Genomic DNA, 144,179 nt, shown 5'->3' on the forward strand with positions numbered 1-144,179 from the left:
GGTTTGATTAAAAAGTTACACGAACAGAGCCTAATAGGTTTCGTTTTATATATTTTTTTTTTATTCGACTTCCAGTGTTTAATAAATTTAATATGTGTCTGAGGGAGTGATGCGGTATCAGTTTGATTTATATCAGATTCTCGATAAAGACTTCTACAGGTTTATTCTTGAGATAGCAGAGATAAATATATAAAACAAATAATCAAAAGTTTTGATCTGATTGATAGCTAGACTCGTTTGTTTTGATTCTCAAAATTCAACAATTTGGAGCAGTGGATGCCAATCTAAAACAGTTCCATAATGAAACAGATTTTGGATTTTTTTTTTTTTTTTTAAAAAAACATCAATACGTATTTATATATATATGCGTGTGTATTAATCAGTATTTGTATATATATATATTGATAACGGTATTATATATACATATTTATATCTATATAACTGAATTTATATATTTTATATATATATATATATATATATATATATATATATATATATATATATATATATATATATATATATATATATATATATATATATTTTTATTTAAATATCAAATTCTTAACTTTTATAATTAACTAGTATAATTATATTATCATTATTAGCAATAATGGTAATTTTTATTTTTAACAATAATATTATTGATAAAGAGTTTAATAATGAACGATAATGTGATAGTTTTAATATTGTTCATAATAATAGTTTTTAATAGATTTAAAAAAAATAATAAAATTGATAATAATAATCTTACAAATGATATTAATAATAATATTAGTTATAATAATAATTTTGATATTGTTAATGATATTAGTAATATAATATCTTATACATATTAAATTTATAAATATATATCTTATATTAGACTTGATACGTAAATAATAAATAATAAGAGTCGAATAAAAATTATGAAAATAATGATACTAATTTTAATATAACTACCATAATAATATTTTTTTTTTTTTGATTATATCGTATTTACTAACTATAATATATATTGAATCTTTAATATCTAATAATTACAATATATATAATATTACTTGTGTATAGAATTTGTATATATTTATATAATTACGCAACTGTTCGTGAATCATCGGGCATGGTCAAAGGTGATTAATTATATGAATATAGATTTCAAACTTTTCAAGACTCAATCGTACGAACTTTGCTTATCGTGTCGGAATCATATAAAGTTTAGAGTTTAAATTTGGTCGGAAATTTCAGGGTCGTTACATTGGGGTTTAGATATTATGGTTTAGATATTAGGGTTTATAGGGTTTAGATAGTAGGGTTTTGAAATTTAGGTTTTAGGGTTTAGATTTAGGATTTAGATTGAGTTTTTAACACGAACGGTTTAGAGTTTAGGGTTTAGGGTTTAGACCAAAACACCAAACCCTAAACCCTAAACTCTAAATCAGGCTAAATTTTACTTCACAAAACATGAAAAAACGTTCATATTCTTCACGAACAATATTATCTTGAATGTTATTTTTGTCGATCGTTTTCCCGCCTAAATAATAACATTCATCACGAAGTGTCTCTTCTAAATGTTCATATTTTCGTGTGATCTTGATGCCGGAAAAAAAAATTCCAAAAAAAAAAACAAAATAAAAAATTTTGCTTCCCCCCGATTGGTTACTTCCCCATTGATCCCGCCCCTATATATATATATATATATATATATATATATATATATATATATATATATATATATATATATATATTAGACTCGAAGATCCGGTAATAGTATGACAGCCAGATCATGATGATCTGTTGTGAAAGTAATTGGTCACAAACGACCACAACACATTGACAATCACTTTGTTCGTTCTAAACAATATGAACGACTAATACAGAACTAGCACGTTGAAATTACAAATGAGATTACATAAAAACAAAAACCACCAGGCCCAAGCCTACACACATACACATAACCCGATCCCATATCCAACTCCGCATTAACACCCCGCAGAAACCGCAAATTCAAACCAATCACCGGGCAATCCAAGAACACCTAACTCGAGGTCTATTTACCGAAATCAACTAAGTCAACAACGCCTGCAACAACATCAAGCCCACAAGAGACCCAACGACATAAAAATGGATTGAATGAACCAAACTCGCGGTAACCGAACTGATCCAAATGCAGAATCAAACCATTAAGGAACCAGTCATTTTCACCAATTTTCAAAGGACATTTACAAACCCCCAGGCTCAAACAGTCCAACAGCAGCCTTCACCAGCCGCCAGCAACTCCGGATTGACACCCAACCACCACCAACACCATTTTAAGTTACCAACTACCACTAGGGCCGTCAACAACTAAACCAGTCATCGTTGGGCGCTATCGGGCGCCAGACAACTACAAATGGCAGCTAGCGATGGTCGCCGACCTCTGTGTGCCACTTCCTTCAACCACCGAGAACCAGTAGCAGCTGCTAACAGCCACTCAAGAGCATAAGCATCCACCAACTCCCCTCAACAGTCTCCGGCGACGGTCGAACCACCGAGGTCTGCCAGATTTCAACACAAAAGGCGATCCACCTAATCCATACCAAATCAAACTCACCTCCACCCAAAACCGAAGCCCAACTTAGTGAGTTATAGAGTTCCAGGCAGAACTCGTCGTCTACAAGCCAAAAGAGCATAGAAACAATGGAGGAAACAGAGACAAGAGACGTCACGACCATCCTACCACCACCGGAATCACCACAATATGTCATACCCTGTCCTAATCCATCCGGACGAAGTCCATATCGATTATAAATGATTCACAACAGTTGATTACGTCGCGAGGTACTTGACCTCTATATGATACATTTTACAAACATTGCATTCGTTTTTGAAAAGACAATCTTTCGTTACATCGAAAATTGACGACATGCATACCATTTTATAATATATCTAACTATAATTGACTTAATAATAATCTTGATGAACTCAACGACTCGAATGCAACGTCTTTTGAAATATGTCATGATTGACTCCAAGTAATATCTTTAAAATGAGTAATTGCACAGCGGAAGACTTCTTTCATACCTGAGAATAAACATGCTTTAAAGTGTCAATCAAAAGGTTAGTGAGTTCATTAGTTTAACATAAATAATCATTTCCATCATTTTAATAGACCACAAGATTTCATATTTTAATATACATCCCATACATAGAGATAAAATTCATTCATATGGTGAATACCTAGTAACCAACATTAACAAGATGCATATATAAGAATATCCCCATCATTCCGGGACACCCTTCGGATATGATATAAATTTCGAAGTACTAAAGCATCCGGTACTTTGGATGGAGTTTGTTAGGCCCAATAGATCTATCTTTTGGATTCACGTCAATTAGGGTGTCTGTTCCCTAATTCTTAGATTACCAGACTTAACAAAAAGAGGTATATTCGATTTTGATAATTCAACTATAGAATGTAGTTTCACGTACTTGTGTCTATTTTGTAAATCATTTATAAAACCTGCATGTATTCTCAGCCCAAAAATATAAAGGGTAAAAAGGCAATTGAAAATCACCTAATGTATTTTGTAGTAAAAATACATATAACGGCATTGAACAAAATTAAGGTTGGCCTCGGATTCACGAACCTATATCATTTGTATATATATATATATATATATATATATATATATATATATATATATATATATATATATATATATATATATATATATTAAAACATATAATCGTAATCGAACAAATATATATATTATTATTAGTGATATAATTTTTATATCAATAACTTATGTACTTCTTTATATATATTTTAGATAAATAAAATATAAATTTTGTTGTGTTATATGTATTAAATATATATATCGTTTGTTTGTTAAAAACTAGTAATTGTAATAATACTAAAATGATATTTGTAATGGTAAAATGATAATACTGATAATAATTAATATTACTAATAAAAATAATAATGTCAATAATTCTATTAGTGTTAAATATAATGATATTATCAACAACAACTGTAACGATATTAATTTACTATTACTGATAGTTATAATAATGATTTTAGTAATTATATGATAATACTTATTAACAATACTACTTATAATGATATTAATAGAAGTGATAATATAATTGTAATGATAATAATAATATTAATAAAAGTAATAAATATGATATTAATAATGATAATAGCTATAATACTAACAATGTCAACAATAATAATAATCATAATATTAATAACGATACTTACAATGATAAGATTAATAATAATCATATAAATAATATTTTTACTAATACTAATGATAGTAATAATTGTAATACTTATAAATATGGTAATAATACTAATAATTGTTACAATACTAATAATAAAAATAATATCAATAACAATAATAATAATCATAGTAATAACATTAATAATAATAATAATATAAATGATAATAAAAATAATAAAAATAATAAAAAGATGAAGCTACCTTCATGGATTTCGGCCCCAAAAAAATAAACTGCCCAGCAGGGACTCGAACCCCCGACCTCTCGAATACTCACAAACACATAAACCATTCAGCTGCTACACCTTTTTCTGTTTATTTATGTAATTTAATTTTATTTAAACCGTATGGCTGTTATCATCTTCTTCTCATTACTGTAATCGACCAAAACCTTTATCAATCTATACCAGCTATATATCGATTTTAATTTAGAATAAAGAATATGAATTTTAACAAATTGAATATAGTTGAATTGATAAAAAAAAAAAAGACTGCAGTAGCTGTCTGTTCTAAAAAAAAAAAATTAAACTTATAATCAAATCAATTGGAGACAAATCGAATATATAACAACTAAATCAACTTTTCTTTAGAATGTAAAAACAAAACAGAAACGATCCATAATCAGTATTTGAATTAATTCATTCGAAAAAGAAAAAAAATTATTACTGTAACAGGTTCATAAACACGTTCATGAACTTGAAATCAAACTTGGAATTTTAAAACGTTTTAGTCTTCGATTAAAACATGAAAGATGTTCTAAATCTATCATAGAAACTTTATGGACCATCAATTTAATTTAAAACATTACACAGATTACGAATTTCTTCAAGAACATATTCTTTGACTTTTGTTTTTGAATGTTTGACTCTTAAATTCGTGAGTGATATAAAGAATTGGAATTGGAGACTTTTCAGAAAGATTAAGTAAAGAATTCCTAAGACAACTACATTTTTAGATTTCGAAGAATGATTCGATTTTGAGGTTTTGATAAAAATAAGAAAAACAAAGGTATCGGCTAATATATCTGTTTCGTTTTTTTTTTAAAGGCAGCTATAATTGCTACTGGTAAATACTGGCTTGAATGATTCCTTTCAAAGAAAAAATGAAAAAGTCGTTTGGTGTATTGTGAATGGTGGTCGACCCGTTTTGTTTACTCGGTACAAGTAAATAAATAAAAAAATAAAACAGATAGGAACCATTAACAGATTTTGGATTTATCCTTTTGACTTTGATTCGATTTGTAATCAATCAGGGACAAGATTCGTGTATGAATTAGTTAAATAGATATGTGAACGGATTTATAATCTTTTTTCTTAATTTTAATGGTTTATGTGATAATTATTAATAATTAATAAATAATTATATTATTAATAATAATTATTTTGATAACAATAATAGATAATAATATTAATAATAATACTAATAATAATAACATTCATAGTAATATTAAATAATAATAATAATAATAATAATAATAATAATAATAATAATAATAATAATAATAATAATAATAATAATAATAATAATAATAATAATAATATTGATAATAATAATAATAATATTAGAAAGATAATATTTATAATAATAACACCAAAATAATACTAATAATGTTGATATTTAAAATGATAATAATTAGTGATAATAATCATAATACTATACTAATAATTTATATCATTAACGATAATAATATTATTAGTAATACATCAATTTATCTATATCAAATTTCATATTAGCATGTCTTATTTATTATTACTAAATTATATTGAAAGTAATATTACTATAAAAAGTATTTTTTTTAACTTATACTTTTAATTTAATATGCTACTTTTACACACTATCAACTATGTGATATTTAATAACTTATATTCAATATTTAATATTTATCCATTTTATATATATGTATTACAAAATATATATAATATTAATTAATTATGTTTAAGAATTATATCTATTTCTATAGGTATATATATATATATTTATATATATATGTATGTGTATATATATATTGACATAGATCTTAATTATTTAATATATTATTTCATTTAATTCTAATGTTGCAATTGTATTTGTAATTTCACATTATTATATATATTTACAGTTAATTATATATATATATATATATATATATATATATATATATACACATTTTCATTTACACAATTGTTCGTGAATCGTCAGGAATAGTCAAAGGTTAATTGAATGCATGCAATGGTTCAAAATTTTAAGATTCAATTAAATAGACTTTGCTTATCGTGCTGAATTCATATAAAGATTATGTTTAAATTTAGTCGGAAATTCCCGAGTTATCACAGTACCTACCCGTTAAAGAAATTTCGTCCCGAAATTTGAGTGAGGTGGTCATGGCTTACAATAAAAATGTTTTCATGACCAATATGAGTTGATAATTAGAGGTTTATCATTATTGAATAATAATGACAAAATAATTCGATTATTCTAAGAATACGAGTGAAGCTATCGCAGAAGAGTGAATTGAAGAAAATAAGATTTTCCTTAGCTTTTGAAGTAAACAGGGTTGAATTCCGGAATTCAAGGGATTTAAAAGAAAATCTTTGAAATCTATAAGATTTGATTCTTCGGTGAATAATGAAATTAGGATCTCTATAATTAAATACTGTGATCTGCCTCGATTACTCTGTCTGATGTTTCCATTATAAATTAAACTCTTCCGTTCCATTATTCTCACCATTCCTATACTTTCTTTCTTAGTTCATACATCCAAAAGTTTATGAAAATGCTTAATTCGGTTCTAATCCTTGATATTTTCCTAATTATCATTTCTGTCATCCTTCTTTTCAATCTTCCACCAGAAGAATCTGTTTACTTTTACTATTACCTTGGGGTGATACTATTCTTAATTCTACCGTGTCTTTATATTGCTATTCGTATTAATATCTATGGTTTGTAACCTCCGTGTTGTTATTGGGCTTTATATTTTCTCTTATATTTTGGATCTATTTGCCTTTTTATTATCCTCTCGATCTCTAGTAAAGTGAGCAACAGTCCAGAATTCATAGATATGAATTTCGAAATGAACATAGTTAATGTTCTAAGAAAGAAATGGTAATAGCACGATCTTGATTTGTCAAATTACCAGAATATTCAAGAAAAATAGAACTATCAAGAAAATATGTTCTTGATATGTTTATATATCAGATAAAATGTCAGAGTCGTGTAACATGGCACATGATGACGTTATAATCTGTGAATCATCATGTCTCATTTAGAAACTTAGCATGACTTACTGTAATATAATCACGTTGATCAAGTGTCATTATATTATACTAACTCATGCTTCCGTTCCCAACATTACTTCAATAACATTCATATTTTAAGCTTGAAAGTTTACAGAATATAGAAACTAACAGTTTCTATATGATGTAACACTGATAGCACGAAGAGATTAATGATTTCAGATAAGAATAGTTATGAAAATATCTTCAGAAATATCGAAGATATTTATGATGATATTTTGGAAATTTCTAAGTTCGATGGTTGATAAGGAAGATTTTCCGCAAGATTTTAACATGAGTACGGAGCAAGATATTCGTTGAAGGTTTCATCGGATCCAGAATTATCTGGATTCTTTGAATATATGGTATGGTCCTTGTATTTGTCCTTTCCTTCGTGGTTAGCTCAATCCGTTTTCCAGTTCCAACTTTTCTGAGCTTTTCTAACATACTATTCTTTATCATTAAACTTTCGATGATTAAGGTCGTTTACGGTTGTCTATGATTTTAGCTGCTTCATTCAGCTTTTTCAACATTCAGAGTATTGATTTGTGACTGAGTGCTTTTCAGAATTTCAGAATGAGAGATCATAATTCTAAGAGATAAATGTCATACATATAACTGTTGATGTAGATATGCTGTGAGTTTTCAAAGTTTTGATTGCTGATTCCCGGTAATTGTTATGACAGTTCTCGTTACAAGATGCGGATGAGTATATGATAGGGTTTCAATGAATAAATATAATAATTTGTCAGAGAGATTTAAGCCAAAAAGCAACGAGGTTGCTGGTACGTCTGCTGGTAATATGGTGGAATATAAAAGAATTCTCCGGTATTAAAAGGGTAATTGTATATATCAGGAATATAGTAAGGCTACTTCGAATGAAAAGTCGAAGTTGACTTGCTGGAGCTGTGACAAAATTGGCTACTTTGAAAAGGGATCGCAAAGTTATTTTTGCTAATAAATGCCAAAGGTTTTGACGCGGCTACGTGTTAAACTTTTACTCTGTTGCCGATAGTTTTTCAGATGCATAACTAAATGCATCAATCTTTTCTCCCGTAGATGAAGTGCGGTTGGTTCATCCTCTCGCTTGAGACGTTTTCAAGAATCATGAAAGGTTTGAATGCAGATTATAATTGTCAAGATACAAATGAGGTTAAGATGAAATCAAGCGGCAAACTTATAGAATTGTTTAGTTTCACATGTTATAATCAATATTTTAATTCATTTTAATTGTCCAATGTTGATAGTCCACAATTAACAGTCCAATAATTCATATATAGTTTAATATATAATATTCGAATTAATTAATACGTATCGTGACCCGTGTACATGTCTCAGACTCGATCACAACTCAAATTATATATATTATTATAGAATCAACCTCAACCCTGTATAGAGAACTCGATCATTACTGCATATAGAGTGTCTATGGTTATTCCAAATAATATATATAGATGCGTCGATATGATATGTCAAAACCTTGTATACGTGTCCCGATATTTAAAGTGCGTAAAAATAAATAACAGAAATTAAATGACGATAAATAAAATAGCGAAAATTAAAATTGCGATAGAATAAATTGTGATAATTAAATAGCGATAAATAAATTGCGATAAATAAAATGTAATCAGTTAGCTAGGAACAGTTAGCTAGGATTTCGTTAGCGTGGATTCTTAACAAAATTTCTCATAGTTAATTTGTTTATTTCTAACAAATTTTATTTTATCAAATGTTTTCTTCATTATGCCACTTGTTGGATTCTGATAGGTCAAAATCCGAATATGAAAGTAAATGGAAATGGTTATTCTGTGGTGAGCGGATTCGTATATCTGGAGATGTAAGTAGGATTGTGAATGACTGTTGAATCAGATTCAAAGAATGTACAGTGTAACTTATTAATGTGAAATCTAAATATTCCTCGGGTATTACCTACCCGTTAAAATATTTTCACCATTAACAGTTTGTACAATAAAACTTTTAATTACAATCTTTATGAAAACATATATACATATATATTTTCTTCAGATGTAATCATGGATTTAATGAGTCAATGTGATATTAAACTCATCAGATTTACGGCTAGAACTAGAGTGCATAATCTCTAAAACATTAGAGATTACATAATTGCCATGAAGGACGAAGATAGTTTATGTAGAACGATTCGTAGAACAATGATTATGCTTGAGGTATAGATTGCGAGATTGAGACATGTGATGATGTTGTTGTTGTTGGTACTGATTATGCTGCTGGTGCTGCTGATGGTGGTACTATTGCTGTCGGTGCTACAAGTGTTGTTGGTGCTGAGGTTGGTGATGATGTTGGTGTAGTAAGTATAGCTTGTAAATCACACACCATTCTTGTCAGGGTTTCTATCCTACCCTCTATCATTTCTATCCATCCACTCATCTGATTCGATAGATCTTGACTATCAATTCGAAGTTCTCTAACTTCTTCTAATATTCCACTTCGATTGGTATTTGGAAGTAGAGGTTGAATATTTTCTGAGATTGCAGTAATGCGACCTTCGAGATGGAAAACTTTAGCAAGAAGGGTGAATACAGTGTTGCGCATAGGTTCACCGGGGAGTACATCATTTTTCTCCGATGTTAGGAGGTAAGTTTGGTTCGCGGTAGGGCTCACCTTCTTCATTTCTCCATCAAGTGAGTAAGTCTCGGACCCACCCCCATCTCCTCCAGAAAGAAAAATAGTTAAACGGTGGAGACACTTCGGGTTCATTGACTTCGGAGTCTACTTCAATACGCATCTCGAAATTACTTCCGGAACAAATGGAATCCAAGCTAGGTGTAGGATTCATCTCTTATGATCAGTTAGAGGATTTTCGATATGAAATGATTTTCGATTATCGGATAATATTCTAATTATATAGAATATCTAATATAGTATAGAAGATCCCGTGGATTATGGAGGAAATTAAGGAAACGTGTCAGATAAAGTCTACAATAACAGATACGCTAAGATATGGATTTTTCTATACACTATTCATGCAATCAATGCTGTAAAACGTGTCTAGACTAAGAATAATGAGCAGGTAATTTCCTAAGGATGATAAGCAGATGATTTTCGACACGAAATGATAAGCAAAACTTTTGACATGCAGACACGGTCGAAGTCCAGACTCACTAATGCATCCTAACAACTTATCAGTTAGACACACTAATGCAGACTTGGTTCGCTAAGACCACCGCTCTGATACCAACTGTCATACCCCGTCCTAATCCATCCGGATGAAGTCCATATCGATTATAAACGATTCACAACAGTTGATTACATCGCGAGGTACTTGACCTCTATATGATACATTTTACAAACATTGCATTCGTTTTTGAAAAGACAATCTTTCGTTACATCGAAAGTTGATGACATGCATGCCATTTTATAATATATCTAACTATAATTGACTTAATAATAATCTTGATGAACTCAACGACTCGAATGCAACGTCTTTTGAAATATGTCATGATTGACTCCAAGTAATATCTTTAAAATGAGTAATTGCACAGCGGAAGACTTCTTTCATACCTGAGAATAAACATGCTTTAAAGTGTCAACTAAAAGGTTGGTGAGTTCATTAGTTTAACATAAATAATCATTTCCATCATTTTAATAGACCACAAGATTTCATATTTCAATATACATCCCATACATAGAGATAAAATTCATTCATATGGTGAATACCTGGTAACCGACATTAACAAGATGCATATACAAGAATATCCCCATCATTCCGGGACACCCTTCGGATATGATATAAATTTTGAAGTACTAAAGCATCCGGTACTTTGGATGGGGTTTGTTAGGCCTAATAGATCTATCTTTAGGATTCACGTCAATTAGGGTGTCTGTTCTGTAGTGACCCGAACTTTTCCATGTTTATATATATTAAATGAAATTTTTATCTACATGATTAAATGTTTCCAACATGTTAAGCAATCAAACTTATTAAGACTTGATTAAATGAAATAAGTTTCATATAGACAATTGATCACCCAAGTTGACCGGCGATTCACGAACGCTACAAAATTGTAAAAACTACATGTTGTGGTATATATATAGACATGTATATATGGTTGACATAATATTATGATGAGTACGTATCTCACGAAGTATATTAACAATGTGTGATATACATAAGAAATGAGATTACTAAGTTAAGAAACTCGAAATGATATATATAACGATTATCGTTATGATAACGTCTACTAAATACATATGTATCATATTAAGATATTGATACGCTATATTTAACATGATAAAATGATATTTAAATATATCATTAAGTGTGTTAACAATGAACTACATATGTAAAAACAAGACTACTAACTCAAGAATTACGAAACGAGACTTATATGTAACGATTATCGTTGTAACGACATTTAAATGAATATATATCATATTAAGATATATTAATATATCATAATATCATGATAATATAATAATTTAACATCTCATTAGATATAATAAACATTGGGTTAACAACATTTAACAAGATCGTTAACTTAAAGGTTTCAAATCAACATTTACATGTAACGACTAACGATGACTTAACGACTCAGTTAAAATGTATATACATGTAGTGTTTTAATATGTATTCATACACTTTTGAAAGACTTCAAGACACATATCAAAGTACTTCTACTTAACAAAAATGCTTACAATTACATCCTCGTTCAGTTTCATCAACATTCTACTTGTATGCACCCGTATTCGTACTCGTACAATACACAGCTTTTAGATGTATGTAATATTGGTATATACACTCCAATTATTAGCTCTTAGCAGCCCATGTGAGTCACCTAACACATGTGGGAACCATCATTTGGCAACTAGCATGAAATATCTCATAAAATTACAAAAATATTAGTAATCATTCATGACTTATTTACATGAAAACAAAATTACATATCCTTTATATCTAATCCATATACCAACGACCAAAAACACCTACAAAAACTTTCATTCTTCAATTTTATTCATCTAATTGATCTCTCTCAAGTTCCATCTTCAAGTTCTAAGTTTTCTTCATAAATTCCATAAGTATAGTTTCATAAAAATCAAGAATACTTCCAAGTTTGCAAGTCTACTTCCAAGCTTTCTAATCCATTCCAAGTAATCATCTAAGATCAAGGAACCTTTGTTATTTACAGTAGGTTATCTTTCTAATTCAAGGTAATATTCATATTCAAACTTTGATTCAATTTCTACAACTATAAAAATCTTATTTCGAGTGAAAATCTTACTTGAACTTGTTTTCGTGTCATGATTCTGCTTCAAGAACTTTCAAGCCATCCAAGGATTCTTTGAAGCTAGATCCATTTTTCTCATTTCCAGTAGCTTTATCCAGAAAACTTGAGGTAGTAATGATGTTCATAACATCATTCGATTCATACATATAAAGCTATCTTATTCGAAGGTTTAAACTTGTAATCACTAGAACATAGTTTAGTTAATTCTAAACTTGTTCTCAAACAAAAGTTAATCCTTCTAACTTGACTTTTAAAATCAACTAAACACATGTTCTATATCTATATGATATGCTAACTTAATGATTTAAAACCGGAAAACACGAAAAACACCGTAAAACCGGATATACGCCGTTGTAGTAACACCGCGGGCTGTTTTGGGTTAGTTAATTAAAAACTATGATAAACTTTGATTTAAAATTTGTTCTTCTGGGAAAATGATTTTTCTTATGGACATGAAACTATATCCAAAAATCATGGTTAAACTCTTAGTGGAAGTATGTTTTCCAAAATGGTCATCTAGACGTCGTTCTTTCGACTGAAATGACTACCTTTAAAAAAATGACTTGTAACCTATAATTCCGACTATAAACTTATACTTTTTATGTATAGATTCATAAACTTAAGTTCAATATAAAACCATAGCAATTGGATTCACTCAAAATGGATTTAAAATGAAGAAGTTATGGGTAAAACAAGATTGGATATTTTTTGATTATTTTAGCTACGAGAAATGTTTAATAAATCTATACAAATCATATCCTAGCTAACTTATATTGTATTATACATGTATTCTAATATATTATGTAATCTTGGGATACCATAGACACGTATGCAAATGTTTTGACATATCATATCGACCCATGTATATATATTATTTGGAACAACCATAGACACTCTATATGCAGTAATGTTGGAGTTAGCTATACAGGGTTGATGTTGATTCCAAAAATATAATACTTTGAGGTGTGATCTAGCCTGAGACGTGTATACACTGGGTCGTGGATTGATTCAAGATAATATATATATCGATTTATTTCTGTACATCTAACTGTGGACAACTAGTTGTAGGTTACTAATGAGGACAGCTGACTTAATACTCTCAAATCTTTAAAACATAATAAAAATGGTTGTAATTATATTTTGATCATACTTTGATATATATGTACATATTTGTATAGGTTCGTGAATCGATCCGTGGCCAAGTCTTATTTCCGAGGAAAGAAATATCTGTGAAAGTGAGTTATAGTCCCACTTTTAAAATCTAATATTTTTTGGGATGAGAATACATGCAGGTTTTATAAATGATTTACAAAATAGACACAAGTACGTGAAACTACATTCTATGGGTTTAGGGTTTAGGGTTTAGGGTTTGGTGTTTTGGGTTTATCGAATATGCCCCTTTTTATTAAGTCTGGTAATCTAAGAATTAGGGAACAGACACCCTAATTGACGCGAATCCTAAAGATAGATCTATTGGGCCTAACAAACCCCATCCAAAGTACCGGATGCTTTAGTACTTCGAAATTTATATCATATCCAAAGGGTGTCCCGGAATGATGAGGATATTCTTATATATGCATCTTGTTAATGTCGGTTACCAGGTGTTCACCATATGAATGATTTTTATCTCTATGTATGGGATGTGTATTGAAATATGAAATCTTGTGGTCTATTGTTACGATTTAATATATATAGGTTAAACCTATAACTCATCAACATTTTTGTTGACGTTTAAAGCATGTTTATTCTCAGGTGAATACTAAGAGCTTCCACTGTTGCATACTAAAATAAGGACAAGAATTGGAGTCCATGTTTGTATGATATTGTTTAAAAACTGCATTCAAGAAACATATGTCGATGTAATATATTTCTATTGTAAACCATTGTGTAATGGTCGTGTGTAAACAGTATATTTTAGATTATCATTATTTGATAATCTACGTAATGTTTTTTTTTAAACCTTTATTGATAAAATAAAGGTTATGGTTGTTTTAAAAATGAATGCAGTCTTTGAAAAACGTCTCATATAGAGGTCAAAACCTCGCAACGAAATCAATTAATATGGAACGTTTATAATCAATATGAACGGGACATTTCAGTTGGTATCCGAGCGTTGGTCTTAGAGAACTAGAAAATTTACATTAGTATGTCTTATCGAGTTTGTTAGGATGCATTAGTGAGTCTAGACTTCGACCGTGTTTTCTTTAAAAATGATTGCTTAACATTTTTGTTGGAAACTATATATTATTAGCATGTAAATATTATGTGATATATTAATCTGTTAACATGTTTGATATTGTGTGATAGATGTCTACCTCTAGCACAAATTCCATTGACTCACCTAATAATAACGAAGAGTCGAATATATATTGGCAAGATTCACAAGTTCCCGAAGAGTCGGAAGAAGAGGAACCAGAAGAAGAGGAACCGGAAGAAGAAGAGGTTCCGGAGGGGGGAATAGTAGGAACCAAAGAAAACCGGTCAAATAAAAGAAAATCCTCAACCAATGGACCAAAGTTAATAATGGTCAATGGTGTTTCCGCTAAGGAAGCAAAATATTGGGAAAATTACCAATTTTCTGATGAATCGGATCCTGATGAGGATTCCGATGATGTTATAGAAATTACCCCGACCTAATTTAATGAGGCAAAAGAAAATAATAAGGGAAAAGGCATCAAAATAGAGAAATCTAATTTCGACCCCGATGAACTTTTTATGTACCGTCAACACCCGTATTTTCAATATCGTGACAATAACCCGGGAACCTCTAAACCACCAGGTATTTCTAAACCAATGTGGAAAATGACGACTCGTATTAGAGGAACATCATATATCCCTAAAAGATTAGGAAAAAGAACCAAGTCCGAAAAAAAGAAACCAGTGATTCAGATTAGAGGGGTGTGAGCATGTTGTGTAATAAATGTATTGTAGTGTGCTTGTACTTTTATGTTCTATGTAAAAATTGCTTGTATTATTTGTTATTACGAATCTAATCCTTGTCTATTTTACAGTATAAAAACAAAATGGACGTTAAGGGTAGACAACCGAATATTTTAGAAGACCTACCAGAGGATATGATTGAGGAAATCTTGTCTAGAGTCGGTCAGAATTCATTAGCACATTTAGTTATGGCGAAATTAACTTGTCAAACATTTGAAAGACTTTCCAGAAATGCCTTAGTTTATAAAAGGCTTTCCTTTGATAGGTGGGGTATATCACATTGGGGAGACTTTAAGTTACGCCGTGTTTTCTTTAAAGCGTTAAATGCGGGGAACCCAAATGCAATTTTACGCTACGGGTTAAGAACCTATTTTGACTCAACATATCCCAACATAGGATTTCGTGAATTAGAAAGAGCTTCTAACATGCAACATAAGGAAGCATGTTATGCTTACGGGTTAGTGCTGTTCGATTCTTACCAAAGTGAGAAAAAGTACATCGGATTGCAGCTTTTAAATAAAACTTTCCCACAAGTGACGAATTCAGTAGTTGGGGTGAGAAACAAGGTTTTTAGATTATTACGGGGCTGTTGAACATTATGAAACCCTCTTCCTTTTGACGACATTACAACATGCTGCCTAGCTAATGGTCATAACGGTTATTTTTCACAAGACCAAGGATGGGAAGTCGTCTTAGTAAAACCAGAATGCATGACTTGTTTCTGGACTTATGAATTACGTGTCTTTATTTCCTTTGCTGAACAACTTGCGTATTAACTAGATTTATCTTCAAAACCGTCATGTATCATAGTGTACTATATTTCATGTTATATGTAATATAGCGAAGTTGTAAGTTTGAAGAATATTTGTATGTGATATATTATTATAATCAGTTTTTCATATGGAATTGTAGTAGTTGAATTGTATATTAGCTACTAAGTATAAACTTAACGGGTAGGTAGTACCCGAATTTAAACTTATAAAACGCTAATATGAAGAAAAAGCTTTTATAAATGAGTTCATATTATGCTACGAGATACTATTGACTACTCTTAATATTCTGTATGATTAAATTGTTTCATTTGACTATTTTGAAGGAAATGGCACCGACTACTCGACACACCTTGAATATGAGCGAAAAGGAAGTTCGTGCCTTTCTTGCTTCAAACATAGCTGCAGTACAGGCCACGCTACATACCAACAATAACTATGAATCTAGCAATATAGCTAACGGCACAAAAAATCGTGTAGGATGCTCCTACAAAGAATTCATTGCCTGCAAACCTTTGGAATTTGATGGAACCGAAGGACCAATTGGATTGAAACGGTGGACCAAGAAATTTGAATCGGTGTTTGCCATAAGTAAGTGTACTGAAGAGGACAAAGTTAAGTACGCTACGCATACCTTCACAGGTATTGCGTTAACATGGTGGAATATCTATCTAGAGCAAGTGAGACAAGATGCTGCTTACGCGCTACCGTGGTCAGCATTCAATCACTTGATGAACGAGAAGTACCGTCCCCGAACCGAGGTCAATAAGCTCAAGTCAGAACTTAGAGGGTTACGAATACAGGGATTCGATATTACTTCGTATGAAAGACGATTAACAGAATTGTGCCTATTGTGTCCGAGAGCGTTCGAAGATGAGGAAGAGAAGATCGACGCGTTTGTAAAAGGGTTACCGGAGAGAATCCAAGAAGATATAAGTTCACACGAGCCTGCCTCCATACAAAAGGCATGTAGAATGGCTCATAAACTAGTGAACCAGATTGAGGGAAGAATTAAAGAACAGGCGGCCGAAGAGGCCAACGTGAAGTTAGTCAAAAGAAAGTGGGAGGAAAACGGTGATAAGAGTCACCAAAACAACAACAACTATCCCAACAGTCGCAACATCAATCGCAACTACAACAAACGGCACAACAACAGCTACAATAATCATCCCAACAACAATAACAACCGCAACAACAACAACAATCAGAAGCAGCTATGCCAAATGTGTGAAAAGTATCACTCGGGGTTCTGCACCAAATTTTGCAGCAAGTGTAAAAGAAATGGTCATTGATAATGCTAAAAACGAACATATATTTCATAGCATTATTCCTCAAGAAAGACAAGCTTTTAGTTGCAATTGTCCTATTTACAAGTGATATTCGGTTAAATAATAAAAAGGTGAAGACAAAAGACAGATTCGACGAATTGAAGACGCAAACGACCAAAAAGCTCAAAAGTACAAAATACAATCAAAGAGGTTCCAATTATTGATGAGAAACGTCTCAAAATTACAAGACTACAAGATTCAAAACGCAAAGTACAAGATATTAAATTGTACGCAAGGACGTTCGAAAATCCAGAACCAGGACCAGAGTCAACTCTCAACGCTCGACGCAACGGACTAAAAATTACAAGTCAACTATGCACATAAATATAATATAATATTTAAATAATTCTTATAATTATTTATATATTATATAATATATTATAAACCGTCGGCAAGCTAGGAGCCAAGGCTGTGTGAGCTGTAAAAACAAACTCCGCGAGTTGCGGAGTTTGAAGAAGAAAAATACCGCGAGTCGCGGAGCTTCCCTGGACGAAAATTCCTATAAAAGCCAGCACATTCTGATCGTAAAAATATCCAATAATCTATCTCTCTCTCAATATATGTAAACGTAAATATTTATATTTATATTTTAATTTTAATTTTAATTTTAATTTCTAATAATAAGGGTATGTTAGCGAATGTTGTAAGGGTGTAAGTCGAAATTCTGTCCGTGTAACGCTACGCTATTTTTAATCATTGTAAGTTATGTTTATATTATTTTCATTAATGTCTCGTAGCTAAGTTATTATTATGCTTATTTAATACCAAAGTAATCATGATGTTGGGCTAAAAATATTAAAATTGGGTAATTGGGCTTTGTACCATAATTGGGGTATGGATAAAAGAACGACACTTGTGGAAATTAGACTATGGGCTATTAATGGGTTTTATATTAACTAAACAATACCTTGTTAATTTAATATACAAACTTATAATTTGATGTATTCATATATAACCACATACGCTTGACTGGGTACGGTGGGCGGGTTATCGATAAATACCAATAATTATTCATTTTACCGGACACAGAACTGGATTAATAGTTAATAGACTTGTTGAAACAGGGGTGAATTACATTCAAGGGTAATTGGTGTAATTGTTAACAAAGTAGTAAAACCTTGGTTTACACGCAGTCGATAACCTGGTGTATTCATTAAACAAAGTATTAAAACCTTGTTACAATTCGAATCCCCAATTAGTTGGAATATTTGACTTCGGGAATAAGAATAATTTGACAAAGGCTTTCGCTCTTTATATTTATGACTGATGGACTATTATGGACAAATCCGTATGGACATATTAAATAATCCAGGAAAAAGAACAATTAACCCATGGGCATAAAACTAAAATCAACACGTCAAACATCATGATTATGGAAGTTTAAATAAGCATAATTCTTTTATTTCATATTTAATTTTCTTTATTTTATATTTAATTGCACTTTTAATTATCGCACTTTTATTTATTGTTATTGTATTTAATTGTACTTTTAATTATCGTACTTTTTAATTATCGCAATTTTATTTTATCGCACTTTTATTTATCGCAATTTCATTATCGTTATTTACTTTACGCTTTAAATTAAGTCTTGTATTTATTTTTAATATTTTACATTAGGTTTTAACTGCGACTAAAGTTTTAAAAATCGACAAACCGGTCATTAAACGGTAAAAACCCCTTTTATAATAATAATATTACTTATATATATATATTTGTATTTTTATAAAATAAAACTAATATAGCGTTAAGCTTTGTTTAAAGATTCTCTGTGGAACGAACCGGACTTACTAAAAACTACACTACTGTACGATTATGTACACTGCCTATAAGTGTTGTAGCAAGGTTTAAGTATATCCATTCTATAAATAAATAAATATCTTGTGTAAAATTGTATCATATTTAATAGTTTTTCCTAGTAAAAATAAAGCTATTTCATATACACCTCGCATAACTATCAAGTATTTTTGGCGCCGCTGCCGGGGATCAATCTAGCTTAAAAGCCGGAAGCGCAACGCTAATATAAAAAAAATAAAAAAATTTATTTTTAAGTTTACTTTTATTAAAAAAATTACGCTTTCGTAAAAATACGTTTTAAAAAATCCAAAAATATAAAAAGAAAAACAAAAATATAAATATTTTTAAGAGTTTGTTAAATATTTAAGTTTTATAAAGTTTCTTTATTTTTATTTTATAAAAATATAAGTTTTATTTAAATATTTTGTGTTTATTTAAAACATAAAAAAAACCGAAAAAAAATAAAAAAATAAATATATATAAATCTATTTTTTTTAGATTTTTATTTATAAAATTATAAAGTATTTTATTTCTATCTTAGTTTTTAAAGATAAGTTTTATTTAAATTATATAAATATATTAATTAAATTAAAATTAAAAAATAAAACAATATATATATATATATATATATATATATATATATATATATATATATATATATATATATAAATAAATAACCGAAACCTGTCGAAACCAGCCTGTCATCTGAATTTTCATTTCCTGCGACTCGCGGTATTTGCTGGTACGTGGCACCGCAACTCGCGGAGCCGTCTGACACGGGCACACAGGAAGCCCTAATCAGGCATTAATTACGTATAATTATTATTATTTATTATTAAATTTAAAACCCTAAATAGGTTTTAATTATTTATTATTTAGTTTAGTTTATTTATTATTTTATATATTTAGTTTAATTAGTTTATAAAATTAATAGTTTTAATAATTAAATAATATAAAAATAATATTTTTATAAAAAATTTTACTTTTTACAACTTTTAGTATATTTTTTTATTTTGTCCCTTTTTATTCGTTTTAACATAATTTTTTGTATTTTTCGCCCATATTTAGTTTTAAGCCATAGTTTTTGCCATAGTTATTTTTTTTATTTCTAGATTTTTAGATTTTGCCGTAAAATCCCTTAAGTGCTTATTCCTTAGACTAAGATTTAAGTGCTTTAGAATTTTGCGACGCCTTTTTAAGTTTTAGCACCTTTTTAAGTTATTGCCATTTGGGATATAGTTTTTCTTTTAAGCTTTAATATTTTTAGACGCAACTTTTAATTTTTAGTTTTTAATTCCTTTTTAAGTTTCAACGCACTACTTTCGTATTTTTTTCATTTTTCGACGCCTTTTACCTATGTATCAATTATCACTCCAATTAGTAATCTCAATTTGCAATTTTAATTTTAAGTTAGTAATAGTAATAAGGTTGGGTTAGTCGAGTGTTTTAAAGTTTCATAAGTCAATTTTTTTTTCTTTCTTATTTTTCGACGCCTTTTATTTTTCAACCCTTTTCTTTTTCGACCTTTTTCGACGCGCTCTTTCTTTTTCTTTCTTATTTCTCGCTTTTCTAGTTTTTAGGACATAGATTTTTATTCTACTTCTTATCTAAATTTCTTAAAATTACGAAAATTTATTTTAAGTGGTTAATTTAATTGATAGACATCAAAATTTTCTGGTTCGTAGTAATAGTTGGATTTGTACGTCGACCGGGTTATTGGAGCCAAACAGTACTCAATTATATTGAGACCAAACGAATCCTGCCCCTCTGCTGCATCTTTTGGCTATTCGAAACGTGGGCAAAATCAGAAAAAGTCTATTAATTGGATAACTTATATAATTTTTCTTTCCTTTTAAAAACTAATAGGATATTCAGTGAATGCACCGAGCAAGACGTTCACCACCTGTAACTCGGTCAAGACATCTAGCTAATATTACCACCGTTGATTTTTCTTTAGAATCGTCATCCAGTCAACCAAGTACTCCAATTCAAATTTCCGATAATCCATTTTTTGAACCCGACCTCACAATTGAGAATCCGGAGAATATTCAGGGACGATTCATAGATCCTGAACCATTAATTTTTCCTCCGGAACCACCAATCATTCAAACAGAGATTGTTGAGGAACGAACCATTAAATCAGAATCCTCTAGTGATTCAGATTCAACAAATTCAATTATGGAGAATCTGGAACCTTTAAGTATGGAAGACCGAATGAGAGCTAAACGCACTGGCCAAGGTCACACAATTACTCATCCAGACATTAATGCGCCAGATTATGAAATCAAAGGACAAATTCTACATATGGTGACTAATCAATGCCAATTTAGTGGTGCGCCGAAGGAAGATCCAAATGAACATCTTCGTACCTTTAATAGGATCTGCACACTATTTAAAATCCGAGAAGTTGAGGATGAACAGATATATCTCATGTTATTTCCCTGGACTTTAAAGGGAGAAGCTAAAGATTGGTTGGAATCGTTACCTGAAGGGGCGATTGACACATGGGACATTTTAGTTGAAAAATTTCTTAAACAATTCTTTCCTACATCTAAAGCCGTAAGACTTCAAGGAGAAATTGTTACGTTCACACAGAAGCCAAATGAAACTCTATATGAGGCGTGGACTAGATTTGGAAAGTTATTAAGAGGATGTCCGCAACATGGTTTAGACACTTGTCAAATAGTACAAATATTCTACCAAGGATGCGACATCACTACAAGAAAAGACATAGATATAGCAGCTGGTGGCTCTATTATGAAGAAAACAGAAACTGATGCTTACAAAATTATTGATAACACTGCTTCCCACTCACATGAGTGACACCAAGAAAAAGATATCGTTAGATCATCTAAAGCAGCTAGAGCCGATTCTAGCCATGACTTAGATTCCATTTCCTCAAAGATAGATGATGTCGAGAGACGAATGGAAAAGATGACTAAAGATATTCACTCAATACGAATTAGTTGTGAGCAGTGTGGAGGACCACATTTGACAAAAGATTGTCTCTGTATTGAGCTAACAATGGAACAAAGAGAGAATATTTCATATCTAAACCAAAGGCCTGGAAATAATTATCAGAATAATTATCAACCGCCAAAACCAATTTACAATCAAAACCAGAATTATAACCGAAATATTCCATACAACAACCAACAAGGTCCTAATAATCAACAAGTATCCAACAATACTTACAATCAGCAAAGACCTAATTTTCAAAACAAACCACCACAAACCGATGATAAAAAAGCCGAATTTAGAAGATATGATGACGAAGCTAGTTGAAACTCAAACGCAGTTTTTCACATCTCAAAAACAAACCAATGAACAAAATGCTCAAGCATTTAGAAATCAACAAGCTTCTATTCAAAATTTGGAACAAGAAGTAAGTAACCTAGCAAGGTTAAAAGGTGAAAGAAAACCGGGAAGTTTACCTAGTGATACAAATGCTAACCCCCGGAATGAAACAGCTAAAGCCATTACCACAAGAAGTGGTACAACACTTAAACCACCTGAAATACCTGAAATTTCTGATGAAGCTATTCCTACTCCACAAGAACCACAACCTGAACAAGACTAATGAATCAGATCCCCAGAAAGGATAATCTCCTTAAAGATCAAAAATTAGCTTTTAAGACTGATATTACTCAATCCTTGAGATTGACCTTAAAGATTGAGAATTCAAACTCATGGAATTCAATGATATCTAAACTCGAGCTTGAACGAGAAAATATTTTGATCAAAATTACAAACCGATTTGTTTTCTAAAAACCCATTTTCAATGCGTTCATTACCATTGAACGTAAAATCCTAGGAATTCACCTGGAATTCATTAGGTCGTCTGAACCAAATCGGGTGTCAACCGTAAGAACGGTGGTTGCATAGTATGGTCAAAGACAGGACCTTGTGCCAGACCGAAAAATTATAAGGGTGAGCTTTACTATTGCTCTTACCAAGGATAGTAATTGCGTCCGACACGTTATAGACCATAATTAAAAGCATGTCAGGGGACATTGCCTTAACAGTTGCTTGTTCAACGCTTTCCTTTACAATCGGACGGTAGTTTACCGAAAGGTAATATACGGAGCAAGTATACTGGACGTGTTGCTTTCCTAATACAAGGTTAGCAAGTGGGTGACACAAAACCACAAGTTTTGAGCTAAAATTTTCAAATCTGAAACCCACCAAACCCATAAAAAGAATTTGCAAACACCGGTGAAGGGTTATTCCGGAAAACTTATCTAGGGTAAAAGCTAGATTTAATTTTCAAAAGATTAAATGTTTTCATAAAGATCCAATTTCCTTAATGGATCTAAATTTTTATAGTCATGTGGGACTGTAAACCACATCGTTACTACCATTGTTTATACCGCCGTAAAGAAATCACTGATGTAAAAAGTGTGAAGAATAAAGAAGTGATTCTAGTATTTCAAAGACTATATTGCTTGAGGACAAGCAACGCTCAAGTGTGGGAATATTTGATAATGCTAAAAACGAACATATATTTCATAGCATTATTCCTCAAGAAAGACAAGCTTTTAGTTGCAATTGTCCTATTTACAAGTGATATTCGGTTAAATAATAAAAGGTGAAGACAAAAGACAGATTCGACGAATTGAAGACGCAAATGACCAAAAATCTCAAAAGTACAAAATACAATCAAAGAGGTTCCAATTATTGATGAGAAACGTCTCAAAATTACAAGAGTACAAGATTCAAAACGCAAAGTACAAGATATTAAATTGTACGCAAGGACGTTCGAAAATCCGGAACCAGGACCAGAGTCAACTCTCAACGCTCGACGCAACGGACTAAAAATTACAAGTCAACTATGCACATAAATATAATATAATATTTAAATAATTCTTATAATTATTTATATATTATATAATATATTATAAACCGTCGGCAAGCTAGGAGCCAAGGCTGTGTGAGCTGTAAAAACAAACTCCGCGAGTTGCAGAGTTTGAAGAAGAAAAATACCCCGAGTCGCGGAGCTTCCCTGGACGAAAATTCCTATAAAAGCCAGCACATTCTGATCGTAAAAATATCCAATAATCTATCTCTCTCTCAATATATGTAAACGTAAATATTTATATTTATATTTTAATTTTAATTTTAATTTTAATTTCTAATAATAAGGGTATGTTAGCGAATGTTGTAAGGGTGTAAGTCGAAATTCTGTCCGTGTAACGCTACACTATTTTTAATCAATGTAAGTTATGTTTATATTATTTTCATTAATGTCTCATAGCTAAGTTATTATTATGCTTATTTAATACCAAAGTAATCATGATGTTGGGCTAAAAATATTAAAATTGGGTAATTGGGCTTTGTACCATAATTGGGGTATGGATAAAAGAACGACACTTGTGGAAATTAGACTATGGGCTATTAATGGGTTTTATATTAACTAAACAATACCTTGTTAATTTAATATACAAACTTATAATTTGACGTATTCATATATAACCACATACGCTTGACTGGGTACGGTGGGCGGGATATCTATAAATACCAATAATTATTCATTTTACCGGACACGGAACTGGATTAATAGTTAATAGACTTGTTGAAACAGGGGTGAATTACATTCAAGGGTAATTGGTGTAATTGTTAACAAAGTAGTAAAACCTTGGTTTACACGCAGTCGATAACCTGGTGTATTCATTAAACAAAGTATTAAAACCTTGTTACAATTCGAATCCCCAATTAGTTGGAATATTTGACTTCGGGAATAAGAATAATTTGACGAAGGCTTTCGCTCTTTATATTTATGACTGATGGACTATTATGGACAAATCCGTATGGACATATTAAATAATCCAGGACAAAGAACAATTAACCCATGGGCATAAAACTAAAATCAACACGTTAAACATCATGATTACGGAAGTTTAAATAAGCATAATTCTTTTATTTCATATTTAATTTCTTTTATTTTATATTTAATTGCACTTTTAATTATCGCACTTTTATTTATTGTTATTGTATTTAATTGCACTTTTAATTATCGTACTTTTTAATTATCGCAATTTTATTTTATCGCACTTTTATTTATCGCAATTTCATTATCGTTATTTACTTTACGCTTTAAATTAAGTCTTGTATTTATTTTTAATATTTTACATTAGGTTTTAACTGCGACTAAAGTTTTAAAAATCGACAAACCGGTCATTAAACGATAAAAACCCCCCTTTTATAATAATAATATTACTTATACATATATTTGTATTTTTATAAAATAAAACTAATATAGCGTTAAGCTTTGTTTAAAGATTCCCTGTGGAATGAATTGGACTTACTAAAAACTACATTACTGTACGATTAGGTACACTACCTATAAGTGTTGTAGCAAGGTTTAAGTATATCCATTCTATAAATAAATAAATATCTTGTGTAAAATTGTATCATATTTAATAGTTTTTTCTAGTAAAAATAAAGCTATTTCATATACACCTCGCATAACTATCAGTCATAGCGCGACAAAGTGTGAGGTCTACGGACCAGGGGTTAACAGAACGAAAGGAACAAATGGTGTCGGAATGAGTAATGGCGGAGCAAGTAGTGTCGGAGCAAGTTATGCCAATGTAGTTTGTTATAAATGTAAAAAACTGGGCCACATTATTAGAAATTGCCCGAACCAGGAGAACACGAATGGACAAGGCCGTGGAAGACTTTTCAATATTAATGCAGCAGAGGCACAGGAAGACCCGATGCTTGTTACGGGTACATTTCTTATTGACAATAAATTTGCTTACATTTTATTTGATTCGGGTGCGGATAGAAGCTATATGAGAAGAGATTTTTGTGTTAAATTAAGTTGTCCATTGACGCCGTTGGATAGTAAATTTTTACTCGAATTAGCAAACGGTAATTAATTTCAGCAGATAATATATGTCGGAATCGAGAAATTAAACTGGTTAGCGAAATATTTAAGATTGACTTGATACCAGTAGAGTTAGGGAGTTTTGATGTGATAATCAGTATGGACTGGTTGAAAGAAGTGAAAGCAGAGATCATTTGTTACAAAAATGAAATTCGCATTATACGAGAAAAAGGAAAACCCTTAATGGTGTACGGAGAAAAGGGCAACACGAAGCTACATCTTATTAGTAATTTGAAGGCACAAAAATTAATAAGAAAAGGTTGCTATGCTGTTCTAGCACACGTCGAGAAAGTACAAACTGAAGAAAAGAGCATCAATTATGTTCCCGTCGCAAAAGAAGTTCCCGATGTATTTCCGAAAGAATTACCGGGACTACCTCCACATCGATCTGTTGAATTTCAAATAGATCTTGTACCAGGAGCTGCACCAATAGCTCGTGCTCCTTACAGACTCGCACCAAGCGAGATGAAAGAACTGCAAAGCCAACTGCAAGAACTATTAGAACGTGGTTTCATTCGACCAAGCACATCACCATGGGGAGCTCCTGTTTTGTTTGTCAAGAAGAAGGAAGGTACATTTAGGTTGTGTATTGACTACAGAGAGTTGAACAAACTTACCATCAAAAACCGTTATCCACTGCCGAGAATTGACGACTTATTTGATCAACTACAAGGCTCGTCGGTTTATTCGAAAATTGATTTACGTTCTGGATATCATCAAATGCGAGTAAAGGAGGATGATATTCCAAAAACTGCTTTTAGGACGCGTTATGGTGGTCATTACGAGTTTATGGTTATGCCGTTTAGATTGACTAACGCACCAGCTGTGTTCATGGACTTTATGAACCGAGTATGTGGGCCATATCTTGACAAGTTTGTCATTGTTTTCATCGATGACATACTTATTTACTCAAAGAATGATCAAGAGCACGAAGAACATTTGAGAAAAGTGCTAGAAGTATTGAGGAAAGAAAAACTGTACGCTAAGTTTTCAAAGTGTGCATTTTGGTTGGAAGAAGTTCAATTCCTCGGTCACATAGTGAGCAAAGAAGGTATCCAGGTGGACCCGGCAAAGATCGAAACCGTTGAAAAGTGGGAAACCCTGAAAACTCCGAAACACATACGCCAATTTTTAGGACTAGCTGGTTACTACAGAAGGTTCATCCAAGACTTTTCTAGAATAGCAAAACCCTTGACTGCATTAACGCATAAAGGGAAGAAATAGGAATGGAAAGATGAACAAGAGAAAGCGTTTCAATTGTTAAAGAAAAAGTTAACTACGGCACCTATATTGTCATTACCTGAAGGGAATGATGATTTTGTGATATATTGTGACGCCTCAAAGCAAGGTCTCGGTTGTGTATTAATGCAACAAACGAAAGTAATTGCTTATGCGTCTAGACAATTGAAGATTCACGAACAGAATTATACGATGCATGATTTGGAATTAGGCGCGGTTGTTTTTGCATTAAAGACTTGGAGGCACTACTTATATGGGGTTAAATGTATTATATATACCGACCACAAAAGTCTTCAACACATATTTAATCAGAAACAGCTGAATATGAGGCAGCGTAGGTGGATTGAATTGTTTAATGATTACGACTTTGAGATTTGTTACCACCCGGGGAAGGCAAATGTGGTAGCCGACGCCTTGAGCAGAAAGGACAGAGAACCCATTCGAGTAAAATCTATGAATATAATGATTCACAATAACCTTACTACTCAAATAAAGGAGGCGCAACAAGGAGTTTTAAAAGAAGAAAATTTAAAGGATGAAATACCCAAAGGATCGGAGAAGCATCTTAATATTCAGGAAGACGGAACCCGGTATAGGGATGAAAGAATTTGGGTACCAAAATTTGGAGATATGAGAGAAATGGTACTTAGAGAAGCTCATAAAACCAGATACTCAATACATCCTGGAACGGGGAAGATGTACAAGGATCTCAAGAAACATTTTTGGTGGCCAGGTATGAAAGCCGATGTTGCTAAATACGTAGGGGAATGTTTGACGTGTTCCAAGGTCAAAGCGGAGCATCAGAAACCATCAGGTCTACTTCAACCACCCGAAATCCCGGAATGGAAATGGGAAAACATTACCATGGATTTCATCACTAAATTGCCAAGGACTGCAAGTGGTTTTGATACTATTTGGGTAATAGTTGATCGTCTCACCAAATCAGCACACTTCCTGTCAATAAGAGAAGATGACAAGATGGAGAAGTTAGCACGACTGTATTTGAAGGAATTCGTCTCCAGACATGGAATACCAATCTCTATTATCTCTGATAGGGATGGCAGATTTATTTCAAGATTATGGCAGACATTACAGCAAGCATTAGGAACTCGTCTAGACATGAGTACTGCCTATCATCCAAAAACTGATGGGCAGAGCGAAAGGACAATACAAACGCTTGAAGACATGCTACGAGCATGTGTTATTGATTTCAGAAACAGTTGGGATCGACATCTACCGTTAGCAGAATTTTCCTACAACAATAGCTACCATTCAAGCATTGAGATGGCGCCGTTTAAAGCACTTTATGGTAGAAAGTGCAGGTCTCCGATTTGTTGGAGTGAAGTGGGGGATAGACAGATTACGGGTCCAGAGATAATACAAGAAACTACCGAGAAGATCATCCAAATTCAACAACGGTTGAAAACCGCCCAAAGTCGACAAAAGAGCTACGCCGACATTAAAAGAAAAGATATAGAATTTGAAATTGGAGAGATGTTCATGCTTAAAGTTCCACCTTGGAAAGGCGTTGTTCGATTTGGAAAACGAGGGAAATTAAATCCAAGGTATATTGGATCATTCAAGATTATTGATCGTGTCGGACCAGTAGCTTATCGACTTGAGTTACCTCAACAACTCGTGGCTGTACATAACACTTTCCACGTCTCAAATTTGAAAAAATGTTTTACTAAAGAAGATCTCACTATTCCATTAGATGAAATCCAAATCAACGAAAAACTTCAATTCATCGAAGAACCCGTCGAAATAATGGATCGTGAGGTTAAAAGACTTAAGCAAAACAAGATACCAATTGTTAAGTTTCGATGGAATGCTCGTAGAGGACTCGAGTTCACCTGGGAACAAGAAGATCAGATGAAGAAGAAATACCCGCATCTATTTCCAGAAGATTCGTCAACACCTCCAACTGCTTAAAATTTCGGGACGAAATTTATTTAACGGGTAGGTACTGTAGTGACCCGAACTTTTCCATGTTTATATATATTAAATGAAATTGTTATCTACATGATTAAATGTTTCCAACATGTTAAGCAATCAAACTTGTTAAGACTTGATTAAATAAAATAAGTTTCATATAGACAATTGATCACCCTAGTTGACCGGCGATTCACGAACGCTACAAAATTGTAAAGACTACATGTTGTGGTATATATATATACATGTATATATGGTTGACATAAGATTATGATGAGTACGTATCTCACGAAGTATATTAACAATGTGTGATATACATAAGAAATGAGATTACTAAGTTAAGAAACTCGAAATGATATATATATATATAACGATTATCGTTATGATAACGTCTACTAAATACATATGTATCATATTAAGATATTGATACGCTATATTTAACATGATAAAATGATATTTAAATATATCATTAAGTGTGTTAACAATGAACTACATATGTAAAAACAAGACTACTAACTCAAGAATTACGAAACGAGACTTATATGTAACGATTATCGTTGTAACGACATTTAAATGTATATATATCATATTAAGATATATTAATATATCATAATATCATGATAATATAATAATTTAACATCTCATTAGATATAATAAACATTGGGTTAACAACATTTAACAAGATCGTTAACTTAAAGGTTTCAAATCAACATTTACATGTAACGACTAACGATGACTTAACGACTCAGTTAAAATGTATATACATGTAGTTTTTTTTATGTATTCATACACTTTTGAAAGACTTCAAGACACATATCAAAGTACTTCTACTTACCAAAAATGCTTACAATTACATCCTCGTTCAGTTTCATCAACAATTCTACTCGTATGCACCCGTATTCGTACTCGTATAATACACAGCTTTTAGATGTATGTACTATTGGTATATACACTCTAATGATCAGCTCTTAGCAGCCCATGTGAGTCACCTAATACATGTGGGAACCATCATTTAGCAACTAGCATGAAATATCTCATAAAATTACAAAAATATTAGTAATCATTCATGACTTATTTACATGAAAACAAAATTACATATCCTTTATATCTAATCCATATACCAACGACCAAAAACACCTACAAAAACTTTCATTCTTCAATTTTCTTCATCTAATTGATCTCTCTCAAGTTCCATCTTCAATTTCTAAGTGTTCTTCATAAATTCCATAAGTATAGTTTCATAAAAATCAAGAATACTTCCAAGTTTGCAAGTCTACTTCCAAGCTTTCTAATCCATTCCAAGTAATCATCTAAGATCAAGGAACCTTTGTTATTTATAGTAGGTTATCTTTCTAATTCAAGGTAATATTCATATTCAAACTTTGATTCAATTTCTACAACTATAACAATCTTATTTCGAGTGAAAATCTTACTTGAACTTGTTTTCGTGTCATAATTCTGCTTCAAGAACTTTCAAGCCATCCAAGGATCCTTTGAAGCTAGATCAATTTTTCTCATTTCCAGTAGCTTTATCCAGAAAACTTGAGGTAGTAATGATGTTCATAACATCATTCGATTCATACATATAAAGCTATCTTATTCGAAGGTTTAAGCTTGTAATCACTAGAACATAGTTTAGTTAATTCTAAACTTGTTCGCAAACAAAAGTTAATCCTTCTAACTTGACTTTTAAAATCAACTAAACACATGTTCTATATCTATATGATATGCTAAATTAATGATTTAAAACCGGAAAACACGAAAAACACCGTAAAACCGGATATACGCCGTTGTAGTAACACCGCGGGCACTTTTGGGTTAGTTAATTAAAAACTATGATAAACTTTGATTTAAAAGTTGTTCTTCTGGGAAAATGATTTTTCTTATGAACATGAAACTATATCCAAAAATCATGGTTAAACTCAAAGTGGAAGTATGTTTTCCAAAATGGTCATCTAGACGTCGTTCTTTCGACTGAAATGACTACCTTTACAAAAACGACTTGTAACCTGTAATTTCGACTATAAACTTATACTTTTTCTGTATATATTCATAAACTTAAGTTCAATATGAAATCATAACAATTGGATTCACTCAAAACGGATTTAAAATGAAGAAGTTATGGGTAAAACAAGATTGGATATTTTTTTATTATTTTAGCTACGGGAAATGTTTAACAAATCTATACAAATCATATCCTAGCTAACTTATATTGTATTATACATGTATTCTAATATATTATGTAATCTTGGGATACCATAGACACGTATGCAAATGTTTTGACATATTATATCGACCAATGTATATATATTATTTGGAACAACCATAGACACTCTATATGTAGTAATGTTGGAGTTAGCTATACAGGGTTGAGGTTGATTCCAAAAATATATATACTTTGAGTTGTGATCTAGCCTGAGACGTGTATACACTGGGTCGTGGATTGATTCAAGATAATATATATCGATTTATTTCTGTACATCTAACTGTGGACAACTAGTTGTAGGTTACTAACGAGGACAGCTGACTTAATACACTCAAATCTTTAAAACATAATAAAAATGGTTGTAATTATATTTTGATCATACTTTGATATATATGTACATATTTGTATAGGTTCGTGAATCGATCCGTGGCCAAGTCTTATTTCCGAGGAAGGAAGTATCTATGAAAGTGAGTTATAGTCCCACTTTTAAAATCTAATATTTTTTGGGATGAGAATACATGCAGGTTTTATAAATGATTTACAAAATAGACACAAGTACGTGAAACTACATTCTATGGTTGAATTATCGAAATCGAATATGCCCCTTTTTATTAAGTCTGGTAATCTAAGAATTAGGGAACAGACACCCTAATTGACGCGAATCCTAAAGATAGATCTATTGGGCCTAACAAACCCCATCCAAAGTACCGGATGCTTTAGTATTTCGAAATTTATATCATATCCGAAGGGTGTCCCGGAATGATGGGGATATTCTTATATATGCATTTTGTTAATGTCGGTTACCGGGTGTTCACCATATGAATGATTTTTATCTCTATGTATGGGATGTGTATTGAAATATGAAATCTTGTGGTCTATTGTTACGATTTGATATATATAGGTTAAACCTATAACTCACCAACACTTTTGTTGACGTTTAAAGCATGTTTATTCTCAGGTGAATACTAAGAGCTTCCGCTGTTGCATACTAAAATAAGGAGAAGAATTGGAGTCCATGTTTGTATGATATTGTTTAAAAACTGCATTCAAGAAACATATGTCGATGTAATATATTTCTATTGTAAACCATTATGTAATGGTCGTGTGTAAACAGTATATTTTAGATTATCATTATTTGATAATCTACGTAATGTTTTTTTTAAACCTTTATTGATAAAATAAAGGTTATGATTGTTTTAAAAATGAATGCAGTCTTTGAAAAACGTCTCATATAGAGGTCAAAACCTCGCAACGAAATCAATTAATATGGAACGTTTATAATCAATATGAACGGGACATTTCATGTTCCCTAATTCTTAGATTACCAGACTTAATGAAAAGGGGCATATTCGATTTCGATAATTCAACCATGGAATGTAGTTTCACGTACTTGTGTCTATTTTGTAAATCATTTATAAAACCTGCATGTATTCTCAGCCCAAAAATATAAAGGGTAAAAAGGCAATTGAAACTCACCTAATGTATTTTGTAGTAAAAATACATATAACGGCATTGAACAAAATTAAGGTTGGCCTCGGATTCACGAACCTATATCATTTGTATATATATATATATTAAAACATATAATCGTAATCGAACAAATATATATATTATTATTAGTGATATAATTTTTATTTCAATAACTTATGTACTTCTTTATATATATTTTAGATAAATAAAATATAAATTTTGTTGTGTTATATGTATTAAATATATATATCGTTTGTTTGTTAAAAACTAGTAATTGTAATAATACTAAAATGATATTTGTAATGGTAAAATGATAATACTGATAATAATTAATATTACTAATAAAAATAATAATGTCAATAATTCTATTAGTGTTAAATATAATGATATTATCAACAACAACTGTAACGATATTAATTTACTATTACAGATAGTTATAATAATGATTTTCGTAATTATATGATAATACTTATTAACAATACTACTTATAATGATATTAATAGAAGTGATAATATAATTGTAGTGATAATAATAATATTAATAAAAGTAATAAATATGATATTAATAATGATAATAGCTATAATACTAACAATGTCAACAATAATAATAATCATAATATTAATAACGATACTTACAATGATAAGATTAATAATAATCATATAAATAATATTTTTACTAATACTAATGATAGTAATAATTATAATACTTATAAATATGGTAATAATACTAATAATTGTTACAATACTAATAATAAAAATAATATCAATAACAATAATAATAATCATAGTAATAACATTAATAATAATAATAATAATAATAATAATAATAATAATATAAATGATAATAAAAATAATAATAATAATAAAAAGATGAAGCTACCTTCATGGATTTCGGCCCCAAAAAAATAAACTGCCCAGCAGGGACTCGAACCCCCGACCTCTCGAATACTCGCAAACACATAAACCATTCAGCTGCTACACCTTTTTCTGTTTATTTATGTAATTTAATTTTATTTAAACCGTATGGCTGTTATCATCTTCTTCTCATTACTGTAATCGACCAGAACCTTTATCAATCTATACCAGCTATATATCGATTTTAATTTAGAATAAAGAATATGAATTTTAACAAATTGAATATAGTTGAAATGATTTAAAAAAAAAAAGACTGCAGTAGCAGTCTGTTCTAAAAAAAAAAATTAAACTTATAATCAAATCAATTGGAGACAAATCAAATATATAACAACTAAATCAAGTTTTCTTTAGAATGTAAAAACAAAACAGAAACGATCCATAATCAGTATTTGAATTAATTCATTCGAAAAAGAAAAAAATTATTACTGTAACAGGTTCATAAACACGTTCATGAACTTGAAATCAAACTTGGAATTTTAGAACGTTTTAGTCTTCGATTAAAACATGAAAGATGTTCTAAATCTATCATAGAAACTTTATGGATCGTCAATTTAATTTAAAACATTACACAGATTATGAATTTCTTCAAGAACATATTCTTTGACTTTTGTTTTTGAATGTTTGACTCTTAAATTCGTGAGTTATATAAAGAATTGGAATTGGAGACTTTTCAGAAAGATTAAGTAAAGAATTCCTAAGACAACTACATTTTTAGATTTCGAAGAATGATCCGATTTTGAGGTTTTGATAAAAATAAGAAAAACAGAGGTATCGGCTAATATATCTGTTTCATTTTTTTTTTAAAGGCAGCTATAATTGCTATTGGTAAATACTGGCTTGAATGATTCCTTTCAAAGAAAAACTGAAAAAGTCGTTTGGTGTATTGTGAATGGTGGTCGACCCGTTTTGTTTATTCAGTAAATAAATAAAAAAATAAAACAGATAGGAACCATTAACAGATTTTGGATTTATCCTTTTGACTTTGATTCGATTTGTAATCAATCAGGGACAAGATTCGTGTATGAATTAGTTAAATAGATATGTGAACGAATTTATACTCTTTTTTCTTAATTTTAATGGTTTATGTGATAATTATTAATAATTAATAAATAATTATATTATTAATAATAATTATTTTGATAATAATAATAGATAATAATATTAATAATAATACTAATAATAATGACATTCATAGTAATATTAAATAATAATAATAATAATAATAATAATAATAATAATAATAATAATAATGATAATAATAATAATATTAGAAAGATAATATTTATAATAATAACACCAAAATAATACTAATAATGTTGATATTTAAAAGGATAATAATTAATGATAATAATCATAATACTATACTAATAATTTATATCATTAACGATAATAATATTATTAGTAATGCATCAATTTATCTATATCAAATTTCATATTAGCATGTCTTATTTATTATTACTAAATTATATTGAAAGTAATATTACTATAAAAAGTAATTTTTTTTTTAACTTATACTTTTAATTTAATATGCTACTTTTACACACTATCAACTATGTGATATTTAATAACTTATATTCAATATTTAATATTTTTCCATTTTATATATATGTATTACAAAATATATATAATATTAATTAATTATGTTTAAGAATTATATCTATTTCTATAGGTATATATATATCTATTTCTATAGGTATATATATATATATATATATATATATATATATATATATATATATTTATATATTTATATATATATTTATATATATATATATATATATATATATATATATATATATGTATGTGTATATATATATTGACATAGATCTTAATTATTTAATATATTATTTCATTTAATTCTAATGTTTCAATTGTATTTGTAATTTCACATTATTATATATATTTACAGTTAATTATATATATATATATATATATATATATATATATATATATACATACATTTTCATTTACACAATTGTTCGTGAATCGTCGGTAATAGTCAAAGGTTAACTGAATGCATGCAACGGTTCAAAATTTTAAGATTCAATTAAATAGACTTTGCTTATCGTGTCGAATTCATATAAAGATTATGTTTAAATTTAGTCGGAAATTCCCGGGTCATCACACAATACAGCCTAGACCCTAACGGTTTCCAGAATACGAGAGAGAAACTCCTGCATTCGTCGCCTGAAAACCAGAGAAGATAAGATACCGAAAAAGTAGATCGATAATAATACCTGTCGGGTATGGATAGACGGAGGACCCTTATTATGACGGAAAGCTTAGTAACACCGAACCACCGGCGAGATGCGGGTGGTCGGAGAGGCCATCACACACCGAACCTTCAATACGTCAACAGAGGTGTTGATCGAAAAAGTTTTAAGCCTGTGAAGAAGAAAATGATGTAACAGTAGATCTGCACAAATATCTAGGTAGGGAGCGTTTGAGGATATGATCAAAGCTAAAACTCATGTTAAAGAGGATTGATTGTTTAATTTGGAAAAAATGATTGATAAATTGTTTTAGCTCTGGCACTCGTGTTAACTCAGTTTGGAATTTGGATTCTTGAGGGCGTAAAACTGTCAATCAGATTAGTCTCATTCAATAGGATTAAAGGAATTAATATCTGGTGGGATTGAACTCCAGTGATGACCGGAGCTTAATCGGAATAAGTAGTTACTGTAGGATTTGTGATAATTTCCGCAGAGTAATATTGTATTGATTATGTGTGTTGTACTGAATAACATATGGGGTGCATTTATAGGCGCCAATGATTTATTAGAGGGAGGTCTCAAGTTCGAGTCTCTCCCCTTAAAAATATCCGCGAAATTTATTTCTTGAAAGTCGGATTATCCCTAGAGGTTTTACCGGCCCGTATTCAGGAACCATGTCCGACCTGCCTGCTCCTCAGGATGGTTTAAGGTTCGGATCCCTGTGATGCAGTTCTGGTTTGGCCTGAAAGAGTGTGCGTGCGTGGAAAATGAGAGTATTCGATGCCAATAACTTTCCTTTAAATAAAACAAACTGGCATAACAAATTTCCCTAAATTTATGGGATGACGTGACATAAGCACTCCATTCGTGCGTTATGATTCAGATATTTTAATGTTCGTGTGCAGGCTATCTGGTATCCTGCACGTTTGACTAGGTTCAGAATGCTTGGGTGTGCGCACAGCCTTAAGTGTTTCTTGGTACCCTGTATTTGAATGATCTTCTAGGAGGCCTGCATGCTTGAGTTGTTACAATGCTCGTGTGCAGGATACCAGATAGACTACATATGATGGGCTTACGTACGACTACTTCCTTTAGTTGTCTTTCATCATCCCGGATGGCTTTATAGATGGCTCATATGCCAATATTTCGTCATTGTCTGTCTGGAAAGCATCCACACGGCTTACAAGTTTCCATCATGTACGGAAATCGGTTGTTTTTAGCTTGGATCTTTCCCTCAGCCGGTGACGGCTTTTTCATTTGACTCCTTTGCAAGTTTTGTTTGGTAAATGTGCATGAGTCTTATACGAATAAGGCTCATTTGATATGGATCGAGTATGTGTATCATCAAGGCCCCCCCAGTTTGGTGACGCCAACCGGTATGGGTACGTTGTCAAACTTGAAAGATCTGACTGATTTGACGTGCATTAAATATATGTTTGCTGACGGGACTCTTTTGTACACTGCGCCGTTTCCGATACCTATATTTCCTTTGAAATTCAAATCATTACCCTAAAAAACTTTTTCTAACTTCTTATCTCTAAACTCGTGACACGTGTAATGAATCGTAACCGTCCATTTGCTTTTCTTATCGACTATACATACACCTCCGGTTAATTGCTTTAATTTTTGACGCTTCCAAAACTCCCTATACCAGTATTCTTTAAAGACTTTTTAAATTACTCAACTTCTCTTTATGGTTAGATCCTCCCTCCTTCTTGTTATAAAACATGAATTTGTTTTTTTCTTAGTTTTTAATAGAATGGTCGATGGTCGATGAATCCACTCCGTCTACTTCTTAGTTTTTAATAGAATGGTCGATGAATCCACTCCGTCTACTTGTGGTCGTGTTCGTAAAGCTAAGGTGAAATCATAGTGTAGTTACTCCACTAATCATTCATGTCGGTGCAAACGTTTCACATGACACTACGATAAACGCCCACCATTTAACAAACAAATAGCTAGGACCGATCCATACACCTCATATAATAATGTAATAACTAAGAGCTTGTACCAACTACCGAGTAATCAAAAGGTGAAAGGTGACGTCGTAGATATAACAAAATACACCGCTACGATCGATGCTACATTATCGGTGTCACAATAATGTGCCCACAAGACCTCCATGGATAGGTTACTATTAGGCATATTTTAAGAAACCGTTTTAGCCGACTTATAATTATAAATGTTCAAATACTTTTCAAGTGATTAAAGGCCTTTATAATATAATTAAAAAGAATTTATGAAATGAACTTAAATATTTTACGTTTGGCCAAATACTTAAAATGTTTTATAACATAGTACGTCGTTTTATTTTAAAATCACGTGTCAACTCAACCATTCGGTCTAACTTTTGTCACGAGTCACGTGAGATTGAATTTGATCCCTTTATGAATCAACAACTTAAACGGGATTTAACAGGACATGTAAAGCCACTTGAAATGAGGGACACTCGATACGAATCACCGTATTAGTAGCCACACACACACGTGTTATTTACCGGGCTGTATTGGGACATTTTTGGGCTGTGTTCTGGACATTTCGGGCTGTTTTTGAGGTTGAGTTACAGCTGTTTCGGGGTTGATTTCGGGACATTTTCAAGACTATTTTTGTTAGGCTTTTCAAGACACGGTTTTGACATAGTTTTCAAAGACTAGAATATTATAAGTTCCCCAAACTACACATGTGATTAGAAATTTTGTTAGAACAACAAAAATTGAGAAAATCATAACATATACACTTTAAAGACTAATAAACAAAATAACTTTTCAAATAAGCATGACATAATGTTGAAGAGGTTCATAAGATCCCGGAGATTTATACGAAACATGAAGAAGTCTTCCAACAAGCCTTGAGGGTAGTCGATGTTGTTCCTAAAGGTGATAAACGTACAGCCTCGGAAAGTGGAGGTAAATGAGGTTGTTTCAGTTGACAAGGATCTTGTTGTGGTGTCGGATGTTGAAGGGTTTGTAGAAGAAGAAGTTGAAGGGGCTAGTGTTAAAGATAAAAGGGTTGAAGATGAAGGTGTTTTTGAGTTTCAAGTTGGTAGTTTAAAGAAGGACGCAAAAGGAATTTCAGCTTTCGGTTTAAAGTCACCATCAAGTGTTAAATTGCATGTTTTTATTACAGGAGAAGCTCCACATGTTAATGATGGTGACCGATTATCTCCATGTAAGTTTGGAGCATTCCCGAGTAGTCATAGTATGGGGATTAATGAGTTGGCAAAGGAAGATGTTGGTATTTCTTCAAATAACAGTGGTGATTTAGGTGGTCGTAGGATTAGCAGGGATGTTAAATTGACGAAAAGAAATGGTAAGGGTAAAGCGGTTATGACTTAAAGCGGTCATGACTAAGCCGAATAATATTGGTTCGTTTACTCTTCGGGATGAAGATGTAGAGAACGGGTCGGGCGAGAATGATGAAGGTTTTTTTGATGGTCTTTCAAGACGAGGCTTAATCCCTCCCTCGACGGGTACACTCATTAGCGGCAGTTCATTAAATGTGATTGAAGTGGATCGGAACGTCGGGTTTTTTGAGGGTCTTAAGAAGGAAGGTTCGCTCCCTCCTCCCATGCCGGGTATTAGGATTGGTAGATCTTCGTCAAAGGTTTCATCATACGAGATTATACATCGGGCGGGCAACTTATTTAATCGATTAAAGGTTGACGGTGTAGTTATTAAGCCAATCATAAAGACTCGAAAAGGTAAAAGGATCGTCAGGTAGTTTGTGACCGGATTGTTGTTTTTGTGTCGTTTGTCGCTTTTTAGTTAGATTTCGATTTTTGTTTTGGTTCTTGTTTTAGATTGTGTTTCGGGATCGTTTTAGTGATTCAGTTGCTCAAGGCGCGAGTTTAGTTAGCTTTTGCTCTTTGGTATGTTATAGGGATCGTTTACTACTTTCGAGCCTTGCAGCGTTTCTGTTTTACGATTGTATCTTTGTTCGTCTTTTTCATCTATTGATGAAAAAGACTTTGTTATAACGTTATCGTTATTTTAGTCAAAAAAAATATATATATAATAATAAAAATAAATAAATAAATAAATATTCTTGTAGTCGGGTGGCCATAAATATTCTTGTAATTTCTTACTCCGTATAATGGAAATAGCAAAAGCATGTTTTACTTTTATCTTAAAATCTAAATTTTGCCCAAACAGACAATAAGTTTTCCATTTTCATTTTCGTTTAAGAAACGTACGAATACTTCGTCAAGTAATAAAGGATCCCATCACTTTTTGTTTGGTGATAGCCCGATTCATGGTAAATCTTTAATAAAGATTTTTGTCATGGATTGGAATATTTTAAATACAAATACTATATCCAACTTATAAAGATAATTGTGAAAAAATCTTTCAAGTGTTTTGGTAAAGGATTTTCTTGAGAATGTATATGTGGATTCAAAATATAAGGATTTTCAAGTGTTTTAGAAGAGAAAAATGTATATTGAGAAGAAGATAATGTGTCGGAAAAAAAACTTTCATACCCTCATTGATGATAGCCCAGACAGATTTGGCCCAGTTAGTCCAGCCCAATTCCCGTCTTTTTTTTTTTTTTTTTTGAAAGGCAACAAACTTTTCATTACTATTAACAATAGGTACAAGAATACAAGAAGCATGTGAGGCATGCTTAAAAAAGAAATAATGGAATCAGGAAATCGAATATAGCGAAACTAAAACAGTTTACAATCCTGTACAAGTCGAGAGTTAAGAAGAAAAATTAGCCATGATCGTCGAAAACGCTTGGGTTTAGGAGCCATTGCCCCCAATCGAGCTTAGCTTTTTTCGATCTTCTAGAGATCCACTCAAAGGCTCTTATTTGGACTTCACATAGAGCCATGGGACCATTGTTTTTCTTTTGACGAAATAGAGTATTGTTTCGGTTGCGCCAAATTACGTATCCACACACCCATTCGATAGCCTTCCATATGGATGAATGTTGGTTGATTTGAGATGGGTCATGAACACCACAGAAGAGCTCTTCCAAATTCGAATATGATGGACGAGATGCTTTCCACCATCTGAGTACTTGAGCCCAAAGATACTTCGCAAAATTACAGTGGAGAAAAGTGTGGTCAACCGTTTCTAAGTCATTATTGCAAACTGGGCATCGAACCGAGTCCAAATCGACACCACGATTGTCTAGTTCGACCCGGACCGGGATCCTTCTCTTTTTTACACGCCATATAAGAATTCCGATTTTTTATGGAAGGATTTGGAGCCTGTCTGTTTCATGTTGTGATGCGAGATGTTGCAGTTGCTTGGAATCAATCATTTTGGACAGTGTGTGTGTCGAAAACTGGCCATTAGACTGCAGTATCCATTCCCACTTATCCATGCTACCGTTCGAAAAAGAGAAACTGTCCAGCAAAGCCAATAGTTCTTGTAGCTCGGTGAGTGTTCTACCCGATGGATCTCGCAGCCAATTCCATGAGAATACCAATTCATCACCAATTTTTCGAAATCTGTTACTAATCAACACATCTTGCTCGAGCTCAAGCCGAAACAGCCTTCCAAATTTTTCAGCAAGTACCTGATTTCCTAGCCATTTATCTCTCCAAAAGAGAGTGTTATCACCTTTACATACAAGCTTCACGAAAGAGTTAGAGAAAGATATATCAAGGTTATCGACGACCCTGCCCACTTTACAAATATTGTTCCATACCGCCCCCATTCCTGAGCCTTGATAACTAACCCCAGTCCCCCGTCTCGCCCGTATAAGCTTGAAATAATTTTTACCCAAAGAGCACCCTTTTCATTGTGAAACCGCCACCACCATTTCCCCAATAAAGCCAAGTTTTTGGCCTTTAAGGACCCGATGTTTAACCCCCCGCTCTCATATGGAAGAAGAATATTTTCCCATTTTACCCAAGAGATTTTTGTATTTTTACCCGACCCGCCCTAAAAGAAATTACGACGCAAACCTTCGAGCTTGTTGATGACACATGATGGGGCACGAAATAGGGAGAAGGCATACAATGGAAGACTACTAAGGACCTATTTTATAAGGGTAAGGCGGCCACCAAATGACATCGCCCTTGCTTTCTAATCCGCTAGCCTAGCATGGCATTTATCTAGGAAGGGTTCCCAATCTCGAAGATTTCTCATTTTTTTCCCGATAGGTAACCCGAGGTATGATAAAGGGTATGTACCGATTTGACATCCAAACTTTCTTGCCATATCATCCACATTATTCTTTTGGACCTCGAGACCACAAAGCGAGCTTTTTGAGACGTTTACTTTTAGACCCGAGAAAATTTCGAAGCACTTGAGGACTTTGAATATGTTCAAGATATTTCTCTTGCGCCAGTCACCAAAGATAATTGTGTCATCAGCATATTGTAGGTGCAAGACCATGATTTTGTCTTTCCCGACATCAATCCCTTTGTAATGACCGACATGGACTGCACGTTTGATTAAAGCATTTAGACCCTCAACAACAATAATAAAAAGATAAGGGGATAGTGGATCTCCCTGGCGAATCCCTCTTTGGAGTGTGAACTCCTCAGTGGGTGAACCGTTAACTAGTACCGAGACCGAGGCTGATGAAATACATGAGCTGATCCACCTCCTCCATTTTAGTCCGAAACCCATTCTTTCAAGGATTTTATTTAAGAAATCCCAGTTAATGCTATCGAATGCTTTTTCAAAATCAGCTTTAAAAATTAAGCACTTCTTCTTAAGTCTTTTTACCTCGTCGAGCATCTCGTTTGCAACAAGGATTCCATCCAATATGAATCTACCTTTCATGAAAGCACTTTGCTCCACCCCGATGATTTTGTGGATAACTCTTTGAAGCCTTTTTGAAATTATGTTTGCAATGATTTTATAAAAACTTCCTATGAGACTGATGGGGCGAAAGTCACCTAGATTCATGGGAGTTTTCTTCTTTGGAATTAAAGTTAGAAAACTTGCATTGCAGCCTTTCGAGATCGATTCCTTGGACCAGAACCAGTCCACAGCCATCTTTAGATCATCTTTTAAGAGCCCATAAAATTTCTTGTAAAAGTTCAAATTCACACCGTCCGGGCCCGGGGCTTTTGATGGCTCGCATTCTTTAATGGCGTTCCAGATATTAGCCTCTGAGAATGGGGCTTCTAACATTTCAGCATCCTCAGAACTGATACGGTTGAAAGGTAGCAAATTCAGCGAGTCAAAGTCTGGGTTATCAGTTTGGTTTTCCTTAAATAGTTTACTGTAGAACTCGAGGATTTCTTTTTTAATGGCCGAAGGCTGCTCATCCCATACCCCGTTTATATACAGACCCCGGATGTTTGAGCAATTATTTCTTCTCTTGATTGAAGCATGAAAATAAGTTGTATTATCATCTCCATCTGTATCCCATTTCACTCTAGATTTTTGTTTAAGCATGTCGGATTTTTCTTTTTTCTTTTTGAGCCAAAGGATCCTAGCTTTCAACCAATTTTCTCTATCTTCATCCGATATGGGACCATTATCAGCCTTCGATTCGAACTCTTCAGTTTCTTTTTTCAGTCGCTCAATATCTTTATCAAGGTTTCCGTATTCTGATTTACTCCATGATTTGAGAGCTGCTTTCACGTTCTTGAGCTTGTCTCGGAATATGCAGTCTGCCCTATGGCCATGTACCTGTGAGTTCCAAGCATCAACAATTATCTTTTCAACCTCTTTCGATTCCAACCAAGTGTCGAAAATCTTAAAAGGTTTAGGTCCGAAGTCGTTGTTATTGTCCCTGATGATAATCGGGCAATGATCTGATGTATTGCGATCGAGAGCTATAGCAGTGACATCTCCCCACGAAAATAGGAATTCTTCATTTGCCAAGAAACGATCCAATTTACTGAATTTTTTGCCGTTATCACAAATACGGGTAAACCTTTTCCCCAACAGTGGAATCTCGATTAGGTGATTGTTTTCTATGAAATTGTTGAAAATCTTAGCTCGTCTTTCAATGAAGCGACTGTTTTGACTTTCCTCTCGACACCTTACTTCGTTAAAATCAGCCCCGAGTATCCAGTCCACATCCGGATACGACATCAGATGTTCCAAATCGCCCCAAAATTTCGTTTTATCCACGTCGTTGTGTGGTCCATAGGCATTAACCACAATCGTTTCTTTTTCTTTTCCTAACCACTTACCTTTGATAGCCAGGAAATGTTGACCTTCGACTGTATGGTTGACATTAAAAACGTTCGAATCCCAAATAACAAGCATACCACCCGATTGCCCTACTTTAGGTTTCTGAATAAAGTTGAAATTGGCTGCACCCCAGATCATCTCGATCCAGTTGTCATCTACAACATTACATTTGGATTCCTGGACCAAAACTATATCTGGACGTTCTTTTAACCTCATTGACCTGAACCATCCTATTTTACTCTCCTTTCTATCTTCACTCCCGAACCCACGAATATTCAGAGACATGATCTTCATAATTAACAAATTGGAACGAATCGTGTATCAAAGGAGATGTCTATTGGGGTTTTTCACCCCAATGAACCCCTAATTTGCTCCCAAAATCTTTTAAACCAACACTTTCGGAGGATAGCTGAGAGGTGTTTGTTGGTTTCTTACAGTCTTTTTGCGAGACAGAATTGGATTTTTTCTTCAGACGTTTTGGAGTATTTCTTGCAAGATGTTTGAAATGAAGAATACGGGAAGAGGCATTCCATCGCCTCACGCTGTTCCATGAGTTTACCTTAGGAGTTATGCATGTTCGTTCTTTGCGAGGGGGAAGGTTAACGTTGGTATTATTGAGAGTGGTAGGTTTAAGACGATTGTTCTCATCTCCAGGATTATGGTGACTTAAAACAGTTTTGTTGGGAGGGATTTTGTCTCGGTGAATTGGATCTATAGGTGGTTGTGAATGGGGTTTGATTTTTGGTTTACAGGTTTTTTGTTTGTGATGAATCGATTTGGTATGATTAGTCGTCTTATCAATTTGGGAGCATGTAGGTGGGGGGTTAGGAGTGGTTTGGGCCAAGGGTTGAAACAGATTGGCTACACGAATTGGACTAATAGGGCTATTGGAAGATTGGTTACCAGGACTAGGTTTGTTGGTGTAGTGACCCGAACTTTTCCATGTTTATATATATTAATTGAGATTGATATTTACATGATTAAATATTTCCAACATGTTAAACAATCAAACTTGTTAAGACTTGATTAATTGAAATACGTTTCATATAGACAATTGACCACCCAAGTTGACCGGTGATTCACGAACGTTAAAACTTGTAAAAACTATATGATGACATATATATGGTTATATATATAGTTAACATGATATTATGATAAGTAAACATATCATTAATTATATTAACAATGAACTACATATGTAAAAACAAGACTACTAAATTAATGATTTTGAAACGAGACATATATGTAACGATTATCGTTGTAACTACATTTAATGTATATATATCATATTAAGAGATATTCGTACATCATAATATCATGATAATATAATAATTTAAAATCTCTTTTGATATTATAAACATTGGGTTAACAACATTTAACAAGATCGTTAACCTAAAGGTTTCAAAACAACATTTACATGTAACGACTAACGATGACTTAACGACTCAGTTAAAATGTATATACATGTAGTGTTTTAATATGTATTCATACACTTTTGAAAGACTTCAAGACACTTATCAAAATACTTCTACTTAACAAAAATGCTTACAATTACATCCTCGTTCAGTTTCATCAATAATTCTACTCGTATGCACCCGTATTCGTACTCGTACAATACACAGCTTTTAGATGTATGTACTATTGGTATATACACTCCAATGATCAGCTCTTAGCAGCCCATGTGAGTCACCTAACACACGTGGGAACCATCATTTGGCAACTAGCATGAAATATCTCATAAAATTACAAAAATATGAGTAATCATTCATGACTTATTTACATGAAAACAAAATAACATATCCTTTATATCTAATCCATACACCAACGACCAAAAACACCTACAAACACTTTCATTCTTCAATTTTCTTCATCTAATTGATCTCTCTCAAGTTCTATCTTCAAGTTCTAAGTGTTCTTCATAAATTCCAAAAGTTCTAGTTTCATAAAATCAAGAATACTTTCAAGTTTGCTAGCTCACTTCCAATCTTGTAAGGTGATCATCCATCCTCAAGAAATCTTTGTTTCTTACAGTAGGTTATCATTCTAATACAAGGTAATAATCATATTCAAACTTTGGTTCAATTTCTATAACTATAACAATCTTATTTTAAGTGATGATCTTACTTGAACTTGTTTTCGTGTCATGATTCTGCTTCAAGAACTTCGAGCCATCCAAGGATCCATTGAAGCTGGATCCATTTTTCTCTTTTACAGTAGGTTTATCCAAGGAACTTAAGGTAGTAATGATGTTCATAACATCATTCGATTCATACATATAAAGCTATCTTATTCGAAGGTTTAAACTCGTAATCACTAGAACATAGTTTAGTAAATTCTAAACTTGTTCGCAAACAAAAGTTAATCCTTCTAACTTGACTTTTAAAATCAACTAAACACATGTTCTATATCTATATGATATGCTAACTTAATGATTTAAAACCTGGAAACACGAAAAACACCGTAAAACCGGATTTACGCCGTCGTAGTAACACCGCGGGCTGTTTTGGGTTAGTTAATTAAAAACTATGATAAACTTTGATTTAAAAGTTGTTATTCTGAGAAAATGATTTTTATTATGAACATGAAACTATATCCAAAAATTATGGTTAAACTCAAAGTGGAAGTATGTTTTCTAAAATGGTCATCTAGACGTCGTTCTTTCGACTGAAATGACTACCTTTATAAAAATGACTTGTAACTTATTTTTCTGACAATAAACCTATACTTTTTCTGTTTAGATTCATAAAATAGAGTTCAATATGAAACCATAGCAATTTGATTCACTCAAAACGGATTTAAAATGAAGAAGTTATGGGTAAAACAAGATTGGATAATTTTTCTCATTTTAGCTACGTGAAAATTGGTAACAAATCTATTCCAACCATAACTTAATCAACTTATATTGTATATTATGTAATCTTGAGATACCATAGACACGTATACAATGTTTCGACCTATCATGTCGACACATCTATATATATTTCGGAACAACCATAGACACTCTATATGTGAATGTTGGAGTTAGCTATACAGGGTTGAGGTTGATTCCAAAATATATATAGTTTGAGTTGTGATCAATACTAAGATACGTATACACTGGGTCGTGGATTGATTCAAGATAATATTTATCGATTTATTTCTGTACATCTAACTGTGGACAACTAGTTGTAGGTTACTAACGAGGACAGCTGACTTAATAAAATTAAAACATCAAAATATATTAAAAGTGTTGTAAATATATTTTGAACATACTTTGATATATATGTATATATTGTTATAGGTTCGTGAATCAACCAGTGGCCAAATCTTACTTTCCGACGAAGTAAAAATCTGTGAAAGTGAGTTATAGTCCCACTTTTAAAATCTAATATTTTTGGGATGAGAATACATGCAGGTTTTATAAATGATTTATAAAATAGACACAAGTACGTGAAACTACATTCTATGGTTGAATTATCGAAATCGAATATGCCCCTTTTTATTAAGTCTGGTAATCTAAGAATTAGGGAACAGACACCCTAATTGACGCGAATCCTAAAGATAGATCTATTGGGCTTAACAAACCCCATCCAAAGTACCGGATGCTTTAGTACTTCGAAATTTATATCATATCCGAAGGGTGTCCCGGAATGATGGGGATATTCTTATATATGCATCTTGTTAATGTCGGTTACCAGGTGTTCACCATATGAATGATTTTTATCTCTATGTATGGGATGTGTATTGAAATATGAAATCTTGTGGTCTATTATTATGACTTGATATATATAGGTTAAACCTATAACTCACCAACATTTTTGTTGACGTTTTAAGCATGTTTATTCTCAGGTGATTATTAAGAGCTTCCACTGTCGCATACTTAAATAAGGACGAGATTTGGAGTCCATGCTTGTATGATATTGTGTAAAAACTGCATTCAAGAAACTTATTTTGTTGTAACATATTTGTATTGTAAACCATTATGTAATGGTCATGTGTAAACAGGATATGTTAGATTATCATTATTTGATAATCTACGTAAAGCTTTTTAAACCTTTATTGATGAAATAAAGGTTATGGTTTGTTTTAAAATGAATGCAGTCTTTGAGGTCATATAGAGGTCAAAACCTCGCAACGAAATCAATTAATATGGAACGTTTTTAATCAATAAGAACGGGACATTTCAGTTGGTATCCGAGCGTTGGTCTTAGAGAACCAGAAAATTTGCATTAGTGTGTCTGATCGAGTTTGTTAGGATGCATTAGTGAGTCTGGACTTCGATCGTGTTTTCTTTAAAAATGATTGCTTAACATTTTTGTTGGAAACTATATATTTTTAACATATGAATATTATGTGATATATTAATCTCTTATCGTGTTTGATATTATGTGATAGATGTCTACCTCTAGAACAAGTCCCATTGACTCACCTAATAATAATGAAGAGTCAAATGTAAATTGGAATGATTCGTGGACTGATTCACAAGTTCCCGAAGAGGAACCGGAAGAAGAGTCGGAACCGGAAGAAGAATCGGAACCGGAAGAAGAATCGGAATCGGAAGAAGAAATAGAACCGGTGGGGGAAATAATAAAACGGTTAAGTAAAAGAGAATCCTCAACCAACCGACCAAGGTTAATTATGGTCAATGGTGTTTCCGCCAAGGAAGCAAAATATTGGGAGGATTACCAATTCTCCGATGAATCGGATTCCGACGAGAATTCCGATGATATTATAGAAATTACCCCAACTAAATTTAAAAAGGCAAAAGAAAATAATAAGGGAAAGGGCATAAAAATAGAGAAATCTAATTCCAACCCCGATGAACTTTATATGTATCGTCAACCCCCGAAGTCCTTAAGTTGTAACAATGACCCGGGAACCTCTAAACCACCAGGTTTTTTTAAACCAATGTGGATAACGACGGCTCGTATTAGGGGAACATCATATATCCCTAGAAACTTGGCAAAACGAACCAAAACTGAACAAGAAGAAACGAGCGAGTCGGAATAAGATAGTTATATTCGTGTGGTGTAATATATGTAATATAGTGTGCTTATGCTTTATGATATATGTAAAAAATTGCTTGTATTAATAAGTATTTTTTTTTATGAATCTAACTCTTGTCTATTTTACAGTATAAAAACACAAAATGGATAGACAACCCAATATTTTAAGAGACCTACCCGGAGACATGATTGATGAAATCTTGTCTAGAGTCGGTCAGAATTCTTCGGCACAACTATTTAAGGCGAGATCAGTTTGTAAGACATTCGAAGAACGTTCCAAGAATGCCTTGGTTTATAAAAGGCTTTCGTTCGGAAGATGGGGAATATCACATTGGGAAATCCATAAGTTACGATGTGTTTACTTTGACGCATATATTGCGGGGAACCCAAATGCTATTTTACGCAACGGGTTAAGAAATTATTTTGACTCAGTATATCCGAATATAAGACTTCGTGATTTAGAAAAAGCGGCTAACATGCAACATAAAGAAGCATGTTATGCTTACGGGTTAGTAATGTTCGCTTCTCACCAAAGTGAGAACAAGAACATCGGGCTACAACTATTAAACAAAACGTTCCCACAAGTGACGGAGTCGGTAATTGGGGTAAGAAATGAGGTTTTTAGGTTATTACGAGACTGTTGGTCATTACGTAACCCTCATCCCTTTGATGACATTACAACACGCTGTATTATCAACGGCCATAATGGTTATGTTCCACAAGACCAAGGATGGGAAGTAGTCATAGTAAAACCAGAATGCATGACTTGTTTCTGGACGTATGAATTACGTGTCTTTATTGCCTTTGCTGAACGACTTGTGTACTAGCTAGAATTATCTTCACAATTATCTTGTATCAAATTTATTGTGTGCTATATTTCATGCTATATGTAAAATAAGCGGTATTGTAAGTTTGTAAAATATTGTGTAAAAGTTTGAAAGCGAAATATTATTATAATCAGTTTTTCATATAGAATTGTAGTAGTTGAATTGTATATTAGCTACTAAGTATGAACTTAACGGGTAGGTACTACCCGAATTTAAACTAATAAAACGCTAATATGAAGAAAAAGCTTTTATAAATGAGTTCATATTATGCTACGAAATACTATTAACTACTCTTAATATTCTGTATGATTAACTTGTTCCATTTAACTATTTTGAAGGAAATGGCACCGACTACTCGACACACCGTTGTAGTAACCCGTCCATATCCCCCTGGACGAAATCAACAACATCTGGTCCCATTGCGAGGTACTGTCCTAAATATGCCATGAAGGACTCCAAGTAATATGAGCAAATGCACAGCGGAAGACTTAATTCGTACCTGAGAATAAACATGCTTAAAAGTGTCAACCAAAAGGTTGGTGAGCTCATAGGTTTATCGTAAATAATTATTTCCATTATTTTAATAGACCACAAGATTTCATATTTATAAACATAATACACTCGCAAGTGTATGAAAAGACGTTGAGCACTTGGTAACCATACTTAACATTTAAATCACAGCAGCATATTCTTAAATAAACCCTACACCGTACCAAGTGTAGTAACGAAACGAAGTACTGTGCAACCGTTTAAAACTGGTCGTCCAGCCCGGTTGGAGTTGTCAGGCCCGATAGATCTATCAACAGGATCCGCGTTTACGCTCCTCACGTAAATATTAGTTACCAAGTATAAAGAAATATGCCATGGTACAACTCCACGTAGAATATATTTTTGATCACTTGTGTCTATTTCGTAAAACATTTATAAAAGCAGCGCATGTATTCTCAGTCCCAAAAATATATATTGCAAAAACAATTAAAAAGGGAGCAAATGAAACTCACCGATACTGTATTTTATAGTAAAAATACATATGACGACATTTAGCAGTTGTAGGGTTGGCCTCGGATTCACGAACCTATATCGTTTATATATATTAAAACAAATAATAATTAACAAATTATATCATTAATATACTTCTTATTTTAATAACATATATACTTCATTAATTTAGTTAACTATATTTATTCTATATATATTTTAAATAAATACTTAATATTTATTATAAGAATATCAATATAGATGTTATATGTAATAAATATATTTTTATATAAATATATTTTGTTAAAAATAATAATTGTAATAATACTAAAATAATATTAACAATAATAATAATAACAATCAGCTTTATTAATCATAATAACAACAATAATCATAGATTAGTAATAATAATAATAATAATAATAATAATAATAATAATAATAATAATAATAATAATAATAATAATAAAAAATGATAATTTAAATATAGTTGTGTATATGTAGTCTTTATATTTTATGATCATAATAATTCTAATGATATTCATAATACTAATAGTAATGATAGTAAATATGTTACTTTTAATGATAATGGCATTACTAATTTTTTTTTATAAGATGATAGATTTAAAATAATGATACTAATATTAGTTAGTAATAATAATAATAATAACAATAAAAATAGAAATAAAAATTAAAAGAGTTATACCCTTAAAAGCTTCAAGTAAAAAGAAGTGCTTGAGACGGGGCTCGAACACAAGACCTCTCGCTTAACACATAACTCTCTTAACCATCCTTCCACTTCCTCTTTTATTTTTGATTAAAACACAATCCATTAATATATACCTAGTGTCTATAGCTCTGTTTGTTTCATCTTCAAAAAAAAAACATTTGTTCAAGCCCAGGTTCGATCCTGTGACCTCTTGGCTAACCGAAACATCACCAAACCACTGCAGCACTCATAAGTTCTTGGTTTTTTTCGCCATTTCATTTAACATATATCAGACTCTCGGCCCAACAATACCGCTGGCCCAACAACAAGAAAATGGCTCAACAATCTAAATTATTTATACGGCTCAATGTTTAGGATATTTAGAGTTTGCAACTACCACTAAGCCGATCTGTCCATTACTCCTTTTCATCATTTTTGTTTTTTTAAAACAAAGCTAGTGGGATGTGAATGTGGCCCTACTGCAACCCAAGAACTAACATTTTACACAACACCCATTAACTATATCATTTTCATCGTGATTTAAATTTAAACAGAAACAAATTCGTAACTGGTTCACGTACTGTAGCAGTGGGTTTCGTATGAGTGGGTTTTGAGTTTGTGGTGGTTCGAACAGAAGCCAGTCGTAGCAGCAGCGACAATAAACAATATAATCATCATTCTTGTTTCTATCGTGTTCACCATCTTCGATTGTCACTTTGGGTGGTGTTTTAATCGAAGGAATGGAAAACAGAAATAAATAGTTGCAGCTGTAAACGGTATGGTTGTGGTGGTAGTTTAGTCGTGGTGATGATGGTTGAGACAGTGGTGGTGATGATTCTTACGTCGACTGAGACCCAAAATAGAATTAGGAGAGAGAGATGGTGAGAGAGAGATGAGAGAGATAGATATGGCGGTTGTTGGGGTTGTTCTTGGTGATGGTGATGTGGTGGTTGCAGGTACCGGCGGATGGGTGATGGTTGTCATGAAGGAAAAAAATGGCGGGTGGTTGTAGGATTGAAGTAGACGAGGTGGTGGGTTTTAGGTGAATATGTGTGTGGTCTTCGAACAAAAGTAACACAATGGTGAACAAAAGTAACACAACGGTTCGAGTGGTGGTGACTCCAGTGATGGAAATGAGCAGCTCTTTGATTATGGTTAAGGTGTGGAAGGGTCCCAGATAGAAATAGAAACAAGAAAGAAGTTGTTGTGAAATGGTTGTCTGTGTCCTCATATGCAAGTGTACATATAATACACACATATATATAATATAAGATAAATTAAAATAATAATATATTATAACTCTTATATTTGTGAAAGAAGAAACGGATGAATCGGAAAAAGTAAACAGTGACTTCAATCATTCAATCAATTAGGTATAGTGTTAAGATATCAATCGATAACAGAAATTGATGATTTAATATTATAATATAATTTAAATATAAAACGTGTGATTTAAATTAGCCGTCGTCTACTATTTCATTCACGGACTGAAATTCGTACTCCGTTCATAATCAGTGGCGGATAAAAGTCTTTCAGATAAATCCCAAATTTTATATTATATATATTTAATTATTATAGTCATTATTTTATAAAAATAAACATTAATTATTTAAATAAAAATTAACTCAACTATTCCCACTAAATCCCATGTAAAATATTCGAAATGTTATATTTTATCAAATTAAATTCTAAATATACTTTTAATAAGCCTATACAACATATTTTTGGATCACCTTTTATTTTAAAAATCATATAAGTTCGAATTAAACTTCTCTAAATAATAGTCGAAACGTTCAACGAGTGTTACAATCATTAAATAATTACATTTGATATACTCTATATATATATATATATATATATATATATATATATATATATATATATATATATATATATATATATATATATATATATATATATAGATTTATTTTAATAACAATTTAATTATATCATATATTATTTTAATTTATTATATATTTACATATATTTATATTTATATTTATATGTATACACATTTATGTACAAATAATGATTCGTGAATCGTCGGGAATGGCCGAAGGTCAATTGGATAAATGAAACAATTCAAAATTTTTGAGACTCAACCTAACAGATTCTCTTATTGTGTTGAAATTACACTATCGTATCGAGAGTTTGGTTTTAAATTAGTCGAAATTTTCCGGGTCGTTACAGTACCCACCCGTTAAAGAGATTTCGTCCCCGAAATTTGATAGAGGTCGTCATGGACAACAATAGGGATGTTTTCATGACGAATATGAGGTGATAACGAAGTTTTATCATCATTGAGTAATATAGATAAAACAATTTGATTATGCGAAGAGTATAAGTGAAGCTATCACAAAAGAGTGAAATGAAGTAAATAGAGGTTCGTTTTAACTTTTGACGTAGTCACTATTGAATTCTGGAATTCAAGAAATTTAAAGAAATCTTCTAATCAGAAAGAAAATGTAATCGCACGATTTATTAGCAGATTGTTGGAGTTACGGAAGAACAGAAATATCATGGAAATATTTCCGTGATATGCTTAGGGCTTAAGTAGAATGACAGAGTTATGTAACATGGCACATGATGAGGATAAGGTCTGTGAATCATCATCACGTTACATTAGAAATTTAGCATGACTTACTGTAATATAATCACGTTGGCCAAGTGTCATTATATTATACTAATTCATGCTTCAATTCCCAACATTTCTCTAGGAAATCATTCATAATTCAAACTCGAATTTTAAAGAAATTTAGAAACTAAACTAGTTTCCTTTATGACGTAACACGGATAGCACGAAGAGATAGATAATTTCGAATAAAGATATTTATGAAGATATCTTTAGAAATATTGAAGATATTTATGACGATATTTTGAAATTTATAGATCAAAGGATGATGTAGAAAACGTTTCCGCAAGAATTTTAACATGACTTCGGAGCAAGATTTTCTTTAAAGATTTTGGCGGATCCAGAATTTCCTGGATTCTTTGAATATAGGGTTTGGTCCTTGTATTTGCCCTTGGTCTCCTTCATGGTTAGCTCAATCCGTTTTTCTCTACCAAATTTTCTATCGAGCGTTCCTAACACTTCCTTCTTTATCATCAACTTTTGGCCATTAAGACCATCTACAACAGGCTGCTTCGTCAGCATTTTCAAAGTTAACGGATCCGGGTCATCGGTTATCAAACCGAGGTGATTTCAAGAGAATTGTGTTTTTAGATGATTAAACGCTGATGGTAATATGATGAAATATAAAAAGGTTCTCCGGTAACGATAAAGAGTACACATATATACATCAAGGTTATAATAAGGTTGTTTCGAACGAAAAGTCGGAGTTGACTTGCTGGAGCTGTGACAAAATTGGCTACTTTGAAAAGGAGTCATAAGGTTGTTTTTTGTTAAAAAATGGTAAAGGATTCAACACAGGTACGTGTTAAACTATGAATTTAGGTTCGAGAGTTTTTCAGGTGCATAAATCTTTTCTTCCGTAGATGAAGTGCGGCTGGTTCATCCTTCCGATCGAGGTGTTTTCAAGAATCATGAAAAGATTTGAACGCGGATTGTAACTGTCGAGGTGCAAATGTGGTTTAAGATGAAATCAAGTGGCAACTTGAATAATTGTTTAGTTTCATATGTTATAATCAACATTTTAATTCATTTTAGTTGTCCAAAGTTAGCAGTCCAATAGTCCGATTGTCCAATGGTCCAATAAATTCATATATATATTAAATATATAATATTCGAATTAATTAATACATATCGTGACCCGTGTACCGGTCTCAGTGTCGATCACAACTCAAACCATATATATATTTTGGAATCAACTCCAACCCTGTATAGCCAACTCCCACCTTCACATATAGAGTGTCTATGGTTGTTCTGAAATATATATATAGATGGGTCGATATGATAAGTCGAAACCTTGTATACGTGTCCCGTTATTTATAGTGCGTAAAATAAATAAATATATATCATGACCCATTATACAACGTATTGTCTCAGAATTAATCCGACGTATTGTTGTACATGTGTCCCGACAGTATGTACAGTGCAGAAATTAAATAACAATAAATAAAATTGCGAGAATATAAATTGCGATAAATTAAATGTTAATCAGTTAGCTGGGAGCAGTTAGCTAGGAACAGTTAGCGTGGATTCCTAACAAAATTTCAATTAGTTAATCCGTTTGTTTCTAACAAATTTTATTTTGTTCAATGTTTTCTTCATTATGCCACTTGTTGGATTCTGATAGGTCAAAATCCAAATATGAAATTGAATGAAAATGGTTATTCTGTGGTGAACGGATTCGTATCTCTGTGGATGTAAGTAGGATAGCAACGATCGTTGAATCAGATTTGAAGAATGTACAGTGTAACTTATTAATGTGAAACCCAAATATTCCTCGGGTATTACCCACCCGTTAAAATATTTTCACCATTAATAGTTTGTACGAAAGAATTTTTAATTACAATCTTTATGAAAATATACTTGCATATATATTTTCTTCAGATGTAATCATGGATCTAATGAGTCAATAAGATATTTAACTCATCTGATTTTATCGTTAGTACTTGATTACATGATCTCTAAAACATTAGAGATTACATAATCGTCATGTCGAACGAAGATAATCGATGTGGAACGATATGTAGAACGAAGATAAATTAGATAGTACGATACATAGAACGATGGTTAGGCTCGAGGTACAGAATGAGATGTTGAGGCGTGTGCTATTGAAACTTGGGTTGTTGGTGGTACTGGTGTCAATGTTGGTGGTACTGTTAGTGCTGGTGATGTTGCTGAAGCTGGTAAATTTTGCACCATATTCTCCAAATTGATTACTCGAGCGCGAAGTCCGTTGACTTATTACTCCGGGATGATTGTCGGTAGGAACGAGCGAATGAATAAGGTTTAGAATTTTAGATAGAATATAATCAGGACGAGATATTCGAGAACTGAAGGTGAAAATGGTGTTTCGAACAGGTTCACCGGTAAGTGTTTCGGGTTCTTCACCGAGGGTGCAGGTTGGTGGGTGAAAAGGATCGCGTTCTTCTTGTCTCCATTGGCTAAGTCGACTACGAACTCATCAGATGAATTAGAGATGGCTGATTGATTGACTCATTCTGGTGACGCCGCTTTCGGAGCTGGAGTGGAACTCCCTATCGGAATCCGAGGGACTTGATCTAATGGTGAGTTCCATTGCGTACGATTGAATAAAGGATTTTTCGATATGAAAAGATTTTCGGATAATGGATGATATTCTAATTGTATAGAATACCTAAATTTAGTTTAGAATATCCCGTAGGTTACAGAGGAAATTAAGGAAACGTGTCAGATAAAGTCTACAGTAACAGATACGCTAAGATATGAATCTGTCTATACACTATCTATGCAATAAAGGCAGTAAGACGTGTCTAGACTTAGGAATGCTAAGCAGGAATTTTCCACTAGGAATGATAAACAATACACCTAATATGCAGCTAAGGTCGAAGTCCGGACTTGCTAATGCATCCTAACAACTATCAGTTAGACTCACTAATGCAAGACCTGGTTCGCTAAGACCAACGCTCTGATACCATCTGTAGCGACCCCGACAAATCGTCAAGTGACGGCGTCATCTACGTGGGTCCCATTGCATGGTCATAAGTCTTTATGACAATGTTTGACCAAAATATGTCGCCTTCATTTCAAAATAAAGATTGTTTCCAAAGTTTACAAGAATTGTTCAACCAAAAGTTAAGTTACAAGGTTATAAGTACAAATGAAATCTAGGCGACACGGTTTAAAGTGAAGTCAAAAGACGCTCTATGAAATGCATGTATACTCGACATCCAATACAAGTATCAAATAGTGAGCGGAAGCATGTATCACATATCGTGCAAGACCTGAGAAAAACATAGAAATATGTCAACGAAAACGTTGGTGAAATCATAGGTTTAAGTAAGTAAGTGAGTAAAAGTAAGTAAGTCAAACCACAAGGTTTGAAAAGTTGAAATAATAGTAATACATTCTAAAAGTTAATATTCACGAGCACCCAATTATCAAAACTTAACATTCCGTCCGTTGAATACCCCATCAATTAGTGCTAGAACAACACTGTTTCCCGAAAATATATTTCATCCGTAGACGGTAGCGAACCGTTAAAGATGAGGGTTGTCAAACCCATATGGCCATATAACATAAGTTCTCGCTTACACCATCTGATGTAACTAATGATAATCAGATTGAGGATTTTTGTTCTAAACTCGTATGTAGAATGTTTGTTTTCCCGTTCTTGTGTTCACTTAGTTCAAAAGAATCGTTTATGTTTTCTCATCCCAAAAGTAAGTTCAAAAGAGTAAAAAGTGGGACTATGATCTCACCTTGAGTGCAAGAGTTAATAAAGTACTTCAACAAGTAGACGCGTGCAAAGACAAAGCTAGTCTTGACCTAAACATATAGGTTGTATCAATAACGGTAAACACAAACGGTCAAAGATGTTCAATTAGTCCTATGGCTCGTTACGACTCGATTAATATAGCATGTGAATCAATTTGTCAAGTTTCATGCACGATACAAGTAGTTAAGTATGTTAGAACGATTGTATAATCGTTTGGTTAAGTTTGACTAAAAGTCAAACTTGGTCAAAGTCAAAGTCAAAGTCAACGGGGTCGGGTCGGGTATCCGACAATTTTCCCAAGACGAGAAGTCATATAAGAGCCTAATAGTCAAGTTTCATGTTAAACGGAGTTTTAGTTAAGCGGAAACATTTTTGTGACATTTAAAAACAAAAGAGAGTGGCCTGGGGCTTTTGCGCGGCGCGCACTGGGTTGCGCGGCGCGCACCCAAGTGCAATTTCTGGTCAGAACTCAACCAAGAAGGCAAACATCTGGGATCTCTGATTCTGCGCGGCGCGCGGGTAAATGCGCGGCGCGCAATACCTGGGAATCATGCAGTTTGCAGACAAATGGTCCAAGTCACGAACCAAAATACAATATAACACATTTCATGCACCGAAAACACTTAAAACGCATAACCTATATCATTAGAAAGGTAATTTGACAAGGAAAACAACTAAGCACATTTCATCAAGCAATTCATCACTAACAACAACCAAAAACCGCATTAAACGTTCATAATCAAAGTTTCAAGTTCTAAAACGCATTTTATGATTCGGGCAACCAATTTACATGTATGATATGCCGTTTCGAAGGTAATCATACACACATTGCAACAAAATTCTTATCTACAATATTTCATAGCATTTGGTGCATCAAAAGTTCATCTAAAGCTTATCAAACCCTAATCCAAGTTCACAAAATCACTAATCATGTTCTTGGAGTTTCCTTAATCAACCTATACATCAAAACGAAGCTAATTATACTAGTAACACTTTTAAAACATGCACTTTAACAATCTAACAACATTTGATCATCCAAAATCAAGGATTTAGCAAGTAATTTTCATATTGAACTAGTTACACCAAAAACAACGAATCGAGCATACAAATTACATACACGACATCACAATGAGCCATAGACACTAATTAACAACTTTATAACTCAAAAATCTCAAGAACACATAAAATTAGTGATTTTAGAAAGTTACCCAAATGAGATGAAGTTGGTATCAAATTGAAGAGGATGAAGAGAGGATTCCAAATATGTATTTTGTTTTGGTTGAAGCTTCCAAATCCGAATTTAGATGATGATTCTTTGTAGTGGTGTTTGAGAGAAAATTGGAAAGTATAGAAAGAAAATGGAAATGAAAATGAAAAGGAAAATGGGGAGGTGGGTGTTGACTAGTCAAGCTAGTCACATCATTGCTCCAATGGCGAAACTAGTCCCTCGCGTTCGGTTGCGGGTGCGTGAATTGACCAAACGAATTATTTTAAATAACACGGAAGTACGGGAGATATTAAAAATCCGATAACGAGAATATTTAAAATGTTACTTAACAAAGGATACGAATCTAGATATGAAGGGTATTATTTAAAAAGAAAAAGACGGGCGTTAAAATAATTTAACGGAAAAATGCGGGATGTTACATTATCCACACCTCAAAAGAAATTTCGTCTTGAAATTTAGTTGGAAAATAATAATCGATGCCTCTCACTCGAGACCGGAGATGTCAATGCTATGAATAAGTGAAGGTACGTCCTTGGGTGTTCTCATGAATTTGGATTTTTACGATCCCCGGTTTCAACTGGTTTTCCTATGAAGAGAAGTTTGTCTTCAATAGTTGGTGCATTTAGAAGAATTGCACGTTCCTGTTCCGCAGGACACGTTTCTATGTTTGTTACACGAAATGTAAGGTAAACGGAAACTTAATTGAGTCGGAAGTTCTAAACGGTAGGAAGCGGTTCCAATACGCCCCAAGGTTTCAAAAGGTTCAATATTGCGGCTATAGCCTTTCTCGATTTCCCAAAATGGATTACACCTTTCCAAGGTGCGGTTTCTCAATATTACGCGGTTACACACTGGGATTTGTGAGGTTTTCATATAAGTTTGGTATAACTCTTTTGGCGACTACGGATCGTCTCGAGCCCTCCTCGGATTTGAATGATTTCAATTGTTGTTTCTTGATGGAGTTCAAATTTCGGTGGTTGATGCTTTGGTTAAATGAACAGGGGTATGACATTAGCGGTCATATAGGGTTTCGGAAAGTGCGCGTGAACACACGAGTGGTAACTACTGTTGTAAGAGTGATCTACTAAAGGTGACAATACGAGTTTGTGACATGTCTTTCCAAGACGTAAATCGTTCGTTTGCTCGGTTCGTCAGTTTGTGGGTGGTACGCGGTACTCATGTCTAAGCGGGTTCCCAAGGTTCCTTGTAAAACTAGAAGTGAAACGAGTATTTCAATACGGAATAATTGACAAAGATACACCGTGTTGGAATAGAATCTCTTAAGATACGTTTGAACAAGTTAGTTAGGGTTCGAAAAATGTTCGTTAGGACTATTCACCCTCGTGGCGAATACTAAGGTAATATGAGGAATTTCTCTATCCATGGAGAAATGTTACAAGGAGTTCCCTTAAACGGAAGTGCGAGCGATAAAGATAGGAGTGAAACGAGGACTTAGAATAGGATGAGGGGTTGCCATAACGTGCCTCTAGTTGTCAAAAAAAAAAATGAAGTTTGAAAGAGAAACGAGATAGTACACGTAATTGTATAGTTCGGGGTTGAATAATGGTTGGACGATTATCAGCAACGCAAGGGCGTTAAGTCAAAGAAGAGTGAAGTATCGTTGGATTGTGTGTTACCTTAAATTCCAGTAATATCAGACGGTAACGGTGAAATAACATAGGTATGTAGTGTGGTACGTGATGACGAGAAAGTTGATCGGATCCACAATTTAGTATTCGAATTCTTCGCGCAAAATAACGAATTTTAGTTACGTTGATTTTGAGTCGAGAGAGTATGCCTTTCGGCGTTCAAGTAGAAATATTTCCATGTTTGAGTTCCATCTAGTGCTATACAAATTTAGCTAGGAAGGTTGGTGTGAAGAATCACGTTCAAGGCTCAGACATGAAGAGGTTTAAAGTTGTGTAACACAAGAAAAGTCAGAAATGAATCTTCGGTAACAACCGGTGAGATCTAAGATTTTTACGAATACAAGTCTGAGTTGGGAGAGTTTCCTGATTACATGTGGCTTGATTTCGAGATTGATTGTAACGACCTGACCATAAACATCATGGTCTAGAAAATTGGACTTCGTTCAACAGAAATTCTCACTCAGAGACTTTGGTATAGAGTTGCTCTTTTCTCAAAAGTTCGAGCTTAAGATGGTGATGTTGTTCGTTTTCCTTCTTTACTTGAATAAGTTAAGATGTCATCTATAAATACGATAACAGATTAGTCTATGTGAATTTGCATACGCGGTTCAAGAGGTTTATGGATACGGGCGAGCCCTAAATAAATCAAACGGTACTAAGAGAGATTTACAACTAACGTTGCGAGTTCGGAAAGTGGCTTAGGAGACATCGTCTCACTTAACCCCCAATTGATGATAACCGGAACGGAGGTTGATTTGGAACATACGGGATTCGTGCAAATAATCATGAGGTCATGGATGCGAGGGAGAGGGTATCGGTTTCCAACCGAAAATTTCTTAGTTCACAATAATCTATACATAAATGTAGGGAAACAATTTCTCCTTAATGAATAGGTTTTGAGTTCCTTAGTTCTATTGGTGTCGAGTTCAATTTCTTAACATATATCCTCCGATAATATTTATAGGCACACAATATTTTTCCGTTGGTCGCTTAAATCGCCTAAATAGTATCTAGGGGAAAAGATGGAAGGTAATGAGTACAAGTCAAAGTCTTGGTTGTAAAACGTCTAGCGGTAATCGAATCGAACAAGTATGAAGTATACGGTTTGTTATGAAGAAACGTACCCGTGACTAGTCCATCGTCGTCTCGGGCATCCTAGGTGTCGATGTTGAAAGTTCAATGGCGTGCATTGGGGTTGATTTCTTCTTTGGGCACACATTCCTAAAATGACCCAGTTGGCCACACTCAAAGCATGCACCCGTCCTGTGTGCGTTGGGCACCCTTCGAGCGACGGTAACGGTACCCTTACAGACATGGGCCACATGGCCACTTCTTTGACACTTGACGCAAAATGGTTTGCCACATTCACCAAAATGATGTTTGCGACACTTGTTACAGTGAGGTAGGGTTCCGGCATACCCCTTCTTGCCGCCGGGGGTGAAAGGCTTCTTGGAGATGTTGTTATTGTTGTGGTTGCTTGGTTGCGAGGCTTCCCATTTTCTTTTGTTGTTACCCGGGTGGTTCTCGACCATTCGTACCGGTGCTTCCATTTCATTCACCGTTTCTAAAGTTTGGTGGGCCTTTGTTAAAGCCTCTTGTAGGTTAGTGGGTTGGGATGCCATTACCCCGTGTTGAATGCTCTTAGGGAGGCCATCCATGTAAAGTTCGACTCTTAGGGATTCGGGAGTCATGAGATTTGGACACATTGAGACTAGTTCGGTAAACCGTTGATTATAAGCTCCGAGGTCATTCCCGACCGTTCTTAAATTCCTTAGACCCTGTTCGAGCCTTCGAGTCTCGTCGCGCAAAAAATATTCGGTGATCATTCTCTCTCTTAATTCGGTCCATGAGAGTGTGTGGGCTTCATCGATACCCACCGATTGTACGTACTTGTTCCACCACGAAAGAGCAATGCCGGTGAAAGTGAGGGTGGAAAACTTGACCTTATCTTGGTCTCGACAACCGCTTGTGTTAAAAACGGTCTCCATTTGTTCAAACCATCGGGTGAGAACAACCGGTCCTCCGGTTCCATCGAAAGTGGGAGGGTTGTACTTCATGAAGTTCTTGTAGGAGCAACCTTCGCTTGAATTACCGGCTCCACGATTGGTGTTGTTGGAAAAGTGATCGGCCACGGCCGTACCCACGGCGGTGGTTATCATTCGTTGAAGAGCTTGTTCTAGAGTTTCGAGAGGGGTATTGTGTTGACCTTGGTGAGCCATTGTTCCTTCAAGACACAAGAATATCGTTGATTAGTATTCTTAACAATACTAACCGTGATATGGAATAAGGATATAGAGAAAATTTTTCCTTGACTCGCCTTAAATTCTTTATGTCATAATGTCGGAACGTCCATGTGAATCACCGTAATATAATCCCGGAAATTATATTACCCTGATTCTCATGTGCATTTAACATTACTTCATAAAGTCAAGGTGGCGCGTCAACAAAATTTATCAACGTAAGATCAAGATCGAATACGAGTTAGATATGATAGAAGAGTTCGAGTATAAATTCACAAATAGTCAAGTAATTCCTACTTCAGTCTATATGCCGGTTGTAGTCTAGATTCACCTATGTACCCTATGACTCGGGGTGAACACAAATGAACTCTAAATCCCTACAACCAAGGCTCTGATACCACTTGTAGCGACCCCGACAAATCGTCAAGTGACGGCGTCGTCTACGTGGGTCCCATTGCATGGTCATAAGTCTTTATGACAATGTTTGACCAAAATATGTCGCCTTCATTTCAAAATAAAGATTGTTTCCAAAGTTTACAAGAATTGTTCAACCAAAAGTTAAGTTACAAGGTTATAAGTACAAATGAAATCTAGGCGACACGGTTTAAAGTGAAGTCAAAAGACGCTCCATGAAATGCATGTATACTCGACATCCAATACAAGTATCAAATAGTGAGCGGAAGCATGTATCACATATCGTGCAAGACCTGAGAAAAACATAGAAATCTGTCAACGAAAACGTTGGTGAAATCATAGGTTTAAGTAAGTAAGTGAGTAAAAGTAAGTAAGTCAAACCACAAGGTTTGAAAAGTTGAAATAATAGTAATACATTCTAAAAGTTAATATTCACGAGCACCCAATTATCAAAACTTAACATTCCGTCCGTTGAATACCCCATCAATTAGTGCTAGAACAACACTGTTTCCCGAAAATATATTTCATCCGTAGACGGTAGCGAACCGTCAAAGATGAGGGTTGTCAAACCCATATGGCCATATAATATAAGTTCTCGCTTACACCATCTGATGTAACTAATGATAATCGGATTGAGGATTTTTGTTCTAAACTCGTATGTAGAATGTTTGTTTTCCCGTTCTTGTGTTCACTTAGTTCAAAAGAATCGTTTATGTTTTCTCATCCCAAAAGTAAGTTCAAAAGAGTAAAAAGTGGGACTATGATCTCACCTTGAGTGCAAGAGTTAATAAAGTACTTCAACAAGTAGACGCGTGCAAAGACAAAGCTAGTCTTGACCTAAACATATAGGTTGTATCAATAACGGTAAACACAAACGGTCAAAGATGTTCAATTAGTCCTATGGCTCGTTACGACTCGATTAATATAGCATGTGAATCAATTTGTCAAGTTTCATGCACGATACAAGTAGTTAAGTATGTTAGAACGATTGTATAATCGTTTGGTTAAGTTTGACTAAAAGTCAAACTTGGTCAAAGTCAAAGTCAAAGTCAACGGGGTCGGGTCGGGTATCCGACAATTTTCCCAAGACGAGAAGTCATATAAGAGCCTAATAGTCAAGTTTCATGTTAAACGGAGTTTTAGTTAAGCGGAAACATTTTTGTGACATTTAAAAACAAAAGAGAGTGGCCTGGGGCTTTTGCGCGGCGCGCACTGGGTTGCGCGGCGCGCACCCAAGTGCAATTTCTGGTCAGAACTCAACCAAGAAGGCAAACATCTGGGATCTCTGATTCTGCGCGGCGCGCGGGTAAATGCGCGGCGCGCAATACCTGGGAATCATGCAGTTTGCAGACAAATGGTCCAAGTCACGAACCAAAATACAATATAACACATTTCATGCACCGAAAACACTTAAAACGCATAACCTATATCATTAGAAAGGTAATTTGACAAGGAAAACAACTAAGCACATTTCATCAAGCAATTCATCACTAACAACAACCAAAAACCGCATTAAACGTTCATAATCAAAGTTTCAAGTTCTAAAACGCATTTTATGATTCGGGCAACCAATTTACATGTATGATATGCCGTTTCGAAGGTAATCATACACACATTGCAACAAAATTCTTATCTACAATATTTCATAGCATTTGGTGCATCAAAAGTTCATCTAAAGCTTATCAAACCCTAATCCAAGTTCACAAAATCACTAATCATGTTCTTGGAGTTTCCTTAATCAACCTATACATCAAAACGAAGCTAATGATACTAGTAACACTTTTAAAACATGCACTTTAACAATCTAACAACATTTGATCATCCAAAATCAAGGATTTAGCAAGTAATTTTCATATTGAACTAGTTACACCAAAAACAACGAATCGAGCATACAAATTACATACACGACATCACAATGAGCCATAGACACTAATTAACAACTTTATAACTCAAAAATCTCAAGAACACATAAAATTAGTGATTTTAGAAAGTTACCCAAATGAGATGAAGTTGGTATCAAATTGAAGAGGATGAAGAGAGGATTCCAAATATGTATTTTGTTTTGGTTGAAGCTTCCAAATCCGAATTTAGATGATGATTCTTTGTAGTGGTGTTTGAGAGAAAATTGGAAAGTATAGAAAGAAAATGGAAATGAAAATGAAAAGGAAAATGGGGAGGTGGGTGTTGACTAGTCAAGCTAGTCACATCTTTACTCCAATGGCGAAACTAGTCCCTCGCGTTCGGTTGCGGGTGCGTGAATTGACCAAACGAATTATTTTAAATAACACGGAAGTACGGGAGATATTAAAAATCCGATAACGAGAATATTTAAAATGTTACTTAACAAAGGATACGAATCTAGATATGAAGGGTATTATTTAAAAAGAAAAAGACGGGCGTTAAAATAATTTAACGGAAAAATGCGGGATGTTACACCATCTGTAGTAACCCGTCCATATCCCCCTGGACGAAATCAACAACATCTGGTCCCATTGCGAGGTACTGTCCTAAATATGCCATGAAGGACTCCAAGTAATATGAGCAAATGCACAGCGGAAGACTTAATTCGTACCTGAGAATAAACATGCTTAAAAGTGTCAACCAAAAGGTTGGTGAGCTCATAGGTTTATCGTAAATAATTATTTCCATTATTTTAATAGACCACAAGATTTCATATTTATAAACATAATACATTCGCAAGTGTATGAAAAGACGTTGAGCACTTGGTAACCATACTTAACATTTAAATCACAGCAGCATATTCTTAAATAAACCCTACACCGTACCAAGTGTAGTAACGAAACGAAGTACTGTGCAACCGTTTAAAACTGGTCGTCCAGCCCGGTTGGAGTTGTCAGGCCCGATAGATCTATCAACAGGATTCGCGTTTACGCTCCTCACGTAAATATTAGTTACCAAGTATAAAGAAATATGCCATGGTACAACTCCACGTAGAATATATTTTTGATCACTTGTGTCTATTTCGTAAAACATTTATAAAAGCAGCGCATGTATTCTCAGTCCCAAAAATATATATTGCAAAAACAATTAAAAAGGGAGCAAATGAAACTCACCGATACTGTATTTTATAGTAAAAATACATATGACGACATTTAGCAGTTGTAGGGTTGGCCTCGGATTCACGAACCTATATCGTTTATATATATTAAAACAAATAATAATTAACAAATTATATCATTAATATACTTCTTATTTTAATAACATATATACTTCATTAATTTAGTTAACTATATTTATTCTATATATATTTTAAATAAATACTTAATATTTATTATAAGAATATCAATATAGATGTTATATGTAATAAATATATTTTTATATAAAAATATTTTTTGTTAAAAATAATAATTGTAATAATACTAAAATAATATTAACAATAATAATAATAACAATCAGCTTTATTAATCATAATAACAACAATAATCATAGATTAGTAATAATAATAATAATAATAATAATAATAATAATAAAAAATGATAATTTAAATATAGTTGTGTATATGTAGTCTTTATATTTTATGATCATAATAATTCTAATGATATTCATAATACTAATAGTAATGATAGTAAATATGTTACTTTTAATGATAATGGCATTACTAATTTTTTTTTATAAGATGATAGATTTAAAATAATGATACTAATATTAGTTAGTAATAATAATAATAATAACAATAAAAATAGAAATAAAAATTAAAAGAGTTATACCCTTAAAAGCTTCAAGTAAAAAGAAGTGCTTGAGACGGGGCTCGAACACAAGACCTCTCGCTTAACACATAACTCTCTTAACCATCCTTCCACTTCCTCTTTTATTTTTGATTAAAACACAATCCATTAATATATACCTAGTGTCTATAGCTCTGTTTGTTTCATCTTCAAAAAAAAAAACATTTGTTCAAGCCCAGGTTCAATCCTGTGACCTCTTGGCTAACCGAAACATCACCAAACCACTGCAGCACTCATAAGTTCTTGGTTTTATTCGCCATTTCATTTAACATATATCAGACTCTCGGCCCAACAATACCTCTGGCCCAACAACAAGAAAATGGCTCAACAATCTAAATTATTTATACGGCTCAATGTTTAGGATATTTAGAGTTTGCAAGTACCACTAAGCCGATCTGTCCATTACTCCTTTTCATCATTTTTGTTTTTTTAAAACAAAGCTAGTGGGATGTGAATGTGGCCCTACTGCAACCCAAGAACTAACATTTTACACAACACCCATTAACTATATCATTTTCATCGTGATTTAAATTTAAACAGAAATAAATTCGTAACTGGTTCACGTACTGTAGCAGTGGGTTTCGTATGAGTGGGTTTTGAGTTTGTGGTGGTTCGAACAGAAGCCAGTCGTAGCAGCAGCGACAATAAACAATATAATCATCATTCTTGTTTCTATCGTGTTCACCATCTTCGATTGTCACTTTGGGTGGTGTTTTAATCGAAGGAATGGAAAACAGAAATAAATAGTTGCAGCTGTAAACGGTATGGTTGTGGTGGTAGTTTAGTCGTGGTGATGATGGTTGAGACAGTGGTGGTGATGATTCTTACGTCGACTGAGACCCAAAATAGAATTAGGAGAGAGATGGTGAGAGAGAGATGAGAGAGATAGATATGGCGGTTGTTGAGGTTGTTCTTGGTGATGGTGATGTGGTGGTTGCAGGTACCGGCGGATGGGTGATGGTTGTCATGAAGAAAAAAAATGGCGGGTGGTTGTAGGATTGAAGTAGACGAGGTGGTGGGTTTTAGGTGAATATGTGTGTGGTCTTCGAACAAAAGTAACACAACGGTTCGAGTGGTGGTGACTCCAGTGATGGAAATGAGCAGCTCTTTGTTTATGGTTAAGGTGTGGAAGGGTCCCGGATAGAAATAGAAACAAGAAAGAAGTTGTTGTGAAATGGTTGTCTGTGTCCTCATATGCAAGTGTACATATAATACACACATATATATAATATAAGATAAATTAAAATAATAATATATTATAACTCTTATATTTGTGAAAGAAGAAACGGATGAATCGGAAAAAGTAAACAGTGACTTCAATCATTCAATCAATTAGGTATAGTGTTAAGATATCAATCGATAACAGAAATTGATGATTTAATATTATAATATAATTTAAATATAAAACGTGTGATTTAAATTAGCCGTCGCCTACTATTTCATTCACGGACTGAAATTCGTACTCCGTTCATAATCAGTGGCGGATAAAAGTCTTTCAGATAAATCCCAAATTTTATATTATATATATTTAATTATTATAGTCATTATTTTATAAAAATAAACATTAATTATTTAAATAAAAATTAACTCAACTATTCCCACTAAATCCCATGTAAAATATTCGAAATGTTATATTTTATCAAATTAAATTCTAAATATACTTTTAATAAGCCTATACAACATATTTTTGGATCACCTTTTATTTTAAAAATCATATAAGTTCGAATTAAACTTCTCTAAATAATAGTCGAAACGTTCAACGAGTGTTACAATCATTAAATAATTACATTTGATATACTCTATATATATATATATATATATATATATATATATATATATATATATATATAGATTTATTTTAATAACAATTTAATTATATCATATATTATTTTAATTTATTATATATTTACATATATTTATATTTATATTTATATGTATACACATTTATGTACAAATAATGATTCGTGAATCGTCGGGAATGGCCGAAGGTCAATTGGATAAATGAAACAATTCAAAATTTTTGAGACTCAACCTAACAGATTCTCTTATTGTGTTGAAATTACACTATCGTATCGAGAGTTTGGTTTTAAATTAGTCGAAATTTTCCGGGTCGTTACAACCGTGAATATGAATGAAGAGGAATTCCGTACTTTTCTAGCTTCAAACATAGCCGCAGTACAGGCTGCGCTACATACCAACAATAACCTTGGATCTAGCAGTACAGGAAATCGTGTAGGATGCACCTACAAAGAATTTACTGCCTACAAACCTTTGGAATTTGATGGAACCGAAGGACCGATCGGATTGAAACGGTGGACCGAGAAGGTCGAATCGGTGTTTGCCATAAGTAAGTGTACTGAAGAGGACAAAGTGAAGTACGCTACGCATACCTTCACAGGTTCTGCGTTAACATGGTGGAATACCTATCTAGAGCAAGTGGGACAAGGCGATGCGTACGCACTACCGTGGTCAGCATTCAAGCACTTGATGAACGAGAAGTACCGTCCCAGAACCGAGGTCAATAAGCTCAAGACAGAACTTAGAGGGTTACGAACCCAAGGATTTGATATTACCACGTACGAAAGACGATTCACAGAATTGTGCCTATTGTGTCCGGGAGCATTCGAAGATGAGGAAGAGAAGATCGACGCGTTTGTGAAAGGATTACCGGAAAGAATCCAAGAAGATATAAGTTCACACGAGCCCGCCTCCATACAACAGGCATGTAGAATGGCTCACAAACTAGTAAACCAGATTGAAGAAAGAATTAAAGAACAGACTGCTGAAGAGGCCAATGTGAAGCAAGTCAAAAGAAAGTGGGAGGAAAACGGTGATAAGAATCACCAATACAACAACAACAGCAATTACAACAATAATCGCAACAATTATCCCAACAATCGCAACATCAATCGCAACTACAACAAACGGCCCAACAACAACAACAACAACAACAACAACAACAACAGCAACTACAACAATCATCCCAACAACAATAATAACCGTAACAACAACAACAATCAGAAGCAGCTATGCCAAAGGTGTGAAAAGTATCACTCAGGGTTCTGCACCAAATTTTGCAACAAGTGTAAAAGAAATGGTCATAGCGCGGCGAAGTGTGACGTCTACGGACCAGGGGTTAATAGAACGAAAGGAACAAATGGTGTCGGAACGAGTAATGGCGGAGCAAGTAGTGTCGGAGCAAGTTATGCCAATGTAGTTTGTTATAAATGTGGAAAATCGGGCTACATTATTAGAAATTGCCCGAACCAGGCGAACACGAATGGACAAGGCCGCGGAAGAGTTTTCAATATTAATGCGGCAGAGGCACAGGAAGACCCGGAGCTTGTTACGGGTACGTTTCTTATTGACAATAAATCTGCTTACGTTTTATTTGATTCGGGTGCGGATAGAAGCTATATGAGTAGAGATTTTTGTGCTAAATTAAGTTGTCCATTGACGCCTTTGGATAGTAAATTTTTACTCGAATTAGCAAATGGTAAATTAATTTCAGCAGATAATATATGTCGGAATCGAGAAATTAAACTGGTTAGTGAAACATTTAAGATTGATTTGATACCAGTAGAGTTAGGGAGTTTTGATGTGATAATCGGTATGGACTGGTTGAAAGAAGTGAAAGCAGAGATCGTCTGTTACAAAAATGCAATTCGCATTATACGAGAAAAAGGAAAACCCTTAATGGTGTACGGAGAAAAGGGCAACACGAAGCTACATCTTATTAGTAATTTGAAGGCACAAAAACTAATAAGAAAAGGTTGCTATGCTGTTCTAGCACACGTCGAGAAAGTACAAACTGAAGAAAAGAGCATCAATGATGTTCCCATTGCAAAAGAATTTCCCGATGTATTTCCGAAAGAATTACCGGGATTACCCCCACATCGATCCGTTGAATTTCAAATAGATCTTGTACCAGGAGCTGCACCAATAGCTCGTGCTCCTTACAGACTCGCACCCAGCGAGATGAAAGAACTGCAAAGCCAATTACAAGAACTTTTAGAGCGTGGTTTCATTCGACCAAGCACATCACCGTGGGGAGCTCCTGTTTTGTTTGTCAAGAAGAAAGATGGTACATTCAGGTTGTGTATCGACTACCGAGAGTTGAACAAACTTACCATCAAGAACCGCTACCCATTACCGAGAATCGATGACTTATTTAATCAACTACAAGGCTCGTCTGTTTATTCAAAGATTGACTTACGTTCCGGGTATCATCAAATGCGGGTGAAAGAAGATGATATTCCAAAGACTGCTTTCAGAACACGTTACGGTCATTGCGAGTTTATGGTCATGCCATTTGGTTTAACTAATGCACCAGCTGTGTTCATGGACCTTATGAACCGAGTGTGTGGACCATACCTTGACAATTTTGTCATTGTTTTTATTGATGACATACTTATTTACTCAAAGAATGACCAAGAACACGGTGAACATTTGAGAAAGGTGTTAGAAGTATTGAGGAAGGAAGAATTGTACGCTAAGTTTTCAAAGTGTGCATTTTGGTTGGAAGAAGTTCAATTCCTCGGTCACATAGTGAACAAAGAAGGTATTAAGGTGGATCCGGCAAAGATAGAAACTGTTGAAAAGTGGGAAACCCCGAAAACTCCAAAACACATACGCCAGTTTTTAGGACTAGCCAGTTACTACAGAAGGTTCATCCAAGACTTTTCCAGAATAGCAAAACCCTTGACTGCATTAACGCATAAAGGGAAGAAATTCGAATGGAATGATGAACAAGAGAAAGCGTTTCAGTTATTGAAGAAAAAGCTAACTACGGCACCTATATTGTCATTGCCTGAAGGGAATGATGATTTTGTGATTTATTGTGACGCATCAAAGCAAGGTCTCGGTTGTGTATTAATGCAACGAACAAAGGTGATTGCTTATGCGTCTAGACAATTGAAGATTCATGAACAAAATTATACGACGCATGATTTGGAATTAGGCGCGGTTGTTTTTGCATTAAAGACTTGGAGGCACTACTTATATGGGGTCAAAAGTATTATATATACCGACCACAAAAGTCTTCAACACATATTTAATCAGAAACAACTGAATATGAGGCAGCGTAGGTGGATTGAATTATTGAATGATTACGACTTTGACATTCGTTACCACCCGGGGAAGGCAAATGTGGTAGCCGATGCCTTGAGCAGGAAGGACAGAGAACCCATTCGAGTAAAATCTATGAATATAATGATTCATAATAACCTTACTACTCAAATAAAGGAGGCGCAACAAGGAGTTTTAAAAGAGGGAAATTTAAAGGATGAAATACCCAAAGGATTGGAGAAGCATCTTAATATTCGGGAAGACAGAACCCGGTATAGGGCTGAAAGGATTTGGGTACCAAAATTTGGAGATATGAGAGAAATGGTACTTAGAGAAGCTCATAAAACCAGATACTCAATACATCCTGGAACGGGGAAGATGTACAAGGATCTCAAGAAACATTTTTGGTGGCCAGGTATGAAAGCCGATGTTGCTAAATATGTAGGAGAATGTTTGACGTGTTCTAAGGTCAAAGCTGAGCATCAGAAACCATCAGGTCTACTTCAACAACCCGAAATCCCGGAATGGAAATGGGAAAACATTACCATGGATTTCATCACTAAATTGCCAAGGACTGCAAGTGGTTTTGATACTATTTGGGTAATAGTTGATCATCTCACCAAATCAGCACACTTCCTGCCAATAAGAGAAGATGACAAGATAGAGAAGTTAGCACGACTGTATTTGAAGGAAGTCGTCTCCAGACATGGAATACCAATCTCTATTATCTCTGATAGGGATGGCAGATTTATTTCAAGATTCTGGCAGACATTACAGCAAGCATTAGGAACTCGTCTAGACATGAGTACTGCCTATCATCCACAAACTGATGGACAGAGCGAAAGGACGATACAAACGCTTGAAGACATGCTACGAGCATGTGTTATTGATTTCGGAAACAGTTGGGATCGACATCTACCGTTAGCAGAATTTTCCTACAACAACAGCTACCATTCAAGCATTGAGATGGCGCCATTTGAAGCACTTTATGGTAGAAAGTGCAGGTCTCCGATTTGTTGGAGTGAAGTGGGGGATAGACAGATTACAGGTCCGGAGATTATACAAGAAACTACCGAGAAGATCATCCAAATTCAACAACGGTTGAAAACCGCCCAAAGTCGACAAAAGAGCTACGCTGACATTAAAAGAAAAGATATAGAATTTGAAATTGGAGAGATGGTCATGCTTAAAGTTGCACCTTGGAAAGGCGTTGTTCGATTTGGTAAACGAGGGAAATTAAATCCAAGGTATATTGGACCATTCAAGATTATTGATCGTGTTGGACCAGTAGCTTACCGACTTGAGTTACCTCAACAACTCGCGGCTGTACATAACACTTTCCACGTCTCGAATTTGAAGAAATGTTTTGCTAAAGAAGATCTCACTATTCCGTTAGATGAAATCCAAATCAACGAAAAACTTCAATTCATCGAAGAACCCGTCGAAATAATGGATCGTGAGGTTAAAAGACTTAAGCAAAACAAGATACCAATTGTTAAGGTTCGATGGAATGCTCGTAGAGGACCCGAGTTCACCTGGGAGCGTGAAGATCAGATGAAGAAGAAATACCCGCATCTATTTCCAGAAGATTCGTCAACACCTTCAACAGCTTAAAATTTCGGGACGAAATTTATTTAACGGGTAGGTACTGTAGTGACCCGAACTTTTCCATGTTTATATATATTAATTGAGATTGATATTTACATGATTAAATGTTTCCAACATGTTAAATAATCAAACTTGTTAAGACTTGATTAATTGAAATAGGTTTCATATAGACAATTGACCACCCAAGTTGACCGGTGATTCACGAACGTTAAAACTTGTAAAAACTATATGATGACATATATATGGTTATATATATAGTTAACATGATATTATGATAAGTAAACATATCATTAATTATATTAACAATGAACTACATATGTAAAAACAAGACTACTAACTTAATGATTTTGAAACGAGACATATATGTAACGATTATCGTTGTAACGACATTTAATGTACATATATCATATTAAGAGATATTCGTACATCATAATATCATGATAATATAATAATTTAAAATCTCTTTTGATATTATAAACATTGGGTTAACAACATTTAACAAGATCGTTAACCTAAAGGTTTCAAAACAACATTTACATGTAACGACTAACGATGACTTAACGACTCAGTTAAAATGTATAAACATGTAGTGTTTTAATATGTATTCATACACTTTTGAAAGACTTCAAGACACTTATCAAAATACTTCTACTTAACAAAAATGCTTACAATTACATCCTCGTTCAGTTTCATCAATAATTCTACTCGTATGCACCCGTATTCGTACTCGTACAATACACAGCTTTTAGATGTATGTACTATTGGTATATACACTCCAATGATCAGCTCTTAGCAGCCCATGTGAGTCACCTAACACATGTGGGAACCATCATTTGGCAACTAGCATGAAATATCTCATAAAATTACAAAAATATGAGTAATCATTCATGACTTATTTACATGAAAACAAAATAACATATCCTTTATATCTAATCCATACACCAACGACCAAAAACACCTACAAACACTTTCATTCTTCAATTTTCTTCATCTAATTGATCTCTCTCAAGTTCTATCTTCAAGTTCTAAGTGTTCTTCATAAATTCCAAAAGTTATAGTTTCATAAAATCAAGAATACTTTCAAGTTTGCTAGCTCACTTCCAATCTTGTAAGGTGATCATCCAACCTCAAGAAATCTTTGTTTCTTACAGCAGGTTATCATTCTAATACAAGGTAATAATCATATTCAAACTTTGGTTCAATTTCTATAACTATAACAATCTTATTTTAAGTGATGATCTTACTTGAACTTGTTTTCGTGTCATGATTCTGCTTCAAGAACTTCGAGCCATCCAAGGATCCATTGAAGCTAGATCCATTTTTCTCTTTTCCAGTAGGTTTATCCAAGGAACTTAAGGTAGTAATGATGTTCATAACATCATTCGATTCATACATATAAAGCTATCTTATTCGAAGGTTTAAACTCGTAATCACTAGAACATAGTTTAGTAAATTCTAAACTTGTTCGCAAACAAAAGTTAATCCTTCTAACTTGACTTTTAAAATCAACTAAACACATGTTCTATATCTATATGATATGCTAACTTAATGATTTAAAACCTGGAAACACGAAAAACACCGTAAAACCGGATTTACGCCGTCGTAGTAACACCGCGGGCTGTTTTGGGTTAGTTAATTAAAAACTATGATAAACTTTGATTTAAAAGTTGTTATTCTGAGAAAATAATTTTTATTATGAACATGAAACTATATCCAAAAATTATAGTTAAACTCAAAGTGGAAGTATGTTTTCTAAAATGGTCATCTAGACGTCGTTCTTTCGACTGAAATGACTACCTTTATAAAAACGACTTGTAACTTATTTTTCTGATAATAAACCTATACTTTTTATGTTTAGATTCATAAAATAGAGTTCAATATGAAACCATAGCAATTTGATTCACTCAAAACGGATTTAAAATGAAGAAGTTATGGGTAAAACAAGATTGGATAATTTTTCTCATTTTAGCTACGTGAAAATTGGTAACAAATCTATTCCAACCATAACTTAATCAACTTGTATTGTATATTATGTAATCTTGAGATACCATAGACACGTATACAATGTTTCGACCTATCATGTCGACACATCTATATATATTTCGGAACAACCATAGACACTCTATATGTGAATGTTGGAGTTAGCTATACAGGGTTGAGGTTGATTCCAAAATATATATAGTTTGAGTTGTGATCAATACTGAGATACGTATACACTGGGTCGTGGATTGATTCAAGATAATATTTATCGATTTATTTCTGTACATCTAACTGTGGACAACTAGTTGTAGGTTACTAACGAGGACAGCTGACTTAATAAACTTAAAACATCAAAATATATTAAAAGTGTTGTAAATATATTTTGAACATACTTTGATATATATGTATATATTGTTATAGGTTCGTGAATCAACCAGTGGCCAAATCTTACTTCCCGACGAAGTAAAAATCTGTGAAAGTGAGTTATAGTCCCACTTTTAAAATCTAATATTTTTGGGATGAGAATACATGCAGGTTTTATAAATGATTTATAAAATAGACACAAGTACGTGAAACTACATTCTATGGTTGAATTATCGAAATCGAATATGCCCCTTTTTATTAAGTCTGGTAATCTAAGAATTAGGGAACAGAAACCCTAATTGACGCGAATCCTAAAGATAGATCTATTGGGCTTAACAAACCCCATCCAAAGTACCGGATGCTTTAGTACTTCGAAATTTATATCATATCCGAAGGGTGTCCCGGAATGATGGGGATATTCTTATATATGCATCTTGTTAATGTCGGTTACCAGGTGTTCACCATATGAATGATTTTTATCTCTATGTATGGGATGTGTATTGAAATATGAAATCTTGTGGTCTATTATTATGACTTGATATATATAGGTTAAACCTATAACTCACCAACATTTTTGTTGACGTTTTAAGCATGTTTATTCTCAGGTGATTATTAAGAGCTTCCACTGTCGCATACTTAAATAAGGACGAGATTTGGAGTCCATGCTTGTATGATATTGTGTAAAAACTGCATTCAAGAAACTTATTTTGTTGTAACATATTTGTATTGTAAACCATTATGTAATGGTCGTGTGTAAACATGATATTTTAGATTATCATTATTTGATAATCTACGTAAAGCTTTTTAAACCTTTATTGATGAAATAAAGGTTATGGTTTGTTTTAAAATGAATGCAGTCTTTGAAAAACGTCTCATATAGAGGTCAAAACCTCGCAACGAAATCAATTAATATGGAACGTTTTTAATCAATAAGAACGGGACATTTCAGTTGGGCTCATGAGAAAGGTGATTTGCTGGACAGGTGTTTGGAAGGTTGGGCTTGGGTGAATTATGGTTGGTAGACATACTAATTCTAGATGGGCTACTAGGGCTACTAGATTTGTTGGGCTCGCGAGATTGGTAATTTGGTGGGTGAGTGTTTGGAAAGTTGGGCGTGGGTGTAGTATGTTTGTTGGGCTTACTATTCCGATTTGGGTTAAAGGAAGAGTTGACGGGAAAAGAATGGTGATAGGATGGTGATGCGCTGGAAAGGTTTAATGGACTAGGCATAGGGGTGGGGTGATCATGATGGGTGGGGTCAGAGAAGTTATGATTTACCTTGGGAGTGGATGAATCACAGCCGACAGAACCGTTAACATTCTCTGTATTATCTTTATTCGTAGTGCAACTACCAATGTCATTTGGAAGTGGGCCACCGCCTTCATAATTGTCATTATTAAAATTTGCACTTGTCTCCATGCACCTAGACGCATGATCTCCCAACATGTCGTCATTCTCTTTTGTCAGACTGAATGGTTCCGGCACCGATTCCGGTACCGTTTCATTGTCGGAATTTTCACTGTTATCATAGTCTTCATCAGGATCCCAGTCTACTTTTAAGAATTTGCTCAACTTTTGTTCTTTTAGCCTTTTAAAAAAACTTGGACTAACATTATTTCAAATATTTCTTCAATTATAAATATGATACAATATTCAGCAGAAAAAGGTGCTTTTTTCGATTTTTGTTTTGTGGTGAACTAATTTCTGGCCACGACCAGAATAATTGTGGTTGCACGGCAACAACAATTAACAAAATAGTAAAATTTAATGGGTTGCATCTTGCGATACCAACATTTCTCTAGCGTGATTTCTTGGTCACGAACTGGTCATGATTGCGATTTCCTGGTCACGAACTGATCATGATCAAAATTTTTTGATCGATTTCAAGATCGTGAATAGGTCACGATCGAGATTTCCTGATCGTGACTGGTCACGATCGGGATTTTCCGATCCTGTCGGGTCACGATTGAGATTTCCTATCGCGACCAGGTCATGATCGAGAATTCGAGATTTTCAAGTCGTGAACAGGTCACAATCTAGATTTCTAGATCGGCGAGCGGGTCATGATTGAGATTTATAGATAGTTGATGACCATAATTTCATGGTCATAATCAACAATCAGTTATGACTGGAATATTCTGGTCGTGACCAGAAATTTTTTGGTTGCGCCCGGATCATGACCGAAGAAGCTTTCTTGATGTTCTGATATTGGGAGTATATTAAATGTTATATACTATATCCATCTCATATTAATTGTACACAGATAAAAGACAAAAAGTTTAAGAAAATATTATAAGAGTACTGTACTTTCTTGTTTACTTTTCAGTTTTACCATTACTTTTTTTTCTCATTTAATTCTATCTACATACATTAAGAGCATCATAGAACTTAGTCTTCTTATTATTTTCTATTTTTGAAAGTTGACAATTAATCTGAAACATCGCAAAATGAAATACTGGATAATAAATTAGAAACGAGGGAATATCAGACAATGAAAAACACCTTCTAAGTAGTACGGTAGTACATATATTGTTTTTTGGTATATTTGGTTTCTATAGATGAGGCTCGGTTTAGTTAGTTTTGTAATGCCGTTTTCTAGGTTCGAGCGTTATCGGGTCTTTTCTTGTTCTTTGTGACTTTGTTGGAGATGTTTTTCTTTTCGAAAACGTTTCCCATTATTTTTAAAAGTTTTCGTTATTTTTATCAAAAAAGAAAAAAAAAATCTATCAACACAATACAAGATGATTTTATCAATTTGGATAATGAGTTTTATCACCTTCCATTCCAAGACAAAACATTCATTATTATTGTATTCTACACTGAATCACTTCCCTAGACGCTGATTACGGTATTAAATTATATTATAAATTATAAATATATTCAATTGAAATATGATTTTACTATTTCTAACATTATTTTATTACCAAAATTCATTTTTTCAAAATAACCCTCCAACTTTGATCAAAACACAAATCGGCCCCCGAAACTATGAACTCACTATTCCCAACATTATTATATTACCAACATCCACTTTTTCAAAATAACCCCCCAACGTCGCGAGTTAAATTTTTCTAACAATACCGTTGAACACGAAATAATTTTACGAACACAACGCAATGAACTACTCACAAAACGGATGTTTTTAAAAAAAAATGCTAAATGGTTTGAGCCACCTTTCATACACATTGTTTTTTTCCTTTCCAAACACTTGGTTTTCCATTAGGGCTTGCTTTGGAGTTCCGCTTCGAAGCGCGGACTTCTTAACTTGTTAAACTCAAAATTAAATTTGATACAGAATACAATAATGAATCACAACATATGTTCTAATAAGTTATTTGAAAAACAACGATTATATTACATATTACATACTTCATATTACACTATTGTAGTAAGTTAACATCTACCACACTAACCTTTGAAGATTGACCACTTTCAAAACCGACACCAACGTTATGGGCCCACTAACACACTTTAACTAAAACAACAAATCCCCATCAAAGACCCCACACCAAAACCAACGGTCTAGATTACTAAACAAAAACATGACCCACAACCAACGGCCAAAATTCCCATTATAACCGTCCAAATTTTCGGATATTCCTCCGGCATATCCAACCACCACTACACTATATTTTCCTTCTCATCTTCAATTATTTTATCTTACAAATAATTAATTAATTAAAATAAATTACTCCAATAATTATCTTCACTTTCACTTTTGAATTATCGAATCCTCTTTTTCTATATATATATAATCCCCATCTTATCCAGAATCAATCTTGTCTAGATTCCACTAAATCTTATCTCTAACAATAATTGATCATCAATCATGTCTCAACAACTCTCACCGGATCAAGAACAATTCATCGACAAACTTAATCTTTTCAAGATCAAAGGCAGAGATAAACACGGCCGTAAAATTCTTCGAATCATCGGTAAATATTTTCCAGGTAAAATTTCAAAGCCTTGAATAACAGCATAATTATCGCAGTTTTATTACTCAAATTAAATTAATAAATTTTAAAGTTTATTTTACAAAACTGTTGCAGCAAGGAGTATAAGTGTTGACGTGTTGAACAAATATTTAGAAAATAAAATATTTCCTAAATTCGAAGATAGACCTTTTGCGATCGCGTACATCCACACAGATGTCTGTAAGAGTGAAAATTTGCCTAAAATCTCGTTCCTTGGAGTAATTTACGATTCGATACCAATCAATGTAAAACAGAATCTAGAAACTGTTTATTTCGTTCATCCAGATCTACAATCGAAACTATTTCTAGCCACGTTTGGCCGGTTTATTTTCACCGGAGGGTAAGTATGTTATGTTATAATTTGAAGGCCGTGAAATTTAAATAAAATTATAAATTATAATTGATTGAAATTGTGTGTGTGTGTGTGTGTGTGTGTAACAGGTTATATGGAAAGCTCAAGTATGTGAGTAGATTAGATTATTTGTGGGAGGCGATAAGGAGAAATGAGATTGAGGTGCCGGAATTTGTGCGCGATCATGATGAAGAACTTGAGTATCGGCCGATGATGGATTATGGAATGGAGAGTGATCATCCTAGGGTTTATGGTGCACCTGTGGTTGAATCATCTGTACGGATGTATTCAACCAGGTGTATTTCGTAGGGATGATTATAAACGACGCCGTGCTACAAGACTTTTTAGGCTCTGAGCGTTTGTTTTGTTCTGTTTGTGGAATGTTTTGTTCTTTAGGTACGACGCCAAGAATAAAGATTCTATTTTCCGTAAAAACTACTCGGTATAACTTTGTAATATTTACAGTAAATCATAAAAAAAGTAGACTAGAAACAAAACACAACACAAAGGCAGCAACGTCCTAACACAAATGAAAAACTACAACCAAAGAACTGAAATTGAATAATAAGTTGTAAACAACGTGAATAAGTTATTTTTGAGTAATCTAACCCGATTATTCCATGTAATATTTTTGTCCCTTTATCTTAACAACTCAAAATATGTTGCTAAGTGATTAAACGTGTTAGTGCATATTTGTAATTCCTAGTTCTATGAACGTTATCGTGTACCCCAGTCTTGTAATGTTGAACTTTGTACCGGGAATCGTGACTATTGAATGTTTGATATTGTGTGTGAATGTGTTAATCAATAGATAAACTAACTAGACAGTCGATACCGACAGTCGACACAGTGCAAGGTCGGTGTAAGTTGATATTCGATCGACTAAACACGACAGTCGATCGACTGTCGCTGCAGACATTATATATACGGGTTTCATGATTCATTGATAGTTTACACATTCTCACGTAACCTTAGCCGATTGTTATTATTCCCTGACCTCCAACCTACTGAATAACACCTTCGGCATAGTTCTAATCTAGATTAAGGTCTAGGTTCGACTAATTCGGTCCCGTGAACAAACCGCAATTCGCTTGAGTCTAGGTCTAGTGTTTCTTCGCCTCTAGATCGAGTCTAGATTGATTCTAAGATCCAGATATTTTGTCTACAAAACCAAATTACAGGGTAGGTTAACTACATTATTGTCGTCACTTGGTTAGTATAAGTGACATTTATATACAAAACCACTCGCAATGGTGACTCACCTGACAAAAGCATGATTAGTGAAATGATGGTGAGTAGCTCGGCGATTATTTCATGAGTGATGGTAGGGCTCAATGGTTTTATATTTTGTAAGGTCACTCCCTACCATAACAGTCTTTAACAGAACTTTTCATTTTCACATCATGACATATCAGCACAAAAATCTTTAACATTCCTTAACTATATCATATACTCCACCATCAAACTTTAATCCATTTGAATTATTTTAAAGATACATTTTGCAGTTTTTCATGTGGTACATAAAAGGAAAAAAAAAAAAAACTTGAAAACTGCATGGGCCCACTTATACTCGTTACAACTCTGCTGCAGGAGTCACAAACGAAGCTTTTGGCAAATTGGTGCCGATCATCGTTACTCAAAAATGCTCGTTAACGAGCCCTCTCACCATCCGCAGATTGTGGTCTAACTTGTACATTTTATCTTTTGTGGGGTATATTTAATTTGTGATTTCATGTTAGTGAATGATTGGAGGATTTAGCAAAAGGTTAATGAAAGAGAGTTATGTTGATGTGGACGACAAAATTCGTATAAATTAGAGCAATAGTTGAGCTTGACATATCCAGGGCCCTTTTCTTTGGAAATGCTCACAGAAGTAGAAAACCAGTGGTAAGTTATATCACTCATTTATCACAGCTGCATCTATGTAAATCACTATATGATTATAAACTCGCTCTCTTAATAATGGACTTTGTTGACTTCTACATACACCTAAATGTCATCATGGTCACCTTGTTTGTGTACACGTTGTTGAATAACCAAAACTGAACCGCTAATATTAAATTCCGAAGAAGCCAAAAAATCTCCTACAGTCCCTAGCTCGGGACACTCTTCCCAATCACTCATTCCAGTCGTAAGAGCCGAATCTAATCTTCCACTACCCTTTCCTACTATGATCACTGAGTACATGTTCGCCATGTCTATCAAAACCATCGCTGTGTGGGCCCCATTGTCCACATACTTCTCAACAAATCCGGCTTTGCCTGATGTCACATAACTGAAATTAAAAAGCATAAGAACATGATACGAATTATAGTTTGTGAACATGATTAAAAAACTACGATTTTCTTAGTTGTTTAATAAGTGTTCCTGATATAATTCCAAGAGGACATTACATAAATTTTTTTGGTGTTTAATGGTTAAGAGTGTATTTAATTCTGAATGGTTCTGCAACGATATTCAACACCATATACCATTAAGTGGTCAGAAACAAACGCGTTAAATACTTAATGGTTCCACATTCAGCATTGAATCAATCAATTAAGAAGTAATCAAACACAACCTTACCTGTGATAGAACTTTTTTAAGGCAGAGCTGTCTGCTTTGTCAATATCTGCATCGATATTCAATGCAGCTTTTGGAACATCATTACCCTTAGCCGAAACGTTAATTCCCACATTCACAACCTTTTTTGATGTTGGCAGAAACCGAATAATAGTCAGATTACTATGATGATGTCTGCTAATTCGTTTACTAACTCCTAACGCTTCTCGATCATCAGGCCCACCAAAAAACAAACATGCCGTTTGTTGCAAACATTCAGATCCAGTAACCAGTGACGCCTTAGCTGTATGCCTACGATCTATAAGAATCGCAACTGAACATGGAGCATCATGCATTACTTTTTGATTTATTCTCCTTATACTCTCCTTATCCTTCTCAAATTTCCCATCTATACGTTGATGTTTGTGAAATGGAAGTATTATAATCGATGCACGAACGTTGTCCACAAACTCACAAACTTCTTGACACATTCTCAGTTGCGGTGATACAGTTTTAACTTGATGAATTGTTATATTTGTCTCTGCGGTTAATATGTCAACCGCCTCATTTATTTCCCCTGTGTCATCTACATCATAAACATCATCATCATCATCATCATCATCATCACTACTAAGTTCTTCTTGGTGCTTATAATCTGCTGAATTTTCGGTTTGTTGCTCACGTAGCTCAACCAAGTGCATGAAGTAAGGTGTGATCGGAGCATCTTCATGTCCTCTTAGTGATTCGATGAGACTAACCATAGTAGGGACCATGTGCGGACTATGCACGCAAACTAATAGTTTTAGCTCCTTTTTAGGACTTAAAAATTCCAAAGGTATATGTTTTATACCGAACGTTTGACCTTCTCTTTTCACCAAGAAACTAACTACCATGGATGAGACCATAGAACTAATCAGAACACATATAATCATCAAATTGTAGAACAGATAACTTGTGACAGCCTGCGCGCATTACCACAAAACTAACATCAACTCTTTTTCTATAAGAGATACATTCAGTGGCGGATCTAGTGTAGAGCAACTTCAATATGCCGCCCCGACGACCAAATTTTTAGTGCATTTACAAGTTAAGGTTTGACGTCTTAAGTTATTATAATATTCTTTTCTAAGTTTTTAACGTTTTGACCATGTCGAACAAAAATCCTGGATCCGCCAACGGATACACTGAAAATTTGTATTGTAGGAGTTGGAATGGTAAAGTTTAGGATTTTGCTAATGACATCGCTTAGGGTTGTCGTTAACGTGCATAGTTATATTGTATCATAGCAGTTGAGAATGTCTTTTTGATGGGGGTCAGGCAAATCTAAAACTAATTTATGCACGTTAACGACAGTTCTAAGGGTTGTCATTAGCAAAATCCTAAAGTTTAACATCGTAAACTATTACAGAGTATATTGTTTTTTTCAATTTTTTTTATGTTTAGAAACTATCAGAAGAATTTTTCTGGATCTGCCACTGAATGCATTGAAATTTTTTGTCTTTTGGAATGATAAAGCACTTACTTTATTGAGCATAGCCGACGTCAACGTTAAAAGATCAACATGCCCCTTCATGTTGAAGAGAAACGCGAGAAGAACACCCTCGTTCAACGGTCTTTTCAAATAGCGACAAGCTAAAAGCGTGCCAACGATCTTCCCACCAATGCTCAACAAGATCACCATAACAACAATGCCAATGTTTCTTATGCTATTGAGATACCTAATATCGGTTCTAAACCCAACGAACCCAAAGTAAATTGGGAATATAAAGTTGTGAACCGTATATGTCATTGTAGCCAACATGGTCCTAGCCGATTTACCTTGTCGTGGAAACATCAAGCCCATAATAAAACAAGCTATTACACTGCTAAATCCCATAGTTTCAAGTGTCATAGCAGCCGATACCACGATTAAACATATCAGCATGATATCAATAGGTCTTAAATGCTTTCGGTTTCTGCTATGGCGATTAAGGGAATTAGCTAAGTAATTGGTTAAAATAACAACTCCCACAAGAAGCAGTAGGGAAAAAAGACCCTTTAGTAGCCACCTAAAAAAACCATCTCTGTGTCTTACTGCTGTAATTATTATTAAAATAAATACAGCATACATATCGGAGATCAACGAACAATATATAGCCAAACGTCCAAAATCAGTGGTCGTAAACTTCAAATCAGCAACTAATCGAAACACAATAGGAGACGCTGTACTGGCTAAAATTACTGTAAGGACTAAAGCCAACATGACTATCGACCCTTGCGAGTTAGTTTCCTCATATACAAAATAGCTAATAGCTGTTGCGAATATTGTACACATTAAACAGCCACCAAACGCGATGACGCTTGTTGTACTTGAGTGATTAATTATATAAGATACATCCATTTCAAGGCCTATGAGAAACATGATACCAATTCTACTGTAAAGTGCCAAACTTGCATAGAAATCAATAACGAAATTTTCAAAGAAGAAGTTGTGTATTTGAGGCCATCTTGATAAACATGATGGACCAAGGACGAACCCTGCCTGCAAAATACGAAAAGGTGGTGTAAAAACATAATCGAAACCATAAGTTTTATTCGAGTATAGATTTCATAAACGGTATAAGATGGATGACGTGACATACTTACGAGGATCTGGGCAATAGGGGCGTGTTGTCCTAAGGGCTTAAGGATAATGTGAAAAACGTGCGACAGGACCAAAATGGTCGAGACCTGTGCAGTCATGGACAACGCCGGGTTCACGTTAACGTTGCATAATTCATCCATTTTTGCAGTTTGGGGATATTAGTTGTCCTGAAAAATTGAGTCAAAAAGAGAGAAAATCAAAATTTGTAAGATTTTTGTGACTGCAACAATGAAGGCATTAACCTTTCCTGATTTTAGGGAAGAGGTAGAGATGCAATGGTTACAAGATTTCCTATGCATTTTTGTAGATTTACTAAAAGTTCAACCATTGATATTATTTTAACAGATATATGTGGTAAATATTTTATAAAGGCATAGTTATATCTTTAAAACACAAACTGGAAGAAATATTTATTATATAATTGTTCGATTTAACTGGAGATTAGCGAAAGAAATATTTATTATATTATTGTTCCGGCTGGAGCATCTCCAATGAACCGGGAGACGCGATTATACCTGCTTAAGATACATATATGGTATAAAACTGTACAACATGTATTACAAACTTGGCATCAGAATTTCAATAATTCAGCCAAAATTATTGCTGAATTGAAATCATTGATTTGATACTAGTTTTATACTAGAATTGTGTTAAAACTTCAAGTACGTGATTTTAAATCTTCCATTAGGATTTAAGTTAAAGATCTAAAGCTAGAGTCGTAATCATTTGCATCCATAAATTTGCTTGAAAATAAAGGGACCAATGAGAACGCGACATGTGGCGCGAAAATCACATGTGATTGAAAAAAAATTCGAAATTTTTTTTTTTTAATTTTTTTTTTCGAAATTTTTTTTTTTGAATTTTTTTTTTAAATCATATGTGATTATGCATGTCAATCACATGTGATTGTAAACCCAATCACATGTGATTATGCATGGCAAATCCAATCACATGTGATTATACAATTCAATCACATGTGATTGTGCAGGTAAATCACATGTGATTGTAAAAAAAAAAAAATTTAAAAATTTTTTTTAAAAAAAAATTTCGAAAAAGAAAATTTAAATAACAAATTTTCCGAAAAAAAATTTTGAATTTTTTTTCCAATCACATGTGATTTTCGCGACACATGTCGCGCTCTCATTGGTCCCTTGAATCTCAACTTAATTTATGGACTCAAATGAATATTCCTCTCTAAAGCTATAACAAACATAAACAAAACAAAGCAAACAGCCTGATCATCAAGAGAAGGCAAAACTAAAGCTATAACAAACAGAATCTAAAGAAAGGATGAGATATACTAAACACTGCAAACGAACAAACAAAACAGCGACAGAGACCGGGACTACTTCGTTCACCATCGCAACCCTAAAATCATTCTCAACAAAACAACTTGTTACGAAGAGAATTCCTAGTAGTCATAGATATAGATTTGTGATTAATATTTAGACTAGGCTTATTCATTAAGTGCTTAATTGTAAGTGACTTAATGTGTGGTAAAAATACCAAGTCACACCATAGAATTAGCAAGCATTTGCCATTTCACACACTTTGTTTCCTCCAAATGCTCTCTCGAACGTATTGAGAGACTAGGTCATAGTGACATCAAATTGATCATTACCATTTTTTTGTGTGTGGCAAAATAAAGATTATATTAAACAACCAAACATACACAAGCCGAATATACTATAAGCTCAAAAGAACAAAACAGACAGAGAAATGCAAGCCCAAAACAAGGGCTAAATAACCCCAACATACAACTACAACAGGCTATATCTATTGTCATCCCACTTTAACTTCCAAATACTAGCCACATTTAAGATTGCATCCGAATTCTTGACTTTTAAAAGCAACAATTTAAGCTGAACATAACTTTGGATCACACTAATCAGATCACTCACAGACCTCTTTTTCTGTTGAAAAACCCTCATATTCCTCTCTTGCCACAAGAAGTAAACACAAGCAGCAAGAAATATCCTGTTAACTATGTTCCAAATGTTATTAGTATTAGGATATTATCTTCCATTTTGATTATTGAAGAATGTTAAAACCCTGAAAAGGAGTAAAACGTGTTTCCCTAGCCTTAAGGAGGATCCTTTAGATAAGGGCTATATAAATGATCCAAGGCTCTCTAGAAACACTAAGTTTAGCCACCGTTATGTAGAGATTTGAAGAGAGCCGTGGAAGTCAATCTTGACCGATTGCACTTTTAGATCTTACGATAAGTAATACCTTCACATGTGAATTGTTGTGCCAGTTTAAATACCATTATGATACTTGTTTTTATTTAATATTGTATTTAGGTACATCGAGAATCATGTTGGGGCTACCTTCCCACCAGTAGCTACAAAATGTTGCTGCTTTTATAACGTCTTGGTTTTATTGTTCGAGTATTTTTAGCCGCTTTTTATTTATCTAGATTGATAATCATATTTTTTTTGTTTCTGAATTTCATACTGAATGCGATTACATGAGAGTGTAGTTTCGTTTTGAAGATAATTATTGGCCGGAAAACACAAATTTGAAGCCACTACATTCCCCACAAAATAGGGCAAAATTTTGTAGAGAATTTTTCGAAAAATTTTAAATTGCAGATTAGACCCATTTTCGCAAAATAACTAGAAAACGGCGCAACGAGCGAGACTTTCTTAAGGTTTTCCCCCGTTCGAAGCAGTTTAGATGCCGAAAATGACATTTTACTATTTTTTTAAGGTGAATTTTGCACTTTTAGATCTTACGATAAGTAATACCTTCACATGTGAATTGTTGTGCCCGTTTAAAACTACTATGATACTTATTTTTATTTAATATTGTATTTAGGTACATCGAGAATCATGTTGGGGCTACTATCTCACCACTAGATACAAAACGTTGATGCATTTTATAACGTCTTGGTTTTATTGTTCGAGTATTTTTAGCCAGTTTTTTATTTCTCTAGATTCATAACCATATTTTTGTTTTTGTTTCTGAATTTCATATTGAATGCGAATACATGAGAGTGTAGTTTCGTTTTGATAATAATTAATGGCCGCAAAACACAAATTTGAAGTCACTACATTCCCCACAAAATCGAGCAAAATTTTGTGGGAAGTTTTTCGAAAAATTTTCAATTGCAGATTAGACCCATTTTCGCAAGATAACTATAAAACGGCGCTACGAGCAAGACTTTCTTAAGGCTTTCCCCTGTTCGAAGAAGTTTAGATGCCGAAAATGACATTTTACTATTTTTAAAGAAGAATTTTGCACTTTTAGATATTACGATAAATAATACCTTCACATGTGAATTGTAGTGCCTGTTTAAATACTACTATGATAGTTGTTTTTATTTAATATTGTATTTAGGTACATCCAGAATCATGTTGGGGCTACTATCTCACCACTAGCTACAAAATGTCGCTGCTTTTATAATGTTTTGGTTTATTGTTCGAGTATTTTTAGCCTTTTTTTATTTATCTAGATTTATAACCATATTTTTTTATTTGTTTCTATATTTCATATTGAATGCGATTATATGAGAGTGTAGTTTCGTTTTGATGATAATTAATGGCCGCAAAACACAAATTTGAAGTCACTACATTTTCTACAAAATCGGGCAAAAAATTTTGTAGGGAATTTTTCTTGAAAATTTTTAAAATGCAGATTTTGCCCATTTTCGCAAGATAAATAGAAAACAGCGCTACGAGGAAGACTTCCTTAAGGCTTTCCCCCGTTCAAAGCAGTTTAGATGCCGAAAATGACATTTTACTATTTTTAAAGGTGAATTTTGCTATTTTAGATCTTACGATAAGTAATACCTTCACATGTAAATTGTTGTGCCTGTTTAAATACCACTATGATACTTGTTTTTATTTAATATTGTATTTAGGTACATCGAGAATCATGTTGGGGCTACTATTTCAACACTAGCTATAAAATGTTGCTGCTTTTATAACGTCTTGGTTTTATTGTTCGAGTATTTTTAGCAGCTTTTTTATTTCTCTAGATTCATAAACATATTTTTATTTTTGTTTCTAAATTTCATATTGAATGCGAATATATGAGAGTGTAGTTTCATTTTGATGATAACTAATGGCCGAAAAACACAAATTTGAAGTCACTACATTCCCCACAAAATGGGGCAAAATTTTTTAGCGAATTTTACAAAAAAAAATTAAATTGCAGATTAGGCTCATCTTCCCAAGATAAATAGAAATAGGCGCTAAAACTTCCTTAAGGCTTTCCCCCGTTCGAAGTAGTTTAGATGCCGAAATGACATTTTATATTTTTAAAGGTGAATTTTGCACTTTTAGATCTTACGATAAGTAATACCATCACATGTGAATTGTTGTGCCTGTTTAAATACCATTATGATACTTGTTTTTATTTAATATTGTATTTAGGTACATCGAGAATCATTTTGGGGCTACTATCTCACCACTAGCTACAAAACGTTGCTCCTTTTATAACGTCTTGGTTTTATTGTTCGAGTATTTTTAGGCGCTTTTTTATTTCTCTAGATTCATAACCATATTTTTACTTTTGTTTCTAAATTTCATATTGAATGCGAATATATGAGAGTGTAGTTTCATTTTGATGATAATTAATGGCCCAAAAACACAAATTTGAAGTCAGTACATTCTCCACAAAATCGGACAAAATTTTTTGACGAATTTTACAAAAAATTTTAAATTGCAGATTAGGCCCATTTTTCCAAGATAAATAGAAATAGGCGCTACGAGTAAGACTTCCTTAAGGCTTTTCCCCGTTCGAAGTAGTTTAGATGTCGAAATGACATTTTACTATTTTTAAAGGTGAATTTTGCACTTTTAGATCTTACGATAAGTAACACCTTCACATGTGAATTGTTGGCTCTGTTTAAATACCACTATGATACTTGTTTTTATTTAATATTGTATTTAGGTACATCGAGAATCATGTTGGAGCTACTATCTCACCTCTAGCTTAAAACGTTGTTGCTTTTATAACATCTTGGTTTTATTGTTCGGGTATTTTAGCCGCTTTTTTATTTCTCTAGATTCATAACCATATTTTTGTTTTTGTTTCTAAATTTCATATTGAATGCAAATATATGAGAGTGTAGTGTCATTTTGAAGATAATTAATGGCCGCAAAACACAAATTTGAAGTCACTACATTCACCACAAAATCAGAAAAAAATTTGTGGGGAATTTTCCGAAAATTATTAAATTGCAGATTAGGCCCTTTCCGCAAGATAACTACAAAACGGCACTACGAGAAATTCTTCCTTAAGGCTTTCCCCCGTTCGAAGCAGTTTAGATACCGAAAATGACATTTTACTATTTTTAAAGGTGAATTTTGCACTTTTAGATCTTACGATAAGTTATACATTCACATGTGAATTGTTGTGCCAGTTTGAATACCACTATGATACTTGTTTTTATTTAATATCATATTTGTAACGACCCAACCCGTTATCCTACCAAAAACGTGTCATAAAAAAAAATTTGTAACACAGTTCATCTGGACGGCGTCCAGTTATCTGGACGGCGTCCATGTAGTGACCCGAACTTTTCCATGTTTATATATATTAATTGAGATTGATATTTACATGATTAAATGTTTCCAACATGTTAAGCAATCAAACTTGTTAAGACTTGATTAATTGAAATATGTTTCATATAGACAATTGACCACCCAAGTTGACCGGTGATTCACGAACGTTAAAACTTGTAAAAACTATATGATGACATATATATGGATATATATATAGTTAACATGATACTATGATAAGTAAACATATCATTAAGCATATTAACAATGAACTACATATGTAAAAACAAGGCTACTAACTTAATGATTTTTAAACGAGACATATATGTAACGATTATCGTTGTAAAGACATTTAATATATATATATATATATATATATATATCATATTAAGAGATATTCATACATGATAATATCATGATAATATAATAATTTAAAATCTCATTTGATATTATAAACATTGGGTTAACAACATTTAACAAGATCGTTAACCTAAAGGTTTCAAAACAACACTTACATGTAACGACTAACGATGACTTAACGACTCAGTTAAAATGTATATACATGTAGTGTTTTAATATGTATTTATACACTTTTGAAAGACTTCCATACACTTATCAAAATACTTCTACTTAACAAAAATGCTTACAATTACATCCTCGTTCAATTTCATCAACAATTCTACTCGTATGCACCCGTATTCGTACTCGTACAATACACAGCTTTTAGATGTATGTACTATTGGTATATACACTCCAATGATCAGCTCTTAGCAGCCCATGTGTGTCACCTAACACATGTGGGAACCATCATTTGGCAACTAGCATGAAATATCTCATAAAATTACAAAAATATGAGTAATCATTCATGACTTATTTACATGAAAACAAAATTACATATCCTTTATATCTAATCCATACACCAACGACCAAAAACACCTACAAACACTTTAATTCTTCAATTTTCTTCATCTAATTGATCTCTCTCAAGTTCTATCTTCAAGTTCTAAGTGTTCTTCATATATTCTACAAGTTCTAGTTACATAAAATCAAGAATACTTTCAAGTTTGCTAGCTCACTTCCAATCTTGTAAGGTGATCATCCAACCTCAAGAAATCTTTGATTCTTACAGTAGGTTATCATTCTAATTCAAGGTAATAATCATATTCAAACTTTGGTTCAATTTCTATAACTATAACAATCTTATTTCAAGTGATGATCTTACTTGAACTTGTTTTCGTGTCATGATTCTGCTTCAAGAACTTCGAGCCATCCAAGGATCCATTGAAGCTAGATCCGTTTTTCTCTTTTCCAGTAGGTTTATCCAAGGAACTTAAGGTAGTAATGATGTTCATAACATCATTCGATTCATACATATAAAGCTATCTTATTCGAAGGTTTAAACTTGTAATCACTAGAACATAGTTTAGTTAATTCTAAACTTGTTCGCAAACAAAAGTTAATCCTTCTAACTTGACTTTTAAAATCAACTAAACACATGTTCTATATCTATATGATATGCTAACTTAATGGTTTAAAACCTGGAAACACGAAAAACACCGTAAAACCTGATTTACGCCGTCGTAGTAACACCGCAGGCTGTTTTGGGTTAGTTAATTAAAAACTATGATAAACTTTCATTTAAAAGTTGTTATTCTGAGAAAATGATTTTTATTGTGAACATGAAACTATATCCAAAAATTATGGTTAAACTCAAAGTGGAAGTATGTTTTCTAAAATGGTCATCTAGACGTCGTTCTTTCGACTGAAATGACTACCTTTAAAAAAATGACTTGTAACTTATTTTTCTGACTATAAACCTATACTTTTTCTGTTTAGGTTCATAAAATAGAGTTCAATATGAAACCATAGCAATTTGATTCACTCAAAACGGATTTAAAATGAAGAAGTTATGGGTAAAACAAGATTGGATAATTTTTCTCATTTTAGCTACGTGAAAATTGTTAAAAAATCTATTCCAACCATAACTTAATCAACTTGTATTGTATATTATGTAATCTTGAGATACCATAGACACGTATACAATGTTTCGACCTATCATGTCGACACATCTATATATATTTCGGAACAACCATAGACACTCTATATGTGAATGTTGGAGTTAGCTATACAGGGTTGAGGTTGATTCCAAAATATATATAGTTTGAGTTGTGATCAATACTGAGATACGTATACACTGGGTCGTGGATTGATTCAAGATAATATTTATCGATTTATTTCTGTACATCTAACTGTGGACAACTAGTTGTAGGTTACTAACGAGGACAGCTGACTTAATAAACTTAAAACATCAAAATATATTAAAAGTGTTGTAAATATATTTTGAACATACTTTGATATATATGTATATATTGTTATAGGTTCGTGAATCAACCAGTGGCCAAGTCTTACTTCCCGACGAAGTAAAAATATGTGAAAGTGAGTTATAGTCCCACTTTTAAAATCTAATATTTTTGGGAAGAGAATACATGCAGGTTTTATAAATGATTTACAAAATAGACACAAGTACGTGAAACTACATTCTATGGTTGAATTATCGAAATCGAATATGCCCCTTTTTATTAAGTCTGGTAATCTAAGAATTAGGGAACAGACACCCTAATTGACGCGAATCCTAAAGATAGATCTATCGGGCCCAACAAGCCCCATCCAAAGTACCGGATGCTTTAGTACTTCGAAATTTATATCATATCCGAAGGGTGTCCCGGAATGATGGGGATATTCTTATATATGCATCTTGTTAATGTCGGTTACCAGGTGTTCACCATATGAATGATTTTTATCTCTATGTATGGGATGTGTATTGAAATATGAAATCTTGTGGTCTATTGTTACGATTTGATATATATAGGTTAAACCTATAACTCACCAACATTTTTGTTGACGTTTTAAGCATGTTATTCTCAGGTGATTATTAAGAGCTTCCGCTGTCGCATACTTAAATAAGGACGAGATTTGGAGTCCATGCTTGTATGATATTGTGTAAAAACTGCATTCAAGAAACTTATTTTGTTGTAACATATTTGTATTGTAAACCATTATGTAATGGTCGTGTGTAAACAGGATATTTTAGATTATCATTATTTGATAATCTACGTAAAGCTTTTTAAACCTTTATTGATGAAATAAAGGTTATGGTTTGTTTTAAAATGAATGCAGTCTTTGAAAAACGTCTCATATAGAGGTCAAAACCTCGCAACGAAATCAATTAATATGGAACGTTTTTAATCAATAAGAACAGGACATTTCAGTTGGTATCAGAGCGTTGGTCTTAGAGAACCAGAATTTTGCATTAGTGTGTCTTATCGAGTTTGTTAGGATGCATTAGTGAGTCTGGACTTCGACCGTGTTTACTTGAAAAATGATTGCTTAACAAATTTTGTTGGAAACTATATATTTTTAACATGTGAATATTATGTGATATATTAATCTCTTAACGCGTTTGATATTATGTGATAGATGTCTACCTCTAGAACAAGTCCCATTGACTCACCTAATAATAATGAAGAGTCAAATGTAAATTGGAATGATTCGTGGACTGATTCACAAGTTCCCGAAGAGGAACCGGAAGAAGAGTCGGAACCGGAAGAAGAATCGAAACCGGAAGAAGAATCGGAACCGGATGAAGAAATAGAACCGGTGGGGGAAATAATAAAACGGTTAAGTAAAAGAAAATCCTCAACCAACCGACCAAGGTTAATTATGGTCAATGGTGTTTCCGCCAAGGAAGCAAAATATTGGGAGGATTACCAATTCTCCGATGAATCGGATTCCGATGAGAATTCCGATGATGTTATAGAAATTACCCCAACTGAATTTAAAAAGGCAAAAGAAAATAATAAGGGAAAGGGCATAAAAATAGAGAAATCTAATTCCAACCCCAATGAACTTTATATGTATCGTCAACCCCCGAAGTCCTTAAGTTGTAACAATGACCTGGGAACCTCAAAACCACCAGGTTTTTCTAAACCAATGTGGATAACGACGGCTCGTATTAGGGGAACATCATATATCCCTAGAAACTTGGCAAAACGAACTAAAACCGAAGAAGAAGAAACAAGCGAGTCGGAATAAGATAGTTGTATTCATGTGGTGTAATATATGTAATATAGTGTGCTTATGCTTTATGATATATGTAAAAATTGCTTGTATTAATAAGTATTTTTTTTATGAATCTAACTATTGTCTATTTTACAGTATAAAAACACAAAATGGATAGACAACCCAATATTTTAAGAGACCTACCCGGAGACATGATTGATGAAATCTTGTCTAGAGTCGGTCAGAATTCTTCGGCACAACTATTTAAGGCGAGATCAGTTTGTAAGACATTCGAAGAACGTTCCAAGAATGCCTTGGTTTATAAAAGGCTTTCGTTCGAAAGATGGGGGATATCACATTGGGAAATCCATAAGTTACGATGTGTTTACTTTGACGCATATATTGCGGGGAACCCAAATGCTATTTTACGCAATGGGTTAAGAAATTATTTTGACTCAATATATCCAAATATTGGACTTCGTGATTTAGAAAAAGCGGCTAACATGCAACATAAAGAAGCATGTTATGCTTACGGATTAGTAATGTTCGCTTCTCACCAAAGTGAGAACAAGAACATCGGCCTACAACTATTAAACAAAACGTTTCCACAAGTGACGGAGTCGGTAATTGGGGTAAGAAATGAGGTTTTTAGATTGTTACGGGACTGTTGGACATTACGTAACCCTCGTCCCTTTGACGACGTTACAACACGCTGTCTTATCAACGGCCATAACGGTTATGTTCCACAAGACCAAGGATGGGAAGTAGTCCTAGTAAAACCAGAATGCATGACTTGTTTCTGGACGTATGAATTACGTGTCTTTATTGCCTTTGCTGAACGACTTGTGTACTAGCTAGAATTATCTTCACAACTATCTTGTATCAAAGTTATTGTGTGCTATATTTCATGTTTTATGTAAAATAAGCGGTATTGTAAGTTTGTAAAATATTGTATAAAAGTTTGAACGCGAAATATTATTATAATCAGTTTTTCATATAGAATTGTAGTAGTTGAATTGTATATTAGCTACTAAGTATGAACTTAACGGGTAGGTACTACCCGAATTTAAACTTATAAAACGCTAATATGAAGAAAAAGCTTTTATAAATGAGTTCATATTATGCTACGAAATACTATTAACTACTCTTAATATTCTGTATGATTAACTTGTTCCATTTGACTATTTTGAAGGAAATGGCACCGACTACTCGACACACCGTGAATATGAATGAAGAGGAATTCCGTACTTTTCTAGCTTCAAACATAGCCGCAGTACAGGCTGCGCTACATACCAACAATAACCTTGGATCTAGCAGTACAGGAAATCGTGTAGGATGCACCTACAAAGAATTCACTGCCTGCAAACCTTTAGAATTTGATGGAACCGAAGGACCGATCGGATTGAAACGGTGGACCGAGAAGGTCGAATCGGTGTTTGCCATAAGTAAGTGTACTGAAGAGGACAAAGTAAAGTACGCTACGCATACCTTCACAGGTTCTGCGTTAACATGGTGGAATACCTATCTAGAGCAAGTGGGACAAGACGATGCGTACGCACTACCGTGGTCAGCATTCAAGCACTTGATGAACGAGAAGTACCGTCCCAGAACCGAGGTCAATAAGCTTAAGACAGAACTTAGAGGGTTACGAACCCAAGGATTTGATATTACCACGTACGAAAGACGATTCACAGAATTGTGCCTATTGTGTCCGGGAGTATTCGAAGATGAGGAAGAGAAGATCGACGCGTTTGTGAAAGGATTACCGGAAAGAATCAAGAAGATATAAGTTCACACGAGCCCACCTCCATACAACAGGCATGTAGAATGGCTCACAAACTAGTGAACCAGATTGAAGAAAGAATTAAAGAACAGACTGCTGAAGAGGCCAATGTGAAGCAAGTCAAAAGAAAGTGGGAGGAAAACGGTGATAAGAATCACCAATACAACAACAACAGCAATTACAACAATAATCGCAACAATTATCCCAACAATCGCAACATCAATCGCAACTACAACAAATGGCCCAACAACAACAACAACAACAACAACAACAACAGCAACTACAACAATCATCCCAACAACAATAATAACCGCAACAACAACAACAACAATCAGAAGCAGCTATGCCAAAGGTGTGAAAAGTATCACTCGGGGTTCTGCACCAAATTTTGCAACAAGTGTAAAAGAAATGGTCATAGTGCGGCGAAGTGTGAGGTCTACGGACCAGGGGTTAATAGAACGAAAGGAACAAATGGTGTCGGAACGAGTAATGGCGGAGCAAGTAGTGTCGGAGCAAGTTATGCCAATGTAGTTTGTTATAAATGTGGAAAACCGGGCCACATTATTAGAAATTGCCCGAACCAGGAGAAAACGAATGGACAAGGCCGCGGAAGAGTTTTCAATATTAATGCGGTAGAGGCACAGGAAGACCCGGAGCTTGTTACGGGTACGTTTCTTATTGACAATAAATCTGCTTACGTTTTATTTGATTCGGGTGCGGATAGAAGCTATATGAGTAGAGATTTTTTGTGCTAAATTAAGTTGTCCATTGACGCCTTTGGATAGTAAATTTTTACTCGAATTAGCAAATGGTAAATTAATTTCAGCAGATAATATATGTCGGAATCGAGAAATTAAACTGGTTAGCGAAACATTTAAGATTGATTTGATACCAGTAGAGTTAGGGAGTTTTTATGTCATAATCGGTATGGACTGGTTGAAAGAAGTGAAAGCAGAGATCGTTTGTTACAAAAATGCAATTCGCATTATACGAGAAAAAGGAAAACCCTTAATGGTGTACGGAAAAAGGGCAACACGAAGCTACATCTTATTAGTAATTTGCAGGCACAAAAACTAATAAGAAAAGGTTGCTATACTGTTCTAGCACACGTCGAGAAAGTACAAACTGAAGAAAAGAGCATCAATGATGTTCCCGTTGCAAAAGAATTTCCCGATGTATTTCCGAAAGAATTACCGGGACTACCTCCACATCGATCTGTTGAATTTCTAATAGATCTTGTACCAGGAGCTGCACCAATAGCTCGTGCTCCTTATAGACTCGCACCCAGCGAGATGAAAGAACTGCAAAGCCAACTGCAAGAACTATTAGAACGTGGTTTCATTCGACCAAGCACATCACCGTGGGGAGCTCCTGTTTTGTTTGTCAAGAAGAAAGATGGTACATTCAGGTTGTGTATCGACTACCGAGAGTTGAACAAACTTACCATCAAGAACCGCTACCCACTACCGAGAATCGATGACTTATTTGATCAACTACAAGGCTCGTCTGTTTATTCAAAGATTGACTTACGTTCCGGGTATCATCAAATGCGGGTGAAAGAAGATGATATTCCAAAGACTGCTTTCAGAACACGTTACGGTCATTACGAGTTTATGATCATGCCGTTTGGTTTAACTAATGCACCAGCTGTGTTCATGGACCTTATGAACCGAGTGTGTGGACCATACCTTGACAAGTTTGTCATTGTTTTTATTGATGACATACTTATTTACTCAAAGAATGACCAAGAACACGGTGAACATTTGAGAAAGGTGTTAGAAGTATTGAGGAAGGAAGAATTGTACGCTAAGTTTTCAAAGTGTGCATTTTGGTTGGAAGAAGTTCAATTCCTCGGTCACATGGTGAACAAAGAAGGTATTAAGGTGGATCCGGCAAAGATAGAAACTGTTGAAAAGTGGGAAACCCCAAAAACTCCGAAACACATACGCCAGTTTTTAGGACTAGCTGGTTACTACAGAAGGTTCATCCAAGACTTTTCCAGAATAGCAAAACCCTTGACTGCATTAACGCATAAAGGGAAGAAATTTGAATGGAATGATGAACAAGAGAAAGCGTTTCAGTTATTGAAGAAAAAGCTAACTACGGCACCTATATTGTCATTGCCTGAAGGGAATGATGATTTTGTGATTTATTGTGACGCATCAAAGCAAGGTCTCGGTTGTATATTAATGCAACGAACGAAGGTGATTGCTTATGCGTCTAGACAATTGAAGATTCACGAACAAAATTATACGACGCATGATTTGGAATTAGGTGCGGTTGTTTTTGCATTAAAGACTTGGAGGTACTACTTATATGGGGTCAAAAGTATTATATATACCGACCACAAAAGTCTTCAACACATATTTAATCAGAAACAACTGAATATGAGGCAGCGTAGGTGGATTAAATTGTTGAATGATTATGACTTTGAGATTCGTTACCACCCGGGAAAGGCAAATGTGGTAGCCGATGCCTTGAGCAGGAAGGACAGAGAACCCATTCGAGTAAAATCTATGAATATAATGATTCATAATAACCTTACTACTCAAATAAAGGAGGCGCAACAAGGAGTTTTAAAAGAGGGAAATTTAAAGGATGAAATACCCAAGGGATCGGAGAAGCATCTTAATATTCGGGAAAACGGAACCCGGTATAGGGCTGAAAGGATTTGGGTACCAAAATTTGGAGATATGAAAGAAATGGTACTTAGAGAAGCTCATAAAACTAGATACTCAATACATCCTGGAACGGGGAAGATGTACAAGGATCTCAAGAAACATTTTTGGTGGCCGGGTATGAAAGTCGATGTTGCTAAATATGTAGGAGAATGTTTGACGTGTTCTAAGGTCAAAGCTAAGCATCAGAAACCATCAGGTCTACTTCAACAACCCGAAATCCCGGAATGGAAATGGGAAAACATTACCATGAATTTCATCACTAAATTGCCAAGGACTGCAAGTGGTTTTGATACTATTTGGGTAATAGTTGATCGTCTCACCAAATCAGCACACTTCCTGCCAATAAGAGAGGATGACAAGATGGAGAAGTTAGCACGACTGTATTTGAAGGAAGTCGTCTCCAGACATGGAATACCAATCTCTATTATCTCTGATAGGGATGGCAGATTTATTTCAAGATTCTGGCAGACATTACAGCAAGCATTAGGAACTCGTCTAGACATGAGTACTGCCTATCATCCACAAACTGATGGGCAGAGCGAAAGGACGATACAAATGCTTGAAGACATGCTATGAGCATGTGTTATTGATTTCGGAAACAGCTGGGATCGACATCTACCGTTAGCAGAATTTTCCTACAACAACAGCTTCCATTCAAGCATTGAGATGGCGCCGTTTGAAGCACTTTATGGTAGAAAGTGCAGGTCTCCGATTTGTTGGAGTGAAGTGGGGGATAGACAGATTACTGGTCCAGAGATTATACAAGAAACTACCGAGAAGATCATCCAAATTCAACAACGGTTGAAAACCGCCCAAAGTCGACAAAAGAGCTACGCTGACATTAAAAGAAAAGATATAGAATTTGAAATTGGAGAGATGGTCATGCTTAAAGTTGCACCTTGGAAAGGCTTTGTTCGATTTGGTAAATGAGGGAAATTAAATCCAAGGTATATTGGACCATTCAAGATTATTGATCGTGTCGGACCAGTAGCTTACCGACTTGAGTTACCTCAAAAACTCGCGGCTGTACATAACACTTTCCACGTCTCGAATTTGAAGAAATGTTTTGCTAAAGAAGATCTCACTATTCCGTTAGATGAAATCCAAATCAACGAAAAACTTCAATTCATCGAAGAACCCGTCGAAATAATGGATCGTGAGGTTAAAAGACTTAAGCAAAACAAGATACCAATTGTTAAGGTTCGATGGAATGCTCGTAGAGGACCCGAGTTCACCTGGGAGCGTGAAGATCAGATGAAGAAGAAATACCCGCATCTATTTCCAGAAGATTCGTCAACACCTTCAACAGCTTAAAATTTCGGGACGAAATTTATTTAACGGGTAGGTACTGTAGTGACCCGAACTTTTCCATGTTTATATATATTAATTGAGATTGATATTTACATGATTAAATGTTTCCAACATGTTAAGCAATCAAACTTGTTAAGACTTGATTAATTGAAATATGTTTCATATAGACAATTGACCACCCAAGTTGACCAGTGATTCACGAACGTTAAAACTTGTAAAAACTATATGATGACATATATATGGATATATATATAGTTAACATGATACTATGATAAGTAAACATATCATTAAGCATATTAACAATGAACTACATATGTAAAAACAAGGCTACTAACTTAATGATTTTTAAACGAGACATATATGTAACGATTATCGTTGTAAAGACATTTAATATATATATATATATATATATATATATATATATATATATATATATATATATATATATATATATATCATATTAAGAGATATTCATACATGATAATATCATGATAATATAATAATTTAAAATCTCATTTAATATTATAAACATTGGGTTAACAACATTTAACAAGATCGTTAACCTAAAGGTTTCAAAACAACACTTACATGTAACGACTAACGATGACTTAACGACTCAGTTAAAATGTATATACATGTAGTGTTTTAATATGTATTTATACACTTTTGAAAGACTTCCATACACTTATCAAAATACTTCTACTTAACAAAAATGCTTACAATTACATCCTCATTCAATTTCATCAACAATTCTACTCGTATGCACCCGTATTCGTACTCGTACAATACACAGCTTTTAGATGTATGTACTATTGGTATATACACTCCAATGATCAGCTCTTAGCAGCCCATGTGAGTCACCTAACACATGTGGGAACCATCATTTGGCAACTAGCATGAAATATCTCATAAAATTACAAAAATATGAGTAATCATTCATGACTTATTTACATGAAAACAAAATTACATATCCTTTATATCTAATCCATACACCAACGACTAAAAACACCTACAAACACTTTCATTCTTCAATTTTCTTCATCTAATTGATCTCTCTCAAGTTCTATCTTCAAGTTCTAAGTGTTCTTCATATATTCTACAAGTTCTAGTTACATAAAATCAAGAATACTTTCAAGTTTGCTAGCTCACTTCTAATCTTGTAAGGTGATCATCCAACCTCAAGAAATCTTTGTTTCTTACAGTAGGTTATCATTCTAATACAAGTTAATAATCATATTCAAACTTTGGTTCAATTTCTATAACTATAACAATCTTATTTCAAGTGATAATCTTACTTGAACTTGTTTTCGTGTCATGATTCTGCTTCAAGAACTTCGAGCCATCCAAGGATCCATTGAAGCTAGATCCATTTTTCTCTTTTCCAGTAGGTTTATCCAAGGAACTTAAGGTAGTAATGATGTTCATAACATCATTCGATTCATACATATAAAGCTATCTTATTCGAAGGTTTAAACTTGTAATCACTAGAACATAGTTTAGTTAATTCTAAACTTGTTCGCAAACAAAAGTTAATCCTTCTAACTTGACTTTTAAAATCAACTAAACACATGTTCTATATATATATGATATGCTAACTTAATGGTTTAAAACCTGGAAACACAAAAAACACCGTAAAACCTGATTTACGCCGTCGTAGTAACACCGCGGGCTGTTTTGGGTTAGTTAATTAAAAACTATGATAAACTTTGATTTAAAAGTTGTTATTCTGAGAAAATGATTTTTATTATGAACATGAAACTATATCCAAAAATTATGGTTAAACTCAAAGTGGAAGTATGTTTTCTAAAATGGTCATCTAGACGTCGTTCTTTCGACTGAAATGACTACCTTTACAAAAACGACTTGTAACTTATTTTTACGACTATAAACCTATACTTTTTCTGTTTAGGTTCATAAAATAGAGTTCAATATGAAACCATAGCAATTTGATTCACTCAAAACGGATTTAAAATGAAGAAGTTATGGGTAAAACAAGATTGGATAATTTTTCTCATTTTAGCTACGTGAAAATTGTTAACAAATCTATTCCAACCATAACTTAATCAACTTGTATTGTATATTATGTAATCTTGAGATACCATAGACACGTATACAATGTTTCGACCTATCATGTCAACACATCTATATATATTTCGGAACAACCATAGACACTCTATATGTGAATGTTGGAGTTAGCTATACAGGGTTGAGGTTGATTCCAAAATATATATAGTTTGAGTTGTGATCAATACTGAGATACGTATACACTGGGTCGTGGATTGATTCAAGATAATATTTATCGATTTATTTCTGTACATCTAACTGTGGACAACTAGTTGTAGGTTACTAACGAGGACAGCTGACTTAATAAACTTAAAACATCAAAATATATTAAAAGTGTTGTAAATATATTTTGAACATACTTTGATATATATGTATATATTGTTATAGGTTCGTGAATCAACCAGTGGCCAAGTCTTACTTCCCGACGAAGTAAAAATCTGTGAAAGTGAGTTATAGTCCCACTTTTAAAATCTAATATTTTTGGGACGAGAATACATGCAGGTTTTATAAATGATTTACAAAATAGACACAAGTACGTGAAACTACATTCTATGGTTGAATTATCGAAATCGAATATGCCCCTTTTTATTAAGTCTGGTAATCTAAGAATTAGGGAACAGACACCCTAATTGACGCGAATCCTAAAGATAGATCTATCGGGCCCAACAAGCCCCATCCAAAGTACCGGATGCTTTAGTACTTCGAAATTTATATCATATCTGAAGGGTGTCCCGGAATGATGGGGATATTCTTATATATGCATCTTGTTAATGTCGGTTACCAGGTGTTCACCATATGAATGATTTTTATCTCTATGTATGGGATGTGTATTGAAATATGAAATCTTGTGGTCTATTGTTACGATTTGATATATATAGGTTAAACCTATAACTCACCAACATTTTTGTTGACGTTTTAAGCATGTTATTCTCAGGTGATTATTAAGAGCTTCCGCTGTCGCATACTTAAATAAGGACGAGATTTGGAGTCCATGCTTGTATGATATTGTGTAAAAACTGCATTCAAGAAACTTATTTTGTTGTAACATATTTGTATTGTAAACCATTATGTAATGGTCGTGTGTAAACAGGATATTTTAGATTATCATTATTTGATAATCTACGTAAAGCTTTTTAAACCTTTATTGATGAAATAAAGGTTATGGTTTGTTTTAAAATGAATGCAGTCTTTGAAAAACGTCTCATATAGAGGTCAAAACCTCGCAACGAAATCAATTAATATGGAACGTTTTTAATCAATAAGAACGGGACATTTCAGTCCAAGCCTTCTGGACGGTGTCCCAATGAACTAAACAATTCTGATAAGTTTTCCAATTTACGCGAGCAGAAAACTCGCTTCCCGACACTTTTAAACGCAAACACTTTCACAATATGTTATAATAATTAAGACTAAGAGTTTCCCACAAATAAAATTGAGTTTTACAATGCCGGGCCCACATTGACCCAAAATACCACAAGTGACCATTTCGACCCATTTTAGTTTATACAAAACATAGACCGAGCATGGTGATTGGGGATACGCTACTCAATCCTAATCCAATTCAAAAGCACATCTTCTAAAGCAAACTACGCAAGTCCACTAGTCCCCATGCTTACCCGAGCCACTGTCTCCATGCAATCTATAAAAATGTAAACAACGAGAGGGTAAGCTAACGCTTAGTGAGTGAGAATATACTACATACATATATATGCATAAAATGAATACGCATCGCCAACACACAAATAGTAAACACATACCATAATTCGAGCATGACTAAGCAATGTTATACCTATCGTACCACCAAGCCAAATCCGTAAGATTAGCTACAACATACAATAAGTATATATATATATATATATATATATATATATATATATATATATATATATATATATATATATATATATATATATATATATATACGCATATACAAATACATCCGATAATACAACAAGGTTAACCCCTTAACCTTAAACCCATGAAGGTTGGCCGAACAACCCGAGCCTTAGTGAATTCGCACAACCCGAGATTCACTTCCTTCACCACTTCAACAACCGAGGTTGGCCGAACTACCCGTGCCTTAGTGAATTCGTACTACCCGAGATTCACTACCTCATAAATAAGATGACCGAACAACCCGAGACATTATGAATCCGCACTACCCGAGATTCGCTAACTCATCAAAACCTACATCATCGGGGTTACTCAACCGTAACTCAATACCAATCCTACTACATAGGGATTACATAACCCCATATCACAAGTCCATGTGATAACGTACACACGAAGTGTGCACCTCGCCAAAGGTGGTCAACCAAAATGCACAACCGTGCCAATTGGACTTATTACACAAGGCCATCAAATCCACCTATATGTGAAGTGAGTTCTATAACCGAGAACTACTTCACCCGACCCGCACCCATCCTACACATACATATGCACATAGGATATTAACACTCACCTTGTCGTCTTGAATGAATGCAACCGAAATAATCCGCAACTCGCCGATGGAATGTACCTATTCCATTATCACAATACAAACAACACAATTATGGTGGATTTACAAATCAACCCAATTGATACTTAGTGCAATTTCGACCCAAAAGCACTCCCAAGCACAAACCGCGCCCAAACTAACCAATAATCACTAACACGAGTGAAAATGGTCCTAACACACTAATTAAACCCGAACACAAGTGTTAAACACTTGTCTTACCCAATTTGACACCAAAACCCTAATTTTGACCCATTTCAAAATTAGTCAACCAAACACACCCAAAAGGGTTCCAACACTTCCATAATCACTAAACCTAGTGATTAAACCCATTATCAAAGCCTAATCATGGCTAAATCGTCAACCAACCCAAAACCCGCCAAGTGACAAGAATAACAAGTCACCATAAACCAATTTCATCATCTAAAAGGATTTCACAACTAATCAAGCTCAAACCCTAACTTGAATATAAAATCTAACAAATGAAATTTTGGAGTTTGAACTTACCAATACTACCACAACGTAGCCGTGAATGAGATGAACAACTTTAAAACCCTAGCTTTAATGAGAATCCAACTCCTTCTTCTCCAAATCAAGCTCTCTCTCTCTCTAAACCCTTCCTTTCTCTCTAGATACAAGTGTGTGAGTGAAAAGAGGAGAAATGAGGATAAGATAGCCCATGTATTAGTTTTGGGACTCATAAACCGACCCTCAAGTAAAAATACCAAATTACCCCTTATTAAATCAAATTACCACAGCTGGCCCGTCAGTTCTGTTGGACGGAGTCCCAAAACTTGGACGTCGTCCAACCCTTCATTGCTGGACGGCGTCCTCCAATCTGGACGGCGTCCTAACCAACTGAAAAGGACTGAAACAGAAACAGGGTCTTACAACTCTCCCCCACTTAAACATGATCGCGTCCTCGCGATCTGTGCCACTTAACCGAATGGACCCACACTCAACGGTCCTCAAACATATGTACTAATCCGACTTTCACCACATTTATCGTTAATCTCGAAGATTATTCCATTTACCAAATACACACGTGTACGCATCTCGAAACATGCAATACACACAACATCCGAAGTCTATAACGATCACTTAGAATACACAGAGTCGCCACGTATCCTTCCAACTCCTCTAGGTAATTCTTCTCAAAGAGTCACCATTAACAACTAAATCGTCACCCGTGATTTATTAAAATCCTCAAATCCGAGCACAAGAACTTGCTCAATCCCTCACATCGGGAAAACTCGACCGATCTCGTATCGAGATATCAACTCCTAGCGTACCATACCAAGTACATCACTAGTAACAACCACAAATAAGTCAACACCTGAACCAATGAAGACCGAAATAAAAGCGAATCATAACGGATAACGCTTACCACTTAACACCCCTTGTAGTGCGCAACACGACTAATACGCAACTACAACAAACACGTGAGAAAAATACGACTATTGCATCACAATTCACACCAAAATGGCCGAAACAACCCGAGCCTAAACACATATGGATGATGGTCGAAACAACCCGAACCTTAGTGAATTCGCAACAACCCGAAATTCACCAACCTAATCCATATTTCCCACAACGAAATGACCGCACAGTTCGAGTCATTGTGAATATGTGCAAATCGATATTCACTGCCTCTACCACATAGTATACCCGAGTATGGCCGTACAACCCGAGCCTTAGTGAATCCGAACTACCCGACATTCACTACCTCAAACTATGAGTCCAACAAACAGGGACAATCGTACTATCCGAAATATTGTGAATACGAACAACCCGATATTCATGTCCCAAATCACATCGCAAGGAATGGTACTCTCATTTCCCACCGGTACTCACATTTCCCGATAATGTTATACCATGACAATATAACACTACTCCCAACACAATATCCATTAGTGTACTTAACACCGCGTAATCACTAATCCCCCGAGTGATGTCTTAAGCACCGCGACTAACTCACCCCCATGACAATGTGGTGTCTTAAACACCGCGACTATCCCACATGTCAATCAAATCAATGAGTAGTGTCTTAAACACCGCGACTATCCCACCCATCACACACGCTCTTTTGGCCTCATCAACGAGTAGTGTGGCATCGCGCACTACACACACCATAGTGAATCCTAACGGATTACACTAACCGTTCGCCACAAACAAAAGTATATACGCATACGCGAACATCGCTATCACAACCGAGCAAGAAACACCTATATCGCACATAGGTACAACACATTAATTCTCTAGAAGAGAATCCGACACGCACATCCCTTAACTGAGGGACTTCACCTTGCTCGTCAAATATGCCCATTATCTCTCAACGAGATTCACCACATTACCACCTCGGTGATTATTTAAATTCAAAACTATAAGTACAATTTATTCCAAATCGTACTCTTACCACAAATCGACCAAATCTAGGTCCCGACACAAATTCCGGACCTACTATGAGCATCGTTCGAAATCTCACACTAAAACCTCCTCGTGCGGGAGTGTAACTCCCCCACTTGGAACTATGTTCCATAACTGCATCGCCGTGGTAACATCATCCGCGATAATTACCACTCCCCGACTTACGTAACCAAATCTCTCTGTCGGTCAAAATACTTGAATTCTCATGAATTCATTTCGCACACTAGAAATCGACGCTCACCGTCACCCGTTGGCTTTATTTAAACAACGACACAAAACCAACATAACACACACCTTGTACAACCGTACAATGCTACCGGAAGGTAGACTTTTCTAACGATTGGTTTCCCACGACCCATCACCACATCTTGCTCCAACCCTGAGCATACGAAGGATTTTAACCAATCCTTAAACACTTCAAACGGAGAGTTCACCACAAGTATACAGACTTTACTCTCGCAGTTATCCAATTTCTATTGTTTGTCAAATTTCTCACCTAGTCACTCATGTACCTAAGGGTTTCTCTCCGGTACCCTAAGTACAATGTAACCGCAATACATTCGGAGTTAAATACTACGCTAGTAGGTATAAAAGAGGCACTTAACGTCGCATCACGTAGACTCCCTTACCAACATCTATCGAGATCTAAAACACTCGATCTCAAGGGTTCTATCCATCCGACAAACCTCACGGTCCATCAACTTCAACACGAAAACGAACATGCGCTAATAACCGAACACCAAAGCCCATACCCATGGCTTCGTAGAAACATTCTCTTAACACCATGGAATGCTTGGTTGCCCCAAGTCTTACGCCCTTCACCCGTCAATCCAAACGTCACCATAGGGTAATTCCATTAGGAACGTCACCCATAACAATAACATGCACAACACAATGCATTCAACAGATTCGTACACAACGACACATAATAAATATTCAAGAACATATTTATTAAAATGAAACGTACCTTAACGTCTCCTTGTGGCATTCGTCGCACTCGGGACAATTTGGCTTGCGATGTCCCTCCTTATGACAATAGTAGCACATCCCGTCATCACTTCTCGGCATTGTGCACTCCCATAACTTGTGGCCTCTAACACCACAATTGAAACATCAGGGTGGACGAGGGTCCATCGTGCCTTTACCCACATTACTCGTACTCGCACTTGCACCCTTATTTTTCTTACTTGGGGTGCCGTACGAATCAACCCTTCTTTTACTTGAAGGCTCACACATCCTTGATCGCGAATACCATTCGAAACCCTTAGCCACTGCGAATAACTCCGCAAATGACTTTGTTTGACCCCTACTAATTTTATTCTTCAAGTCATCATTCAGGGTTCGATAGAAATTTTCCATCAACATACGATCATTCCCCATATACTCCGGGCAAAAACAAGCCTTCGCCATAAAGGTCGTCTTGAGAGTATTCAAGTCCATAGATTCTTGTCGCAAATTTCGCAACCCATCACGCAATTCCATCAAATCGGCTCCAGTCCGGAACTCCTCGAAGAATTCCTTCTTAAAATCGTCCCATGATAACGCCATAAATGGTTCACCACCAACAAGATCAATCTTATCATCCAACCAATCCTTCGCCCTACCCCGCAACAAGCTAGTAGCGAGTCTTGTCCTCTTCTCGGGAGGGCAATCAATAGTATGAAAACACCCTTCGACATCCGAGATCCAAGTTGTGCTTACCAAAGGATCCGGTTTCCCGTCGTACATGGGGGTTTAGTCCTCATGAAGCTCTTATGACAACGCTCCATTTCACCACTACTTTGAAGTTCGGAATACTTCCTTACCATTTCTTCTCGAAACGCACTCATTTGCTCCGCAACAGAGGCCGCAACTCTAGTGTTAAACTCATCGTCATTCGTCTCGATCTCGTTTCGTGTCGTCATTCTAAAGAATGCAAAATGATTAGTACACAAACGTATAAAACCACACGCACAACACCGCCCCATCTTGCTAAACACCCGTCGTACATCACTCGTTAGACACGATTTGCACCCGTAATAAGGTTTGCAAGTCCTTATTACGCACACACGCTGTATCGACTCGTTAGTACAACGACTGCCTCGCTCGATGATATATGTAACGACCCGGATTTTTTCGATCGTTTTATACTTATGAGATTAATATTTACATAAATTAAACCTTACCAACATGATAAGCAATCCAAACTGTTGAGACTTATATTTTTGAAAAGAGTTTTACACAACGTTTGAACGTCCAATTTGACCGATGATATCACGAACTATATAACACACGATAATAATAAAATTATGTATATGTACATATCTATACATATTTAACATGATTTAAGGATGGTTTAACATTTCATTGTGAACTAACAACAATGAGTTATAAGTATACTTTGAGACCACTAACTTAAGTTTTCAAAACGATAACTATATGTAACGTTCTTTGACATATATACTTACAATTTATAATGTGTTGGTGATCTATGTCACCAATATGATTTAAGTGTAATGGGATTAATTTGTAACCAAAATAATCTTGATAAATATCGAACAAGTTTGGGGAAGTGTGGAGTGCACACTTGTTTGAACTTATCCTGATTATGACGGGGGTTCGGGGGCAGCGCCCCCGATAAGCGGGGTCCAAGGGGTGGCAACCCCTGGCGGGGTCCAAGGGGCAGAGCCCCTGGCTGGGGTCGAGCTGCCAGGTCAGCTTGGAAATTTTTTTTTTGGGCTAACATTGCTTTAGTAAAAATGTCTTAAAATTTTATTTTTGGCCCGGTTGGACCCAAAATAAAAGCCCGATTTTGAGCTTCTTTTACCGTATCATACCCATCATCCATACATATTTACTATTGGTAAATACACATCAAATCAATATCCTTATCAGCTTTAGATCTGCCCTAGATAAGAGGGAATCTTATTTGTAAGCTAGCATACATTATTACTCAAAAATTCAACACAATAATTTGTCCTTGTTCCCTCAACAACCAGACTGTCCTATAAGTATCACCATCACCTTGGTTTTTCATTTCATTCTTACAACCATCTTTAACTAACCAAAAAAAAAACACACTCTTAGGAACTCTAAGTGTTCTTCACAATCTCAGCAAATACTCATGAAGAACTAGCTTCATGAACAACCTATAATCATCATAAGAAAGTTTGATCAAGATTATTTTCTATCTTTTCCAGTAGCTTTATCCAAGTAACTTGAGGTAGTAACCTTATTCATAATCTTATTCGATTCATATTTATATAGCTATCTTATTTTGTGTTATAAAATTTTTAACAACAAGAACATAGTTTGAATGATTTCAAACCTGTTCGCAAACTAAATAGATCCTTCTAATTTGATTTTTAAAACACTTCAAAACCTATAATATATCATATTATGACAAAATCGGATTAATCATATCTTGGCTAGTTAACATAATATTTAATATATATTTATGATTTGATTTTATATATTCCAGGACCACCCGTAAACAACACGAGAAGATTAATCATAAGACCTCATGATTGTACGCAACACGTCATCTAACAACACGGTACTTTATGTACGCAACACGTCATTTGACAACATGGTACCATGGGTCGAGATTAATTCTGATCAATACGAATACGATGGGGTCTTTATTTATTTTATTGAGCAACTAATTATGGACCATTAACAACAGACTACTAACTACGGACTAAGAAAATATTAAAAGTATTAAAAGTATATATATATGTAACGATTACTTGAAAAGAAAATATGTTGATATATTATATATATGGTTAGGTTCGTGATATCTATCGGAGACCAAGTCGAGTTAAATACCTTCAAGGAAAAGGTGAGTATATAGTCCCACTTTTAAACTCTAAATATTTCGGGATGAGAATACATGCATTTTATGATTTACGTTATGGACACAAGTGATTAAAAATATATATTCTACGTTGAGTTGTACCACTGGCATACTTCCCTGTAACTTGGTAACTACTATTTACATGAGGTATTGTAAACGCGAATCCTGTTGATAGATCTATCGGGCCTGACAACCCCAACCGGACTGGACGACCAGTATTCAATGGTTGCACAGTACTTTGTTTCGGTGACTACACTTGGTACGGTGTAGTAAGATTTCATAATAAAGGGAATATGCGACGTTGATTAAATGTTAAGTATGGTTATCAAGTGCTCAACAACTTAGAATATTTTTATTAAAACGTTTATATATGAAATCTTGTGGTCTATATTTATAACGCTGCCGGCATTAAACCTATATCTCACCAACTTTATGTTGACATTTTAAGCATGTTTATTCTCAGGTGATAACTAAAAGCTTCCGCTGCAACATGTTGAATTTAAGCAAGATCTTGAGTATGCATATTTGTGTCAAAAATAAAACTGCATATCGGAGGATTTGTAATGTAAAATATGTTGGAAGTCGTATTGTTATTATCACATGTAAAGTTTGTAAGTCTAAGATTATCGCTAAACGATAATCATTATTAAGTTGTTTAAACCTTGTATTTGTAATAAAAGCTATGGTTTGTATTGTAAAAACGAATGCAGTTTTTGAAAAATGTCGCATATAGAGGTCAATACCTCGCGATGAAATCATATGTTATTGTAATCGTCCTTATGGTTAAGTTCGGGTTATGACATGTGGTATCAGAGCGTTGGTCTTAGAGAACCAGAGAATTTGCATTAGTGTGTCTTATCGAGTTTGTTAGGATGCATTAGTGAGTCTGGACTTTGACCGTGTTTGATTTCAAAAACTATTGCTTATCCTTGTTGGTTAAAAATTAATATGTAAATATTATGTGGTATTAACGTGCTAGTTGTTATGTGATAGATGTCTGGCTTAGAACTTATTATCACATTCAGCGACTCCGAACCAGACTCTTCAGATGGTGTTCCAGTCATTAATCTATCTGATGATGAAAACGATACCTTTGGGGAAGACTCACAAGTTCCGGATGAATCAATTGAAGAGGAACTGGAAAGTGATCCTGAGGAGGAAGAAATACATGAAATTACGAAAGACAAGTTCGAACGAGGAAAGAAACGAAAGGCTACTGAAATGGAAAATCTAAATCCCGAGTCTAGAGAGGATGTTGTGGCACCAACTCCACCAGATACTTCCACACCTATTCCCGCTATTCCTATTAGTTCTATCCCGACATCCAGTTCTTCGGTTCCTCAGCCAAAACGCAGGGAGACAACCAGGATAACCTTTAAGCGATTTCTTTGAACACAAACGCTTTGGGTTAAATGATGCGCTGTTGTTTTAAACCATGGGATCATATAATGTTTTGTATAATATTACTAGTGTGGTTTGCTTAATGTTTGATGTAAGATAAGCATATGTAAAATAGTGAAGGGTGAAATGCAATAATTTTCCATGGTTAAGTATTATTTGGGTGGTAGTAATTGATTTTCGTACTAAGCTATTAAGTATGAACTTTAACGGGTAGGTACTACCCTAGATATAATTATAAAACGCTAATAAGAAGAAAAGGCTTTTATAATAATAACTGGTTCATATTATTAATAAGCTACGATGTACTGTAAATACATACTACATCTATAATATTCCATGTGAATAATTATTTTTTTTCATTCTTGTTGAAGATTATGGCGCGATTGAACCGAATGACGGAACAAGAAATCCAGGAACTCATCAATCAGCGAGTGAACGACAGAATGTTATGGGTCGAGGCTGCAAGAGGTGCTGCAGTTAACCCAAATCCTCGTGTGGGGTGCACTTACAAAACTTTTCAAGGTTGCAAGCCCTCATCATTCAGTGGAACAGAAGGACCGGTTGGTTTAACCCGGTGGATCGAAAAGATTGAGTCTGTGTTTAAAATCAGTGGTTGTATTGAGAAGGACATGACCAAGTATGCATCGTGCACCCTACAAGATAGTGCACTCACGTGGTGGAAAAACTATGTGAAGGCCGTAGGAGGAGATGTAGCTTATGATACTCCTTGGGAAGAATTCAAAACAATGCTTATCAACGAATATTGTCCAAGGAACGAGGTTAGGAAGTTGGAAGCTGAATTACGAAGCCAGAAAGCTGTTGGTACTGAACTCACCACCTACAATCAGCGATTTATGGAATTAGCTTTGCTATGTCCCAAATTGGTACCAACCGAAGAACGGAAGATTGAACTGTACAAAGACGGTTTACCTAAAAAGGTCAAGGCAAATGTTACAGCATCCAAACCCAAGACTATTCATGAAGCTATCACCATGGCGAACGAGTTGATGGACCAGATTATTCTGGATAAGAACACCGATGTCAAGACATCGGGAAACAAAAGAAAGTGGGAAGGTAATCATCAACAATCCAACAAGAAACAAGAAACCACTCAAGGTGCGGGTAGCGGTTCGAACTCAGGTTACAAGGGACGAAATCCTTTATGTAACAGATGCCACAAACATCACTCTGGTTCTTGTAATGTGGTGTGCAATAATTGTAATCGAAAAGGTCATCTTGCTGAAGATTGTAGGGTTCCCGCTACAAATACAAACGGTACCAAGACTCCTGCCACCAATGCAAATAGAACTGCCTTGGCCACTGTTACTTGTTATGGGTGTGGGAAACAGGGTCATTATAAGAGTCAGTGCCCGAATCCAGAGAAGAATAACGGATCTGCACGTGGAAGAACATTTGTTATTAATGCTAGAGAGGCGTATGAAGACCCGTAGCTTGTTACGGGTACGTTTACCATTAATAACTTATCCGCATCTATTATATTTGATACTGGTGCCGATAGAAGTTACGTGAAATGTCCCGTTCTTATTGATTAAAAACGTTCCATATTAATTGATTTCGTTGCGAGGTTTTGACCTCTATATGAGACGTTTTTCAAAGACTGCATTCATTTTAAAACAAACCATAACCTTTATTTCATCAATAAAGGTTTAAAAAGCTTTACGTAGGTTATCAAATAATGATAATCTAAAATATCCTGTTTACACACGACCATTACATAATGGTTTACAATACAAATATGTTACAACAAAATAAGTTTCTTGAATGCAGTTTTTACATAATATCATACAAACATGGACTCCAAATCTCGTCCTTATTTAAGTATGCGACAGCGGAAGCTCTTAATAATCACCTGAGAATAAACATGCTTAAAACGTCATCAAAAATGTTGGTGAGTTATAGGTTTAACCTATATATATCAAATCATAATAATAGACCACAAGATTTCATATTTCAATACACATCCCATACATAGAGATAAAAGTCATTCATATGGTGAACACCTGGTAACTGACATTAACAAGATGCATATATAAGAATATCCCCATCATTCCGGGACACCCTTCGGATATGATATAAATTTCGAAGTACTAAAGCATCCAGTACTTTGGATGGGGTTTGTTAGGCCCAATAGATCTATCTTTAGGATTCGCGTCAATTAGGGTGTCTGTTCCCTAATTCTTAGATTACCAGACTTAATAAAAAGGGGCATATTCGATTTCGATAATTCAACCATAGAATGTAGTTTCACGTACTTGTGTCTATTTTGTAAATCATTTATAAAACCTGCATGTATTCTCATCCCAAAAATATTAGATTTTAAAAGTGGGACTATAACTCACTTTCACAGATTTTTACTTCGTCGGGAAGTAAGACTTGGCCACTGGTTGATTCACGAACCTATAACAATATATACATATATATCAAAGTATGTTCAAAATATATTTACAACACTTTTAATATATTTTGATGTTTTAACTTTATTAAGTCAGCTGTCCTCGTTAGTAACCTACAACTAGTTGTCTACAATTAGATATACAGAAATAAATCGATAAATATTATCTTGAATCAATCCACGACCCAGTGTATACGTATCTCAGTATTGATCACAACTCAAACTATACATATTTTGGAATCAACCTCAACCCTGTATAGCTAACTCCAACATTCACATATAGAGTGTCTATGGTTGTTCCGAAATATATATAGATGTGTCGACATGATAGGTCGAAACATTGTATACGTGTCTATGGTATCTCAAGATTACATAATATACAATACAAGTTGATTAAGTTATGGTTGGAATAGATTTGTTACCAATTTTCACGTAGCTAAAATGAGAAAAATTATCCACTCTTGTTTTACCCATAACTTCTTCATTTTAAATCCGTTTTGAGTGAATAAAATTGCTATGGTTTCATATTGAACTCTATTTTATGAATCTAAATAGAAAAAGTATAGGTTTATAGTCAGAAAAATAAGTTACAAGTCATTTTTGTAAAGGTAGTCATTTCAGTCGAAAGAACGACGTCTAGATGACCATTTTAGAAAACATACTTCCACTTTGAGTTTAACCATAATTTTTGGATATAGTTTCATGTTCATAATAAAAATCATCTTCTCAGAATAACAACTTTTAAATCAAAGTTTATCATAGTTTTTAATTAACTAACCCAAAACAGCCCGCGGTGTTACTACGACGGCGTAAATCCGGTTTTACGGTGTTTTTCGTGTTTCCAGGTTTTAAATCATTAAGTTAGCATATCATATAGATATAGAACATGTGTTTAGTTGATTTTAAAAGTCAAGTTAGAAGGATTAGCTTTTGTTTGCGAACAAGTTTAGAATTAACTAAACTATGTTCTAGTGATTACAAGTTTAAACCTTCGAATAAGATAGCTTTATATGTATGAATCGAATGATGTTATGAACATCATTACTACCTTAAGTTTCTTGGATAAACCTACTGGAAAAGAGAAAGATTGATCTAGCTTCAACAGATCCTTGGATGGCTCGAAGTTATTGAAGCAGAATCATGACACGAAAACAAGTTCAAGTAAGATCATCACTTGAAATAAGATTGTTATAGTTATAGAAATTGAACCAAAGTTTGAATATGATTATTACCTTGTATTAGAATGATAATCTACTGTAAGAAACAAAGATTTCTTGAGGTTGGATGATCACCTTACAAGATTGGAAGTGAGCTAGCAAACTTGAAAGTATTCTTGATTTTATGTAACTAGAACTTGTAAAATATATGAAGAACACTTAGAACTTGAAGATAGAACTTGAGAGAGATCAATTAGATGAAGAAAATTGAAGAATGAAAGTGTTTGTAGGTGTTTTTGGTCGTTGGTGTATGGATTAGATATAAAGGATATGTTATTTTGTTTTCATGTAAATAAGTCATGAATGATTACTCATATTTTTGTAATTTTATGAGATATTTCATGCTAGTTGCCAAATGATGGTTCCCACATTTGTTAGGTGACTCACATGGGCTTCTAAGAGCTGATCATTGGAGTGTATATACCAATAGTACATACATCTAAAAGCTGTGTATTGTACGAGTACGAATACGGGTGCATACGAGTAGAATTGTTGATGAAACTGAACGAGGACGTAATTGTAAGCATTTTGGTTAAGTAGAAGTATTTTGATAAGTGTATTGAAGTCTTCCAAAAGTGTATAAATACATATTAAAACACTACATGTATATACATTTTAACTGAGTCGTTAAGTCATCGTTAGTCGTTACATGTAAGTGTTGTTTTGAAACCTTTAGGTTAACGATCTTGTTAAATGTTGTTAACCCAATGTTTATAATATCAAATGAGATTTTAAATTATTATATTATCATGATATTATAATGTATGAATATCTCTTAATATGATATATATACATTAAATGTCTTTACAACGATAATCGTTACATATATGTCTCGTTTAAAAATCATTAAGTTAGTAGTCTTGTTTTTACATATGTAGTTCATTGTTAATATACTTAATGATATGTTTACTTATCATAGTATCATGTTAACTATATATATATCCATATATATGTCATCATATAGTTTTTACAAGTTTTAACGTTCGTGAATCACCGGTCAACTTGGGTGGTCAATTGTCTATATGAAACATATTTCAATTAATCAAGTCTTAACAAGTTTGATTGCTTAACATGTTGGAAACATTTAATCATGTAAATATCAATCTCAATTAATATATATAAACATGGAAAAGTTCGGGTCACTACAGTACCTGCCCGTTAAATAAATTTCGTCCCGAAATTTTAAGCAGTTGAAGGTGTTGACGAATCTTCTGGAAATAGATGCGGGTATTTCTTCTTCATCTGATCTTCAAGCTCCCAGGTGAACTCGGGTCCTCTACGAGCATTCCATCGAACCTTAACAATTGGTATCTTATTTTGCTTAAGTCTTTTAACATCACGATCCATTATTTCGACGGGTTCTTCGATGAATTGAAGTTTTTCGTTGATTTGGATTTCATCTAACGGAATAGTGAGATCTTCTTTAGCAAAACATTTCTTTAAATTCGAGACGTGGAAAGTGTTATGTACAGCCGCGAGTTGTTGAGGTAACTCTAGTCGGTAAGCTACTGGTCCGACACGATCAATAATCTTGAATGGTCCAATATACCTTGGATTTAATTTCCCTCGTTTACCAAATCGAACAACGCCTTTCCAAGGTGCAACTTTAAGCATGACCATCTCTCCAATTTCAAATTCTATATCTTTTCTTTTAATGTCAGTGTAGCTCTTTTGTCGACTTTGGGCGGTTTTCAACCGTTGTTGAAATTGGATGATCTTCTCGGTAGTTTCTTGTATAATCTCCGGACCCGTAATCTGTCTATCCCCCACTTCACTCCAACAAATCGGAGACCTGCACTTTCTACCATAAAGTGCTTCAAACGGCGCCATCTCAATGCTTGAATGGTAGCTGTTGTTGTAGGAAAATTCTGCTAACGGTAGATGTCGATCCCAACTGTTTCCGAAATCAATAACACATGCTCGTAGCATGTCTTCAAGCGTTTGTATCGTCCTTTCGCTCTGCCCATCAGTTTGTGGATGATAGGCAGTACTCATGTCTAGACGAGTTCCTAATGCTTGCTGTAATGTCTGCCAGAATCTTGAAATAAATCTGCCATCCCTATCAGAGATAATAGAGATTGGTATTCCATGTCTGGAGATGACTTCCTTCAAATACAGTCGTGCTAACTTCTCCATCTTGTCATCTTCTCTTATTGGCAAGAAGTGTGCTGATTTGGTGAGACGGTCAACTATTACCCAAATAGTATCAAAACCACTTGCAGTCCTTGGCAATTTAGTGATGAAATCCATGGTAATGTTTTCCCATTTCCATTCCGGGATTTCGGGTTGTTGAAGTAGACCTGATGGTTTCTGATGCTCAGCTTTGACCTTAGAACACGTCAAACATTCTCCTACGTATTTAGCAACATCGGCTTTCATACCCGGCCACCAAAAATGTTTCTTGAGATCCTTGTACATCTTCCCCGTTCCAGGATGTATTGAGTATCTGGTTTTATGAGCTTCTCTAAGTACCATTTCTCTCATATCTCCAAATTTTGGTACCCAAATCTTTTCAGCCCTATACCGGGTTCCGTCTTCCCGAATATTAAGATGCTTCTCCGATCCTTTGGGTATTTCATCCTTTAAATTTCCCTCTTTTAAAACTCCTTGTTGCGCCTCCTTTATTTGAGTAGTAATGTTATTATGAATCATTATATTCATAGATTTTACTCGAATGGGTTCTCTGTCCTTCCTGCTCAAGGCATCGGCTACCACATTTGCCTTCCCCGGGTGGTAACGAATCTCAAAGTCGTAATCATTCAATAATTCAATCCACCTACGCTGCCTCATATTCAGTTGTTTCTGATTAAATATGTGTTGAAGACTTTTGTGGTCGGTATATATAATACTTTTGACCCCATATAAGTAGTGCCTCCAAGCCTTTAATGCAAAAACAACCGCGCCTAATTCCAAATCATGCGTCGTATAATTTTGTTCGTGAATCTTCAATTGTCTAGACGCATAAGCAATCACCTTCGTTCGTTGCATTAATACACAACTGAGACCTTGCTTTGATGCATCACAATAAATCACAAAATCATCATTCCCTTCAGGCAATGACAATATAGGTGCCGTAGTTAGCTTTTTCTTCAATAACTGAAACGCTTTCTCTTGTTCATCATTCCATTCAAATTTCTTCCCTTTATGCGTTAATGCAGTTAAGGGTTTTGCTATTCTGGAAAAGTCTTGGATGAACCTTCTGTAGTAACCAGCTAGTCCTAAAAACTGGCGTATGTGTTTCGGAGTTTTCGGGGTTTCCCACTTTTCAACAGTTTCTATCTTTGCCGGATCCACCTTAATACCTTCTTTGTTCACTATGTGACCGAGGAATTGAACTTCTTCCAACCAAAATGCACACTTTGAAAACTTAGCGTACAATTCTTCCTTCCTCAATACTTCTAACACCTTTCTCAAATGTTCACCGTGTTCTTGGTCATTCTTTGAGTAAATAAGTATGTCATCAATGAAAACAATGACAAACTTGTCAAGGTATGGTCCACACACTCAGTTCATAAGGTCCATGAACACAGCTGGTGCATTAGTTAAACCAAACGGCATGACCATAAACTCGTAATGACCGTAACGTGTTCTGAAAGCAGTCTTTGGAATATCATCTTCTTTCACCCGCATTTGATGATACCCGGAACGTAAGTCAATCTTTGAATAAACAGACGAGCCTTGTAGTTGATCAAATAAGTCATCGATTCTCGGTAGTGGGTAGCGGTTCTTGATGGTAAGTTTGTTCAACTCTCGGTAGTCGATACACAACCTGAATGTACCATCTTTCTTCTTGACAAACAAAACAGGAGCCCCCCACGGTGATGTGCTTGGTCGAATGAAACCACGCTCTAAAAGTTCTTGTAATTGGCTTTGTAGTTCTTTCATCTCGCTGGGTGCGAGTCTGTAAGGAGCAAGAGCTATTGGTGCAGCTCCTGGTACAAGATCTATTTGAAATTCAACGGATCGATGTGGGGGTAATCCCGGTAATTCTTTCGGAAATACATCAGGAAATTCTTTTGCGACGGGAACATCATTGATGCTCTTTTCTTCAGTTTGTACTTTCTCGACGTGTGCTAGAACAGCATAGCAACCTTTTCTTATTAGTTTTTGTGCCTTCAAATTACTAATAAGATGTAGCTTCGTGTTGCCCTTTTCTCCGTACACCATTAAGGGTTTTCCTTTTTCTCGTATAATGCGAATTGCATTTTTGTAACAAACGATCTCCGCTTTCACTTCTTTCAACCAGTCCATACCGATTATCACATCAAAACTCCCTAACTCTACTGGTATCAAATCAATCTTAAATGTTTCGCTAACCAGTTTAATTTCTCGATTCCGACATATATTATCTGCTGAAATTAATTTACCATTTGCTAATTCGAGTAAAAATTTACTATCCAAAGGCGTCAATGGACAACTTAATTTAGCACAAAAATCTCTACTCATATAGCTTCTATCCGCACCCGAATCAAATAAAACGTAAGCAGATTTATTGTCAATAAGAAACGTACCCGTAACAAGCTCCGGGTCTTCCTGTGCCTCTGCCGCATTAATATTGAAAACTCTTCCACGGCCTTGTCCATTCGTGTTCTCCTGGTTCGGGCAATTTCTAATAATGTGGCCTGGTTTTCCACATTTATAACAAACTACATTGGCATAACTTTCTCCGACACTACTTGCTCCGCCATTACTCGTTCCAACACCATTTGTTCCTTTCTGAAATGTCCCGTTCTTATTGATTAAAAACGTTCCATATTAATTGATTTCGTTGCGAGGTTTTGACCTCTATATGAGACGTTTTTCAAAGACTGCATTCATTTTAAAACAAACCATAACCTTTATTTCATCAATAAAGGTTTAAAAAGCTTTACGTAGATTATCAAATAATGATAATCTAAAATATCATGTCTACACACGACCATTACATAATGGTTTACAATACAAATATGTTACAACAAAATAAGTTTCTTGAATGCAGTTTTTACACAATATCATACAAGCATGGACTCCAAATCTCGTCCTTATTTAAGTATGCGACAGCGGAAGCTCTTAATAATCACCTGAGAATAAACATGCTTAAAACGTCAACAAAAATGTTGGTGAGTTATAGGTTTAGCCTATATATATCAAATCATAATAATAGACCACAAGATTTCATATTTCAATACACATCCCATACATAGAGATAAAAATCATTCATATGGTGAACACCTGGTAACCGACAATAACAAGATGCATATATAAGAATATCCCCATCATTCCGGGACACCCTTCGGATATGATATAAATTTCGAAGTACTAAAGCATCCGGTACTTTGGATGGGGTTTGTTAGGCCCAATAGATCTATCTTTAGGATTCGCGTCAATTAGGGTGTCTGTTCCCTAATTCTTAGATTACCAGACTTAATAAAAAGGGGCATATTCGATTTCGATAATTCAACCATAGAATGTAGTTTCACGTACTTGTGTCTATTTTGTAAATCATTTATAAAACCTGCATGTATTCTCATCCCAAAAATATTAGATTTTAAAAGTGGGACTATAACTCACTTTCACAGATTTTTACTTCGTCGGGAAGTAAGATTTGGCCACTGGTTGATTCACGAACCTATAACAATATATACATATATATCAAAGTATGTTCAAAATATATTTACAACACTTTTAATATATTTTGATGTTTTAAGTTTATTAAGTCAGCTGTCCTCGTTAGTAACCTACAACTAGTTGTCCACAGTTAGATGTAAAGAAATAAATCGATAAATATTATCTTGAATCAATCCACGACCCAGTGTATACGTATCTCAGTATTGATCACAACTCAAACTATATATATTTTGGAATCAACCTCAACCCTGTATAGCTAACTCCAACATTCACATATAGAGTGTCTATGGTTGTTCCGAAATATATATAGATGTGTCGACATGACAGGTCGAAACATTGTATACGTGTCTATGGTATCTCAAGATTACATAATATACAATACAAGTTGATTAAGTTATGGTTGGAATAGATTTGTTACCAATTTTCACGTAGCTAAAATGAGAAAAATTATCCAATCTTGTTTTACCCATAACTTCTTCATTTTAAATCCGTTTTGAGTGAATCAAATTGCTATGGTTTCATATTGAACTCTATTTTATGAATCTAAACAGAAAAAGTATAGGTTTATAGTCGGAAAAATAAGTTACAAGTCGTTTTTATAAAGGTAGTCATTTCAGTCGAAAGAACGACGTCTAGATGACCATTTTAGAAAACATACTTCCACTTTGAGTTTAACCATAATTTTTGGATATAGTTTCATGTTCATAATAAAAATCATTTTCTCAGAATAACAACTTTTAAATCAAAGTTTATCATAGTTTTTGATTAACTAACCCAAAACAGCCCGCGGTGTTACTACGACGGCGTAAATCCGGTTTTACGGTGTTTTTCGTGTTTCCAGGTTTTAAATCATTAAGTTAGCATATCATATAGATATAGAACATGTGTTTAGTTGATTTTAAAAGTCAAGTTAGAAGGATTAACTTTTGTTTGCGAACAAGTTTAGAATTAACTAAACTATGTTCTAGTGATTACAAGTTTAAACCTTCGAATAAGATAGCTTTATATGTATGAATCGAATGATGTTATGAACATCATTACTACCTTAAGTTCCTTGGATGAACCTACTGGAAAAGAGAAAAATGGATCTAGCTTCAATGGATCCTTGGATGGCTCAAAGTTCTTGAAGCAAAATCATGACACGAAAACAAGTTCAAGTAAGATCATCACTTGAAATAAGATTGTTATAGTTATAGAAATTGAACCAAAGTTTGAATATGATTATTACCTTGTATTAGAATGATAACCTACTGTAAGAAACAAAGATTTCTTGAGGTTGGATGATCACCTTACAAGATTGGAAGTGAGCTAGCAAACTTGAAAGTATTCTTGATTTTATGAAACTAGAACTTTTGGAATTTATGAAGAACACTTAGAACTTGAAGATAGAACTTGAGAGAGTTCAATTAGATGAAGAAAATTGAAGAATGAAAGTGTTTGTAGGTGTTTTTGGTCGTTGGTGTATGGATTGGATATAAAGGATATGTAATTTTGTTTTCATGTAAATAAGTCATGAATGATTACTCATATTTTTGTAATCTTATGAGATATTTCATGCTAGTTGCCAAATGATGGTTCCCACATGTGTTAGGTGACTCACATGGGCTGCTAAGAGCTGATCATTGGAGTGTATATACCAATAGTACATACATCTAAAAGCTGTGTATTGTACGAGTACGAATACGGGTGCATACGAGTAGAATTGTTGATGAAACTGAACGAGAATGTAATTGTAAGCATTTTTGTTAAGTAGAAGTATTTTGATAAGTGTATTGAAGTCTTTCAAAAGTGTATAAATACATATTAAAACACTACATGTATATACATTTTAACTGAGTCGTTAAGTCATCGTTAGTCGTTACATGTAAGTGTTGTTTTGAAACCTTTAGGTTAACGATCTTGTTAAATGTTGTTAACCCAATGTTTATAATATCAAAAGAGATTTTAAATTATTATATTATCATGATATTATGATGTACGAATATCTCTTAATATGATATATATACATTAAATGTCGTTACAACGATAATCGTTACATATATGTCTCGTTTCAAAATCATTAAGTTAGTAGTCTTGTTTTTACATATGTAGTTCATTGTTAATATACTTAATGATATGTTTACTTATCATAGTATCATGTTAACTATATATATATATATCCATATATATGTCATCATATAGTTTTTACAAGTTTTAACGTTCGTAAATCACCGGTCAACTTGGGTGGTCAATTGTCTATATGTAACATATTTCAATTAATCAAGTCTTAACAAGTTTGATTGCTTAACATGTTGGAAACATTTAATCATGTAAATATCAATCTCAATTAATATATATAAACATGGAAAAGTTCGGGTCACTACAGTACCTACCCGTTAAATAAATTTTGTCCCGAAATTTTAAGCTGTTGAAGGTGTTGACGAATCTTCTGGAAATAGATGCGGGTATTTCTTCTTCATCTGATCTTCACGCTCCCAGGTGAACTCGGGTCCTCTACGAGCATTCCATCGAACCTTAACAATTGGTATCTTGTTTTGCTTAAGTCTTTTAACCTCACGATCCATTATTTCGACGGGTTCTTCGATGAATTGGAGTTTTTCGTTGATTTGGATTTCATCTAACGGAATAGTGAGATCTTCTTTAGCAAAACATTTCTTCAAATTCGAGACGTGGAAAGTGTTATGTACAGCCGCGAGTTGTTGAGGTAACTCAAGTCGGTAAGCTACTGGTCCGACACGATCAATAATCTTGAATGGTCCAATATACCTTGGATTTAATTTCCCTCGTTTACCAAATCGAACAACGCCTTTCCAAGGTGAAACTTTAAGCATGACCATCTCTCCAATTTCAAATTCTATATCTTTTCTTTTAATGTCAGCGTAGCTCTTTTGTCGACTTTGGGCGGTTTTCAACCGTTGTTGAATTTGGATGATCTTCTCGGTAGTTTCTTGTATAATCTCCGGACCCGTAATCTGTCTATCCCCCACCTCACTCCAACAAATCGGAGACCTGCACTTTCTACCATAAAGTGCTTCAAACGGCGCCATCTCAATGCTTGAATGGTAGCTGTTGTTGTAGGAAAATTCTGCTAACGGTAGATGTCGATCCCAACTGTTTCCGAAATCAATAACACATGCTCGTAGCATGTCTTCAAGCGTTTGTATCGTCCTTTCGCTCTGCCCATCAGTTTGTGGATGATAGGCAGTACTCATGTCTAGACGAGTTCCTAATGCTTGCTGTAATGTCTGCCAGAATCTTGAAATAAATCTGCCATCCCTATCAGAGATAATAGAGATTGGTATTCCATGTCTGGAGACGACTTCCTTCAAATACAGTCGTGCTAACTTCTCCATCTTGTCATCTTCTCTTATTGGCAGGAAGTGTGCTGATTTGGTGAGACGATCAACTATTACCCAAATAGTATCAAAACCACTTGCAGTCCTTGGCAATTTAGTGATGAAATCCATGGTAATGTTTTCCCATTTCCATTCTGGGATTTCGGGTTGTTGAAGTAGACCTGATGGTTTCTGATGCTCAGCTTTGACCTTAGAACACGTTAAACATTCTCCTACGTATTTAGCAACATCGGCTTTCATACCCGGCCACCAAAAATGTTTCTTGAGATCCTTGTACATCTTCCCCGTTCCAGGATGTATTGAGTATCTGGTTTTATGAGCTTCTCTAAGTACCATTTCTCTCATATCTCCAAATTTTGGTACCCAAATCCTTTCAGCCCTATACCGGGTTCCGTCTTCCCGAATATTAAGATGCTTCTCCGATCCTTTGGGTATTTCATCCTTTAAATTTCCCTCTTTTAAAACTCCTTGTTGCGCCTCCTTTATTTGAGTAGTAATGTTATTATGAATCATTATATTCATAGATTTTACTCGAATGGGTTCTCTATCCTTCCTGCTCAAGGCATCGGCTACCACATTTGCCTTCCCCGGGTGGTAACGAATCTCAAAATCGTAATCATTCAATAATTCAATCCACCTACGCTGCCTCATATTCAGTTGTTTCTGATTAAATATGTGTTGAAGACTTTTGTGGTCGGTATATATAATACTTTTGACCCCATATAAGTAGTGCCTCCAAGTCTTTAATGCAAAAACAACCGCGCCTAATTCCAAATCATGCGTCGTATAATTTTGTTCGTGAATCTTCAATTGTCTAGACGCATAAGCAATCACCTTCGCTCGTTGCATTAATACACAACCGAGACCTTGCTTTGATGCGTCACAATAAATCACAAAATCATCATTCCCTTCAGGCAATGACAATATAGGTGCCGTAGTTAGCTTTTTCTTCAATAACTGAAACGCTTTCTCTTGTTCATCATTCCATTCAAATTTCTTCCCTTTATGCGTTAATGCAGTCAAGGGTTTTGCTATTCTGGAAAAGTCTTGGATGAACCTTCTGTAGTAACCAGCTAGTCCTAAAAACTGGCGTATGTGTTTCGGAGTTTTCGGGGTTTCCCACTTTTCAACAGTTTCTATCTTTGCCGGATCCACCTTAATACCTTTTTTGTTCACTATGTGACCGAGGAATTAAACTTCTTCCAACCAAAATGCACACTTTGAAAACTTAGCGTACAATTCTTCCTTCCTTAATACTTCTAACACCTTTCTCAAATGTTCACCGTGTTCTTGGTCATTCTTTGAGTAAATAAGTATGTCATCAATGAAAACAATGACAAACTTGTCAAGGTATGGTCCACACACTCGGTTCATAAGGTCCATGAACACAGCTGGTGCATTAGTTAAACCAAACGGCATGACCATAAACTCGTAATGACCGTAACGTGTTCTGAAAGCAGTCTTTGGAATATCATCTTCTTTCACCCGCATTTGATGATACCCGGAACGTAAGTCAATCTTTGAATAAACAGACGAGCCTTGTAGTTGATCAAATAAGTCGTCGATTCTCGGCAGTGGGTAGCGATTCTTGATGGTAAGTTTGTTCAACTCTCGGTAGTCGATACACAACCTGAATGTACCATCTTTCTTCTTGACAAACAAAACAGGAGCTCCCCACGGTGATGTGCTTGGTCGAATGAAACCACGCTCTAAAAGTTCTTGTAATTGGCTTTGCAGTTCTTTCATCTCGCTGGGTGCGAGTCTGTAAGGAGCACGAGCTATTGGTGCAGCTCCTGGTACAAGATCTATTTGAAATTCAACTGATCGATGTGGGGGTAATCCCGGTAATTCTTTCGGAAATACATCGGGAAATTCTTTTGCAATGGGAACATCATTGATGCTCTTTTCTTCAGTTTGTACTTTCTCGACGTGTGCTAGAACAGCATAGCAACCTTTTCTTATTAGTTTTTGTGCCTTCAAATTACTAATAAGATGTAGCTTCGTGTTGCCCTTTTCTCCGTACACCATTAAGGGTTTTCCTTTTTCTCGTATAATGCGAATTGCATTTTTGTAACAAACGATCTCTGCTTTCACTTCTTTCAACCAGTCCATACCGATTATCACATCAAAACTCCCTAACTCTACTGGTATCAAATCAATCTTAAATGTTTCGCTAACTAGTTTAATTTCTCGATTCCGACATATATTATCTGCTGAAATTAATTTACCATTTGCTAATTCGAGTAAAAATTTACTATCCAAAGGCGTCAATGGACAACTTAATTTAGCACAAAAATCTCTACTCATATAGCTTCTATCCGCACCCGAATCAAATAAAACGTAAGCAGATTTATTGTCAATAAGAAACGTACCCGTAACAAGCTCCGGGTTTTCCTGTGCCTCTGCCGCATTAATATTGAAAACTCTTCCGCGGCCTTGTCCATTCGTGTTCTCCTGGTTCGGGCAATTTCTAATAATGTGGCCCGGTTTTCCACATTTATAACAAACTACATTGGCATAACTTGCTCCGACACTACTTGCTCCGCCATTACTCGTTCCGACACCATTTGTTCCTTTCGTTCTATTAACCCCTGGTCCGTAGACCTCACACTTCGCCGCGCTATGACCATTTCTTTTACACTTGTTGCAAAATTTGGTGCAGAACCCCGAGTGATACTTTTCACAACTTTGGCATAGCTGCTTCTGATTGTTGTTGTTGTTGCGGTTATTATTGTTGTTGGGATGATTGTTGTAGTTGCTGTTGTTGTTGTTGTTGTTGTTGTTGTTGTTGGGCCGTTTGTTGTAGTTGCGATTGATGTTGCGATTGTTGGGATAATTGTTGCGATTATTGTTGTAATTGTTGTTGTTGTTGTATTGGTGATTCTTATCACCGTTTTCCTCCCACTTTCTTTTGACTTGCTTCACATTGGCCTCTTCAGCAGTCTGTTCTTTAATTCTTTCTTCAATCTGGTTCACTAGTTTGTGAGCCATTCTACATGCCTGTTGTATGGAGGCGGGCTCGTGTGAACTTATATCTTCTTGGATTCTTTCCGGTAATCCTTTCACAAACGCGTCGATCTTCTCTTCCTCATCTTCGAATGCTCCCGGACACAATAGGCACAATTCTGTGAATCGTCTTTCGTACGTGGTAATATCAAATCCTTGGGTTCGTAACCCTCTAAGTTCTGTCTTGAGCTTATTGACCTCGGTTCTGGGACGGTATTTCTCGTTCATCAAGTGCTTGAATGCTGACCACGGTAGTGCGTACGCATCGTCTTGTCCCACTTGCTCTAGATAGGTATTCCACCATGTTAACGCAGAACCTGTGAAGGTATGCGTAGCGTACTTTACTTTGTCCTCTTCAGTACACTTACTTATGGCAAACACCGATTCGACCTTCTCGGTCCACCGTTTCAATCCGATCGGTCCTTCGGTTCCATCAAATTCCAAAGGTTTGCAGGCAGTGAATTCTTTGTAGGTGCATCCTACACGATTTCCTGTACTGCTAGATCCAAGGTTATTGTTGGTATGTAGCGCAGCCTGTACTGCAGCTATGTTTGAAGCTAGAAAAGTACGGAATTCCTCTTCATTCATATTCACGGTGTGTCGAGTAGTCGGTGCCATTTCCTTCAAAATTGTCAAATGGAACAAGTTAATCATACAGAATATTAAGAGTAGTTAATAGTATTTCGTAGCATAATATGAACTCATTTATAAAAGCTTTTTCTTCATATTAGCGTTTTATAAGTTTAAATTCGGGTAGTACGTACCCGTTAAGTTCATACTTAGTAGCTAATATACAATTCAACTACTACAATTCTATATGAAAAACTGATTATAATAATATTTCGCGTTCAAACTTTTATACAATATTTTACAAACTTACAATACCGCTTATTTCACATAAAGCATGAAATATAGCACACAATAACTTTGATACAAGATAGTTGTGAAGATAATTCTAGCTAGTACACAAGTCGTTCAGCAAAGGCAATAAAGACACGTAATTCATACGTCCAGAAACAAGTCATGCATTCTGGTTTTACTAGGACTACTTCCCATCCTTGGTCTTGTGGAACATAACCATTATGGCCGTTGATAAGACAGCGTGTTGTAACGTTGTCAAAGGGACGAGGGTTACGTAATGTCCAACAGTCCCGTAACAATCTAAAAACCTCATTTCTTACCCCAATTACCGACTCCGTCACTTGTGGGAACGTTTTGTTTAATAGTTGTAGCCCGATGTTCTTGTTCTCACTTTGGTGAGAAGCGAACATTACTAATCCGTAAGCATAACATGCTTCTTTATGTTGCGTGTTAGCCGCTTTTTCTAAATCACGAAGTCCAATATTCGGATATATTGAGTCAAAATAATTTCTTAACCCATTGCGTAAAATAGCATTTGGGTTCCCCGCAATATATGCGTCAAAGTAAACACATCGTAACTTATGGATTTCCCAATGTGATATACCCCATCTTTCGAACGAAAGCCTTTTATAAACCAAGGCATTCTTGGAACGTTCTTCGAATGTCTTACAAACTGATCTCGCCTTAAATAGTTGTGCTGAAGAATTCTGACCGACTTTAGACAAGATTTCATCAATCATGTCTCCGGGTAGGTCTCTTAAAATATTGGGTTGTCTATCCATTTTGTGTTTTTATACTGTAAAATAGACAAGAGTTAGATTCATAAAAAAAAATACTTATTAATACAAGCAATTTTTACATATATCATAAAGCATAAGCACACTATATTACATATATTACACCACACGAATACAACTATCTTATTCCGACTCGCTTGTTTCTTCTTCTTCGGTTTTGGTTCGTTTTGCCAAGTTTCTAGGGATATATGATGTTCCCCTAATACGAGCCGTTATTTTCCACATTGGTTTAGAAAAACCTGGTGGTTTAGAGGTTCCCGGGTCATTGTTACAACTTAAGGACTTCGGGGGTTGACGATACATATAAAGTTCATCGGGGTTGGAATTAGATTTCTCTATTTTTATGCCCTTTCCCTTATTATTTTCTTTTGCCTTTTTAAATTCAGTTGGGGTAATTTCTATAACATCATCGGAATTCTCGTCAGAATCCGATTCATCGGAGAATTGGTAATCCTCCCAATATTTTGCTTCCTTGGCGGAAACACCATTGACCATAATTAACCTTGGTCGGTTGGTTGAGGATTTTCTTTTACTTAACCGTTTTATTATTTCCCCCACCGGTTCTATTTCTTCATCCGGTTCCGATTCTTCTTCCGGTTCCGATTCTTCTTCTGGTTCCGACTCTTCTTCCGGTTCCTCTTCGGGAACTTGTGAATCAGTCCATGAATCATTCCAATTTACATTTGACTCTTCATTATTATTAGGTGAGTCAATGGGACTTGTTCTAGAGGTAGACATCTATCACATATTATCAAACGCGTTAAGAGATTAATATGTCACATATTATTCACATGTTAAAAATATATAGTTTCCAACAAAATTTATTAAGCAATCATTTTTTTTCAAGTAAACACGGTCGAAGTCCAGACTCACTAATGCATCCTAACAAACTCGATAAGACACACTAATGCAAAATTCTGGTTCTCTAAGACCAACGCTCTGATACCAACTGAAATGTCCCGTTCTTATTGATTAAAAACGTTCCATATTAATTGATTTCGTTGCGAGGTTTTGACCTCTATATGAGACGTTTTTCAAAGACTGCATTCATTTTAAAACAAACCATAACCTTTATTTCATCAATAAAGGTTTAAAAAGCTTTACGTAGATTATCAAATAATGATAATCTAAAATATCATGTCTACACACGACCATTACATAATGGTTTACAATACAAATATGTTACAACAAAATAAGTTTCTTGAATGCAGTTTTTACACAATATCATACAAGCATGGACTCCAAATCTCGTCCTTATTTAAGTATGCGACAGCGGAAGCTCTTAATAATCACCTGAGAATAAACATGCTTAAAACGTCAACAAAAATGTTGGTGAGTTATAGGTTTAGCCTATATATATCAAATCATAATAATAGACCACAAGATTTTATATTTCAATACACATCCCATACATAGAGATAAAAATCATTCATATGGTGAACACCTGGTAACCGACAATAACAAGATGCATATATAAGAATATCCCCATCATTCCGGGACACCCTTCGGATATGATATAAATTTCGAAGTACTAAAGCATCCGGTACTTTGGATGGGGTTTGTTAGGCCCAATAGATCTATCTTTAGGATTCGCGTCAATTAGGGTGTCTGTTCCCTAATTCTTAGATTACCAGACTTAATAAAAAGGGGCATATTCGATTTCGATAATTCAACCATAGAATGTAGTTTCACGTACTTGTGTCTATTTTGTAAATCATTTATAAAACCTGCATGTATTCTCATCCCAAAAATATTAGATTTTAAAAGTGGGACTATAACTCACTTTCACAGATTTTTACTTCGTTGGGAAGTAAGATTTGGCCACTGGTTGATTCACGAACCTATAACAATATATACATATATATCAAAGTATGTTCAAAATATATTTACAACACTTTTAATATATTTTGATGTTTTAAGTTTATTAAGTCAGCTGTCCTCGTTAGTAACCTACAACTAGTTGTCCACAGTTAGATGTAAAGAAATAAATCGATAAATATTATCTTGAATCAATCCACGACCCAGTGTATACGTATCTCAGTATTGATCACAACTCAAACTATATATATTTTGGAATCAACCTCAACCCTGTATAGCTAACTCCAACATTCACATATAGAGTGTCTATGGTTGTTCCGAAATATATATAGATGTGTCGACATGACAGGTCGAAACATTGTATACGTGTCTATGGTATCTCAAGATTACATAATATACAATACAAGTTGATTAAGTTATGGTTGGAATAGATTTGTTACCAATTTTCACGTAGCTAAAATGAGAAAAATTATCCAATCTTGTTTTACCCATAACTTCTTCATTTTAAATCCGTTTTGAGTGAATCAAATTGCTATGGTTTCATATTGAACTCTATTTTATGAATCTAAACAGAAAAAGTATAGGTTTATAGTCGGAAAAATAAGTTACAAGTCGTTTTTATAAAGGTAGTCATTTCAGTCGAAAGAACGACGTCTAGATGACCATTTTAGAAAACATACTTCCACTTTGAGTTTAACCATAATTTTTGGATATAGTTTCATGTTCATAATAAAAATCATTTTCTCAGAATAACAACTTTTAAATCAAAGTTTATCATAGTTTTTGATTAACTAACCCAAAACAGCCCGCGGTGTTACTACGACGGCGTAAATCCGGTTTTACGGTGTTTTTCGTGTTTCCAGGTTTTAAATCATTAAGTTAGCATATCATATAGATATAGAACATGTGTTTAGTTGATTTTAAAAGTCAAGTTAGAAGGATTAACTTTTGTTTGCGAACAAGTTTAGAATTAACTAAACTATGTTCTAGTGATTACAAGTTTAAACCTTCGAATAAGATAGCTTTATATGTATGAATCGAATGATGTTATGAACATCATTACTACCTTAAGTTCCTTGGATGAACCTACTGGAAAAGAGAAAAATGGATCTAGCTTCAATGGATCCTTGGATGGCTCAAAGTTCTTGAAGCAAAATCATGACACGAAAACAAGTTCAAGTAAGATCATCACTTGAAATAAGATTGTTATAGTTATAGAAATTGAACCAAAGTTTGAATATGATTATTACCTTGTATTAGAATGATAACCTACTGTAAGAAACAAAGATTTCTTGAGGTTGGATGATCACCTTACAAGATTGGAAGTGAGCTAGCAAACTTGAAAGTATTCTTGATTTTATGAAACTAGAACTTTTGGAATTTATGAAGAACACTTAGAACTTGAAGATAGAACTTGAGAGAGTTCAATTAGATGAAGAAAATTGAAGAATGAAAGTGTTTGTAGGTGTTTTTGGTCGTTGGTGTATGGATTGGATATAAAGGATATGTAATTTTGTTTTCATGTAAATAAGTCATGAATGATTACTCATATTTTTGTAATCTTATGAGATATTTCATGCTAGTTGCCAAATGATGGTTCCCACATGTGTTAGGTGACTCACATGGGCTGCTAAGAGCTGATCATTGGAGTGTATATACCAATAGTACATACATCTAAAAGCTGTGTATTGTACGAGTACGAATACGGGTGCATACGAGTAGAATTGTTGATGAAACTGAACGAGAATGTAATTGTAAGCATTTTTGTTAAGTAGAAGTATTTTGATAAGTGTATTGAAGTCTTTCAAAAGTGTATAAATACATATTAAAACACTACATGTATATACATTTTAACTGAGTCGTTAAGTCATCGTTAGTCGTTACATGTAAGTGTTGTTTTGAAACCTTTAGGTTAACGATCTTGTTAAATGTTGTTAACCCAATGTTTATAATATCAAAAGAGATTTTAAATTATTATATTATCATGATATTATGATGTACGAATATCTCTTAATATGATATATATACATTAAATGTCGTTACAACGATAATCGTTACATATATGTCTCGTTTCAAAATCATTAAGTTAGTAGTCTTGTTTTTACATATGTAGTTCATTGTTAATATACTTAATGATATGTTTACTTATCATAGTATCATGTTAACTATATATATATATATCCATATATATGTCATCATATAGTTTTTACAAGTTTTAACGTTCGTAAATCACCGGTCAACTTGGGTGGTCAATTGTCTATATGTAACATATTTCAATTAATCAAGTCTTAACAAGTTTGATTGCTTAACATGTTGGAAACATTTAATCATGTAAATATCAATCTCAATTAATATATATAAACATGGAAAAGTTCGGGTCACTACACTTTCGTTCTATTAACCCCTAGTCCGTAGACCTCACACTTCGCCGCGCTATGACCATTTCTTTTACACTTGTTGCAAAATTTGGTGCAGAACCCCGAGTGATTCTTTTCACACCTTTGGCATAGCTGCTTCTGATTGTTGTTGTTGTTGCGGTTATTATTGTTGTTGGGATGATTGTTGTAGTTGCTGTTGTTGTTGTTGTTGTTGTTGTTGGGCCGTTTGTTGTAGTTGCGATTGATGTTGCGATTGTTGGGATAATTGTTGCGATTATTGTTGTAATTGTTGTTGTTGTTGTATTGGTGATTCTTATCACCGTTTTCCTCCCACTTTCTTTTGACTTGCTTCACATTGGCCTCTTCAGCAGTCTGTTCTTTAATTCTTTCTTCAATTTGGTTCACGAGTTTGTGAGCCATTCTACATGCCTGTTGTATGGAGGCGGGCTCGTGTGAACTTATATCTTCTTGGATTCTTTCCGGTAATCCTTTCACAAACGCGTCGATCTTCTCTTCCTCATCTTCGAATGCTCCCGGACACAATAGGCACAATTCTGTGAATCGTCTTTCGTACGTGGTAATATCAAATCCTTGGGTTCGTAACCCTCTAAGTTCTGTCTTGAGCTTATTGACCTCGGTTCTGAGACGGTACTTCTCGTTCATCAAGTGCTTGAATGCTGACCACGGTAGTGCGTACGCATCGTCTTGTCCCACTTGCTCTAGATAGGTATTCCACCATGTTAACGCAGAACCTGTGAAGGTATGCGTAGCGTACTTTACTTTGTCCTCTTCAGTACACTTACTTATGGCAAACACCGATTCGACCTTCTCGGTCCACCGTTTCAATCCGTTCGGTCCTTCGGTTCCATCAAATTCCAAAGGTTTGCAGGCAGTGAATTCTTTGTAGGTGCATCCTACACGATTTCCTGTACTACTAGATCCAAGGTTATTGTTGGTATGTAGCGCAGCCTGTACTGCGGCTATGTTTGAAGCTAGAAAAGTACGGAATTCCTCTTCATTCATATTCACGGTGTGTCGAGTAGTCGGTGCCATTTCCTTCAAAATAGTTAAATGGAACAAGTTAATCATACAGAATATTAAGAGTAGTTAATAGTATTTCGTAGCATAATATGAACTCATTTATAAAAGCTTTTTCTTCATATTAGCGTTTTATAAGTTTAAATTCGGGTAGTACCTACCCGTTAAGTTCATACTTAGTAGCTAATATACAATTCAACTACTACAATTCTATATGAAAAACTGATTATAATAATATTTCGCGTTCAAACTTTTATACAATATTTTACAAACTTACAATACCGCTTATTTTACATAAAGCATGAAATATAGCACACAATAACTTTGATACAAGATAGTTGTGAAGACAATTCTAGCTAGTACACAAGTCGTTCAGCAAAGGCAATAAAGACACGTAATTCATACGTCCAGAAACAAGTCATGCATTCTGGTTTTACTAGGACTACTTCCCATCCTTGGTCTTGTGCAACATAACCGTTATGGCCGTTGATAAGACAGCGTGTTGTAACGTCATCAAATTGATGAGGGTTACGTAATGTCCAACAGTCCCGTAATAATCTAAAAACCTCATTTCTTACCCCAATTACCGACTCCGTCACTTGTGGAAACGTTTTGTTTAATAGTTGTAGCCCGATGTTCTTGTTCTCACTTTGGTGAGAAGCGAACATTACTAATCCGTAAGCATAACATGCTTCTTTATGTTGCATGTTAGCCGCTTTTTCTAAATCACGAAGTCCAATATTCGGATATATTGAGTCAAAATAATTTCTTAACCCGTTGCGTAAAATAACATTTGGGTTCCCCGCAATATATGCGTCAAAGTAAACACATCGTAACTTATGGGTTTCCCAATGTGATATCCCCCATCTTTCAAACGAAAGTCTCTTATAAACCAAGACATTCTTGGAACATTCTTCGAATGTCTTACAAAATGATCTCGCCTTAAATAGTTGTGCCGAAGAATTCTGGCCGACTCTAGACAAGATTTCATCAATCATGTCTCCGGGTAGGTCTCTTAAAATATTGAGTTGTCTATCCATTTTGTGTTTTTAAACTGTAAAATAGACAAGAGTTAGATTCATAAAAAAATACTTATTAATACAAGCAATTTTTACATATATCCTAAAGCATAAGAACACTATATTACATATATTACACCACACGAATACAACTATCTTATTCCGACTCGCTCGTTTCTTCTTCTTCGGTTTTGGTTCGTTTTGCCAAGTTTCTAGGGATATATGATGTTCCCCTAATACGAGCCGTCGTTGTCCACATTGGTTTAGAAAAACCTGGTGGTTTAGAGGTTCCCGGGTCATTGTTACAACTTAAGGACTTCGGGCGTTGACGATACATATAAAGTTCATCGGGGTTGGAATTAGATTTCTCTATTTTTATGCCCTTTCCCTTATTATTTTCTTTTGCCTTTTTAAATTCAGTTGGGGTAATTTCTATAACATCATCGGAATTCTCGTCGGAATCCGATTCATCGGAGAATTGGTAATCCTCCCAATATTTTTCTTCCTTGGCGGAAACACCATTGACCATAATTAACCTTGGTCGGTTGGTTGAGGATTTTCTTTTACTTAACCGTTTTATTATTTCCCCCACCGGTTCTATTTCTTCATCCGGTTCCGATTCTTCTTCCGGTTCCGATTCTTCTTTCGGTTCCGACTCTTCTTCCGGTTCCTCTTCGGGAACTTGTGAATCAGTCCACGAATCATTCCAATTTACATTTGACTCTTCATTATTATTAGGTGAGTCAATGAGACTTGTTCTAGAGGTAGACATCTATCACATAATATCAAACGCGTTAAGAGATTAATATATCACATAATATTCACATGTTAAAAATATATAGTTTCCAACAAAATTTGTTAAGCAATCATTTTTCAAATAAACACGGTCGAAGTCCAGACTCACTAATGCATCCTAAAAAACTCGATAAGACACACTAATGCAAAATTCTGGTTCTCTAAGACCAACGCTCGGATACCAACTGAAATGTCCCGTTCTTATTGATTAAAAACGTTCCATATTAATTGATTTCGTTGCGAGGTTTTGACCTCTATATGAGACGTTTTTCAAAGACTGCATTCATTTTAAAACAAACCATAACCTTTATTTCATCAATAAAGGTTTAAAAAGCTTTACGTAGATTATCAAATAATGATAATCTAAAATATCCTGTTTACACACGACCATTACATAATGGTTTACAATACAAATATGTTACAACAAAATAAGTTTCTTGAATGCAGTTTTTACATAATATCATACAAACATGGACTCCAAATCTCGTCCTTATTTAAGTATGCGACAGCGGAAGCTCTTAATAATCACCTGAGAATAAACATGCTTAAAACGTCATCAAAAATGTTGGTGAGTTATAGGTTTAACCTATATATATCAAATCATAATAATAGACCACAAGATTTCATATTTCAATACACATCCCATACATAGAGATAAAAGTCATTCATATGGTGAACACCTGGTAACCAACATTAACAAGATGCATATATAAGAATATCCCCATCATTCCGGGACACCCTTCGGATATGATATAAATTTCGAAGTACTAAAGCATCCGGTACTTTGGATGGGGTTTGTTAGGCCCAATAGATCTATCTTTAGGATTCGCGTCAATTAGGGTGTCTGTTCCCTAATTCTTAGATTACCAGACTTAATAAAAAGGGGCATATTCGATTTCGATAATTCAACCATAGAATGTAGTTTCACGTACTTGTGTCTATTTTGTAAATCATTTATAAAACCTGCATGTATTCTCATCCCAAAAATATTAGATTTTAAAAGTGGGACTATAACTCACTTTCACAGATTTTTACTTCGTTGGGAAGTAAGACTTGGCCACTGGTTGATTCACGAACCTATAACAATATATACATATATATCAAAGTATGTTCAAAATATATTTACAACACTTTTAATATATTTTGATGTTTTAAGTTTATTAAGTCAGCTGTCCTCGTTAGTAACCTACAACTAGTTGTCCACAATTAGATATACAGAAATAAATCGATAAATATTATCTTGAATCAATCCACGACCCAGTGTATACGTATCTCAGTATTGATCACAACTCAAACTATACATATTTTGGAATCAACCTCAACCCTGTATAGCTAACTCCAACATTCACATATAGAGTGTCTATGGTTGTTCCGAAATATATATAGATGTGTCGACATGATAGGTCGAAACATTGTATACGTGTCTATGGTATCTCAAGATTACATAATATACAATACAAGTTGATTAAGTTATGGTTGGAATAGATTTGTTACCAATTTTCACGTAGCTAAAATGAGAAAAATTATCCAATCTTGTTTTACCCATAACTTCTTCATTTTAAATCCGTTTTGAGTGAATAAAATTGCTATGGTTTCATATTGAACTCTATTTTATGAATCTAAATAGAAAAAGTATAGGTTTATAGTCGGAAAAATAAGTTACAAGTCGTTTTTGTAAAGGTAGTCATTTCAGTCGAAAGAACGACGTCTAGATGACCATTTTAGATAACATACTTCCACTTTGAGTTTAACCATAATTTTTGGATATAGTTTCATGTTCATAATAAAAATCATCTTCTCAGAATAACAACTTTTAAATCAAAGTTTATCATAGTTTTTAATTAACTAACCCAAAACAGCCCGCGGTGTTACTACGACGGCGTAAATCCGGTTTTACGGTGTTTTTCGTGTTTCCAGGTTTTAAATCATTAAGTTAGCATATCATATAGATATAGAACATGTGTTTAGTTGATTTTAAAAGTCAAGTTAGAAGGATTAGCTTTTGTTTGCGAACAAGTTTAGAATTAACTAAACTATGTTCTAGTGATTACAAGTTTAAACCTTCGAATAAGATAGCTTTATATGTATGAATCGAATGATGTTATGAACATCATTACTACCTTAAGTTTCTTGGATAAACCTACTGGAAAAGAGAAAGATTGATCTAGCTTCAACAGATCCTTGGATGGCTCGAAGTTCTTGAAGCAGAATCATGACACGAAAACAAGTTCAAGTAAGATCATCACTTGAAATAAGATTGTTATAGTTATAGAAATTGAACCAAAGTTTGAATATGATTATTACCTTGTATTAGAATGATAATATACTGTAAGAAACAAAGATTTCTTGAGGTTGGATGATCACCTTACAAGATTGGAAGTGAGCTAGCAAACTTGAAAGTATTCTTGATTTTATGTAACTAGAACTTGTAAAATATATGAAGAACACTTAGAACTTGAAGATAGAACTTGAGAGAGATCAATTAGATGAAGAAAATTGAAGAATGAAAGTGTTTGTAGGTGTTTTTGGTCGTTGGTGTATGGATTAGATATAAAGGATATGTTATTTTGTTTTCATGTAAATAAGTCATGAATGATTACTCATATTTTTGTAATTTTATGAGATATTTCATGCTAGTTGCCAAATGATGGTTCCCACATTTGTTAGGTGACTCACATGGGCTACTAAGAGCTGATCATTGGAGTGTATATACCAATAGTACATACATCTAAAAGCTGTGTATTGTACGAGTACGAATACGGGTGCATACGAGTAGAATTGTTGATGAAACTGAACGAGGACGTAATTGTAAGCATTTTGGTTAAGTAGAAGTATTTTGATAAGTGTATTGAAGTCTTCCAAAAGTGTATAAATACATATTAAAACACTACATGTATATACATTTTAACTGAGTCGTTAAGTCATCGTTAGTCGTTACATGTAAGTGTTGTTTTGAAACCTTTAGGTTAACGATCTGGTTAAATGTTGTTAACCCAATGTTTATAATATCAAATGAGATTTTAAATTATTATATTATCATGATATTATCATGTATGAATATCTCTTAATATGATATATATACATTAAATGTCTTTACAACGATAATCGTTACATATATGTCTCGTTTAAAAATCATTAAGTTAGTAGTCTTGTTTTTACATATGTAGTTCATTGTTAATATACTTAATGATATGTTTACTTATCATAGTATCATGTTAACTATATATATATATATATCCATATATATGTCATCATATAGTTTTTACAAGTTTTAACGTTCGTGAATCACCGGTCAACTTGGGTGGTCAATTGTCTATATGAAACATATTTCAATTAATCAAGTCTTAACAAGTTTGATTGCTTAACATGTTGGAAACATTTAATCATGTAAATATCAATCTAAATTAATATATATAAACATGGAAAAGTTCGGGTCACTACAGTACCTGCCCGTTAAATAAATTTCGTCCCGAAATTTTAAGCAGTTGAAGGTGTTGACGAATCTTCTGGAAATAGATGCGGGTATTTCTTCTTCATCTAATCTTCACGCTCCCAGGTGAACTCGGGTCCTCTACGAGCATTCCATCGAACCTTAACAATTGGTATCTTGTTTTGCTTAAGTCTTTTAACCTCACGATCCATTATTTCGACGGGTTCTTCGATGAATTGAAGTTTTTCGTTGATTTGGATTTCATCTAACGGAATAGTGAGATCTTCTTTAGCAAAACATTTCTTTAAATTCGAGACGTGGAAAGTGTTATGTACAGCCGCGAGTTGTTGAGGTAACTCTAGTCGGTAAGCTACTGGTCCGACACGATCAATAATCTTGAATGGTCCAATATACCTTGGATTTAATTTCCCTCGTTTACCAAATCGAACAACGCCTTTCCAAGGTGCAACTTTAAGCATGACCATCTCTCTAATTTCAAATTCTATATCTTTTCTTTTAATGTCAGTGTAGCTCTTTTTTCGACTTTGGGCGGTTTTCAACCGTTGTTGAATTTGGATGATCTTCTCGGTAGTTTCTTGTATAATCTCCGGACCCGTAATCTGTCTATCCCCCACTTCACTCCAACAAATCGGAGACCTGCACTTTCTACCATAAAGTGCTTCAAACGGCGCCATCTCAATGCTTGAATGGTAGCTGTTGTTGTAGGAAAATTCTGCTAAGTGCTTCAAGTCCATAGATTCTTGTCGCAAATTTCGCAACCCATCACGCAATTCCATCAAATCGGCTCCAGTCCGGAACTCCTCGAAGAATTCCTTCTTAAAATCGTCCCATGATAACGCCATAAATGGTCCACCACCGACAAGATCAATCTTACCAACATGATAAGCAATCCAAACTGTTGAGACTTATATTTTTGAAAAGAGTTTTACACAACGTTTGACCGTCCAATTTGACCGATGATATCACGAACTATATAACACACGATAATTATAAAATTATGTATATGTACATATCTATACATATTTAACATGATTTAAGGATGGTTTAACATTTCATTGTGAACTAACAACAATGAGTTATAAGTATACTTTGAGACCACTAACTTAAGTTTTCAAAACGATAACTATATGTAACGTTCTTTGACATATATACTTACAATTTATAATGTGTTGGTGATCTATGTCACCAATATGATTTAAGTGTAATGGGATTAATTTGTAACCAAAATAATCTTGATAAATATCGAACAAGTTTGGGGAAGTGTGGAGTGCACACTTGTTTGAACTTATCCTGATTATGACGGGGGTTCGGGGGCAGCACCCCCGATAAGCGGGGTCCAATGGGTGGAAACCCCTGGCGGGGTCCAAGGGGCAGAGCCCCTGGCTGGGGTCGAGCTGCCAGGTCAGCTTGGAATTTTTTTTTTGGGCTAACATTGCTTTAGTAAAAATGTCTTAAAATTTTATTTTTGGCCCGGTTGGACCCAAAATAAAAGCCCAATTTTGAGCTTCTTTTATCGTATCATACCCATCATCCATACGTATTTACTATTGGTAAATACACATCAAATCAATATCCTTATCAGCTTTAGATCTGCCCTAGATAAGAGGGAATCTTATTTGTAAGCTAGCATACATTATTACTCAAAAATTCAACACAATAATTTGTCCTTGTTCCCTCAACAACCAGACTGTCCTATAAGTATCACCATCACCTTGGTTTTTCATTTCATTCTTACAACCATCTTTCTCTAACCAAAAAAAAAAACACACTCTTAGGAACTCTAAGTGTTCTTCACAATCTCAGCAAATACTCATGAAGAACTAGCTTCATGAACAACCTATAATCATCATAAGAAAGTTTGATCAAGATTATTTTCTATCTTTTCCAGTAGCTTTATCCAAGTAACTTGAGGTAGTAACCTTATTCATAATCTTATTCGATTCATATTTATATAGCTATCTTATTTTGTGTTATAAAATTTTTAACAACAAGAACATAGTTTGAATGATTTCAAACCTGTTCGCAAACTAAATAGATCCTTCTAATTTGATTTTTAAAACACTTCAAAACCTGTAATATATCATATTATGACAAAATCGGATTAATCATATCTTGGCTAGTTAACATAATATTTAATATATATTTATGATTTGATTTTATATATTCCAGGACCACCCGTAAACAACACGAGAAGATTAATCATAAGACCTCATGATTGTACGCAACACGTCATCTGACAACACGGTACTTTATGTACGCAACACGTCATTTGACAACATGGTACCATGGGTCGAGATTAATTCTGATCAATACGAATACGATGGGGTCTTTATTTATTTTATTGAGCAACTAATTATGGACCATTAACAACAGACTGCTAACTACGGACTAAGAAAATATTAAAAGTATTATAAGTATATATATATGTAACGATTACTTGAAAAGAAAATATGTTGATATATTATATATATGGTTAGGTTCATGATATCTATCGGAGACCAAGTCGAGTTAAATACCTTCAAGGAAAAGGTGAGTATATAGTCCCACTTTTAAACTCTAAATATTTCGGGATGAGAATACATGCATTTTATGATTTACGTTATGGACACAAGTGATTAAAAATATATATTCTACGT

At 34.2% G+C, this 144,179-nt stretch overlaps 3 protein-coding genes across 3 annotated transcripts; 1 reads left to right on the forward strand and 2 right to left on the reverse strand.

Moving 5' to 3' along the window:
* Window positions 1–41,158: 41,158 nt before the first annotated feature.
* Window positions 41,159–42,112, reverse strand: LOC139859485 (uncharacterized). The gene is made up of 2 exons (XM_071848271.1): window positions 41,661–42,112; window positions 41,159–41,603 (listed from the first exon to the last, which is right to left on the reverse strand). The coding sequence occupies exons 1-2, from the start codon at window positions 42,110–42,112 to the stop codon at window positions 41,159–41,161; spliced, it is 897 nt and encodes a 298-aa protein (XP_071704372.1).
* Window positions 42,113–80,441: 38,329 nt separating this feature from the next.
* Window positions 80,442–81,493, forward strand: LOC139857738 (uncharacterized). Its single transcript, XM_071846566.1, has 3 exons — window positions 80,442–80,682; window positions 80,782–81,046; window positions 81,148–81,493. The coding sequence occupies exons 1-3, from the start codon at window positions 80,562–80,564 to the stop codon at window positions 81,365–81,367; spliced, it is 606 nt and encodes a 201-aa protein (XP_071702667.1). The 5' UTR covers window positions 80,442–80,561; the 3' UTR covers window positions 81,368–81,493.
* A 1,554-nt stretch (window positions 81,494–83,047) lies between these two features.
* LOC139859486 (cation/H(+) antiporter 1-like) lies at window positions 83,048–86,362 on the reverse strand. The gene is made up of 4 exons (XM_071848272.1): window positions 86,225–86,362; window positions 85,122–86,120; window positions 83,624–84,561; window positions 83,048–83,333 (listed from the first exon to the last, which is right to left on the reverse strand). Exons 1-4 carry the CDS (start codon window positions 86,360–86,362, stop codon window positions 83,048–83,050), a joined length of 2,361 nt encoding a protein of 786 aa, XP_071704373.1.
* Between the last annotated feature and the right edge of the window lie 57,817 nt (window positions 86,363–144,179).

The sequence above is a fragment of the Rutidosis leptorrhynchoides genome, chromosome 7 (assembly GCF_046630445.1).
Source record: "Rutidosis leptorrhynchoides isolate AG116_Rl617_1_P2 chromosome 7, CSIRO_AGI_Rlap_v1, whole genome shotgun sequence".
Taxonomy (NCBI): domain Eukaryota; kingdom Viridiplantae; phylum Streptophyta; class Magnoliopsida; order Asterales; family Asteraceae; genus Rutidosis; species Rutidosis leptorrhynchoides.

What these genes read in the sequence shown, in the direction of transcription:
- LOC139859485 (XM_071848271.1), bottom strand. Translation starts at nt 42,112, where the DNA reads ATGGGGGCGGTATGGAACAATATTTGTAAAGTGGGCAGGGTCGTCGAT. An exon ending in TCACAACATGAAACAGACAG is followed by an intron (nt 41,604 to 41,660) that starts GCTCCAAATCCT and finishes AAAAAAGAGAAG; the next exon opens with GATCCCGGTCCGGGTCGAAC.
- LOC139857738 (XM_071846566.1), top strand. Translation starts at nt 80,562, where the DNA reads ATGTCTCAACAACTCTCACCGGATCAAGAACAATTCATCGACAAACTT. An exon ending in CATCGGTAAATATTTTCCAG is followed by an intron (nt 80,683 to 80,781) that starts GTAAAATTTCAA and finishes AAACTGTTGCAG; the next exon opens with CAAGGAGTATAAGTGTTGAC. An exon ending in CGGTTTATTTTCACCGGAGG is followed by an intron (nt 81,047 to 81,147) that starts GTAAGTATGTTA and finishes TGTGTGTAACAG; the next exon opens with GTTATATGGAAAGCTCAAGT.
- LOC139859486 (XM_071848272.1), bottom strand. Translation starts at nt 86,362, where the DNA reads ATGGATGAATTATGCAACGTTAACGTGAACCCGGCGTTGTCCATGACT. An exon ending in CCCCTATTGCCCAGATCCTC is followed by an intron (nt 86,121 to 86,224) that starts GTAAGTATGTCA and finishes CGTATTTTGCAG; the next exon opens with GCAGGGTTCGTCCTTGGTCC. An exon ending in TTAAAAAAGTTCTATCACAG is followed by an intron (nt 83,334 to 83,623) that starts GTAAGGTTGTGT and finishes TTTTAATTTCAG; the next exon opens with TTATGTGACATCAGGCAAAG.